Consider the following 144,179-nt stretch of genomic DNA (forward strand, 5'->3'; position numbering starts at 1 on the left):
CACGGTCTACTGGGGTAAAATATATAATGTGCTAAAAATGAAAAATGGAAATCTGGATGGGAATAGAAGAGGGGTCCTTCTCTCTTAGTGGAAGGCCGTGGAAATGTTCTTGGAAGTATATAAAGTAAATCTTGAGAAATAACGTAGGAGCTTGCCATGCAGACAAAGAAGAAGGAAGGTGTTCTAGGGACAGGTAATTGAATGTGCAAAGTCTCAGAGCCCTCTAAATTATTTCTTTTATTATTTTACTTAAAATTTTTAAGTTGCTAAGATCCTTAGGGGTGACTCGTTTGGCAACCAGGACCCTGAAAACCAAGGCAAGGAAGGGATTTGCCCCCAAGTTTCCCAGTAACTTGACATGCATCAGGACTTGAACCCACTCTAAGCCAAAGCTCCACCCCTTCTGCTATGCTGACCAGTCTACCTATCTATCGGTTGATTATGCAGCTGATTTGCCCTATTCCATCAAGAAGGAAAGCTGTCCTCTAGCTTGCAGTTCACTCAATGACGCCTTGAGCTTTCTTGTCCTTTGTTGTCTCAGGAAAAATGAGAAGAGATGGCAAAAAATATCGAACAAAGACTTGTGGACGGCAAATTGGGGAACCTTGACTCCAAACAAATGCGTCTAATTGAATGACTAGCCCATTGTGTTGGGTCCGAGCTCCTTCGTTGCTCTGGGAGAGATTTCTGGCAATTGTAGTCATGTGGGATTTCTGGAGTTTGCACATTTCGGGAGTTAGCACACTAGATGAATCCCAAGAAGAGGAGGAGATTGGGAACAGTGAAGGAGTGGCTAAGCAGGTGGGAAGCAGGGGGTGCCAGACTTCTCAAGGAAATGGATGCCTGACTGCCTCAGATAGAGGTAGTCCTGACCGACATTCCACTCACTGGCTGATCCATCTGGAAAAACAACAAGAGCATTGCATTTCACAGACCTTCAGGGAAATGAGAATGATCTCACCTGAGGCAAACCCTCATGCTCCCTCTGGACTTCCCCACAGCCTCCACCAGCAGCCAGTGAGGGAGGATTGCAAACAAGAAACAGCAGCATCAGCCTTTGGCCCACTCTGTGCAGAGGTGTTTCCAAGCACTCACTCCATCCTCTCATGTGGAAGAAAGAGCTTACAGTATGAAGAAGGACAAGACCATAAGAGATCGGATGCCAAGAGGTGTGGCCTCTGCCAAACAGGAGGGTGAGTGGTTATTAATTCTATAAGCATCCCCTGCTGTAATGTCTAGAGTGGAAAGCAGCCATGGTGGCTTTGAGCAAGTAATTTCTGTGAGTTCCCTTTCCTCATCTGTGCAATGGGTGTGTTGGACACGATAATCTAGTTTCCCTCTCATACTCTATGAAAGAACAAGGACAATGTTTAATGATACAGCACAGCATGTCAAACATTCACTTGTTCCTCCATTACTGTATTCATCCATTAAACTCTATTTCCTGAGTTTCTGCAATGCCCAAGGTTCTGTGCTTGACACAGAAAAAGCAGGCATGATCCCTGTACTCTGGAAGCCTAGAGTGTAAGGGGAAAAAACTAGACATCCATCTACCATGTACAGATAACGAATGTCCTAACAGAATTCCCATGTACTAGGGTGCTTGGAAACACTTTTTGTGGATGAAATCTAGGAAGCTCTGTGGGGAATTTGGATCAGAACTGGACGATAAGGTGATGTGTGGAGGTAGAGGTGAGAATTCTGGGTAGAGTACAGCATTAGCCAGGGTTCAGTTGTTGGAGAGTGTCTCCAGACCCTAAATTTGCCTGGAACAGAGGCAGCAAAAGGCGCACAGATCGATGGAAAGGAGTCCTTGTCTGGACCACTCCTTACACAGAAGCCAGATGCCACATGGGTTTTAGAGAAACTTCCTAAAATTCCTGTCTCTTCTAAAGATACATAAATAAAGCTAGCCATCTCTTTCATATGTTGCCAGAATATACTTCCATGATAGTAACTGAATGCTTACTCAGAGTCTCATGTGTTTGCTCCATTGACCTATTCCTGCCTTGAGGACCAGTCTAGTGATATCTGGCTTTGTTTTCCCTCTGATTGTCTAAGCCACCTGTATTTGACCCCTAGTCTATCCTGTGGAAGGTGGGGAGGATAGGAGCTGTCAGGTTTGGGATGTTCCCAGAAGTCATATTTATTACCCTGTTTTCTAGCATGCTTTTTTTTTTTAAGATTTTATTTATTTATTTGACAGACAGAGATCACAAGTAGGCAGAGAGAGTGGGGGAAACAGGCTCCCTGCTGAGCAGAGAGCCTGATGCGGGACTCGATCCCAGTACCCTGAGATCATGACCTGAGCCAAAGGCAGAGGCTTAACCCACTGAGCCACCCAGGCGCCCTCTAGCATTCTTTCTTATTGCAGTTAAATACACACATAATAGCAAACATATACTGATTACATGCTATATGTAAATGTAGCCTATACACCATGTGAAATGTAGTACATACTGTTCTAATGTTTTACTCCCTAACCCTGAGAGATAAACTTGGTCGAATCTGGGAAACCAAGAGGCCAGGAAGCATTCACTGCGAGTTGAAAGACACAGTCTCGTGCTACTGCAACATACTTTGGCTGAAACACAGAATTAAAAACTTCCAAAACAACCAACATTTGAATCAGCCAGAATGTTCAAAAGTTCAAATGAGCTGTTTATGGCATGACTATTTATGGGCTTTCTTGCTGTCTGGGAGGGTCACTTAAGCAGAAGATCCTAGAATACAGAGCCATAGCAACCATGGGGATGACCTAACCTTGTCCCACTTTTTCCAGACAGAGAAACTGAGGCCCACAGCAATAATAATAAGTATGGGTATTACATCATTCATTATTAAAAACATTCATTATTAGTAATGAATCAAAAAAAGAAAAACAAAAACCAAGGATCTCCCCTTTAGCTCTTATGGAACAAAGAAATATATTTTCTATATTTAAATAGAGCAGTGATTTTTGTACAAGCAGTATTATAATTCAATAGGGCATAAAACATTTAAATATCATCTGACAATGTTCCTGGACAGTGGCGCACATTGGAAAGAACTATGGAGTCCCATGTTGTCATCTAAATGCTTCCCAGGTGTATTCCCTAAGTGGACTGAATTACTTCCCTAAACCTCCTTTTCTTCATGTGTCAAAAGGGGTCGACACCTGCTTGGCTTGAGCAAGCCTGTAATGAAATAATATCCATGAAGTGCCTCGCAGAGCACCTCCTATAGACTTAATAAGGGTGGGTCCAACCATAGCCACAGGTTCCATGGGCCTCATTTCCCTCCGCTATCACAAAACTGCTGTGCGTTGTGACAAGCTGAAATGTGGGTGCTGTGCCCTCGAGGCTTCCCGCCTGCCTCGCATGCCTGTGTGTGCCCTGCGGATCCTCAGTGCATGCTAACCACAGAGCGAACGGATGACTCAGAGCTTGGAAAGAATCCACAGCACGCTGGAGAGCAAAGGCGCAGTTTATGTCTCAAAGATTAAGTTGTTAACCTTTTTTTTTTTTCTTTGTGCTGGACACCTTTCCGCACTGAGAAGAAAACTTCAGAAAGGTTTTCCCCAGGAGGTGCTACTTAGAAGACAGGCCCATTCAAGGAACATGGGCATTGTCCACAAAGCTGTCCCTTATAGAGGGGGGGCGTCGGGGGGGTTGCTGGGAGGGTGAAGCCTCTGGGCAGCTGGGCAGGCTCCCTCACCCTGAAGACCAGCCGGGCAGATCTGCTGCTCCCCCACTGCCCTGCTGCTGACAGCTAATCCTGGGTTATCTCTCTGCTGGCCCAGAGAAACCCAACCGCCCCAGGCTTCTGCAGGGCTTTAGGTCCTCTTTCCAGGAACTGGGCTCAGCCCCTTTCCTTTTGGAGGTGCCACTGAGCAGCTGCGGAGCAGAGCCCCAGCGCGCCGGGAGCCCAGGGTAGCGGTGGAGTTTCCAGCCCGCCTGAGCGGCGGAGCCAGAGCTGCCGTCCTGCGCCCTCTCATTCCCTGGGCTTCTGTCTCAAAATGAGAAAATCCGTTTGGGGAGCCAAGCAAAAATCACACCTAGCTTACAGCTGCTCTGGGTCTGGGTTGGGGGTGGAGAAGGGGAGGAGGCAGAGGAGGAAAGCTGGAATTCCTACTTTTGCCATAAATTGTATGCAAATGGGTTCCTTTCCTGGCAGGGAGCAGGGAGTGAGTGCGTCTTTCATGAGCTAACCCTGTTCCGCTGGGAGGGCTGTTCCTTTAATTCACCAACTGAAAAAGTAGGAAAGGATGTCTGGAGGCGAGGCGTCCCATTACAGAGGCAGGAGCTGCTATATAAGCCAGCCAAAGCTGGCTGCGCTGGCCACAGCCTGCCTACTGTCACTGCTCTCCCGCGAGCGCAGACTCACGCCGGCCTCTCTTCGCACAAAGACTGTGCGGCTGCGGGTGACGCCGGGGGCAGCGCACGTGGGAGCCCCGCTGCTCACAGCCAGGCACTGACTCCATGGAGCTGGTTCATTCAAGGATCTAGGTCCTTCCCAACTCCGGAGAGGTAAGTGGGTTTCACCCGCATCACCAAAGATCCTTATGGCGCACTGTTTGCATTCTTGGTGCCAGAGGAGCGGTGGGCTCATCATTATAAAACTTCCTCCGTGTCTTCGCCGTAGGCAAAATGGTGTGTTTGTTATGATCAGATGCACCTTGACTGTCTTCTGCTTACCCCTTCCAGACTTGGAGGTTTGGAGGGGTTGTTTGAATTTTATGAGCAGTCACACGTGGAAGGAACTTTCTGTAAAGTTTTTAGCTCTGCGTCCTCCAGAGAAAAAGTGGGAATCTTCTCTTAACTCCCTGCCTGGCTGATTCACCTGTGATTATTTTGGTCTGCGGGGGAGAGTGGTAGGATTTGAAGGTGGAGATCGTTTGTGGTCTTGCTCTGGGATAGGTTAAGGGAAGGCTGATAGAGGATGATAGAACAATAAAATTGTATATCTAAACGGCACTCACCTTGCAGTGTACAAAAGTTTTGCATCCATCCCTCATTCCACCACATCCTCCCTGTGGTTAGACAGAGAGAGGGAGGAGGGCTGAAGAACAGAAGGGAGGAGGCAAGTCTTAGGGCCAGATGAGCAGCTAGAATACTAGGTGGGAGGGGGAACCCCAACTTCCATGCATACCCACGGGCAGGGGGACTCCCCATGGGTATCTCCTGATTCACTGATCCTTGGGCTGGGTACCTGTGCATGTCTTGGGGTGCTTAGAGCCAGTGGTACCTTGCATCTTTCTAGAATCACCTCCCCCTCCTCACCCCTCATCACAGAAAGCCCTGAGAAACCCCTTGCCCCTGGCTGGGAAGATCTACCTGGCAGACTCTGAGAAGGGCACAGGCGTGCTTCTCTCTCTTCAGTGTTACAAGGGGATTAGGAGCTTGGGTTTCGAAGCCAGGCGTCGGTCATTTTGGTGTCCCCACCACAACTATCATAGATGTTACCATGATGAGAATCTGCAACTCCGTGGGCCTCAGTGTCCACTTACCTAAAATGGGGACAATAACTTCTGTTGTCATTATGAGAAGGAAATGGAGCATAAAGCATTGGGAGAGTGAGTGCTCAGTAACCGGAAGTTTGGAAAAATCACTGTCATTTGTCAAACACTGCCATCACCTTGGAAGTTAAAAGAGGCATTTAGGCAATCTTGGATTGTTTCTCATGTGTTCCTCACCCCCTACCCCGAGCCCCCTTCTTTTCATCTCCCTGTTCTGAGGGCGTCTCACTGGGCTGGCAGGTCAGAGACTTGGCTATATTTCACAAGCAGGAGGTTGTTTTGGCACAGGTTAGGGGAAAGGGAACAGCCCAGGGCTGGATGTAAATGTCGGGTTCTGACTCCAGAATGCACAAGGTTTTGAGTTTGGGCGTTTGCAGATTCGAAAGCTGTCAGTAAAGTAGGATGCTGCGGGGGGATCTCTTTGGAAATGCTCTCCGTCCAGAGTGAGAGCAGGACAGGGAGCCCCACTTGAAGAATAAATGCCTCTTTTTCATGTTTTGTGGACTCCCCCCCCACCGGCCACTTTTTATGAAGCTCTCCCATATGTTCTTAGAAATAAAACCTGCTGCCCACCCCTGCCAGCTTTCTGCCTTGCCCTTTGGATATGGTCAGCCCAATGGAGGACTGGGGGAAGTTTGTTCAGCACTAAAGAAATCTGGGGGAAATTTGCTGGCATTGTGTGCATCGGAGCCCATTGCAATAGAGGTGATTGTGCTTTGACCATAGTGTTTCAGGTGGGTGACGGCGTTTAGGGGAAGAAATGCATACACATTATGAATATTCTCTGGTTTGCTCAGAACAGTATGAATCGGATAAGGATTAAAAGGGGGTATGACCAACTCTACAGTCTTTAAAGATTTTTTTTCTCTGTGCTTTGTTTGAAAAACCTAGCTTCCCTATCTCATCTTCTAGTAACTGCTTGTCTCCTCCCCCCAAAGAAGTTACTGATTTTCCAGCCCTCAGTTTTGTTGTCCATATAAAGAGGGTGACGATCTGTATCTCTCTGGGCTTTTGTGATGTCCAAATGAGATAATATATGGCAGATTCAGTACCTGACACGTAGTAGGGGCTCAATAAATGGAGGTTTTTCTTAGTTTTCTTGCTTCTCAGTTTATAAGGACTTATCTGAAATTCAGACAGTGGTTTTCAAACTTATATTTGGCTGTGGAAACATTCATTAAATGAAATTGATGGCAGAACTTCAGTACGGAGGTAAATGTGGGACTGCTTTGGCTGATGTGGGAGTGGAGGGTCTGAAACTCACCCCATTGTTCTCAGCCCTTTGGGACATTTCCCCAGAACCTTAAGTGACACAAATGCAGTTAAAAATCATGAAACAAGGCAGTGCACATTCAGGCTGCTGTTTTGCATTGCAGTTTGCCCCTTCGGGTCCCCACCTGGAACAGGAATCAATACGATTCCCCGAGTAAGACAGTAGACAAGAATATGGGAAACATAAAAGGCTTAACAAGGGATGCTGATTTTAATTTATTTTAATGATACCAGTAGCCAAAATACATGGAGAGCCTAGTCTATTCTATGCCCCCTTGTGCACATCATCTCACAAAACATCCACACGACGTCTCTGAGAAATGGACCATGCTTATTGGATAAAGACTAAGTTGAAGAGTAGAGAGGATGAATAATTTTTCCAGATCCTAGAATGCAGGGCGATGGAGCCACTTTTCAGACCCAGGTCCCGGTGACCCCCAAATCAGAAACATATTTCACCGTGTGCCTTCTGAATGCTGCTGCTCCTCATGCTCGCTGTCTTTAGAAGGGAAAAAAACTTCCTTTCTGACTAAATCTACCCCTCCAGCCAGACTGTGGCCACCCGTAAATACGCAGTAGCCTGATCATATAACCAGAATGGAATTTGGGAGGGGAATTCAAGCTGACAGATTGAAAAACATGTCCTCCTTAATTCTCCCCCTTCTGATGCTCACGATGAACTAAAAACACCTATTCTGCTCTTCCCCTGGGCTTCTGTGGACACACAGCCACGTTTTCTTACAAGGAAAGCAAAGCTATCTAACAGGTATAAAGCACAAGTCTCTCCACACTGAAGTCACTTTAGTTTGGAAAGTACCAGACATTCAGCTCACCCCAGATACACAGTTCCTTGTGGTGAGGATAAAACACACACACACAGTAATTAACATTGAGGCTAACTGTGTGATAGAGTCTGTCATTCCTTATCTAATTCTCAGTGTAACACTGCAAGTTATAAATCACTCCCTCTATTTTATGGACAGAGAGTGAAAACCCCAAGAAGTTAAGTGGTTCACATGAGGGTTTTCCATAAGTCAGGAGCGGAGTTGGCTTTGAACCCACACTCTCTAAAACTCTACTCTTCTTTCCACGGTGCTTTATTGCTTCCTGACGTCAGGCAGGGCTGACCCCTTATGGAACCTTGAATGATCTCTTTCAGTCATTGGCCAGATGGTCGAGAAGCCCCGGCTGACATTGGTATCTATTGACTTTACAGAATAGCCCTGCATATATCATTTTTCATGGTGCCCAGGAAAGGTCAGCTTATAGTGGTGCAGTTCTCTGCCTGGAAACAGAAAAGTTCGAATTTCAGCCCCGAGAGAGAGAGAATGACACTAAAGGTAGCAGTCGGGTCATTACTGTTGGTTTTCTTCCCGGGAAAGGAGGCACATCCTTGGCTGTGCTCTGCAGGCTGGAGCCCTGCTTGGAGAAGCAGGACCGCACCTGCCCTACACCCTCTCCGAGAGCCAGCTAAGCCGAGCATCTGGTGTAAAAGGGCTGATGTGGGGACAGAGTGAGATCAGTGTGCCCAGCCTTAGGGCAGTGCATCTCAAGACGATCGGGAAATAAAGGGTTATAGGCTCCAAGCCACAAATTCCCCTGAAGTCCTAGAGATGAGGGTGATGGTTCAGTTACTTCTCGACTTGAGAAGATCACAGGGGATTCCCGTGAATCTAAACCCGGCCAATCTGAACATCTCCAACATGTGGGAAACATGAGATGAAGGCTCCCTTCCAACAGGGAAAACCCCATCAAACTCCGACCATCTCCAGGCAATAACCCCATCCCAACAAAAGGCCTTACTTATCATAAAGGGCTGCGTGTACCACGTGACTGCTTGGTAGAGGGGAATAGTCTGTGTGCCTACCTGTTTCCAACCCTGGTGACCAGATTTTTCTTTCAGTAATGCCTCAAGCCTAGAATTGTTTTTCTGTTTCCTTCTGCCTTCTGTCATATCTCTGGCCTCTACTTAGTCATTACCGCACTGAGCGCTGTCAGTGTATCCTTTGAGCTTCCGTGAAGGATTACGAGCAAAATGCCCACACTGAACGCAAACCGTGCAAGGAAATGTCCTTCCACGTGCATTTCTAGTCTCTTTGTGAATGGAAGTGAAAAAAAAAAAAAATCATGCCAAGTTGTTTCAGATTTTTTGCAATTTCCTGAAATTCACAGGTTCTTAATTCTGTAGCCATGGTAACTTGAATAGGTTTGGCTGGTCCTTTGACACCCACCCCCATCCCCCAAACACCCTGTGTCAAGAGCGGGAGAGATTCTGTAAGCTCTGAAAGTTAACAGCTTTGCCTCAGAGCAAACCAGTGGCTAACTCTTGCCCTGGAGGAGGTGAGTTGGCTGCTCTGAACTCCTGCGTGAACAGGTCCAAGAAGGGCTTCTAGCTGGGGTGTGGGGGTGATTGTAATAGCTAACATTTCCTAACAACTCTACAGGCATTTTGCCTTTGAGTCATCAACTATCCAGCCAGTGTAACCACCCCCTGTTCAAACATGGGGATCCTGAAGCTGAAAAAGTTTAAGTAGCTTCCACACAGATAGTAAATATCAGAGCCAGAACTCAAACCCAGCTCCAAGTCCTGAACACGTACTTAAAACCATTAGGATAGGGGGCGCCTGGGTGGCTCAGTGGGTTAAAGCCTCTGCCTTTAACTCAGGTAATGATCTCGGGGTCCTGGGATGGAGCCCCACATTGGGCTCTCTGCTCAGCGGGGAGCCTGCTTCCCCCTCTCTCTCTGCCTGTCTCTCTGCCTACTTGTGATCTCTGTCTGTTAAATAAATTAAAAAAATAAAATAAAACCATTAGGATATGCACGTCAAGCTTGACACCTTAATTCTATTCATTTTCTGGTAACAGAGAGGGCTGGACACCCTCTCTAAGAGAGAATGAAAAGAGAATGAGAACCCCAGTGTTCTTCTCTTCAGCGGGAAAGCCACTAGCGGTATCTCTGACTTGCTCCTTCTGGTTTCACTTCCTGTGGAAACTGTAATGAAATAATTAGTGTATAATTCCTGATGCAATGTGTTTCTTCTACTGGACTCTAAGCATCCCAGGGTGAAGATTGATCCACACCTGGGGCCCTTCACCAGCCCGAGACCTGAAGCAGGTGCACACACAGAAGCAAGTGCAGCTTCGTGAAGCCATGCCTAGCCTGGGCTGGCTCAGCTACCCCTCTCCTAGTTCCCTCAGAACTCTCTGCTTCCCCGACTGACCTCTGTGCATTGTAAATACTTTGATAATCCCCTCCCCTGCCCCACCTGACTGCACACCCCTGACATCAAGGTCATCAGAGAGGCAGCAACTGTCTTGCTTCTTTTCCCCAAAGCCTCGCCACCTGCTGACAGGTACCAGGCCCCCAGTAAGTTATTGTTGAAGAAACTCTCTGCCGTCCCAAAGGAAATGGAACAATAGCACAGCATTGCCTCGCTTCTGAACTATGTTCCATGGCTTTTGAAGCATTTTTCTCTGTTGGGTCAGTTTTTGACCAAGTAGGATGCACATAAATTTATAAACATATAAAATGACTTTCCCATGCCTCACTCTTAGATTGTCCTGGCAACCATAGATAACCTTACAGGTGGGTAAACTGAGGCTAGAATGGTTGTCATTTGCACAAAGTGGAGAGTGGAAAGCTCCCACAACTATACCTTCACTGTGCCCCTCAGCCCTCAGGTTTTCTTCCCTTTTTCAGAAAAGAAGGAAGTTAAAGACAGCAGGTTGCTCTCCAGGGGAATATTTACATTTTTGAAGGACTGTTCTGTAGAGAGAGCAATGCTTAACTGATAAGAGAATTGCCAGTGTTGGACTTCAGGCCAGGGGATCCTTGGGAGGAGGAGGAGAACTCAAATTTATCATCCAGGGGTATGTTCAGGGGCAAAATCATACTTGGCAAAAAGAAAGATGGAGGGGACTGAATATTGAGCGCAAGTCGGTATGTTTCTGTCCAGAGCTCAAAGCCTACATGTGCAGCATAAGGAACTCCTGGCTTGTGGCAGTGTACTGGGGAACTTTCTAGGCATGTGGTCCAGCAGGAACACGTGGCCTCCCTGCAGAAGTGACACTCTACAGCCAGAACAAGGGAGCCCGAAGCAGCCCTGGGCTCTCAGTCAGCCAGAGCCTCTCCCAAACACTGCATCCAGTCTACGCACCAGGATACAAAATAACAGCAACAACAGCTATACCAAGAAAGCATGGAGATACATCCAGACAAGAAAGCCACAACTTTCTGGTTAGGGAAGAAACAGTCTGGGAGAAGCAAGTACGCAAGGAGTGGGAGAGAACCCACCTGCTAGGGAGCTCAGGGAAGTAAAAATCATCTCATGCTGGGCACTGGCACCTTTGGTGCTGCCCCCAAGGGAAGCGAGCTGCTCTCTGGGAAACTCCAGCCCTGGGTCCTGGGATGGTCACACAGAGGTGGCTTGATGTAGAGATGTCACAGTAGAGTGTTCTCATTTAGAGAGTGTTCTAAATCATAGGTGGTTTGTTAAAAAAATTTTCCGGAGAACCTAGAGGATGTTGACATTAAAAGGGCTCATCGGCAGCCTCTAAGTCAGGGCTCCACCTCCAAGGTGATCTGGGGGCTGCCGTAGAGAGATGGGGAGGCCAAGCAGGGGCTCCATTCAATCTGATTTTAACTTAAGCCCTTCACTTTTATCTGTTTTGTACACAGAGCTTCCTCATGAAATGTCATTTGGTCAAAGAGTTCTGTGGCAAAAAATAATAATAATAAAGTTTCTATAAATTGCTGGCCTGGTTTAACTCCTCTTATTTGAATGATAGTGAAACTGAGAGTCAGAAGAGGGAAAAGTCTCTCTAAGATCTCATGCCAGCTGGCAACAGGGTCAGGTCTCAGTCCGAGGTCTTCTGACTCTTGCTTTTGGAAGCTAGGGACAATATAAAAAAAAAATGTCAGAGTTAATATATTATTTAAAAAGGGAAAATTATCGGATTCTTATTCTCTAAACAGCTTTAGCACATATGGGTTGAGGCAAGAGGCCACTGTATTTGTTATCTCTTGCTGCGTAATAAATTGCCATGAAGTTTGGTGGTTTGAAGTAACATCCATTTGTTATCTTAAAATTTCTTTAGGTCAGGAATCTGAGCATAGCTTCCTTAGCTGAACATTTTACTTCATGGTCTCTCTTGAGGCTACACTCACAGTGTTGGCCAGAATTGGGGTCTCATCTGAAGGGTCAACTGGGGAATTAATAGCTTCCAGGCTCACTTGCATGGTTGTTGGCTATAGTCAGTTTCTTGAAGTCTTTTGGCCCAAGGCCACCCTGAGTTCCTTGCCACATGTACTTCTCCAACATGGCCATTAGTTTCTTCAAAGCCAACGAGAGGAGAGAGAGAGAGAAAGAAAGAGAAAGAGAGAGGGGGAGAGACAGCCTGCAAACAAACAGACATCTTGTACAGCTTAATTGTGGAAGTGATACCCATCACCTTAGCTGTATATTTTTTTGTTCGAAATAAGCCACCAGGCCATCCCACACTCAAGGGAAGAGAATTGCACAAAGACCTGAACAGGAGGGGCAGTATCACTGGGGCCCATCTCAGAGCTTCTCTGCCATTCCAGCACTCCAGTGTCATCTATTTCTGACAACTTCTTATTAATAACAAGTTCACCCAAGCCACCTGCACTTCTGTTGATTGGCAGTCAACAATTATGATAGCCACTAGAGTGGACTGTGTCTTATTTATGCTTTCCCTCCATGTATAAGATGGAGCCAGGTGTTTTGCATTAGATGTCCTAGTTCACTGGGGAACCATAATTCCTCTTGAATATCTCAGGGTAGGATCATCCAAGGCAGTGACTTCAAATATATTTCACTCAAAAGCAGGATATTTGAAGTGACAAAATCTGAAACTCATCCAATTTCTCCCCTTCCCAACCTATTCCTCTCTTAGCAGATATAATGAAGACTAAATTTTGGGATTAATTCTTTCTCCCTTTCCACTTTTTCCTTCCTACACCACCATATTCCAAATCTTGTGGATTCTATTGCCTTAACAAGTAAATCAGTTCACTGCCTCCCCAACCCCTCCCTCATCATCCTAGTTCAGGTCATGCATCTCACAGGTGAACCATAGCAATGGTTTTCCCAGTGGCTCCCATCCCACCAGCCTTTCCTTTCAATCTGTCCCTCAACCTGGGTTGTAGGTAAACCTTCCCAGTCTTAAAGACTCCCAAATGATTCTCTTCTGGCCACAGAAAAAATTCAGATCTTCAACCTAGAATTCAGTTTCTTTCATGGTCTGGCCTCCAACCTCCAAACACATCTTGTACTTCAGCTGTAATCCATGCTCTCAACACCAACTGTTTCATGATTTTTATGCCCTGGAAAATGCCACTCCCTCTTTCCTATAATATCCTTCCCTTGTTTTTTTTTTTTACCTATTCATAATCTCCTTTCAAAATTCAGTTCAAAAACCACCTCTCTCCTCTGGATAGAGGAGATATCCTTTTATTGTCATCCTATTCTACCCTGTATCTTTTTCTGTCGTCACCATTATCATTCTGGAACTGGCTGTCTGCTCATAGATCAACTGCTCCTGCCAGTATTGCCAGTATAGTTCTTGAAAGGAGAATTTGTATCTGGTTCATCTGAAATTGAGCACAATTGGAATAAAATCAACCTTCAAACACAGACAGGAGTTCTTACTGTGTCCCAGATTTGGACTTCTCTTTCCTCACTAGAGTTTATTTAGAAAGCCCAAAACTTGAGGTTGTTTTCATGTCTTGCCCTCTGGGCTTCCAACTGTGTAGACTACTGTCTACTGTCTACTACTGTCTACTACTACTGTGTAGTCAACTGTCGTGACTTATGACAGAAGGAAGCTAGCACTGTTCTAGGACAGGAAACTATCTCAGGGCACAGACAGGAATGCCCTTGCTTTCAGAGGAGGCTTCTAGATCAAAGCATGCCCTGCCTGGGGTTTGGAAAAACCAGTACCAAGGACAGAGGAGGCCTGTCTGGGGATTTGAGGCTGAGTCACAGGAGATCCTGTTATCTGGAGGTTATAACAAGGATCAGTCTACAGCCAGTGGGAGGAAGGGAAGGACTCAAGGGAGGGATGGAGACAAAGAGTTCTCTATCTTAGGACATGGAGAAATTGACAGCACAGGAGAGGATCAGCTAATGGTTCAGAGTATGGCTTTGGCATTAGTTCTGGGTTCAAGGGCTTGCTCTTTTCTTATCAACATGATCTTGGGAAAATTACTTAACTTCTCTTACCCTCATTTTCATCCATAGTAAAGGCAAAATAGTAGCACATACTCCAAAAGGTTATTGCGATGATTAAATGGTGAAAGGGTGAGTGCATTGCTTAGTACAAAACTCACAGTCTGGTATAAACATTTTATTGTCATATTTGCTACCTGTTGTTGAAATGGTCATGGGGAATAAAGCTCCATTAGACAAGCAGTTACCAAAACTGTGGCCTGTGGAGCAACATTCTCATGAGATTCAACTCTAAAAGTGTTCTGTGGACAAAGGGGTTTAGGGAATCCTTTCCACTGTGTCCTGTTCTTGGGAATTCTTTTCTTTTTTTCTTTTTTAAGATTATTTATTTATTTATTTGACAGAGAGAGATCACAAGTAGGCAGAGAGGCAGGCAGAGTGAGAGGGGAGAAGCAGGCTCGCTGCTGAGCAGAGAGCCCGATGTGGGGCTCAATCCCAGGACCCCGGGATCATGATCTGAACTGAAGGCAGAGACTTTAACACACTGAGCCACCCAGGCGCCCCAGGAATTCTTAGCTCATATTCTGGAGGTGGAGATAAAGTAGATAAGAGGACATGCAAGATCCTTTTAAGCTACTCATGGAGCTCACATTATGGAAGAAGAAGATAGATGATAATAAGGAATCAAATAAACTTTTGAGTACAATTTCAGGCAACTATTTGCTAAGAAGAAACAGAAAACATAGTAAGGGAACAGACAATGAGATGGTTTTGAGTGGGGTGTCCTTTTCAAAGGGTGAGACATGGAGATGACATTAAGCAGAGATCTGAATAAAACAGAGAAATGAGCTCTGTAGGTACTCTGCTGGGAGTTTAGATTTTATTCTAAGTGTAGTTAGAAGCCAGTAGGAGATTTGGGGGAGAAGAGTACATGATCTAAAAAATCCTGTAGCAGGAACCTACTCAGCTTTGTTTAACCCATGTCCCCCAAGTTACTTGACCACAAATGCCGTTTTCCACAGGACATGTACCTAAAAACATTCTGGAATGTATTCTGGTAAATTCTGCACTAGAGCACAAGGCTTCATAGATTTTTAAAAGGACTATAAATTTGCTCTCACTCATCTAGACCTATGGTAAATCCCAGCAAACCACTCGGGCTGAAACAGGAAAGCCCAGAGCAAGAAAACCGAACTCTAGAGGTAAAGAGAAGTGGGGTGTCACCCTAATTAGCAGCTCTTTTTGGCTGAGATGATCGATGAGCAGAGCCAGGCTTCAGCAGACTCTGGAATCCCATCTCAGGCCAAAGGAAACTTGCCAACAACTGCCTAAAAACTAATAAGTGTTTGCAAACAGTACACCTTGGCTTAAGCATTCTCCAAAGGGGAAGTGTACAAAACTTGAGGTCCAGCCAGAGGCTCTGGGAGAAAGAGGTCAAATATTTCGGTGCTTACACACAGACAGCCACCAGATTGCTGCTAAAGATCTAGGAAATGGAAGGTGAGGTGTCTGCTTGGGCTCTGATCTCTCTCTTTACTGAGCAGCACTAATTTAAATTTTCACTTTACAGCTCTGCCTATTTGTGATGTCTGTCAAATAAATAAATAAAACCTTTAAAAAATTTTTTTTCACTTTATATAAACAGGAAGTTGCTTGATGAATCATCCTGGGTAGTAATTGAGAGCACGCATTTTAGAGTCACAAGGTAGGGTCCAAATGCCGGCTGTCCATCTAAACCGTCACTGAATCTCCCTGAGTCTCAATTTAACTTTCAGATGTGCATAATAATACCTGTCTCACCAGGTTGCCATGACAAATGACAAGATAAATGATAGCATGTATAAAAAGCTTCTAGCATAAGGCATGGCACAAAACAGATATATAGAAGGCTCTCAACAAAAGGTTAGTTTCCTTCTTGTCCAGTTCACTCTGTATCTGGTTTTACAACTATAGTCCAGCAACCATCAGGAAGCCACCAGGTGGCAACCTATTTTTATAAATAAAGTTTTATTGGATCACAGCCATGCTCATTCCTTTATGCCATGACCATGGCTACTTTTTCTGCAGTTGTAGAGTTGAGTCTCTGTGACATAGATCATCTAGCTGCAAAACCTAAAATATTTACTGTCTGGTCTTAGAAATAATACGGACTCCTGCCAGTGTTCTAACTTTAGATATCTAATTTCCAATCACCACAACCTAGCAAGGTGTATATTATTATATTTACACATATGAAACAATTGAAACAGAAATAAAGGCTCATCTAGTAAGTCCCCCTTCCAAAAACAATACTGAAAGAAACTTCGAAGAATGACAGAAGAGTTATTCATTTTTATGATTCACCCTCGATTTCCCCTGGAACCTCCTCTGTCTTCTATCTCTCCCAGGCTAACTTTGTTGACTTGCCTATTATATGCTGAATTAAATGTTATTGTCCAGAAAGGACTCCCCCCATCTCCACAAATTTCTTTCTTTATTTATTTGTTCATGAAAGTCCATTCTTTTAAAAATGAAAGTTGTAATTTCTAGACCTTTGCAAGACTCTCATGCCTTAACTGATTTCTTGGAAACAGTACTCTGGTTTTTTTTTTTTTTTTTTTTTTGGTCATACATAGCATGAGGGCCAGTTTTCCAGAAAGGAGAGATTTGTTAAGCTCCTCTGTCTGCTACTTCTCACTTTATCTTCCTCTCACTTACTCACTTTCTCTCCAGGCCAGACTCAAAGAGAGTAGGCTGTTTCCAGGGGCTTTAAAGATTTGCCTGAGACATAGATATTATAGCACATTTGGCTCTGTGCCTCCCCTCAAGTTCAAAACTGTACATAAAATGGCCGTATGCACTCCGGCTCCCCAGCCCCGCCCTCCGAAGGGGCCCCATTTTAGGGATCCAAAAATTCTACTTACTCATGTAAGTGATATTTGTTGCATAAATATTGTTTAAACTTAAGATAAAGTGAATCTTGCTTAAAAAGATAGCTTGGTGTAGCAGAAAGAGTATAGGATTTGGAATTATAAGACTGAGTTCTTAATTCTAAATAACATAATTACTGGCTGAGCAAGCTATTTCACCTTCTGACGCTTTCAGCTCTCATAACAGTAAAATATGAACAGCACTTCTTAACGGCTAAGATTGCCATCACCATTAAAGGACATCTGCTGGGACCCCTGAGTGGCGCAGTTGGTTAAACATCTGACTCTTGGTTTTGGCTCAGGTTGTGATGTTAGGGTCATGAGATTGAGGCCCACTCAGCACTGAGTCTGCTTGACATTCACTCTCCATCTCCCTTTGCCTCTCCTGCTCATGGTCTCTTTCAAATAAATAAATAAATCTTAAAATAAAAAGGGCATCTGTAAAGCTCCAGGCAGAGAATACGTGGGACACTGTCTGCCTTACTCACGGTTTACGTTGGTGGAGAGTTTCCATCCACAAGCCTTGCACTCAGAGACTGGCCATGATTGAATATCATCATTACTCCCATCTAACGTGTAAGGAAATGGAAGGAGGAGGGTGTAGATTTGTTCCAAATCTGAGCTTTCCCCATTGTGTGCCACCAAACCAAATCCCATGACATACTTCAAACACAAAATAATCAAGTGGGTTTGGAAAACACTATAAACTCTCCCCCTCTTGGAGATTTCCCATGAACACAAACCCATTAAAGACCCTGGAAAACCCTGAAGTAAACAAAGCTGTAAAATTTGTTTGGTTTAAAATAACATTTGGTTTAAAATAGCATTTTCCAAACATGTTTAACTAGGAAATCTTTTTTTCCCTTGCATTAATACCTGCCAACATGTTGTAGATTACATTTTACAAAATGCCACCTAAAGTTATACAGCTAATTAAACCCAAGTCGGGGGTTAAAAATATCTATTTTTCAGGCTCATGTGCAACTTCTCCAACTCTCTCTGGAAGTAAAGGTCTTTTATTGTCAATAGTTACCCTGGACCCTGAACACTGGGTCGTTTTGAAGTTTGCCTTTTTGCTTTGCTGTGCAGACCACACTTTGACATCAGTCAAAGATGGCGGCAGAGCCGAGGGTTAGGAATGGGCTCTCTAACCCATGAGTCTGTCCCTCTGAATGAAATCCCTGCTGCCCCTTTCTCGCACGGTGAGCTGGAGTGGTGTGAACCTCCGTTTCCTCATCCCTAAATGAAAAATAAACAAACAAACAAACAAACAAAGGTAAGTACTTCATAGGCCTTGGAGAGGATTCAACAAAATGACCCAAGTGAGACAGGCAGTATGATTCCTGGCACAGGTGTGTGTGCGGTCAGCGTCAGCTCCTGGGGAAGCAGAGAAATGGCCCCATTTGAAAAAGAGAGAACAGACAATGAACGTATGTTCCCTTGTGTATCACACAAATTAATTGCTAGAGCAGTGCTAGTTTTCCCTGAGAGTCCAGTGTCCTGCTTCCAATTTTAGAGGCGTAGTTTCATTTCGGGAGTCAACTTCTATCAAAATGCATCAAGTTTTATTGCACTTGATTCCTACCATCCTTTACATCAACAGACACTCCATCTGGTTCCCTCGGTCTCAGGTCTCAATCGGCATTCCATTCATTCAAATATCAGCACATTGGCTCAGAAAAGATTGCCAAAGCCATCTAGTCTTGCTATGTCAAATATTTGGCACACATTCTCACTTCATGACCCCTGGAGTTCATTATTAAGCCACTGCAGCACTTTTTTTTTTTTTCAATTTATTTATTTTCAGAAAAACAGTATTCATTATTTTTTCACCACACCCAGTGCTCCATGCAAGCCATGCCCTCTATAATACCCACCACCTGGTACCCCAACCTCCCACCCCCCGCCACTTCAAACCCCTCAGACTGTTTTTCAGAGTCCATAGTCTCTCATGGTTCACCTCCCCTTCCAATTTACCCAAATTCCCCACTGCAGCACTTTTACCCCCTGAGTCCAGACGAGGCCATGGCGCCAGGTGGCCATATCAGCTCACTGAGGTTGACAAGTAAGCTGAAACTCAGCTGCATCCCGAACCAGTTCAACCTCTCAGTCGATGTTTGAACCACCTCTATAATATTACTATTTCCTTATGTCTGATGCTGAGGAGCTCCCTAATAAGGGAAGCCACAGAGGAAGAGGGAGAAAAGCAGAGCAGATACTAATACTTAGGTAGCATTCATAACTCTATTATTCTAGTCACTGTCTCCATCAGCCCTGGAAAGATCCTGATTTTATAGCTGAAGAAGCCACCATTCAGAAACATTATAGGTTTTAGTCCAAGGCTCCCCAGCAGGTAAACAGAGTTTGATCTCCAGTTTTTCTGCTCTAAAGGCTATATTCTTCTCTATCCCATCCCAGTGCCTCCTTAAGAATTTCCAAAGTCTTACAAGGCTACATCTCTGGCATTGGATGGCTAACAACAGTTTCACAGGGGTCACCATGTCCCAGAGCCCTTTGTAGAAGGTCTCTTATATAACGTTGAGGTATGAGTCAGTCTGTAACCCATCCCTTCTAGACAAAGCTCTAATCTCTTTGCTTTGGCTCAAGAGCTCAGGAACCTACTTCCAGTAGAGTCAACTAGATTTCCTGAAATTCTGGATGAAAGCCAGAGGAGGTCATTGTTCCATTAGGAAATGAACTGAAATTTACATTTGGAGCAATTTTCCAGAATTTTACAAGAACCTATATTGTTGCCACTTGGTCGGACCCACTTTTTATTTTCCTTTCTGTCTAGGCAAGAAAGAGGAGAGAGAAATCAAGTGCTCTGCAGAATTTTTATTTCAGAAATTGAAACCAGACCACACCAGGGCAGTTTGTGGTCTGAATGTATCAATGGATCTAGTCATATTTCATCTGAGCTTTTCTTAGGTATACTAAACCACAAATATGAATCTCATTATTGTGTCTGGATGGAAATATTTTATGGATTAAGACTTGTGAGTTTAATTGGGTTGGTAAGGAAACTTCTGTTTGGGGGATGGGAAGAAGGAACCCACAAAGCATCACCGGCCCTTCAGCCAAAAAACAAAAGAAAGAAACATTTTGTGGGGAGCAGAGGGGTATACTTAATATTGGCTACTTGACATGGGTCTAAAATGAAGTCCGAATTTAAGTTCAGCAGAAATATTACCAAATTAATAATGGATCACAGGTCCCTAGAGCCAGAGTCAAGGACTGGGGATGCACACTCTTGCTTATTTGACAGGAGAGTGGATGGGACCTGCCCAAGGTCCCACAGTGAGTGGTTGGCAGGACTGTGCCTCAAAGCTCATTTTCTAGCCCTTTGATCTGCTGCACTCTCCACTATGTGGTCTTAGTAGAGCCTCAAATCTCTGGGAGCTGAAAAATAAGTAGTGAAAAGTCAAAATTCAAAAGAAGAAAGAGTGACCTAATCTAACCAACAACAAATACTGCATTGAAATGGAAAGAATTGCTGACTAATAACCCAGGAGGCTTCATTCCCATTGAAACCAGAATTTTACATGAGTACATCAGAGGCCTGGTTGAGTTTGTCTCCTGCTAAAGGTCTAGTTGAGTTTACTTTGTTCCTGTGGAAGGTCTGTCTCAACACAGACAGTACCAGGCTCTCAAGAACCCTTGAGGTGTTGCCTGGAATCTCATGGGAAGAAGCCCAATGTGTCTTGGTCTCCCTGTGCTTAGTGTAGTGTCTGGCATATAGTAGGTACCCAGTGAACAGCTGAGTGAATTAAAATTAAGTAATTCCTGGAGTGCAGCTATAGTCAATTCCTTGATACATCTTGTCCTAGAAGAGATCACAAGAGAACTGATTCTCTGAGAGCTATCAGGAAAATAAGAGTATTTGTTCATTCAGTCGTTCCATGCATAGGTACCTCTGCTATGTGTAAGTTCAAAGCAAGAAATATATTCAGCTTTATTTCATGTAAATATAAACATATTGTGCCTTCACTATGTTGTAGACACTGAGCTTGGTGTTGGGTAGTAGGAGATGAATGACTCAGATATTGTTCATGTCTACATGGAGCTGACAGATTCCATTCAGTCTAACTCCTTATAGTCCAACATAAATACAAGATAGAATTGGCTTGTGCTCTAAAAGAGGAAGATATACATATGTAATAAGTCATCCAAAATCAATTTTAGAATGACACATGATGGAAATCATATCAAGTCAAGAACTTAAGAATTCAGAGGGAAAAAAATTACCCAAAAAACTTCTAACAATAGATGACTTTTTAGCTCTATCTTGAAGTACAAATAGATTTGTCCACTCAGAGATGGCAAAGGGGCTCTTGAGCAGCCTTCAAGAAATCTGGTACCCTCTCTCATTGATAACTGGGCTTTGACAGTATCTCCAGAGATTTTCCCAGTTGAGCCAGGTGTTTGAAAGTTATGGAGACAGAGCTTGGGACTGGTCTTGAACCACAACCTTTTCCCCAGCCTTCCAACACTAAAGGCTGTGGAAGACCGTGGTTTAGGGCACTTATTTGGATTCAGATCGACTTGTGTTCAAGTCTTGACTCCACTACTTAATGCGTGTCTGAACTTGCATAAGCCACATAAATATTCTCTGCCTCAGTTTCCTCATCTTCAAAATGAGAATAAAGATACTGCCTCATACCATTTTGTAAGAATTTAAAATTGGAAACTTAATATACTTACTAGCAAAATAAGCACACGGAATGGTCGTAGATGACCTTTTTATGACTTTCATTAGCATTGTTATTATTTCAAACTCTTCCTTACCTTCAAGGCCTTTTCAATCAACATTTGGTGGTTCTGAGCATTTCCTCCTCCAGGAAGCCCTCTGGGAGCTTACCTGCTCAGACTGATACTTTCTTCAATTCCTTCTTCAGGCCAGCACTGCTACTGAACCTTGTGTATGTTCTAGTTTCTGAGATTTCTGGAAACAGAATAAGTCCTTCTTCTGCAGAGTCTCCCTAGCTCTTAGCACAGTGTGCAACCCATAGTAAGTAAATAGCAAGTGTCTCTTAAAAGAATCTTCTCACTTACACTCTTGCTGTCAGCCTGAGAGTGTGCCATGTTCACAATCTGCAATGACACTTAAGAATATCACAAATATTAAATCCGCAGTATATGGACTTAAAATCAAATAAATTTGTGGGCATCTGGATGGCTCAGACAGTAGAGCATCTGACTCTTGATATCTGCTCAGGTCATGATCTCAGAATTGTGAGATTGAGCCCCACATCAGGTTCCCATTTGTCCATTGATGGGCATGGAGCCTGCTGCTCTCTCTCCCTCTTCCCCTCCCCAACCCCACACATGCATGCATGCTCTCTCTCCCTCCCTCTCTCTCTCTCTGAAAAGATAAAAAATAATAATTTTTAAAAAAACACTGCATTTGTGAACTTTCAGGAGGAAATTATAAGCTTTATGATTAGAACATGCTGATCTTCCTCATTGTTGTATCCTTCATGGTTCACTCAAGGCCAGGCAGATGGTAGGTATTTAATAACTATGTACTGAAAAGATGGTTGGTTGGTTGGTTGGTTGGATGGATGATGGATGGATGGATGGGTGGATGGATGGATGGATGGAAAACTGAAGAAAACTTACAGGACCAATAAACCTGGAAATCTCATAACACAGAGTCTCTCCAAGACCCTATTGCTGATACTTCTTTCTGAAGTATCTTTACAAAAACCCCAGACTAAGAATTACTAGAAACCTCTCAGATGCCCTTATTTTTGAAGGGCTTTCCGTAGCTAGGGGGAGAAGATAAACCTCAATCAAATTCATTGACCAAGAGGGAGGATCTCTGAGTTTTAATATCAACTTTACCACTAATTAGCTACGGACCTTCTCTGAGGTTTCAGTTCAGTAATTCCCTTTCAAGGCCTGTACTACATCTCCTGATTCAGATGTATCTGCCTGGAGGGATGTATTCATACCAACTGGGAAGCAGGGCTCTGTGGAAATAGATAGGTGCTGATTAGCAATGCCTGCCACGTATACTAGAAGGATGTGTTTTGGTGATACAAATTTGCCAACCCCCTACTCCATGATCTTCTACAGTTGCTTTTAAGCCCCACTCAAATCTGATTTTCACTCGTGTCTGTCTGTGCCTATGGAAAGTGCTGAGAAGCTGAGCCAAATGTTTCCCGTCAGTAGTGTCTTAAAAGAGTCAACCACAACTAGCCTCTTCTGAAGAAATCCCTGGCGGAGCGGCATGGACAACCATCCCAGGAGGAGCACTGCCTCTTGGCCGGGGTACTGACCTCCCAGAAAAGAGCCCCACCCTAGGCTCACAGACTTGCCTTTCTTGCTACCAGATGAGAATAAATAAACCAGGAGAAAAACTAGGGCTGTGACCTCTAAGTCCTCACTCCGCTGTGGATTTCAGAGTATCCCTATCCCTTGACAAACTGAAGCACTAAAAATGGTACACTTCCAAGGAAAAAGGAATAGTGGGCAAGAGAGGGCTTCCCTGCCATCCCTTATAAATCTCCCATCCTTCAGAGACTAGCCTTCTAATACCTGTCTTTTCCAAATCAAGGACACAAACCGTCACACAATAACAACACGCACAGATTTCTGAGATCTCTCCCCCCTTAGGCTATGTCCTAAATATTTTTTATATATTATCTCATTTAATTTCATTTTCTGCCACTTGCAGTTAGTTGAGAGAACTTTATTCTGAGGTTGATACTAGTGTTATCATTTTACAAACAAGAAAACTGAGTCTCAGAGAGGCAAAGTTACATATCAAAGGTTGTAGCTACTAGAAGGAACCATATGAAGTTACCTTCTATCCAACCATTTCTGACCTACAAAAATGGCAATTCCATAGGGGTCAAACTGAAAGCAAGTGGCAGAACCAGGGTTCAATAGTACTTGACTGATTCTAGAAGAGATATTCTCAAACATTGCTGACGTTCCCTGGATAATGGTCCATTTTAGCATTTATTGTTCTTCCCTATAATTATCTGTTGACATGTCTGTTTCCTTTACTGGACCATGAATTTAATGAGAGCAAGAATGATCCATCATGGGTCTCTCAGACACCTCACTATCCCTTGGGCTATCTTAGCACTCATTCAATTTATCTGTGTTAAATGCGAGAATGAATAATTTTTCAAATGAGTTAATTCTCAGCCCTCTGGGATGATTGCTGGCTCCAGTAGCATCCGAGTTGGGCACCAGTTAAGTCACCATGCTACATGAATGGATAAATGCTTTTCAGTGCTGGAATTCAAACACCTAGGGCTTGGAGGTGCTCTGGTTTGGCAGTCAGAGTTCTCTTAATTCTTTTAAGACAGGTTGTGCTGGCCTCACTAACTGTAAGGATCAGATGTCCTCGGAAAAATTCCACCCTCAAGGCTGTTTCCTGGCTCCTCTCTCTTCCTGACACATTCCAAGAAGGAATTTATGGATGTTGGGAAGGACAAGGGGTGAAGAATTTCTAGAACCTTTAAGAATGCCCATGTAAGCAACTCCATGCTTAAAGGACTGTGTGCGATAAAATTCTCTTGCCTGTAAGCAAGAAGAAAAAAATTGGTGTGAGCTGCCTCATGCAGTGGAAAGAGATTCATCGGCATTTCTAAACACTAGGAATCCTCCTCGCTGCCCCCAACCTAGGATATTTCATGTGCGTGCCTAAGTCAACAAGATAGATATATTCTGGGAACCACTGAAAATGAAGTCATAAGTAACTAATTCTGAAATATGATTCTAGCCAGTTAGAAGCTTTATCTAAAAATGAAATTGTTTATTCTCCAGCTGTGACCAGGGAAAAATTCAAAGATTGTTGATTCCTTTATCCAGCAATGGTCTTTGTCCTGTGGCAAGGTGCCTAAAAATAACGGATAGTTTATGTCACCCTGCTTCCAAAAGGTTAGCTACAAAGTAGCTCTTCTTAGAGATGGGGTGGGCGCAAATCTGATCACCAGATAAGAGGCACCTTAAAGTGTAAAATTATTAACCAGAAAGCCCTTGGGGTATGGCACCACAATACCGACCTGCTTTCCTCACCTGTTAAATGAAGTGTCACCTCAGAGTAATGTTCTGAATAAAAATCCATGATGCCATGATCTGGGAAATGATCCTACAATGGTAATATCTAATACCGGAGAAGGTGAACCAAGAATTAATTTTTATCTTGAAACAGCCATGAAGTCCTAACAGCTTAATGCCCTCCCCAACTTTAAAAAAAAAAAAAAAAAAAAAAAAAGGCTTCAGGACCATTATTTCCATCTCTTTAAATCTGAAGGGTGCAACAGTAAATACGCCAGTATTTGGAGACCAGGGACTAAAGACAGAAGCCTGTGTTCTACTTAGTCCTCTCAACAGAGGACACTGAGCAATTAGACACTTATCCTTAGAGAGATACAATGTTGCTTACTGGGCTCAGTGCCAGCTTCACCTTGACCTTTCATGTACTCCTATTCCTAACTCTGGTTCTACCAACTGTGTGTGCTCACTCCTTTCCACTCCCCTGCATGTCTTTGACCCCCCAGTAGAACTAACCTTCAGTTGTCCATCCACGTGACCCCCACCTCTGCCTCTAGCAGGGAGCCACAAAAGGATGCGTTTGTCATCTTCTTATTCTCCATATCAGCCATGCACTCCAAGTCCCTTGCCTTTTCTCTCTTCCCTTTCTAGACTTCCACAGGCTTTGAATTCTACCCACATGTTGCAACTGTATCCACCCATCAGTTCAGGCCCATCCCAGAAGGCACATCTCTCAACATGTTTTTCTTAAGCCCCTCAAAAGAATGCAGCTTCCTTCCACTTCAAACATACATAGACTTGGGTTGACCAGTCTCTGTTATTACCTGTTACATTGTTATTATAATCATGATGTATCTCCCCGATTCTCCCATCTCTTCTAAATGCAAAGTTTCCTTTCTGGTCCATTCTCTATTTGACCAGTGTTACTATTGCTTCTGCTATTATTAGCCACCATATATAAACCACGTGCTGTATGCCACGTGCCATGCTAGTAGCTTAACATATATCTCACTTCACTCCATTCTCCCGAAACACCATGAGATAGATGTAGGAATAGCCATGTAGGGGGGGTCCAGGCAAGTGGGACTCAAGGGGTGAACCCATGGCCACAAGAAGCAGCTACTAAGTGGAAAAGCTGGATTCTAACATAGGTCTATTTCTTTCCAAAGATCAGGCTCTTTCTCTCACACCCAGCTACTTTATCAACAGAATGGTTTATATTGCTGAAGGAAAGGGACTGAGTCCTCTCAAAAACTCTGGAGCCAAGTAGTATGTGGGTCAACAGAAAGAGAGCCATAAGTTATCTCTGACAGGTTCTACCAGTTTCCAAGAGAAGGGTGAGGCCAAGCAGGAAAAGATGTTAGGCAAACCCAGAGTGGTCCTGGAGTAGCTTATCTCTCTGCTATGATTTGAGGAGAAGAAACTCATAGAGAACTTGGGGCTCTGAAGTATGAAGAAAGAAAGAAAGTGAGAGAAAGAGAAGGGAAGGAGGGAGGATGGGTGGTAGGGAGGAGGGAAGGAAGGAAGGAGAGAGAAAATGTTTCCTATCCCAAGGGTAGGATGGGGAGCAGGGTTCGGGGAGGATGCAGGTCTGGGGCAAGGTGGATGTACCTTCAGATTTGAGGAGGGCAATAGCCATAAAGACCATTTATTACCTGTACCTGGATTATGTTTGGACATGTAAGGTCCAAAAACGTAACAAAAATTATACTGCACATACATATTTTCTAATGTTTCGCTGAGTTACCACATAGACACCATCTTCTTACATGAGTCTCCTGCCATATGTACCTGAGATACTCCCCCATTTTCACGAGACAAGACACTAAGCAACATCATACAGATTCTCTCTGATCTCTCTGAACTTCAGTTTCCTTGTCTGAACCATGGATTTAATATCACTAAACAGTCCTCTCAACCAATCCTGCTCGGTAGAATTTCCTGCCATAATGGAACTGCATTAATGTTCTAGCCACTGGCCGTGTGCCACTATAAAACACTTGAACTGTGAATATTACAACTAACGATGGAGATTTTCATTATATTTAAATTTAATTCATTTTCATTTTAACAACCGCTTGTGCTGCTGGCTGCCATATTGGACACTACAGCTCTAGACCAGTGCATTCTAAGTTTTCTGCCTCTTCTTGAACCTTCTATCTCATGGGGGAATGTTTATGGTATTTTTTTTTCTCTTGATACTAATTATGTTTTGGGAAATTCATAGGAAAGGAGGGATCTAAAGAATCTCAAAAAAAAAAAAAAACTACAGCAGTTCATTTGGATCTAAAAATTACTTTTGATGAAGATACAAAGCAGAGTCCGCTCTGCACTACTTTTCTGCACCCAGAATATATGAGACATGATAAAGAGCAGGGCAACATGCAAAGCTTAGAAATAGCCCCTTTGTCCTAAGCGTGTAACCCCAGCAGTCTATGTGTTGAGCCAATGCAAACCTGTGTCTCTTCCTGCTGTTCTCTTTTACAAACACCGATACTCAACTAGATCCTTTAATCTTATCATAAAATATAGGTAGACCTCGACCTGGATCTACATCCATATCTTCAAAAGTGTATTTGTCTGGGAACGAAAGAGGAGTCTCTACTTCACAATAGAACTTTTATCTTTGCTTTAAAAACAGATCTGTATATGCCAAGGTAGATTTCAAGAGTTGGGAGAAAGAAAATTCTAGAAAAAATACTAATTGAAGGTCATACTTTTCACTACAAAGTATGAGCTGCTGACAAAGGCCCTGCCATCCCTGCTACCCACATGGTCTCCTGCACTTTTCACAACAATCTTCTGAGAACCCTTGTATCACGTTTTAATGATGATGTGACTCTGGCTTAGGAGATTGCATTTTACCCAAGAAAGAGAAAGTTGAACAGTGACTCAAACCCAAGACAGTGTGTCTACAGAAGTTGTGTTCTTCAACACAAGTCTACATTCCAGTGCCTTGGGTGGTGCTGTGTTCTCAAAGAAGCCCTTTCTATTGGAGAGTTCCAAGTAGAAAAATATTTCTCCGGTTGTGCTGAAATTTGCCTTCTTGTAACCATCCCTCCTCCCCACCCCAACATAAACATGCATTGGCCCTTGTTCTGTCCTTTGAGGACATAAGGGACTAGCCAGATCCCACTTCCCTAGAATTTATACGTGGTCATCCTGTCCCTCTCAACTCTGGCTTTTTCAAATAAAGGCTAAACACACACAATCCACACTCGTTCCTCCTGCAAGATAGTTTCCAGACCTTCCATTGCCTGGTCTCATCCTATAAAGATAAGAATCTGCTTGTGTTTTTAAAAAGTCTCTATAGGATAAGTTGTTCATTCTGAAATTTTAAAAGCCCTACTGTCAGAACATGACCCTTCACGTCTAACCTAAATTATCACGAACTACAGTCTAAAGTAATTATCCTTAAGTCTATCCTCAAGGGAGACATTAACCAGCCAGTTGTCTGCATGAGAATATTTTACATTTTTAAAGGTTATTATTTGCTCCCTATCTTTTTCCTCTCTGGTGTAAATATTTCCAGTACTAGAAAATTTATCTTCCTAAGGTTTACCTCCTCCCCCATCAGCAGTTTCTACAGGGCCTCTTTCATCTAAATCCAGGTTGCTACAGAGTTTAAGACAGGACTCAGTGCAGAGGTCAAGCTCAAGCTTAAGCAAAGGAAAAGCTATTGAGCTGGACTCATGGCTACGTTTTGTTCTTAGGAGTACAACAAAACAGTAGCTTCTTTAAAAAAAATTTTTTTAAGATTTTATTTATTTATTTGACAGAAAGAACACAAGCAGGGAAAGCTGCAGGCAGAGGGAGAGGGAGAAGCAGGCTCCACACTGAGCAGGAACCCCATTCAGGGCTCATCCCAGGATCCCGGGATCAGGACCCAAGCAAGGCTTAACCGACTGAGCCACCCAGGTGCCCCAGCAGCTCCTTTTAAATGTGTGCCTACTATGGACCTGTCACCATGCTGGATGCTTTCTGGACAAATTTCTAATCCATAATTCCCTTTGGAAAGACTTCCACTCACATTTTACAAATAAGGTCATGGTGAGAGAGGAGAAGTCCCTTGTCAAAGTCACAGAGCTAGTGAGTGGCATTGAACCCAGGTGTGTCTAATTCTTAAGCCAAGGCACTTTCCTCCACACCAAAGATGTAATGGGTTTTTTCCAAAGTACAAAAAATATCCACCTGCCCTCAGACCACTGTGAGCCAATGCAAAATACAAAACCCTCAAGAATCACATTTCCTTCCTCCAAACAATGCAGCATTTGGCTGTGCCAGTGTAAGTCTCTGACATACGACAGTGAAAAATCCTCACTCAACCCATACTCTGGTCATTATTACCCTAGACTCATTGCCTCAGAGTCTCAACCAGCAGCTTTAATGGCCTTTTTAGATGGAAATTTAAGTCATTTAGCAACACACAAAAGTGTTGGATGAAAGTCCAAAAGCATTTCAAGCTTGGCCCATGGCCCTTCCTCATAAAATTAAAAAAAAAAAAAAAAAAAAAGGAAGAAGAAGAAAGAAAGAGAAAACTAAGAATTGTTGGGAAGAAAGTGGTAGAAGGAAGGACTTTGTGGAAGGCAAAGAGAGTTGAAGTGATTGCAATAGAGTGTGCAATTAATGAATATTCGTCCAGTAAACAAATAAGTTATGCTGACTTAAAAGAACTTGCCAAGTTTCTCTTCTTCATAATAATTTTTTTCAATGGGCTGGCCTACATCACAGGTCCACACATTCTTATTTAGGAAACTAATTTGAATAAGAAAGCATACTCAAAAGAAGTGTTTGTTTCCTTTTTGTTGTTGTTGTTGCTGTTGTTTGGGGGGTTTGTTTGTTTTTGCCTAACCAGGGAGTAGATGCCCAAAGTAGCTGTTGCATGGATAGATGGTAAAATTTCAAGTATGAATATAATTAGGACGTAATGGAGATGTGTGGGTAGGAATTGATTAAATGCACAGCCAGTGCTTTCTAGTCCCGAGACCTGCGCTCAGTCCCACTGTTTCAGTTTTCCCTACCATCACCCTGCTCCAGATTTCACAAAGACTTCCTGTTGTCCTGCAGGAGACAATCATGTGGAATCATGTCGATACATTCTATCATTGGGATAAGATCTTTCTGGAGGGAAAAAAAAAGTTGGAGGACCTCTGTAGAATAAGCATTCCAAAGACTACATCTAATTGACATACATGGTCATCTCTGAAGAAGCAAGTGTAAGAATAACATGGGCATAGAAAAATGCCAATTTGCAAAGTGACCGATTAAAAACCAAATACATCTCAACTATTTTCTTGAACTATATTCCGGAGTATTTTCCAATTAAATAGGAGAATGAATGTATATGTATATATGTCTATGTCTATGCCTATGTCTATGTATATGTACATATCATTCCCACATGCATCCAGAGCATACTTAGGTCAATTTATAACCATCTAAGGTTTAGCCATGTCTTCCTATCCACTCAAGAATTTCCCAACCACATTTGACAACAGCCCTTGCTCTGGCTACCTTGCTTGTCCATACAGATAAATAGTCATAAGACAGATGAATAAGACAATTTAGCAAAGTTAGGAACTGCCTCTCAATGACATAATCTCCTCCATACTCTGTTGGTATCTTATCCTCTCTCTTTTTAAGGCTTAGTTTAGATTCTGTCCTTTCCAACTACCACTCTTCGACAATTCTTTTCATTTGTTTCATACTCCATAAGCAGTAGTACCCTATACTACAAAATCAGTCATTTGCATTCCTTCCTACTTTGTTCCTTAAGTATTAAATGTGTGATTCCATTGTATTTATAATTCTAATGTTAAGACCTCTGAGGGTAGCCACTTGGTCTTATGTTTATTTCTACCTCCACAGAACTCTGACTATTGTGGAAAACACAATATGTTTATTAGTCTGTTCAGGCTATTATAGAAACATAACACAGACCATTAGTTTGGCTTAAACAACAAAAATTTATTTTCTTACATATTCTACAGGATAACAGTTTCAATTCAAGGTGCTGGAAAATTCAGTCTGGTGAGGCCTCTCTTCTTGGCTTGCAGATGGCTGCCTTCTCAGTCTGTCCTCACACGACCTCTCCTGTGTGCACAAACAGAGAGAAAGAAGGAGGGAGAGGGGGAGTTCTGTCACATTGGTGATCCTCCGTTTCTAAGGACACTAGCACTAACAGATTAGGGACGTACCCTTATGACTTCTTTCAAACTTAATTACCTCTCTACAGACCCGATCACCAAATATAGTCCCATGAGAAGTTCAGGCTTCATTCAGTATATGAATTTAGGGAAAGGAGAGGACAGGATTTAGTCCATAACACTCAGTGAGAATAGTGTAAGTACTTGCAGATTGGAGAAGACATCAGAGACTCATGGACATTCTTTCTGAGCCATCTCCTGCCCTCCTCCATCATAGTTTGGACAACTGCTTTAGAAACATTCTATCAGGTTCTCCAAAACACCTGACTTTTTAAGGTTTTAGAAATAGATCAAGGAGAAGAGAAATTGAGGCTCAAAGAGGTAGAGGGCTGTTCCAATGGTGACATAACAATTAAGAAGCAGTGGGCTGGAATTAAAACTCGCCTTGCCTTCTAGCATGTTCATTGTTTGAACCTCTGCCTCCCAGGGTGGAGGGGAACCAGCAGATGCTGCTCTGCTAAATTGGGACTGGAGGACAAATAATAAGAGGCAGGAAATACTGAACATCTACTGCGATTATGGCCTCTTGGCACTACAATGACTCATTCAGTAGGCTCATTGAGGAAAGATTGAAAGGGTTCGTAAATCTATGAAAGATTTCTACTTATAATATTGTTACTTATATCATTATTTTAACTCTGACATTAGCCACTCATTGCACAGAAAGAGAAATAGGACAAAAGTTACATGACTTACCCAAAGGCACAGAGCTAGAGCTGAGATCCAAATCCAGGTCTGGTCTATACTGTTCCAAAGTTTTGCCCTTTTCTCTATTCCTTGCCATCTCCCTATATTTCCAGAAGCTGAAAAGTGAGTGAAAATCATTCCTTCAAGACAGCAATATTCTTCTAAAGGCCAGTTTGTATCAACACTATAGGCAATACTGAAGGAGTATCAGGAAAACTTCCAACGCAGGAGATAGAACATCAAAATTCACTTGGAATGACAATATTCAATAGAGTCAATTAGCAACGAATACTAACAAGCTTGTTGTTTTCCCTCATTTCCTTGTAGAAGAGAATTCCTTTGAGAAGATCAGGAACCCACTCATCTGGATTCTCCTCTGTGCTTCCACATCCGCACTTCTGCCTGAGACTGAGACACCCTAGGAGCGAAAGCACAAAAACCCCCCCAGCCAAACCCACCTCCACCATGGGGGCCATGACCCGGCTGTTGGCGGGCATCCTCCTAGCCTCGTTCACCCTCACAACTGAAGGTGGGGTCCTCAAGAAAGTCATCCGGCACAAGCGACAAAGCGGGGTCAATGTCACTCTGCCAGAGGAACAGCAGCCGGTAGTGTTTAACCACGTCTACAACATCAAGCTGCCTGTCGGTTCCCAGTGCTCAGTGGATCTGGAATCAGCCAGTGGGGAGAAGGACCTGGCCCCACCATCAGAGCCCACTGAGAGCTTCCAGGAGCACACGGTCGACGGGGAAAACCAAATCGTCTTCACACACCGTATCAACATCCCCCGCCGAGCCTGCGGTTGCGCGGCGGCTCCCGACGTCAAGGATCTTCTGAACAGACTGGAGGAGCTGGAGACCCTGGTGTCTTCCCTGCGGGAGCAGTGCACCATGGGAGCCGGCTGCTGTCTCCAGCCTGCTGAAGGTACACCCAGCCCCTTGCCATCCACAAGGGAGAAATGATGAGCACAGCCAGCTCCCTCACTTTGTTTCCAAAAAAGGTTCCCTGGGGAACTGGCCTCACAAAGTGTTCATTGAAAAGAGATTTTATGGTCAAATAAATGTGGAGAAAGTAGCCCTCCCTGTTCTGCTCTTGGAGAGTCTGGTTAACAAATGTTTCTCAGAGGAGTTTCTAGACCTCTGAGAAGTCTTGCGTGGAAAAACCTTGTTATATTTTAATGACCAGTTTCCAACATTTATTTGACTATGAGATCTACACATTCTGTACCCCAAAACCTAAGAATATATTATGAAATTCCTGACCAAAGATCACTCTCTGAAAGGTGCCGATATGGCCCCATCACCTCATTGTCCAGGCAGGAAAACCAAGGCCCAGAGGGAGGGAGGGATTTCTCACAGGCCTGCCACAAGTGATCAAGTTAGGGCTTGAACTCACAAAGACACAGTCCTGCCTGTGGTGGTACAAAGTCTGGGAACCGGAAAAAATGTTCCAGTTTAATGGCAGCAACAATCATCTTCACAGTATGCATTGAGCCCTCTTTTATGCATCAGGCACCGTAATTCATTACCTCATTAAACCCTTCCAAGAACTCTTTGAGATAATGTTTAATACTCCCATTCTACAGATCTAACAGCTGAAACTCCAAGTTAACTAACTGGCATAAAATGACACCAGAGTAATAAGAAAAACAAGTTCTGGGTGCAACTGTGGTCTCCAGAGCTCACGCCCCTACCCCCCCGCCCCATAATAGCCTGTATCCGGTTCTTCCTTTTCTCTGGGATTTTGCCATTTTAGAATTGTCTTCATCTTCACTGCCTAGACTTGACAGGGCTACAGGAATTTTGGCAGCTTCAAATCAGAGCTGAACACCTTTATTTCTGCCACCCCCCCCCCAAAAAATGAGAAAGCACTTTGATAAGTTATTTCAAGAGTAGACCTAATCACCCTAAGTGGAGAGGACTATAGGACATACTCTAGGTTTCCAAGGTGGGTAAGTTTCCTTTAGGCACAAATGACTTTATCTTCCACTTCCATCAACTCCCTGGCAAAATGCAGATGGAAGTTACGCACTAGGATTAATGCTAAAGAATGGGTTGAAATAACTGTTGAATGCAGTGCTGTCAGAAGAAATATACATGAACCAGACAGTCTTAATTTTTCCAGTAGTCACATTAAAAAAATGAAAAAGAAACAGGTGAAAATAATTCTAATGAAAGTAGTTTTACTTAGTATAACCATATTATCCACTTTTCAGCATGGGATCAATACAAAACTTATTAACGGGTGTTTTATATTCCTTTCTTTAAACTAAGCCTTTGAAATGCCATATGTATTTGACATTTATACCAAATCTCAATCCAGAGTAGCCACGATCCAATTGTTTAATAGCTACTGTGTTTCATGGCTGCCATACATGAAAACATATGATTCTCACCTTTCGAACTCGTTTTTTTTTTTAAGATTTTATTTATTTATTTAACAGAAAGAGAGATCACAAGTAGGCAGAGAGGCAGGCAGAGAGAGAAGGGGAAGCAGACTCCCCACTGAACAGAGACCCTGATGTGGGGCTTGATCCCAGGACCCCAGGATCAAGACCTGAGCTGAAGGCAGAGGCTTTAACCCACTGAGCCACCCAGGTACCCCTCAAATTCGTTGTTTTCATTGCCTTCTTCTCTGCTGTTAGGAAGGAGCTAAAACATATTAATACAACTGTATTTGGGTGCAGAGAAAATGGAGCGAGCTTTGTTTCTTCTCCCCGGCTCCATGGAGACTACGCCAGCCACTCCTGCAAGCTGAGCCAAGACATGAGGCAGACTTCAAAGAGTTGGAGGCATGTCAGCCCTGACCATGTCTTCCTCAGATTCACCCACCACTGTAGCCTTTCGGATGGGAAGAAAAAAGCTAGACACACATGAGCATTGTGGAGGCAGAGCCACATTAGAAGCTATACCGACAGAATTAGAAAGCCATTCCTAGGCTGCCTCATTTCAGTAATGGAAAATCAGAAAGTTCAGTCACATAAATCAACATAGTGACTTGAGTCAACCCAAAAAACTCTGCAAGAGAAGATCACAATGAGAACAACAGTAGGTCTGTAATGTCCTCACTTAACCCTGATACACCCCAGGGAAGCAGGCTGTTGGTCCCATTGACTGATGAAGAAACTGATATCCAGAGCATCTAACTCGCTTTCCAAATGCAGCACTGCTATGGAGCCAGAATCAGAATTGAGTTCAGTTCAACAAATATTTCTTGTGTGAAACAATTATTCTCTTATGTGCCTGACCTTGACTAAGTGCAGGAGAAATTACATAGCCCAGCCTAATACATTCCACGAGGTGGTGATCTATAATCACCAGGGTCATGGGTATACTTGAAAATTCGATAAAAACTACAGATGCCCTCCCCGAGGGTGGAAAACACACACACACACAAGTACACAGTCTTTCCCCAGGAGCCCCGGTTTCAGAGAGTACAGGTGAAGAATTCACTCCTCCTCTAAGGGGATGTCAGTTCCCTCTGATTTCACACCTGAGGCAACTAGTTTTCAAGCTAGATGGGACCCGAGGGTGCCAGCATCTTCTGGCTGCGTTGGAATCGGGGTCCCGCGGTGGTAACAGAGTAAGTCACTGCCTGTGCTCAGCTGCCGGCCTCTGTTCTCTGGTTGCAGGTCGCCTGGACACGAGGCCCTTCTGCAGCGGCCGAGGGAACTTCAGCGCGGAAGGCTGCGGCTGTGTGTGCGAGCCTGGATGGAAGGGCCCCAACTGCTCGGAGCCCGAATGTCCTGGCAACTGTCACCTGCGCGGCCAGTGCGTGGATGGACAGTGCGTGTGCGATGAGGGCTTCACGGGGGAGGACTGCAGCCAGCCGGCCTGCCCCGGAGACTGCAACGACCAGGGCAAGTGCGTGGGCGGGGTCTGCGTGTGTTTCGAAGGCTACGCGGGGGCCGACTGCAGCCGGGAGCTGTGCCCGGTGGCGTGCAGCGAGGAGCACGGCCGCTGCGTGGACGGCCGCTGCGTGTGCCAGGACGGCTTCGCGGGCGACGATTGCAACGAGCCGCTCTGCCTCAACAACTGCCACGGCCGCGGGCGGTGCGTGGAGAACGAGTGCGTGTGCGACGAGGGCTTCACCGGGGAGGACTGCAGCGAGCTCATCTGCCCCAACGACTGCTTCGACCGCGGCCGCTGCGTCAACGGCACCTGCTACTGCGAGCAGGGCTTCACGGGCGAGGACTGCGGCCAGCTCAGCTGCCCGAACGCCTGCACCGGCCACGGCCGCTGCGAGCAGGGCCAGTGCGTGTGCGACCCGGGCTTCGCCGGGCCTGACTGCAGCGAGAAGAGGTGTCCCGCCGACTGCAACCAGCACGGCCGCTGCGTGGACGGCCAGTGTGAGTGTGACGCCGGCTTCACGGGAGCGGACTGCGGTGAGCTCCAGTGTCCCAATGGCTGCAGCGGTCACGGCCGCTGCGTCAACGGGCAGTGCGTGTGCGACGAGGGCCACACCGGGGAGGACTGCGGCCAGCTGCGATGCCCCAACGACTGTCACAGCCGGGGCCGCTGCGTCCGGGGCAAGTGCGTGTGCGAGCCGGGCTTCCAGGGCTACGACTGCAGCGACATGAGCTGCCCCAACGACTGCCACCAGCACGGCCGCTGCGTGAACGGCATGTGTGTCTGCGACGACGGCTACACCGGGGAAGACTGCCGGGACCTGCGCTGCCCCCGGGACTGTAGCAGCCGCGGTCGCTGCGTGGACGGGCGCTGCGAGTGTGAGCACGGCTTCACCGGCCCCGACTGCGCAGACCTCGCGTGCCCCGACGACTGCCACGGCCAAGGCCGCTGTGTGAACGGGCAGTGCGTGTGCCACGAGGGTTTCATGGGCTCCACGTGCCAGGAGCGGAGGTGTCCAGGCGACTGCCACGGCCGCGGCCGCTGCGAGGACGGGCAGTGCGTCTGCCAGGAGGGCTTCGTGGGCCCCGACTGCGGGCGGCGCTCCTGCCCCAATGACTGCAGCGGCTGGGGCCAGTGCGTGGAGGGCCGCTGCATCTGCAGCGAGGGCTACTCCGGGGACGACTGCTCCGAGGGTGAGTCCCGGCACTGAGCCACCTGCCGTTGGTTCGGAAGCGGCCCCGGTGCGGGGTGAAGAGCTATGTGTCCTATTACACCTGCGCCCATGCCCGGGAGCACACACACACGTTGCAGGGGCCCGCGTTACTCACCTGTCACAGGGCTGCCTAGTAGAAGGCTCGGAGGCTCATAGAACTTTCCCAAGCACTCTTTTTTTTTTTTAAGATTTTATTTATTTATTTATTTGATAGAGATCACAAGTAGATGGAGAGGAAGGCAGAGAGAGAGAGAGAGAGAGAGAGAAATGGAAGCAGGCTCCCTGCTGAGCAGAGAGCCCGATGCGGGACTCGATCCCAGGACCCTGAGACCATGACCTGAGCCGAAGGCAGCGGCTTAACCCACTGAGCCACCCAGGCGCCCTTCCCAAGCACTCTTATCTGGTACATTCTAGAACTGTTATTTGAGTCTACCTATCTAGTCTACACGGAGTGTAACACCCAGTGCCCTGTGGGGAGGTAGGTGAAATGAAAACAGCCTTTTTGCCAAATATGAACCTTCTCATCTACTCCCCACTGACAGTGAGCCAAAAATAACCTAAATCCCTCTATTTGGATGAGAGCAAAAATTCAGCCCAATTGAATGGACAGTGAGATGACATAAAACTGTTCTACACGCACACTCAGCTATTGAGTAAATGCTAATTAATCACTTGCGAGGTAGACCCATCTCTGAACTCATTTTTTATGACTGTCTTCAATCCCAAGCATTATAAGCTCCTTCTAGGAGCGCTATCCTGACAGCACAAGGCACGGTATACAGTAAGAGCTCAATAAACCTGGCTTGAGTGAAAATACAACAAAGAATGATAATGCTTGTGTTCACTGAGGGTCTTCTTTGCACTCCTGTTAGCCACCCAGACTACACTTGTTGTAACAGAGAATTTCTGTCCCAATTAAAGGTATCATTGATATGTGTTTAATGGGCCCAAGGCAGGGAGGCCTGGTTGGAAAGGCTGGCAGGGAGGAGGTGTGAGTTCCCAATTTGCTGAGAGAAGCAAAGTTGGGCCAGTCCCTCTGCTTCACTCATACCTAGAAAATGAAAGAATTGGACCAAAGGAGCCCCAGAAACCCTTCCGGTGCTAAAGATGAGTGACCTTGAGTTCAGAGCAGAGAGCCAAGCTCAGGCTGCATGTGCCCATGCCAACGGCCCGAATCTGAACTAAGGTCCAGAGAGTAGAGAAGTTGGAAGGGTCAGATCACAAAGAAACCTGAAGGACAGCCTGCAGACCCAGCACTGTAGCCTGAAAGTCACCAAAGGTTTTCAAAATGAATCACAGCAGGAGGCTCTTGATGAGGATTTCATATTAGGAAACAGAAGCTGGACATTAGGGCTCAGTGATTGGCAGTGGAAGGGACAAGTGAAGGCAAACATGCCTAGAGAGAGAATTTATAGAGGACCTTACTGACACTACCTGACCCAGCTATCTCTTTGCCTTCCTGCCAGTGTCCCCTCCTAAAGACCTCATCGTGACAGAAGTGACCGAAGAGACTGTAAACCTGGCCTGGGACAACGAGATGCGGGTCACGGAGTACCTGGTCATGTACACGCCCACCCACGAGGACGGCCTGGAAATGCAGTTCCGCGTGCCCGGGGACCAGACATCCACCACTATCCGGGAGCTGGAGCCAGGCGTGGAGTACTTTATCCGCGTCTTCGCCATCCTGGGAAACAAGAAGAGCATTCCCGTCAGCGCCAGGGTGGCCACGTGTGAGTTCGCAGAACCCACCCCCACCTCCACCCCCAGCAGCCTCTGCTGCCATGGTTTTGCCCAGTGCATGACCCACCCCCAAAAGTCACTGTCTCCCCTTCATGCCCGAAGCAGCATAGCTGTCCTTTCATCGTTTGGATTAAGACCCTGGGATCCAGTTAAGCCCACTGAATTTTTTTTTTTAAAGAAACCCCTTGCCTACCAGTTCATTTAACTCTTGATAACCCTATGAGATCAGGACAGTTATTAACCCTTTCTACAGATGAGAAAACTGAGACTAAATGTTCACCATCTCCTCCCAAATCAGACTCTTAATAAGTGGCAGAGATGGGATTTTAACCCTGGAAGTCTGGTTGCAGGTTTATGCCCTTACTCATTCTATTCTACTGTTTCCTTTCTATGGAGCTCACTGTCCACATATTAAAAAATAAATAAAATAAATTTAAAAATTGGGGTTCAAGTTCTTCCTTTAAGAATCCAACATCAGTATAATTCCCTTGATACCTAAAAAGCCAGGCTAGAAATTGGTCCTTATTTTAACTATAACATTGGCTGCCACATATTGAAATGTGCTGTGCACCAGGAACCATGCCCAGTGGTCAACATGCAACGTATCACTCAGTCCTCAAAACGTTCCCAAGAACAGGCCCCGTTACCTCTTCCTCCCGAATGAAGAAGGTGAGGCTTAGAGCACTTTCTGCAATTCACCCCTGCGGCACAACTTGTAATGTGGAGCCTAGATTTGAGTCCAAGTCCCTCGCATTCCAAACCCTGGGTTCATACAGCTTCACCATATGAAATTGCCAGGATTTAATCCTATGGTGGGTCCTAATGCTAATTGTCACGCTGCCTCACAGTAAACAGCATCCCACAAATAGTCAGGAATAGAATCCAGCTCTGACAGGGGTGGGGCACCCACCGGTGGGGCTCAGGGAATCACCGCTGTGTCCACCGCCAACCCCCCACCCACACCACCGCCAATATGCAGCCATCATTCCCTCTGCTCTTCCTGACAGACCTGCCTGCACCTGAAGGCCTAAAGTTCAAGTCCATCAAAGAGACATCTGTGGAAGTGGAGTGGGATCCTCTGGACATTGCTTTTGAAACATGGGAGATCATCTTTCGGAATATGGTAAGGGGCACAGAGGAGTGGGCATATTTGACCTCGAGGATCAGAAAGATCATCTGGGGGCTCTACGGACTTTTTATATCAACGCTATTGCCTTCACTTCTGGTGGGAGACAGGGCTGTGCTTACTTAGTCCCTGCATGTCTGCAAATACATTCTAAGTGATTTTAAGAAGTCAGTAAGCATAGCTCTGAGGGCTGTGAGCTCAAACAGATGCTGAGCTGTCCCCTTGCTCCTTATAGTCTGGGAAACATCTACTCAGAAGAGAACAAATAAGCTCTGTCTCCAGATGCCCCTAGGCATATCTGACCTGCAGTATCCCTTCTCTCTGGGAAGTGGGTTCCTGAGTCTGAACCCAGGCTCTGGCACTAACCAGCCATTGGGACAGCCCCACAACTTCTCTGTTGCTCGCTTCCCAGACTGTCAAAAGAAGGATTGAATCTGTGGCTCTGGACTGCTTTGGCTCTCACATTCTGGCACTTGACTTGAGTCTCCAAGGAGTGAGTACAGAGGTTTACAAGAGGCAGAAGCCAACTCGAGAGACATCCTTATCCTCCGTGCATCCTCTGCCATGCTGATCTTCTGGCTAGGGAGAGCTCAGCAAAGGAGTGGATGCTGAAAGAGCGAGCCACAGAAGAGAAGAGGCTGGAACCTTCTTTAGGTCTTACCAAGACTCTCTCCTGTCTTTCAGAATAAAGAAGATGAGGGAGAGATCACCAAAAGCCTGAGGAGGCCAGAGACCACATACCGGCAGACGGGCCTAGCTCCCGGGCAAGAATATGAGATCTCTCTGCACATCGTGAAAAACAATACGCGGGGCCCGGGCCTGAAGAGGGTGACCACCACCCGTGAGTATCACCTTTAATAACACGGACCCTGTGATAAAGCTGACCATGCCCCACATTGCCTCCTCTGGATAACATTTCCTCTTACAGAGCTTCTGCATCAACTAGGTTTTGCTATGTAAAGAACAAGCCCCAAACTTAAGTGGTTTGAAACAACACATTGCCGATTTGGGGTTGCTCAGCTGGTCAATTCTGTTTTGGAGTGGGCTCGCTTCTGCATCTGTGTGGGCTGGGGGCTGGTTGGCCTCGGGTGGCCTCTGTAGGCCAACCTGGGCCTGCTCACACGGTAGCTGAGCCCTGTTTCACTCCATCAAAGCACATCTCAAGGCCAGTCCAGATGTAAGGAGCGGGAAACAGACCCATCCCTGGATGAAAGGAGCCTCAGAGTGACATATCAAGGCAGGCACAGGTACAGGAAGATCAGTAAGAGAGACCATTATAAATAACCTACCACATCATCTAACCTGAAACACCAGTCTTGGGAAAGAGGTTGGGCAAGTATTATTGTTATTATTTTTCAAGAGTAGAAACTAAGGCTTAGGGCTTCAAAATCAGTTTAACAAATGCCACATAGTGAACACTTGGGGGCCACCACAGGATCAAAATTGTCAGTGAGGGTCAGTTTTATAACTCTCACCCCCTTTTCCACTGGCACTGATGAGGCGCTGGTCTATGTAGAATGTTTATCCCATATCTCCAGTAGGAACACACATTAAATGTCACTCAATAATAAAGATGTCAGAACTTGGAGGTAGAATAGAATTTGGTACTACTAGATCATTTGGTGAGGAAGAAAAAGAAAATCTGGATTTGGAGTTGTTCTACCAAGAAGCCAAATGTTGAACACCAATAAATAAATAAATAAAATTATTTTGCATCACCATTTGGGAAACCTCTCATCTTCTTCGAGATAGCATCTGTACCAACTGTTTAAGGGATGGATGCTTTTTGGCAGGAGGTTGTTGGAAAATTTAAACCTGTTGACTAATGACAAGAAAGAACATCTTGCATTTAAATATTTGCACACTTTGCCTCACTCAGAGCCAACCCCTAGACTGTCTCCTCTATAGACAAGTGTTTTCCATCATTCTGACACCATCCCTCTGTGGTAGGTAGAGAGCAGGTATCGACAGGAAAAAATCATTAGATCACCAGAAAGGCGTAGAAAGGATCCAGCAAGTGCTTACCGGCTGTAGAGAGGGCACACCGAAACTCCAAAACACATTTATCTGCCTGTCGCTTTTTAATTTACTTCTGGGGATTAGCTGCTTTATTCTTCTTGCAGCACAAACATCCGAACACCTAAATTCCCTAGTGTCACATAAATATCAGCACTGAGGGGCAGACGTGTTCATTTCACTGCCGGCTGAACTTTATCCAGGTTTAAAGGACCTCAAAGTTTGGGTGACAAAGCATTTTTGGCTCCTTCACACTGGTATCTGTATAAGGCTGTATTACAACCATTTCTGGCACCTAGACGCTTTTGAGAGACGTTCATATTTAAAGGAGCAAGCGTATGGGCTTTGGATCCAAACAGACCTGAATGTGAATTCCAGCTTCGAGGCTCACATTACCTTGTGAAGTTCTACTTCTTGAAGCCTATGACCGACCATCAGGAACATGGGTGTATAGTGTCCTTGCAGGGTTGTCAGGAAAGTTAAGACATACAAGACAGAGCACTGGGCTTGGCATGTAGGAAACCACAGCAGTACTAGGTCCCTCTGTTCAAGGATCCAAATCTGGGAGATGCAGGGGTGATCAGTGAGCTCGACTCGATCCTGACTTCTTACGAAAAGGCTGCTAAGGACAGGAGCATGTGTGGTCGGGGTGCTTGCTAACACCTGTAAGAACACGGGACAGGCAGCTTCACTGTTGAATTGTAACTTTGTTTTCATTGCGCATTCTCTGGGTTCATTGTCTGTAGGCTGAGACTGATGGATTGAATGCTTAGAATTCAAAAGATAGGCTCTGCAGGTTTCTCCTAGTCAGATAGGACTTACTCTTCCTCATTCCCTATATAACTCTGAAATTCCTTTCATTGGAAAGGAACTTTCTTAATTGTTTCCTAAACCAGCGCTAAAAACACAAACATAGCTCTTTTTAAATTGAAGAAACAAGAAAATATTGACTGGATGCCTTCATATTTTAATTTTAGGCATTTGCCAAATTCTCAGTCAGTTTTAATGTTTGCATTAAAATTGTCTATATAATTAGAAAAGGAGAATTCAGACATAAAGGACAAAGTCCAATACTATGCTGGGGATGAAAAGGAGGTCAAAGACCCACTCTCCAAATAAATGAATTTAGACCCTATCTACGTTGAACAATACATAAACTAGAAAAATATGTTACAGAACAGTGAAAAAGGTGTATTAGGATTCTCTTATTTATTTATTTTTTTGGATTCTCTTATTTTTTTTTCTCTTATTTTTAATTGTGCTAAGACCACTTAGAATGTGATTTGCTCTCTTCGTGAGTAGCATTCCCTCCGGTCCCTTTGTTGCTGGGCACATCCCTAGAACTTACCCATCTTACATAAACTGAACCTTTGTACTTGCTGAGGAGGGTGTGTGTGTGCTCACCTGATTACAACAAGGGTCAAAGAGGAATCTTGTTAGGAAGTACCAGGTTACGTGGGGTTTTGAGGGATGACTAAGAGATTTTTCGAGGGGGAGGGGCGATCTCAGGAAGAACAAGTGCAGAGGCCAGGAGGGGAGAAACAGCATGCCACGCCTGCCGTCACAACACAATACACACACACGTGAGAGCACAAGGCTGGGTGGGACAGGAGGAGGCTGAGGTGAAGGCACAAAGATGGTGAGGCTTGGGACAAGCCATGGCTTTCTGCCTGAATTCTTTCCTCACAAGTAACTCTCCATACCCAGATAAGCCAGGGGTGGCCTCCCTTTTGAGCTCCGTAATTCTGATCAGCCATTCAGGGAGTTTTGCTTATTTAAAAAGGCAGAGAGACTAAATAAATGTTTGGGGTTTTTTTTATTTTTTTTAATTTAAATTTAAATTCAATTAACCCACTTACAGTACATTGATAGTTTCAGATGTAAATTAATGTTTTTTTAACTGAAAAAGGCCCTAAGCTTGTTTCTTTTTTTTTTTTTAAGATTTTATTTATTTATTTATTTATTTGACAGAGAGAAATCACAAGCAGGCAGAGAGAGAGAGAGAGAGAGGGAAACAGGCTCCTTGCTCAGCAGAGAGCCCGATGTGGGACTCGATCCCAGGACCCTGAGATCATGACCTGAGCTGAAGGCAACGGCTTAACCCACTGAGCCACCCAGGTGCCCCCCTAAGCTTGTTTCTGAACTCATGAGCATGGTAATGATAATAGTAACAGGGCAACGACCATTTATCATGTGACTGCCATGCTCCAGGCTCTGCGCTCGGTGCTTTGCAAATATTATCTCCTTTCCTGTTCAAAAAAACAACAAGCCCTGCCAGGTAGTTGTCATCCTGCCTATCTAGAGTTTGTCAAATGGGAAATGAAGACGCAGAAAGACAAAAGAGGGTAGAATGGTTAGTAGACACTGATCCATCCATGCGTGGAGCTGGATGGCTGCAAACCCCTCTCTGCTCAGCCCATGGCCCCGGCCCCAGTCTCTGAAACCACTCTGCTGTCTGCCCGTCACAGGCTTGGATGCCCCCAGCCAGATCGAGGTGAAAGATGTCACGGACACCACAGCCCTGATCACTTGGTTCAAGCCTCTGGCTGAGATCGATGGCATTGAGCTCTCCTACGGGATCAAAGATGTGCCTGGCGACCGCACCACCATTGATCTCACCCAGGATGAGAACCAGTACTCCATCGGTAACCTGAAGCCGGACACCGAGTATGAGGTGTCCCTCATCTCCCGCAGAGGTGACATGTCCAGCAACCCGGCCAAGGAGACCTTCACAACAGGTAGTGGGCCTTCTCTGGTGAACAGCCAGAAGGGAAAGAAGGGTTGTGAGACATCCATCCCACTCCACTGGGGTTCCTTCCAGGCTCCTCTGACAGTAGAAATAGAAATAGACAGGAGAAAGGGAAATCTCATTCCTTTAAATATTTATTTTAAAATATTATAGCAATTGATCAACTTTTTCAAGAAAAAAAAAAAAAACTCTATCCAAATAACCTTCTAAAACCCACACATACACACAAACGCATACTGGGAAGGTGCTAGTCTGACAATCTCAGGTAAAAGAAGTTCTGATTAAAATAACATTCATGTAAATATTTCCATAATAAAACACAGTTTATGGAAAGCATGAATAACAAAGATGCCTCTGGCATTCCTTTTTTTTGAAGATTTTATTATTTGAGAGAGAGCATGAGCGAGGGTAGGGGCAGAGGGAGAGGAGAGAGAAAACCCAGAAGCCGACTCCCAGCGGAGCACGGAGCCCAACATGTGCTTTCATCCAGGCCCTTGAGATCATGACCCGAGCTGAAAACGGAGACATACTGACTGAGCCAGCCAGGCACCCCTGTGGAATTTTCTTAGACGTCCCAACGGATCCATCAATCGTTGAGCCAATAAATATTTTTTCAAAGCTCAGTAACTTATGAATTATTAGAAATACAGCAATGGGCACGGCATACCAGTTCTTACACTCATTCAAACTTACCTTATTCGTAAGTTTCTGTGTAGTTTTCTCTTTTTTTAAGATTTATTTATTTGGCAGACAGAGATCACAAGTTAGGCAGAGAGGCAGGCAGAGAGAGAGGAAGGGAAGCAGGCTCCCTGCTGAGCAGAGAACCTGATGCGGGGCTCGATCCCAGGACCCTGGGATCATGACCTGAGCCGAAGGCAGAGGCTTTAACCCACTGAGCCACCTAGGCGCCTCTCTGTGTAGTTTTTTTTAAGCATAAAATCTGAGGAGCATGACAATGACTAGAGTATCACACACATTAATAACGGGGAAAGGTAAACAAATAAATAAAATAAAATAAGGGCAAAAGAGGTGCCTGAGATGCCGTATTTGTTAGATCTGTCCGTCAGGTACTGAGTTGAGGGGGTGTTACCAATTTTTCTCCAGGGGCGTGCGTTTCATGTCTCAGCTTGAATTTTCAGACTCCCACTCTCCTAGCGCCTGGCATTTTCAATGCAAATGTCCCTTCCTCTTCCAAACAGGCCTGGATGCTCCCAGGAATCTCCGTCGCGTCTCCCAGACAGACAGCAGCATCACCCTGGAATGGAAGAACGGCAAGGCGGCCCCTGACAGTTACCGAATTAAGTATGCACCCATCTCGGGAGGTGACCACGCCGAGGTCGAAATCCCACGGAGCCAGCAAGCCACCACCAAAGCCACGCTCCTAGGTGAGCTCTGCCTCCCAGACCCAGCCCCCCCGCACACCGGGTTGGGAGGGGCGGGGCATGTCCCCATTTTGCAGCCCCCCACAGAGAGAAAGAAGTGCAGTCCCAGCAGTTGTCTCACTTGGACTTCAGCGAGACAGTCTGTAGAACATGCCAGACACTGAGAGATCACAGGCTTCAGTGACAGACAGCTCAGGACTGTCTTCATGATCCTCTGAAAGCCTTCCCAGTTTGGGGCTAAATATCCACCTGCACATTCTCCCTTAGGTTTGAGGCCGGGAACTGAATATGGGATCGGAGTGTCCGCTGTGAAGGCTGACAAGGAGAGCGACCCAGCCACCATCAATGCGGCCACAGGTGAGACAGCCGTTGGTCCCCACCACCTCTGGGCTGGCGCTGGCAGACGCGCTGGGGCCCAGGAGGCAGAAAACCTATTTGGAAAGAAACAGTAGATGCACAGAGGAGAAAGCAGCCCCTAGGATCATCTATCCCAGATGTCCAATTCAAAAGTCACATAACCACACCGCATCTTAATGATCCTAAAGGGGAATGAGATTTTTTTTTTATGAGAAATTGGAACCAGATTTTATAAGAAACCTGCAAACTTTTTTAAAAGTGCATAATCAGTTCTTTTTCTTTCTTCTTCTTCTTCTTCTTCTTTTTTTTTTTTTTTTAAATAAACCACAGTCTGATCAAAACACATCTGGGAGGTTTTCTTTTAGGAAACACCTGACTTTTATAGTATACCCTTGTCCTCCAGACAGTAAGTAGCAGGAACATAGCTTCAGACAGACTGTGCTCTTACTTTCATCCTGAAGCTCCAGGCTCTGGCAGAGGGTGATGAGGAAGGAGCTGTATGATTTGAAGCCATTGACTCTTTGCTCAAGTTTTCCCCCCTCCCTGGAAAATTTGTTAAAAGAAAACTTTTCCCTCTACTTCTCCACCAGGGTCCTTCATCCTCCCCCCAGTCACTGTGAAGAAAATGGGTCTGGTGTGCAAAGGGGATGAAGGTCATGCCTCATGGAGCTTCCCCATTATGCAGGACCCAATGCTGATCACTTGCACAAACACACTTTTTTTTTTAAGATTTTATTTATGTATTTGACAGAGAGAGAGATCACAAGTAGGCAGAGCGGCAGGGAGAGGGAGAAGCAGTCTCCCCGGTGAGCAGGGAGCTTGACGCAGGCTTCTATCCCAGGACCTTGGGATCATGACCTGAGCGGAAGGTAGCTGCTTAACTGACTGAGCCACCCAGGTGCCCCACACACTCTTTTTTATCTTTTTCTTTGGACGTAATTGTCAATTCACATGCTGTTGTGAGAAATGATACAGAGAGATTCCCCCATCTCCTCCAATGGTTAACAATTGTGTAATCATTGAACAATATCACAACCAAGAAACTGACATTGACACAATCTATCAGCTTTATGTATATTTCACCGGACAGTACATGCAGCTCGGTGTACGTAGCCCTACACAGTTTTATCCTGAGCAGCTTTTCTCATCCATCGGTATGGTTAAGACACAGAATAGTTCCATCACTAGGGTCGCTTTTGTCTCCTTTTTTTTATAGCCACGGGCAACTCCTTCCCTCCCTCCCCCTCTCCCTAGCCCTGGACAATCCCCACTCTTCATCTCTGTGCTGTTGTTATTTCAAGAATGCCACATAGAAGGAATCATACAGAGAATGCAACCTGCAGAGAGAGGCTTTTTCACTCCATGTAATTCTCTCAAGGTCCGAGGTCTGTTCAAATTGTTCCTTGTGTCAACAGTCAGTTCTTTTTAGATGCTTTTAACTGAGTAGTATTTCATGGTATGGATATATACCACTATATCCTTTTTAATCTTCCAAAACGTGAAAACAGACCCAGATGAGGAAGTTGCCTGCAGCCACACAGCCCCTGTAGGGCAGAGCTGGGAGGCTTAGCCCAAAGCAGCCCTGCCTCCCAGTCTGAGGCCTGGACATCTCTCTGCTTTCCTCCCAGACATGGACGCACCCAGGGACCTGCGCGTTTCTGAAACCACAGAGACCAACCTGACCCTGCTCTGGAGGAGGCCTTTAGCCAAATTTGACCATTACCGCCTCAACTATAGCCTGCCCTCTGGCCAGCCGGTGGACGTGAAGCTTCCGAGAGACACCACGTCCTATGTCCTGAGAGGCCTGGAACCCGGGAAGGAGTACAGCATCCTCCTCATCGCCGAGAAGGGCAGACATAAGAGCAAACCCGCACGAGTAAAGGCATCCACAGGTGAGGTCAGCTTCTGAGCTCTCTCCAGATCCTCTGCTGATTCTGAGGTTTGCAGACCCAGAAGTCAGCCTGTCTCCCCAGGGGAAAACCAGGTGGGAAAACACACAACTTTCTCTACATAGTGCTTTGAAGGAGCTACTTAAATTTCTTTTCCTCTGTCAACTGATTCAGCGAAGTCTTCTTGCTCAAAAATCATTATCATTTTTTAAGATATTTCTTCTTAGGAGAACTTAAGGCATCGGGGTTTGTATTTGTCTTGGGCTTTTTAAAATTTTATTTTATTTTGTGCATTTTACAGAGTTTTTTAAACCGTTTCTTATTTTTTTGTTCCCCTTCTTTAGCTTAACAATTCATTTACTTCTCACTTTATTTTTTTCAAGATGACCAAGGTGTTGGTAATAATTTTTTGGTTTTTTTCCCACTTAATGTTTTTTATGTTTATTTATTTATTTATTAGTAATTTCTACACCTAACCTGGGGCTCAAACTCATGACCCCAAAATCCGGAGTCACGTGTTCTACCGACTGAGCCAGCCAAGCACCCATCCCACTAAATGTCTTTATTTCAGGTCTTCTGCTTCCTTCCAAGGTTACCTGAAAAGTTGCTTCTGATCCTTGGAGGCTAGCACAGTGCCCTCCTCATTTTCTCTTTTCTCCTAGTTTCTAAGAGGCAAACTTCTTTTTTCCATGACAGCTAAATCCTGAAGTGCGGTGTTCCTTCTAGCCCGATATCCTGTTCCTGGTACCTGCTGCCATAGTTCCTCAGTGGCTAAGTTGAAAAAATAATCAGGAAAAAAAATCCATTCTTCTGGTATGAAAAATATGTGCACGGATTTGTGGCCCCAAACTATCCAAGAGGTATAGGTGGAAAATGTTAATTCTTCAGGGCTTGACAAGGAATGTATTTAGTCTCAATTTAGTCTTTATTGAGAAAACCCACTCAATACATTGTAGTGTGCTGATATCTGAGGAGAAAGTGAGTCATGTACTTAGCATTGTTATTTTCACTCATGTGCTCCTGCTCACTGTCTGTGGGGTGAAATTAGACAGTGGGAATATTAGATTGAACACCATCAAGGAAAGCGAGTGATTGGGAGAATCAGGGTCAGCTGGAGAAAGTGTCACAGCCGAGATGTTAGTCCAACTCAATCTCAATAAGCAGGAAAGAGGTCATAATGATGGGCAAATCTGGAAATGGCCTTGAAGAGTCTTCATCATTTATGAGTACCTTCCCTTGCAAATAACAGAGAACTCAAAAAACAGTCACTTCAGCAAAATGGAAGTTGGTTTCTCATAAGGTAAATCTGAAGCTAGGTGGTTCAGGTCTTGGGTAATATTACCAAGTTATCAGAGACGGTCTCCTTCTCTTTTTCTGTTCCACAATTCTCAGTCCTCAGCTCCATTCCCAAAGTCACCTCCATGTCACAATATGGCTGCCACAGTACAGCCTTCACATCTGTGTTCTAGGCAGCCTGAAGGCGGAAGAACCAAAACCAAGGAGTACCTCCTAGATGAGTCTTTCTGGAAACTTCACCATTAACTACTACTCATATTTCATGGGCTATTCCACACTATAAGCAAGTCTAGGAAAAGTAGTCTTCTGGCTCAGCTTGTTGCTGCCCACATAAAATTGTCATTGTTTATAAGAGAGAGAGAAAAGGGATATTTGGTAGACAAAGAGCAGCCTCTTCACAGAATCTCAAGTGAGCTCAAGTGGTCAATTCTGTTGACTTTGCACTGTTTCCCACCCAGCTATGAGATAATCATCAAGGCGTTCTGGAGGAACTGTTCGATCCTAGGTAAGGAGGGGCAACATAGAATCCAGAAGAAACAGGTCTCTGGTAGAGATTTGAGTGTTTCAACTTTATAATCATGAGCTTGTCAGAAGGTGTCAAGGGACAGCAAATGAACCTGAAAAACAAGAGAAAAGACATTTCTTTCTCTTTGTTCTTCCTATTTCCTCTCCTCCTCTTCCTTCTCTCTCTCTCTCTCTCTCTCTCTTTCTCTCTTCCCACTTTTCCCTGCATTTGACAAATGCTATATCAAAGATTTTCCTATCTCTACTCCATCCTTTCACTCTCTGGCTGTAGGTAGGTTAGCTCCTGTCTCCAGCGGAGAAGCCCCAGACCTCAGCAGCTCAGGAAGACAAAAGTTTTCAAGTGAACCACAGGCTGAGATTACTTTTAGACTCCAACTAAAAGCCCAGTTTTGGCATCCCAAAGACTCAGTGGTTTCATTTCCCCCACCACACATCCTTAATATGGTTTCCCAAAAATCACGTTGTCTATTTAAAGACATCTTTCATTTCAGGAAAAAAAAAAAAATGTGCAGAGTCCCTTTTATTGGCTCTTCCCCCATGGTCTCCAGAATATTTTTCCATAGGGCTTTCTCCATAGGACAGTTTTATTTCATTAAAAGTGAGGTGGACATCTCTTTCCTTCTCTCGAATTCTGTCTTTTCAAGTCTTCTACGTTACTTGACCAGTAATGTTTACAGCTGAGCTCTGCGCACTAAGTTCTAGGGATTCTAGATCAGTTAGGATTAGGATAGATGTGTGCTGCCGAGGAACTTGCTGATACACAGCCCGACAACACAACACTCCACTTGCTAAAGGTGGGGGTACAGAGAATTCAGCGGGAACACAGGATGATTTTTGGGCATCAGGAAAGTCTTCAGATGGGCAGAAACTTTTGTGCAGACACATAAAGGCAAACAGGACTGTGCTGAAGATTACGGAAATAAGTATAAATATAGGCTTGACACGGGACCTCCTGGGCAAATGTACTTACGGGATTTTGAGTCCCAAGATGTCACAGGGCCATAGGTTCAAACCTCAGAAGAAAGAGACTCCCCATTCTGCATTGCTAGATTCCTTTTTTTTTTTTTAATTTCCTTTTTTTAAAGATTTGTTTATTTATTTGAAGGAGAGGGCCTGAGCAGGAGGGGCAGAGGAAGACAGAACAGGATAAAGACTCTCAGGCAGACTCCATGCTGAGTGCAGAGCCTGATGCAGGGCTGGATCCCACAGTCTTGAGATCATGACTTGAGCTGAAACCAAGATTGGGCGCTCATACCACTCAAGCAGCCCCATCACTGGATAAGAGCACAAATCTGCAGAGGGGTCTTATGGAGAAGATGTAGAACTGGATGTCCCCAGAGCAGTTTTTTCCCAGGGAATTCCAGAGCTCTAACCATGGAATTGAGCCAAAGGGCAAACTTTTTCCTTGATGCAGAACCAAATTAAAAGTACGTGTAAGCCAGCTGCCCATCACACCTGATATAAAATCCAGAGACCCTACCACAGCCTACATGGCCCTAAAGGATCTGTCTCTTCCAGTCTCTCTGACCTCACTCCCACCATTTTTCCCCTTGTTCATTTCACCCTGGTCACCCTGACCTTCCTGCTGCTCCTTGAGTATACAAAGCCTGCTCCTACCTCAGGGCATTTGCACATGCCATTTCTACTGTCCAAATACCACTCCTCTCCCAGTTATTCATTGACATCCCCCTCCTTTTATTTAGCTCAAGTGATTTCTCAGCAGACTTCTCTGGCCACCAATCTGAAATGGTATTTCCATCCTGACTGACTCCTTCATGCTGCTCAGAGTTCCTTACCTGCCCTGATATTTTTCAGTAGTTGGTTTATTTGCCTATGACCTTCCTCCGACTACTGACCAGAATGTAAAGACTCTGTCCCCTTTATACAGTGCTGCATCATCCCCAATGCCTTAGACTGGGCCAAGCATAAGACATGTGCTTCATGAGGCTTCATGAGGCTCTAGCTACACCAGAGTGGTAATGTTTCCATTAACTCTCCTGGTCTTTTCCTTCTACCTCTGCATTAACAGCCCAAATTCCCCCTGTTCAGGATTAAGGGAAGGAAAATTACTCTGTTGTCTTCAGTTAAGCTTACTCTAGATAGAAAAGGAAGGAAAGAGAGGAGGGAAGGAGAAAGGAAAGGAGGGAGGATCGGGAGAGGGAGGGAGGAAGAGAGAGAAAGAAAGAGAGAAAGGTAGAAGCCCATTAAAGTTGAGGAAGATTAATGTGTGCCAGGCATCTCCCCCATGCCCCACACCCTGCATTTATATTTTGATAAACTCAGTGAAACCCCACTTAAAGTGAAGCCATGAATTTGCTGTGAGCAATAGGGACATAGAGCAGAGAGAATATGAAAAACACAAGATCAAGAAAGCATCTTTCCTTACCAGCATAAGAACTCATCTGTGATACTCCAGTAGTTCTCATGGGTTTGGAAAGCAGAACGGTGGCATTTTGCTTGTGGTCACAGCTGCAAGTAACAGGGAACATTCTGCTGTGATACCGTTTTGATTTATTCATGGAGCAAATCGAATTTATTCCAATATGTAACCCTCCAACAAATAGTTATTAGTTAACTGCTATGGGTCGGACAATGCTGGTGTCTCTATAGAACAGGAGGCACATTGTGAGGCACACTGCAGTGAGAAAGAAAGAACCAACACCAAAATTATAAGACTATAACTAGTCTGTTTTAGCGGGAAGTTTGGGAAGCTATGAGAGCAGAAACAAGGATCCATTCCAGACCTGAGCAAAGGGAAAGATGGATACCAGAGAAGGCCTTTTGGAAGACGTGACACTTGGCTGAGTCCTGAAAGAGGAAAGGAAGTGCAGAAGGGGGTAATGACATTTCCAGCAGGAGGAACAGCATGTGAGAAGGCACGAGACGCTTCCTACTAGTGAAACACAGGCTTTCCAGTCCTGCCCTAAGATAGAGTAGGAGAACAGCGAGGTTATGGGGTTCGAGACATCATCAGAGACTGTCTACAAAGGGCAGTGAATATCGTGCTAAGGCGCTTGGACTCCATTCTTGACAGTGATAAAGAGTCACTGAAAAGTTTTAAGGCAGGCAAGGCATTTAATTTTAATTACCTTGACTTTGCAAGGTGAGATCAAAGCAATTAACTCCACCCTTTGGGTCCTCAGGTTGAATTTGGCCATCTACCTGCTTTGGGAGAATCACTTTCTCCCATCAGTGAACACCGCAAGTGAATTCCTAATTAGCTAGCACTTGGTAATCACCATCTACAAGATGGTGGAAGATTTAAAGTTGGCACATCTGAAGGCTTAAAGTTGGCACAGCCAGAAATTCCTCCAGGCCAGCTGGTCAACCCACCCTGAGCATAGAAAGGGGATTTCGAAATTCTGATTTCCCAGGCCCACTGACATTGTTCAGAGGGTAGATGCCAGTGCACAGCTGTAAGGAAAAAGACAACAGCCTTTTCATAAAGAAATGCCAAGAAATGCAGCGTGGAACGACACAGCGGAAACACTGGGCTTTGGGGACAGTAAGGCCACCAATGTGTCATTTGCTGTTGAAATGTAGAGTTTGCATTTATGTGAAACTTCTTAGTCCCCACCTCAGCTATTGTCCACTGTATTTTTGTTTGTAGCATTCCCTCTAATTTCATAATTATCCCTTCAATTTATCTCAATTCTATTCACTGAAGTTACACCTTTTGCTTATCGGACTAGCATTTGCTTAGTGAGAAAGGGTGGGGATGGGGGACGCCAATAGCAACCATGACAGAAACAGTCAGAGCACGGCTCACTAAAGATAAACTGATACTCTTCCTTGATCTGCTTGTTAAAAAAAAAAAAAAAGTAGAGAATAGTCAAATGTTTTGGTGGAAATATTACCCTGATTATTAATATTTACTGAGCAACATGATGTTATGTGGAAGTCATTTGTCTGCTGTAAGAACGGAGGGAGCAGGACGTGAGGGGTGTCATGTAATAGTGTCAGTGGCATTAAAAAAAAAAAAAAAGCCATTCTAGAGAGAAGAGATGGTTCTCCTCAGGAAGAGATAGTTCCCACTGCGCATCTTCTCCCATCCTTTCTGCATCCATCTTTACTGCAAGAGCTTTCCTAAACCATCCCTGACCTCCTCCTCCCCGCCCCTGGTAGGTACCTCGCCTCACCTTCCCGGCAACAATGGTTCTTGACATTGTTTTCATGGGAAAAAATAAAAAAGGCTTTATGTCTGAATTAGAAAGACAGCTTTAAAAGCAGTTAGCTGAGAAGGAGAGATGGTGACTTAATTCACATAAAGAGGAAAATTGTCAGTGCCATCCAAGCTCCTGACAAGCAGTTTTGACAGCAGGAGAAAAGGAGAGGAAAGTGGGATGAGTCACAGGGGGCATTTGTGGATGATAGGATTAATCTCCCTACCCTTGAAGTGTGGCTTAGATTGGTTTTTGTCCTATATCTCTTCATGCATGAGGACTACTAGAATATTTGTAAAGGACACACTCTTGATTTTAGTTGTGCTTAAATCCCAAGGTCGAGGAGACAACTGTTACATCGGTTGCAGTGCTTTTGGCCTCACAAGGGCCAGTGGGTTTAAGGATGCTGATTTTCCCTTTCTTTCCCCAAAATGATCTTTCTGATCAATATCACATTTGTGTGGTTAAGAACTGCTTCGGGTGAACTTCAGGGCATGAATTTGCGTTATATGAGGAGCCTGTAGAATGGAGTTCAAGATGAGGCATGGCCAACATTTTCTGTACAGGGCCAGAGAGTAAATATTTTAGACTTTTCAGGCCGTAAGGTTTCTGTCACAACTATTCAAGGATCCCTGTAGCACAAAAGCAGCCATCAACAATACATGAATGAACAAGCATGGCTGTTCCAATAAAACTTTATTTATACACCAAAATTTGAATTTCATTTGTATTTTCATATATCATGAAATATTCTTCTTTTTGGATTTTTGCCCCTAACCATTGAAAACTATAAAAAAACTGTTGTTAACAGTTCATTACCAAAGTAGGCAATAGGCCAGACTTGGCCCTCGGATCATAGTTTGCAGACCCCTGTTCAGATCAAATAAGATTTGCTGGAGTACAGGCTTTGTCAATGTGAAACACTAAGGAAGAACTTTTCCCAGAGCTTGGAAAAGTCTGAATTAAATAGATTCTTGAAAAGAAAGATTTTTTCCCTCAGAAAGGATGTCTTCCATCCAGTCAAGCTAGGATTTTCAGGTTAGAAGTGTCCTTTAATGGGCACATAGGGCTCTTTTGAAACTAGCAGCCAATGGAAAAACAATTTGTTCTTTTAAATGAGCTCGAGGCAGTTCTTGCTCTGTTGTTTACCGGATCCATTTCTAGAAGAAGTCCTTTATTCCTAGGTCACGCAAAGCCCACTTAAGCTCCGCCCTGAGCGAATTGTTACCGGGAAGGCATATTCAGACAGGTGTGTTATTGCTGTACTTTGTGTGTACAGGAGATGATTAAAGATCACCTTTGCTTTTAACTGAGCTTAATAAGCTCTGTTTGTCCCGGGCCTCAGTCTTTCTCTCCAGTAAGGGACTGTTTTGTAAAGACTTGTCCCATTCCTCAGTACTACCTTACTTGGACCATGCTCATCTATCTCTGATCTTCCTGAAGTGGTTTTATATAAACTGACTTGAGCCCCCAGAACTGACAAAAAAATCCCAGCATAGAGACTATAAAACAGATCCTCTAGATGAGGTTGAGGAAACAAGATCCAATTTTCTCAAAATGCAGAAGACTGAGCAGCTTAGACCCAGCAACCTAGGAATGCCTGGAGGCTGTTCCTTATGGTCTTGTCCTTACAATGACAGACACTTTCCATGATGGAAACCAAAGCCTAGAACACTACAAACATGGATGTGTAGAGTTTTCTAGATCCACAGGACGCTGGTCAGGAGGAAAATGCCATTTCCAAAAGACACAGGCAAAGAGGCAACAGGGAAAAATAAGTATTATATTGAGTTTTCTGTTGATGTTTTGATGGCGGCCATAGCACTGGGGCTTACACTGAGAGAAATATGGCGATCGGTCCCGCCCCAGCTCCCACGGCAGACCTTTGCAGCGTTGGCAATGGCTTTGCCATTTCTGGGTTCCCAGAAGGAAAGGAATTTGAGGAAGGGTTTAACTGACCCATCTCTGTCATTATTCAGGCCATGCCCCTGAACTGGAAAACCTCACCGTGACCGAGGTTGGCTGGGATGGCCTCCAACTCAACTGGACCGCAACTGACCAGGCCTATGAGCACTTTGTCATTCAGGTGCAGGAGGCCAACGGGGTGGAAGCAGCTCAGAACCTCACGGTGCCCGGCAGCCTGCGGGCTGTGGACGTCCCAGGCCTCAAGGCCGCCACCCCGTATAGAGTCACCATCTACGGGGTGATCGGGGGCTATAGGACACCGGTGCTCTCTGCTGAGGCCTCCACAGGTACCTCTCTCTCATGCTTCCATTTCTAGCTCCTGCTGTCCCTAACAGGAAACCACCCATGGCTCATCAGACACGACTCACTCCTGACTGGACTTGGCCAGCCCCAGGTCATAGCGCTGTGGTGTCTCATAAAGGGGAGCCATCAGGCTGTACGACTCTGAGGGCACCTTTGACAGCGCACCCCATGTGAACAACACCCTTTGCGGTTGCGCAGAGCCCTGCCTGGGGACAATATCCACAGCCCCAGCGGCGGGGTCGTGAGCTTCATGGACTCCCTCCTGGGAAGGGATGTGAAGGCATTATATTTAAGAGAAAAAAAAAAAATCAGAACATTAATCTCCCTGTGCACTGAGGGTTGGGGCAACTCTTTAATGAACTAAGATAACAAATATTTTTCTAGCCCGCATGCCCTTTGCTCACTTTCTCCAATTCAGGAAGTTGCACGATGCATGTTTGTCTAGAGAAAGTCCTGTATTTTTCAGTAATATGACGTCTACTCGGGTGTTCAAGGTTCCCTGGATCTTGCTGTGTGATTTGATCATGAAACTCATTCTTTGTCCTTCTGCAGGGGCAACTCCCGGTCTGGGAGAGGTCGCTGTGTCCAAGGTACGCTGGGATGCCCTCAGGCTCAACTGGACTGCTCTGGAAGGAGCCTATGAACAGTTTTTCATTCAGGTGCAGGAGACTGATGCAGTCGAGGCGGCCCAGAACCTCACAGTCCCGGGAGGACTGAGGTCCGTGGACCTGCCTGGGCTCAAAGCAGCCACTCACTATAGCGTCACCATCCGTGGGGTCACGCGGGACTTCAGCACGACTCCTCTCTCTGTTGAAGTCTTGACAGGTATTCTAGACCAATCTGTTAATCTGCTTCCTCTCCTTGTCTCTGCCCAGGGGGCATCCAAGCTCTTCCTGCTGTAAGCTGGGCTCAGCCGCCCCCCCACCTCGGGGAACACCAGTGAATCATCCCCACTTCCCTCCAAATGTCCTAGCCCTTATTTGGGCATGTCCTGGTCCAGCATGGTAGCCAATTCCATGGAAAATTCCACCTATTCTTCCCTTACAAAAGTGAGAGGTGACTTTTCTTTCAAAGCAAGTTTCAATCATAATAGCTAAGGAGTTGGAAAGCACACTTTGCAAGTGGAAAAGGAAAAAAAAAAAAAAACTGGTGTGAGCTCATTTTAAGAACACTCTAAAAGATTCCCTAAAGCCCCATTTATATGTTAAGCATAGAAGTTATGAACAATTCCTAGAACTGTCTTTCATTCCCGGAGACGGAGGAGAAAAACTCTGGCTTTAGTGCCCGCAGTTAGAGCGTGCTCCACACCTGCCGTAAATCACGCATCTGTAATCAACACTCACCAGACGACTCCGCCCAGCCTCGGCTGGAGGGTCATCTTACCGGAATCCTTGCATGCAGTTCCTTTTTTTAGTAACTCGGCAACTCTGTGTCCTCATGCAGAAGAGGTTCCAGATCTGGGAAACCTCATAGTGACCAAGGTCGGCTGGCATGGCCTCAGTTTGGACTGGATGGCCCCTGATGGGATCTATGAGCAGTTTATCATAGAGATCCAGGAGGCTGACCGGGCCGAGGAAGCTGACAGTCTCACAGTTCCCGGGAGCCTGCGCTCCATGGAAATCCCGGGCCTCAGGGCCGGGACTCCTTACACGATCACCCTCCATGGCGAGGTCAGAGGCTGCAGCACTCTGCCTCTTGTTCTGGAGGCCGTCACAGGTATAGGACCCTCCTTCCACGCCAGGGACTTGACTGAGCCAACCTCCCTTTGGGATAGAGAACATTCCCCAAGCATCATAGTTTCATCTCCATGTTCCTGACAGGCAGTGAGAATGCAAGTTCTAACTTAGGAAGGTCTGGGTTGGAAGTCCGCTTTCCTGGCTGAATGCTCTTGGGTCTGTCGTTTGACATGTCTGAGCCTTCTTTCCTCGCCTTCAGTTCAGAGATAATACCCCACCTCGGAACATTGTCCTGAGCAGTGAATGAAACCATGACCGAAAGTGCTTAGTGAAGCTCACATCCTGTAGGAAATACTGAACAGCAAATAGGTTAATACATCAGGCACCAACGTATCGTAATGAAAATAGCAGAAACAGTAGGGCTGTGGCACAAGAATAAGGTCAAAAGTTTCTAGAGAAATCTTATCATGAGTGGCCTCAGAGTCACTGACTGCCGTCCAACGGGTAGTCATGTGTCCATGGAATAACCTTTGAAATGATCTGGCCATCTTCAGCCGAAACTGTCCGAGTCTCTCACTCTCTCCTTAACAGACACTCAGGACAGCCAGCACATTTCCAAAAGAGAGCAGCACTCACATTTGACTCCAATGTTTTTCATTCAGTGTGGAGAGGAAAAACAATTTATCTCAATCTGTCCCCTGGAAATATGCTGTTGCATCTGTTATAGGAAAATTCTGTGCTGTTTGTGAGGTTTTTAGAAACAGCCTGAAAGGGGGCAAATGAGCCAAATTTTTGGTGGGTTTTTATGCTGGGCCCTCAGCCCATGCCCTTTGCTATACATCCTGTGTTTTGATAATACCACCCATATAACCTCTTTCAAATAATTTGTTCTTCTTATTCACATATACCAAATAAATTTGGTCCTCGCTAGAAGGATTCCAAAAATGAGAAAGGTGATGTCGCAATCCACCAAAGCTGGCCAGGTTATATGGTCCTGTGCTGCTTGAAATATCTTCAGACCAAATGAGCAAAAGGGGCTTTTGAGGCCCGTGTGGTCTGGATACGGGATGCTAGAGGTCTCTATCTGGTGTATGTAAACTTTTGTTTTGAGCAACAGAACTCCTTTTGCACGTGAAATCTCACCAGGAACCCCACTCCACAACAGATAAATGGACAGCTCTTCTCAGTGAGCGAGAGAGGCAGAGGGCACTTCCTGCACAGACAGCCCCCAAAAGCATCCCTGTCACGTGGTACCACTTGAATCAGCCCCTCTCACAGGCTGAGTGTGCTCAGGCTCACCACTGAGATATTCTTATATCTAAGAATAAGTACTTCAGGGGCACCTCTTGTGGCTCAAATTCCTACAGATAATTCCTTTTCTTTTTTTTTTTTTTTAAAGATTTTATGTATTTATTTGACAGAGAGAAATCACAAGTAGATGGAGAGGCAGGCAGAGAGAGAGGGAAGCAGGCTCCCCGCTGAGCAGAGAGCCCGATGCGGGACTCGATCCCAGGACCCCGAGATCATGACCTGAGCCGAAGGCAGCGGCTTAACCCACTGAGCCACCCAGGCGCCCCAGATAATTCCTTTTCTAACTTCAAATCCATGGCCCCTTCAGCCTTTAAAAGGAGAAGAGCCTGGGATTGCATTTAATCCTCAAAGGTGTTCCCCTCAGCAGTGGGCTTTGCCATGTTCAGAATCCAGACTTCCTAAATCAGCAATGAGAACTACTTTAACTGTCCTTCCTACGGGGTGGAAAGATAGATAGTGGGCCCTGCTCTGCACCATTTACCTAGCAAAACATAATCACTTTTAATTAAAAGTGGGCCCTCAACACTGGGTGTGGTGAAAAAAAAAATAATAATGAATAATGTTTTTCTGAAAATAAATAAATTGGGGAAAAAAAAAAAAAGTGGGCCCTCATTTCGCACAAATGGCTTTGCTTCATGGTGCAGACATTCCTCATCCAGGCACAAAGTACTCGGGGAAGGTGGGAGGGAAAGAACCGAGCCAAGAATCCAGCACAGAACATTTGATCCCTGAAAGCTGAGGAAAACAGCAGACTTGTCCAGACCGAGACAGCGGACACTTTATAAAGCCAGTCCCATAGCAGGTGGCCAGCAATTGAACAGTCTCCAGCGTGAAGTCATGAAACGAGACAGACAGTTGTTTCCAGTACCGCTGAGAAGCTCCAAGGGGAAACCTCTGAACAGTGATGGGTTTGTTGGGCTGCCGCTTACGGGGCACTCCCTGTGGGTCAGATACGACCCTCAGGGGGGTTGGAAATGGTCTTTAAGCATCACACAGTCCAATGACAGGGCACTGTCCGCTCCCTCTGTAGATGAAGAGAGCAAGACTCAGAGACGAGCTGCGTGATGATAGGTCCAAGACTCGCCGGTGGTTAAATATCATTGTCGGAGTTCCAACCAAGGCCCAGCTGCCTGCAGAGCCTTCACTTTTAACCATCCCTACCCTTCTTACCCTGACCCGCAGTCCCACTTTGCCAGCTGCCCTGTGGGTTCTGGCCCTGCACGCCGAGAGCCCTCCCAGGTGGGTTGTTCAGTGCTCCGCTGGACAGCCTTGCTCTCTCAGTGAGCCGTGCGGGTCTTCCCCTTTCTGGCCATTTGCAACTCCTAAAGAAAGCTGTGGGCAGGTTAAGGGTGTTCAAGCTGGAAATAAATGCCCAGAGACCAAGAAGGACCACACATGCCCAGGAATACGCTCCCACCTCTTTCTGTCTTCCGTAGACCTGGGCTGTGGGACGTTTGGTTTCTTCCTTTTGGGCTTCGCGGAACTGACCGATACCTCTCTGTCCTTCTTCAGAGGAGCTCCCCCAGCTTGGGGACTTAGCCGTGACCGAGGTTGGCTGGGATGGCCTCCAACTCAACTGGACCGCAACTGACCAGGCCTATGAGCACTTTGTCATTCAGGTGCAGGAGGCCAACGGGGTGGAGGCAGCTCAGAACCTCACGGTGCCCGGCAGCCTGCGGGCTGTGGACGTCCCAGGCCTCAAGGCCGCCACCCCATATAGAGTCACCATCTACGGGGTGATCAGGGGCTATAGGACACCGGTGCTCTCTGCCGAGGCCTCCACAGGTACCTTCCTTCCCACTGCTGATGCCCTCCCCAAGGCGCCTGCTTCTTCTCCAAGAGACTCTGCAAAAAGTCAGCTTCTCTCCCTGAGTCCTTCCCTTCTGCCTCTTAGCGGCTGCTCATGCGTGCTGAGCGACAGCCTTGTGAGCTGTGCCTCCGTCTACAAGCCCCCGCCATTTCAAGAATGAATGATAGAGCCACTGCCTTTTCTGACCTCCAGCCTCTAGCCTCTCCCAGCCTTTACCTAGTCCTACCACTCCCTCTCTTTCCAAATGATGGCATTCTGTTTCAGGAGACAGCCTGATGGTTTTAATTCTCTTCTCCAGGGCTGGAATAGAACTAAAAGCCGCCCCTCCCCTCACCATGTGTGAGTTCTGGTAGAGCACAGATTATTTACTTTAGAGAGTCCTTTTGCTAGCTGGAAACCGGTACTTTACTATCCCAGACCCCTCAAGGGTATGGGCACTGTGGTTCTTGCATTTAAAAGAAATGTTTTAATTTAAATGTTTCTTTAAAATGCACTGAGTATAATAAGAGAACTGAATTACCCTCCTCCGGGCACTTCTCTCAGATACTGAGTCATTGTTAGGACACCAAATTAGCAAATAGCTAAACCAAAAAGGGAAGGAAAAAAAAATCACACAATTATGACTAGAGACAGTACCAAAGAAAAAGCCATTCATTAGGAGAAGTCCACACAGCAGCATTCAAAGCAAGGAATGTCCCGGGCTATGAATGTCAAAGATCTGATGCCCTTTTTGCTCTTTTAATCAAGAGGTGCTCCCTGGAGCGTTGGCCTCAGCGTGGCACACCCCCAGGGCCAACCCAGGAGGGTGCGTTAAACTCTACTCATCACTCTGCTCCAGCTGGCAAGGTGGCAAGGCATTCAGTGCCCCCCAGAAGCCTGCCGCAGTGAGCAGACTTCCCAAGCACTGTTTTCTTTTGCTTCCCTTCCTCTAGGCCTCCACTGGGTAGAAGCTCAGCGGAGGCCATCGTGTTTGGTTCTGCAGGTGCCTGCCCCATTTTTAGATAGTTACTGCAACTAAACTTCCATGCAAACCCATACGATCTCCCTGATTCTAGCAAAAGCATAGCTCTGCATTTTAGCCTCAATCATGTCAATAATCCTCGCTGAGACAAACGTAATACAGACAGCCCCTGTGTGAATGATGACCTTGAAATGCCCAGGAATTGCAACTGAGGCTACCCAGCATGGACCCAGGGCCTTTGATCTGACATAGGGATCATAAATCATCCCTCCCCAGAAAGCAAGAGAAATCACTTGCCATTTCTGATCTTTCCTGCAGACCTTGTGGTTTGGGTGCCCATAGTACTTTTATGTATGGGTTTTTTTCCCCCCCTTTTTAATGATATCAACAGTCTTATTTCTGATGAATTGGTAGGAGGGCAGAAGGGCCGTAATTCCATCCGATCTGTGTCTCACTACATCTGATGGGATGGAAAGGCCTTCTCCTTCCCTGCTAGAGAAGCAATATCAGCTCTTACCACCTTGCTTCTGCCTGCCCTCTGCCTAGTTTATTCCTGCTGCATGACAAAACATCGATGGGGCAGTCTCCCAGACAAAATGCTATTTCTTGGCCGAATAGGGCAGCCTGAATGCCTTGCCTCGGCTCAGCTCTCCTGGTTGGCAACGCACTAGTAGCTTTCTTGGCCCATGCAGAAGCAGTTAAGAGAGGATGAGCTTTTCCAACAGAATATGAAAACAGCCAGCCCTTGTCAGGGGTATATACAGAGACAATACCAAGAACCACGCTGACGAGTTGCTGGTTCCCTTTAAGTCACAAAAGCAGAAGCCTCCAGGTACCACCTTGGGAGTGGTTATCAGAGTTACTCAGTCTTCATTTAACTAGATGGGAGCTCCTTCAAAGCAAAAGATACCCCCAGGAGGGTGCCAAGCAACTTTTGGTCTCCTGAGTGCAATTCAAGAGACTAAGAGTGCCAGCACGCCTATCTTTTTGAGTGATGGCCAGCATCCCCGCCGTGGGGCTCCCTGAAACATCTGAGTTTAGCCCCGCAGTTCCCGCTGACATCACCTAGATGACTTCTCCCACTCAGGATCTCAGCCAGCCTGATCGCATAAGGCAGCTCCAGAGCAGGAAAATCTTACTGCCCAACCCTCCTCTTGGTCTTCCCTTGTTAACAAATCCCCTCTGTTGCTCCCGTCGGCTCCGCCGGGTAACACCTGCCGCCTCTCAACCATAACCTTGAACTAGCAGATCCTTCTGCCCAGCCGTGGTTCTATTAACAACCTCAGTCTTAAAACACAAGGCTGATCATTAACCCCCCATTTTTTTTTTCTTCTCTCCTGCCCCCTTTTTCAGCCTCAGGACCTGAAATTGGAAACCTAACTGTTTCTGACATAACACCTGAGAGCTTCAATCTCTCCTGGACAGCCACCAACGGGGCCTTCGAGACCTTTACCATTGAAATTGTTGATTCCAATAGGTTCTTGGAGACGATGAAATACAATATCTCTGGTGCTGAACGAACCGCCCACATCTCAGGGCTACCCCCTAATAATCACTTTGTTATCTACCTCTCGGGACTCGCTCCCAGTGCCCGGACTCAGATCGTCACCTCGGCCACCACAGGTACATCCGCTCTCTCCCATGTCTGACTCCCTCTCTCTAGGTCTCTGGAGTCTTCTCGGCAAGGGGAAGCCGCTCCTTCTCACCTGCTGAGGCCATAGCTCATGAACTTCTCCAGGAGGCAGGGCTGGAGCTCTGCTTAACCCAACTCTCTTCCCACAGCGGCCCCAATGGTGCATTTCCGTGAAGTCCCCTGCCTGATCTCTTATTGACCAGGACACATGCAGCCTTAAGCATAGTCTGGTCCAGATTGTCGAATGGAATCTGGAGAAAAGCATTCTGCCCTTCCATACCTAAAAATCCAGAGTTGTCCTTGATTTGGAAAGACATCTGCATCAATCAAAGAGGTCTTAAAAATTATATTTTGTGTTATCCTAGTTGACCTCCTAATACCCAAGTATCCCAATGATTTAATGAAACTGGTGCTATTTATTTTGTTTCAACTGGGAAAATGTCCGAAAGAAGAAAAAAAAAAAGAGCAGGTTACTAATCAGATGGGGGCACGAGGAAGCTGTGTCATCCAGAATGCCCCAATTCTATCACCCGCTCTAGGAGCAAAGACCCGAGCATGCTGTCTTGCCCCCAGAGAGTGAATGGTTGATTTCAAAAATAGAAGCAGTCATGTTTCAATAAGGAACTTGGTCAACCAAAGCATACGCTGCTCTTACTTAAATTTGTACTGTCTGTGGTAGACATACTATGTGAGATGTTCTCTGGGATGCAGCAAACGGGCATTCTCTATCTGAATTCAGACAGGAGAAGCTTATCCATTCAAAATAGCATTCTTAGCCCATTTGGGGCAGTGAATCAGTAAATCGGAAAAGAGTTCACATCATAGCATCAAAATCGTCTATCACAGAAGTGACCCATGGCTGAGGGAGGGTCTGTCCTCATTTTACGTGAGACTACAAATTGTCACCGGGGTGGTGGAGAGGTTGTCCTGGCCAGATTCAACTACACTGAGACCGAAGGAAGAAAACCATCCAACCTCACCTCTTCTTTTCCCATGGCGCAAACTGGGTTTCCACAAAGAACCTGTGTCTTTATCCAGGGGTGAGGTCTAAAACTTTATGGATTTAGTCTTATGTGTTTTTGGTTTTTGACTCTGTAACCGTGTTTTAAACTGACACACTTTCATATCTCTTTGTTTTCTGCTTACTTTAGTAGCCGAACCTCTCCTTAGCCACCTCACTATCTCAAATGTGACCTGGGCCAGTGTGTCTCTGTCGTGGAAAGCCCAGGAGGCTACCTTTGATAGCTTTCTTATAGAAATTAGGAATTCTGACCCCCGCCAGGAAACAGTGGTACACTCTCTGCCCGCAGCATCTCGCAGCTCTGTCATCGCCAACCTCAATGCTTCTTCTAATTACACTGCCCACCTTCATGGGCTGATTGGCGGGCACCGTGTTCAGACTCTGACGGCCCAGGCAACCACAGGTACTTGCCACAATGGCTTCTTCTCTCTCCGTCGAACTTCCTCTGAGGGTGAAAAAAAAAAAAAAATCACTCATTACCCATTTTTCATCCTCCTCATTCCTCCAAATCATTCTCAGATTTGATAGGGCCACCCAAATCAGAGATTCAAAACTTGAAAGAAAGAAAGAAAGAAAGAAAGAAAGAAAAAGAAAGAAAGAGAAAGAGAAGAAAAACTCTCACCCCAAATTAAGGAACTTTGGCATCACCCTCTTTTTCCTAAATAGGAACCCACATCTGGAGTTGCTCTGTGTGTTTGTATAGAATTAACCTGACTTGCCTTGGTTAAATTTCTAAATCATCCTTCCGTTTGATCTTGAATAATCGTTTCTAGTTTCATCCCCTTTATCATCTGCCTGTGGTCTAATCAAAGTTTACCTCTGTCGTATTCAAAGAGGTGCGTGCATGCCAACTTTGGTCCCCTGATCAGAATGTTCTACATCCTCTTTCTCTCCCCCCAAGATTCTGAAAAGTGGTGCCCGGAGCATGCAGAGAAAAGACCCTAACGCACGTGAGAGGAACCAGCCGTCTCATTGTGTTCTTGAGACTTCTGTTTGCTTGCCTTCCCTACAAACAGACTATTCCCTTTTGACATTTACCCTATGAAGCATGCTTTGTCATTTACTGACAACTATCACAAATGTCAGTCTTCTTTCAGCTGTCATCGTGTCCAAATCTTGGTGCATGTGGTGAACATTCAGAGCATTAAATTTCTGAAAAGATCTGTGTTTCCTGGAAGCAGACAGCATGCCCAGGAATTGTCCGAAGGATCCGAAGCAGGGACGGAAAGATGTCCCAGCTTGCATGGAGCACTGACCCTGCCTTCCCTCTCTATCTCTGAGGTCCTTCTTGCATTTCCCTTTTCAGCTTGGCCACCTCCTTTGGGAGCCAGCTGGAGGCCAAGCTGCCAGGAGAACCTCGGTCTTACTCTGCATGGTGAATGTGTTCACACTGCCAGTCTCTGTCTGGTGGCATGAGAAGAGACCTAACATGCATCCTTACTTGGAGAGATCGCTTCCACAGCAAAATACAAGGAAGGAACAAACAGAGGCCTCTTGGGGGAGGGGGGGTGTTCTACCTTCAGTGTGGTTGAAGTAATTTGCCAGGGTTGTGGCTAAAAATTAGAGCATCATTTGCTTCTCAAACGAATCGCCGAGGAGGAGATCCTGTGCCATGCCTTACGGCCGTGTTCTTCTTCTGAGCCAAATCCTTATTACCCTTGGAGACTGTCTGGCATCGCATTAAGCTGTGCAATTGTCCAGTTAAGGTTTATCCAGGGGCACCCCTTCTTTCCTCTTAACACCGGCGCTGCAGCCACACAACTCCCAAGTCCCTGGAGGAAATCGTCTGCTTTTCTCCTTAACCCTAAAAGGCTGGCCCCAGTACCTCAAACTTCTAGAACTGCTGCCTCACTCTAACACAGAGTTAGAGTTGAACTTATTTTCATGGTAGCATTACTTGATAAGTGTGCATTGAGGAGGTCAGACCATCTACATCCCGGCCGAAACTAGTGATACAGGCCCCCTACATTAACAATGAGTCCCTTCATCCCTGATCTCCTAGTCCTTAAGGGACAAGAGAAACCTAACCTCCAGGGGAGCCAGCTGTCTTTGCAAATTATCCAGTAAGTGGATCTTCTAGGCAGAAAATGCAACTCCTAGCTAAATTTTCTTTTAACTTCTGGATACACCAGGAAGGATTTCATGAAAGCCATTTTATCTTTGCGGTACGTAGGGTAGGGTGCAGATCTCCCTATGGTGTATAGGAAACTTAGGTTTCTAAATACTATGAAGAATTTCTCTTGTGTGGATATTAGCCTTTAATTTGTACAATCCAAACAGATCAAAACAAGACGAAATAAGGAAATTTCAAAGTAGCATTTTCTAAGCTGTGCTCAGTGGACTGCCAACTTCTTGAGATGTTCAAAGGCTATTTTTCCGAATGCATATCCACTCATCAGTCAAGTTTATGAAATTCTGGGCTATGCAAAATTAAGCAGGTTTCTTTATAGAACGAACATTGCAGAGGCTATAATATGCTTTGTGAGTCTCTAGGTGAGAGAGAATATCTGTAAATACTTCACTATAAAGCTGTTTTTCTTAGAACAGCTACGGAGCGAGTGCCCCACTGCAAACCTTAGAAATGCACCCTTAATATTCCACTACTCCTGTCTACCATTCTAATGACCTGTTCGCTCGTCTTTGTACATGGCCAGAAAATGGTCATGTCTGTCCTTAAAAAGAATGTGCATCCAGGCCCGCCGAGAAAGCATTGTATTCTCTAGCATTATAGTCGATTCAGGTGTAGCCACGGGTGGATAGACTACCTTTCTGCAAATATTTGGAGGGATTGGCACTTTCATGTCCTATGGCCACATTCTGGAAAGATCCGTCGCTTCCTCTAATAATGTCTCTCTCTCTCTCTCTCTCTCTCTCTCTCTCTCTCTCTTTCGCCCATGTCCCTTTCCCTTCAGAGCCAGAGCCACAGTTGGGCACGCTAATCCTTAGCAATATTACTCCTGACAGCTTCAACGTGTCCTGGACCGCTCGAGCCGGGCCTTTTGCAAAGATTGTTGTCAATGTTAGCGATTCTCACTCGCTGTATGAGCCCCAGCAGCTGACGGTCTCAGGAGACACACAGCACGCTCACGTCACGGGCTTGGTGGAGAACACTGGCTATGTCGTTAGTGTGGCGGGGACCACCTGGGCCGGGGACCCCACCAAGCCCCTCACGGCCTTTGTCATGACAGGTACTCATTCAGAGGTTGTTGCTTGTCTGCCGAGAATTCGGAGGTGGGAGCGGGGGAAAGGTGAGAGGCGTTCTGAAGGCATTCGACCCCAAATCCAGTCTTCGCTCCAGGTGTACACATCTAAGGGAAGAGGGAGCAGATCCTGTAGCAAAGAGGGGTATTTTGCCACCATTTCTGGGAAATGGAGACCGTGTATTCGACAGCTGTGTCAAGTTTCCAGGGATTTTCCTGCCTAGCTTTATGGGCTGATCCATATTTTAGCGATTCTGGCTGAAGAGTGAGTTCTAAGGTAGTAACAGCCAAGAACAGGAATTTTGTCCATAAATCATGCTATGCTAAGCCCATTTATAAACCACCTGCCCCAGAAATGCAGTAATTTATCTTTTTTCTTTAAAAAACTTTGTCTTAAATCAACATCTATAACAGATTTCTGAAGGTTTGACCTAGCATAGCAGATAAATCCAAACTTCATTAAAGCTTACCCATTTATTGAACTTGACCTCTAACCTCTCTTGGAATCACCTTAAGAATTGCTTAAAGATATGGGCTTTCCATTTTCTTGCCTGAGATTATCCCAGATCAATGCCAAAGCCTACAAATGGTGTGGATTTACCATATCCCTAGCCTGACAAACCTCAGGAAATCTTTAGAAGTCTCTAGCCTTCCACTAATGATAATTTTCAGGAGACTGACTTTACCTTCTGATTCTCACATTAAACCAGGCCTCTCCCAGCATCTAAACTGCTGCCAAGAAGATATGTTAATGCGTTCAATTAAATATTTAATTGGAGGCAGCCGTGATGACCTCGAAGCGTGAGGGTTTTGATATCAGGCCTGAGTGGTTTCTGATCTTAGCTGCATAACCTTGGCTGCTGTTTAACTGCTCTGAATTCCAATTTCGTTATGAATGAAGACGGGACGCCCACAGCTACTTGGGGCAGCCCCTGTCTCAGGAATTAAATGGATACAATGAACTTTAAGGGTCTGGTTTCCAGCAAGTGCCTTACAGATGCTGGGTTCTTTCCATTTCCTAGCAATAGGAAGGGAGCAGTGTTCTGAAAAATAAGCCGCAAGTCTAGATAGAAACTCAGCAACTATTGTTGTGAAATCGTGACTTTCCTGTGATTTTTAAGAGAACACGGGACGTGGTTTTAACAGGAGATCAGAAAGTGTTTATATTTTCTGTCCCGTTGCCTACTGTGAATTCAGTCGTTCAGACAAGTCTTCAAATACAGAACATGCTCCTTTCTCAGTGGGGCGGGGGAGGGAGCGGTGGGGACTTCCATATTCTCACATCCCAAAGCCATGAGATGAGCCGGAGGGGAGGAATGGCCAGCCACCCATCCAGGTCAGGCAGGCCCTTACTTGTCGCCTCGCCTCCTGCAGGACCTCCCACAGAACAGGGAGAGGAAAGGCTGGGAGTGCTGGTCTTGGGAATCCCAGATCTGGTTACAGCATTGTCTCAGCTAATCCCTGAAGTGAAAAGACCCTGAGTTTTAAAAGAAGCATATTTTAAAAAAGAGAAAGGATAAAAAAAAAAATCTGAACATGAATGACTTTAAATAACAGGCCCTGATTGACTGACTAATTAGCCTGAACGCCCTTCTTTTCGCTGGACTCTGCCACTTTCATGGGGTGGAGATGCAAAGCGGCTAGCTACCAAAGAGGCCCCATTTATCTAAACAAAACTCAGCAATGGAACTTGAGAGCCATGTCTTGCACACAGAGAAGCCTCTTTGCAGAGCATATGAAATTTCATCTCTGCCTTTGATAGAGTTATGATTTGGGGTAGATCCTTAAATGGTAAAAATAAAATATAATAAACCGTCAAAACAAAGAGCAAGTGTGTTAAAAAAAAGTACAAGTCCAAACCACAACAAAATTTAAATTACTGCTTCAGGAATGACACATTCATTCGCTTGTTCATTCAGTCACCAAAATCTTTAAACATTTTTCTTTACATCCCGTGGATTAGACCCTGGGTATTCGTGTAAGGTCATTTATTTCTTTGAACGTTTCTATTTAGAAGCAATGGAAAATGTGCCTCCAAATGAGGGGGAGCTAAAGCAGCCTTGTTCATGGAGTTCCCAGCCCCACACCCCCTCCAATGAAAACCAACATTCACCAAGACCATGCTTTGTTTTGCTAGAGGCACTGGACCTTATCCACCGATCCTACTTACATCTCCAGACTTGCCAGCCCTGATGGGGTCACTAATTAGACGTTGGCCCAGAGTGTAGGAAGAGCGTTGAGCTTGGAATCAGATGGCCTGGGTGGGAGGCCAGCTTAGCCCCCCAGCAGATGTGTGATCCTGGATAAGTCATTGACCTCTGTTTCCTTAGATGTCATGGGGGTGAAGGGACAGGTAGCAATAGCCACTTCAGAGTGTCATTGTGAGGTTCGAATAGGAGAACAGATGTGGAGCCTGATCAGGTGGGACATGATGGCACCTAGGAACTTAAGTGATATAAGCTCAGTCCTTTTGGAAACCCCCCTGTGTAAAAGTAAAAACCCCACAGCACCTGGGACACAGATCTTTGGTGAATGAATGAACAGATGACAATAGAACTTACTAAAGATCCAATATGTCTTCATCTCCTGACTTTATCCAGGAAAACAAACAGCCAAAGAATTAATGAATCCTAGTATTCCTTAACTGGGCTGCAGTCATGATCTGCTAATTCTGACACATGAAAAACCTTACCCCCTCCCTCTAGTTCAGGTTATGAGGACGTATGTCACTAATAGGTCTCATCCACTTGATTCAAAGTGAACTAGAAGTGGAATAGAAGCATGAAGTACACCAAAAAGGAAGTATGTATTTAGGGGGGGTGTGGGGGGATTGATTTCCTTAAAGACCTTCAAAAGACAGAGGGAAACAGAGAAAGGGATCCAAAACCAACAAAAGTCATCCAATTTTATAGGGAAAAAAATCATGGCCTTCAGAGTGGGACCCCACTAAAAACTTCGCTCTGTCACATCCTTGCTCTGTGACTTTGGTCAAGCAGATCGACCTCTTTGAAACTCAGGGATTTTTGCCTGCGTAATGGGAATAGTGTCTATCTCATAGGCCTGTTGAGAGATTGGCATGAGATAACATCATCTGGCCCCTAATAAGATCTTACTAAATATTCATTTTCTGAGAATTTAACGCATTTAGTGATTGGGTATCTGTTGCTATTCGTGGAGACATGTGCTATCTCAGCAGGGTCAGCGCCGCTAACCTGAGTTGTTTTCACTCCTCCCTTCTTTCAGAGGCCCTGCCCCTTCTGGAAAACCTAACCATTTCCGACATTAATCCCTACGGGTTCACAGTTTCCTGGATGGCATCGGAGAATGCCTTTGACAGCTTCCTAGTAACGGTGGTGGATTCTGGGAAGCTGCTGGACCCCCAGGAATTCACACTTTCAGGAAACCAGAGGAAGCTGGAGCTTAGAGGCCTCATAACTGGCATTGGCTATGAGGTTACGGTCTCTGGCTCCACCCAAGGGCACCAAACCAAGCCCTTGAGGGCTGAGATTGTTACAGGTATTTGGATTCAAGTGAGCCATTTTCTCCCTTCCTTGGTTCTCTTCCATGTAATCCATCTACCACATCACCATCTACCACAACACCAACGTCCTCGTCCATTTTCTTTACGTAATCCATAGATGTGGCCTGCTCTTTTGTGTTTCCCCCCACACTCTCCCTTGTCTTGTATCTCTACTGAGCACTCCTCTTCTCCCACTCCAGAAATGGGAAGGTCAAAGTGTTTGCCCCTTGGCATCCCAAATCTTGTAGACTGTGTCTTGTCCAAGTTCTTGTTTGCTTACTCCACATCACCCTCTTCTGTGTCCATCCTGGCTGGTCCTCAGCTATGTTTCAGCCTTCTCAAAAGAAATATACCAATGAGGATATTTCAAAAACTTATTTACAACATTTGCCATCTCAACATCTCAACTATGATCTTGATAAACTTACCGGGTGGGCTGGTTATTGGAAACCTAACTGAGAACTTATTTTATTGGCAAACACTAATGTCATAGAGATTCTTTGACACAGACTAAATCCATAATTTTCTCAAGACTAATAATAACTCCTAGATACATAAAACATTAACTACGTTTAACAGTCAAAAATCTGTGTTTCCCAAAGTCTTTCCAGATTTTACTAGCTCCATAGGCTATTCAAAGGTCCTGCTTGGTGAAGAAGTTCCATGTACAATTAAGTTTTGGAAACATAGTTTAATAGGATCCTTGACAACAGGGCTTTCCAGAATAGCCCAATGTGCATGTGTCTTTTCCAAGAGGGACTTACCCAAGCAGTATTTCCCAAACTTATTTGACATCGGATGCCTTTTAAGGAAGAGGAGCAAACAGGAATGGTTTGTTCTGAGTACACTTTGGGAAACTCAGCTCTAAATTTACCTTGACAATGAGTTTTGTCTAGTGAAGGCAATCCAAGATCATACCTTGAGTCCAAAGTATGGAGTACAAGAGGTTCCAAGCCTCAGTTCTATCCTCTGAATGCCTGTCTAATGGTTTAAAAAGCAAGCACCAAGAGTAGGAGCCTTCTTAAGTACAACAGTTTCAAGAAAAATGCAAAAGGACCATAACATAACATTTTAAAAGCAGTATCATCATGGGCAACTCTACAGATCATTAATACTGGTTTATTTGTCTTTTAAAAAAGAAAAAGACAAAGGTCTCACAGAGGATGGGCACTCAGCCATTGGAAGACAGAGAGCAAATGTAAACAAGTTCCTGGCTTTGAACTTGTTTAATAATGCATGGGAGGGGCCAAAGCAGAGTCCAGATGTGGACTGATAGAATTGCTTTTAGACAAAACTCACATATGCAAGCATCCACTTGGCTTGTATTGGATGTATGAACTCCATCTTCCCGTTCTCCAAGACCTACTTGTTTGTGTTGAACTCAGGACACTTCTGTCCCTGAGAGCCAGGGCCAGTGCATACTAATAACCCTCCCTCACCACCCCCCCATCCCGCAGAAGAAGACTGCATGGGCTGGTAAATGATGTTTTCTCTCCTCCTCCCACCATGTTCTCCTCTTCTAGAAGCCGAGCCAGAGGTGGATAACCTTCTGGTTTCAGATGCCACCCCAGATGGTTTCCGTCTGTCCTGGACAGCTGATGAAGGGGTCTTCGACACTTTTGTTCTCAAAATCAGAGATACCAAAAAGCAGTCTGAGCCACTGGAAATAACCCTACTTGCCCCCGAACGAACCAGGGACATAACTGGTCTCAGAGAGGCCACCGAGTATGAGATTGAGCTCTATGGAATAAGCAGTGGAAGGCGATCCCAACCAGTCCGTGCCTTAGCAACCACAGGTACCGTACCTTCACAGGAGAGAACCGAGAAAAGCCGTTAACGTGGGGGTCTTCTTTCACAGGGCTGGGAAACTGCAAGAGCTTTGAACGCAGCCAACTCTTTCAATTACAGACAGTGCGAGTGTGGAAAATTTGGCTGAGCCTTCGTGCAAGAGGAGCAGGATGCCATTTATTTAATGGGGTTGTTGAGGATTGAATGAGATAATTCATGGCAAGCCCACAGCAGAGGGTCTGGTGCATAGCAAGGGCTCTGCAAATTAAAGCTATCTGGAGTTGCATTATTTTCATTAATACATCATCATCATGACAATTATTGAAGTTTTTAAATTCCAAAGACCCTTCTTCCAGCTGATTATCGTATCTTTTTTTTTTTTTTTTTTTTGGATGCAGAGGTACCTCTGGGCAAATGTTTGACGTTACAGTGTGCAGGGGATAATGGAGAAGTGGTACCTCTACCTATAAAGATGAATATTTATCAGATGCAATGTGTAAATAATCCATTGCGTGCTCAGGAAGGATCAAAAGAGGGAGCTGACAAGGTCGATAGGCTGCCTTTCGTGACATTCATGATTTTATAGGATAGATACTTCATAGCAGCTCTAAAAGGCACTAGAGGGCAAAATGCAAACTTTTTCCGGATGAGTTGTTTCAGGGAGGAAAAAGGAAGTTGATTGGTAACAGGACCCGTTAGAGGGAAAGACCTATAACAGGTGTGGTGAATCCCTTCCTGAAACTAAGGGACAAGGAGAAACCAGCATTCCCTAGAGAGACTGCTTCAAGAGGAATCAGAAGAAAGAATCACAAAAGCACAGGGAGAGGTAAAAGGGACCAAGGAAGGGGGTAGCCCAGCCTCTTCTGCTCGTGCAGAAAGATGCGATTTGCCTCACATCACACGGCCAGGTTTGGTGTAGAACCCAAACGCGGCTATTTTAATACAACTTTATTATTGTATTTTGATACTTATTTTAATACTATTAAATGTAAGCAGGCTGGATGACAGAGAACCAATGAGTGTACATACTTGCCGTCTCTGAAAAGCAGCACGTTAGCCAAAAACTCTGTGAGCAGAGGTGGGTGCATTACCGTGTCAAGGTGCAGGACCCGTGGAGCTCAGAGAAGCCACCTACAGAAACCATAATCCTTATCTGTGGGTGTGGAGGAAACGCTGAAGTGCAGACAGCAGTCCAGGCGGAGAAAAAAACGTTTCTTAGTAGCTTGGACAGCCTGTCCATGGGGTGCGGGTCCTTGTCTCCTCCTCCCTGTGGCTGCACATAAAACCACCTCAGATCACAGACCGAGCCTGATTTTGACCTTGGTTTGTAAACACTGCCTTTCGACATTTACTTCTGATCACTGATTTTGTTTTGCCAGAGGCCCTGCAGTTCTAAAGCCAAAAAAGAAGGAATAATCAAGAGGGTTTTTTTTTTTTTTTCTTTTTGTAAGAACCAAAAAAAAAAGACAGACTCTGTTCTTTCGGAAAAGCTTTTCTTCAGTTTCTTATTCTGGGGATTGGTATTTCAAAGCCAATGAGAAGTAAGAGTGCGTGTGTGTGTGTGTGTGTGTGTGTGTGCGCGCGCGCCCACATGTGCCTGCGTCCCTTGCTCTGTACTTGGAAAGGACAGGACAGGTGACTCCATTAGACAGAATACGTCTTATTCCATTGTAACCTCATGTGTTTTATGATGTTTCCCTCTTGTTTTTCCATCCTCCTTCTTCTTTCCTTCCCTGCGTAGTTGTAAACCCTTCTCTGGGATGTTTTGTTCCTCTTTATCCTCATCAAAGCTGCTGCAGGTTCTCCTCTCACTCCCAGAGCACCAGCTGCCTGACCCGAGTGCCCAGCGGCAGAAAGGGCGGTCAAGGGCAGGGGCTGCACATACAGCAATTTGGCCTAGAGCCTCTGGGGAGAGTCCCTGGAGCTTAATCCTTGCTCTACCAGCAGTGCGGTCTCGGGCAAGTCTCCTTTCCCCTCTGAGCCTCAGTCTCCCTATCTGGCAATTAGAATTTAACTCAGAACTCAGCTATGAGATTTTTTTTCTTTCTTTCTTTGTTTTTAAGGATTTTATTTATTTACAGACAGAGATCACAAGTAGGCATAGAGGCAGGCAGAGAGAGAGGGAGAAGCAGGTTCCCCAATGAGCAGAGAGCCTGATGTGGGGCTCGATCCCAGGACGCTGGGATCATGACCTGAGCGGAAGGCAGAGGCTTAACCCACTGAGCCACCCAGGAGCCCCTCAGTCATGAGGTTTAAGGAAGATCATGAATGTCAAATATTTCGTTTCCTTGCCCTTTGTAACAATATTAACTGTTACTATGTTTGGGTGATTTCATGTAAATTTAATTTTTTAAAGGGGTGCTTGGTTCAAAGTTCAAAAATTTAGAAAGGATCTATAGCAAAGTCTCTCTGCAACTCCGTCCCTGCTCCCTAGCTGCTCAAAATACAGGCATTCAATATTGCCACTTCCTTGTCTGTAGAAATAGGCAAAATTAGACATAAATCTATTCTCTTTTTTAAAAGATTTGCAGAAAACCACTCTTCTACAGTTTGGTATATGTGGGTTTCTTGCTTACTGGATCAGAGAGATAATCCCATACGCCTTCTTTGCATCCCCAGCCCCTACTGATGGATTCATAGGTTGATCCCTGTATTTGCAATGGCAAATGGAAGTTTGTGCCACTTCCTCCCAACAGCCGTGGTCCCTCTTTGGAAAGTCCTGAGTTGCCAGGAGCATTTTTGGTCTCTGGGGAGCTAAACACCAGTGTGCCTCCGTGCACTCCGGAACAGACAAAAAATAGTTAAAAACCCAGCCACGGAGTGTGATAGCTTTGTCTTCCTCTTCTGGACATTATTGTGCTTAGTGAGGAGCCTGAGATGATTCCTTCACCTGTCCCCGTCACCACCCCCAAACACATACCCTCTATACTCCCTTCCACCCCAGAGGCCATGGGGGTAGTCAGTGCCCCTTCTCCCAATTCCCAGAAACCAGCCCCCTTTCCCAGCCAGTTAACCTCACAACTCCTCTGCCCAGCTCCAATTCAGATGCACTTGAAACCACGCACCACCAAGTGGCAATGACGTTGTGTCTGGGGGCCTGACCCAGCAGGCCTGCAGAGACCCACTTCTGTGTGAACCAGGCTCTTCACGCTCCGTCCCTCGAGCTCTAACTCCCATGAGGCATAGAGACTGTAACCACCAATTACAAGGCATGTCCTCCATGCCACATGGGCAGGGCAATGGACACTTATCTCCACGAATCACCATGACACAGCCAGACCAAGGGAGAGCCACATTCAACCCACTTCACAGTTGGGGAAACTGAGACTAAGGGGGTAAGGGATTTTTTTTTTACCTAGGAAAGGCAGAACAAAATTCAAACCCAGGTCAGTCTAACCCCCAAATCCTTGCTCTTAAACCATACTGGTTCCAGTAGCTATCCTCACAGCTTAATATGGGACCTGGGACATATTAAGTATTTGGTAAAAACATGTTGAAGGGAGAATAATTTTTTTTAATGACTTTTCATGGCCACCTCATTAAAGCGATGGACATTTGCTCCAGATTTGGGCATGGCAACTTTTTAAGCAAATTGCAGATAGAAGCCTTCTTCTACCTCCTTGGGAGTTTTTAGCAACTCCAAATGTTTCCTTAATGGAGTTTTTGTTGAAAACCAAGCATCCACTTGGGAGAAGAGAGGCATCACTTTGCTTATGTCTCCCAACTCTTCAACAGAATGATTCAGTTGCTGTGGGAGGCTCTGTCTTCAGGTTCCTGTTGACCATCTCCTCTCCTGTGGTGCTAGAGGCTTATGGGCTCTATTTATGACAGAAGGAGATAGACTAAAATAACACATAGTCTTTCACACGGAGAAAGGCCTATCATCCAAAAATAGCACAGCACTGAGCCTGGATTCCCATCACTCCCAGGCCATTCCGTCAAGTTATTAAGCAAAGCTATTTCCCCGCTGCCATTCTGATGGAGCACGGCCCTCAGGTGTGCATGCTGTATGACACAATGAATTCTGAAGTCTTCTAAGACAAGGCAGATAATATTGCCCTGTAGATGAGAAAATCTGGCATCTAGAGATATAGGCCGTGGCCACAGAGATCCATCTAAAATGTGCTGAGGCTTGCAGTCAGAGCGAAGGGCCACCTGGACCATGCTAGCCACAGGAGAGTCCCGGTGCCTGCTTGCACATACCTCACTGGGTTTTATTTTCAGCCAACCTTATCCAGATCTTTCCTGGGAATTGCTTCAAAATCAGGGTAGCCCATGGGAAAAAGAATTATATGGGGAAGAAAATAAAGAGAGAATAATCACTTTTACTGAATTCTTACTCTCTGCCAGATTCTGTTAGGGGTTTTACACCCATTAGCTCTGCTAATCCTGAAAAATATTCCCGTAGGTGGACATGATTTCTCCCACTGGACAGATGGAGCAACTGGTGCTCACAGAAGTGAAGGGAACCACCCCAGGTTGCCAGGGCCCTCCGTGGTATTTGGACAATCAAGATCTTCCAGGCTCCAGAGCCCTTGTGGTTTCAAAGCTTGGTTCCAAGGAAAGGGCAGAACCCCAGGCAGCCACAGAGTCTGACTACCAGGAGGAAAGGTCACAGGAGAAAGCCAAAAGAGGAGAGAAACAGAAATGGAGAGGGGGAAAAACATCTCCCCCACGTGGGCTGTGGGTTTTAAAACTTAATGATCAATGTGGGTTGGAGAGGGAAAAGATGAGGAAATGAGCTCCCCGGAGACCTGAAAATTGTTTCCTGATCTCTCTGATTAAATATGGTCAGCTGAAGAGGGCAAAGAGCTAAGCCAAAAAATACATAGAAAAAGCCAGCAGAAACTGGGTTTTGGGGGGAGGTATTTATGTAGCAGAAACTGACCCATGGGCAAGGCTCTCCCCACAGGTAGACCCATGTGCAGGAGGTATTGTGTTTACTTTGCTTGCTCTCCAGGCTCTGGACCTCCATCCAGTTCTGGGAATGGGTTCGTCGAGGTCAGTTTCCATGTCAATGTTATTTCCAGGATCCCCGGGCTGCGCCAGCTCTGCTGCCCGGTCCTGGGCCCAGAAAGGTCATACCACAGCAACATGTGTCAGTGAACCAAGCCTCAGTTTCCTCCTCTGTAAAATGGCTACAACCACACCTTCTTCTCAGAGGTTTCTAAATGAGGAGTAATCCTTATCAGTTACAAAGCACCATACAATTGTCAAGTCTTGGAATCATTTAATAAAAGGAACTAGAAAGCAAAGGTTTGGGGGGGAAAAATGCTACAACTGAGAAATTATAGGATGGCATATTCCAAGCTGTGAAACCACCCAGCCTCACTCCCTCAGGTATCAGTTGTGGTTTTAACATTCTACTTGAACAAAACCTAATGCCAGCTCTACGGCGCTGGGCCCTGGGCCTGAATGAGAGACCAGTTGTCTCTGTCTCAAGTCACAACTTGACCACAGATCACCGCATTCTCCATCCTCAAGGCTTGGCTCAGACACTAACTCTAGAGGCTGAGTCTTCTTAGATAAGGAATCCAGAAAGAATCATTGACGAGCAAGAGAGTTGACTGTTTCTGGGTTTCTCATGTGCTTTCTCCTTGACAGCCATGGGCTCTCCGAAGGAGATCAGTTTTTCAGACATCACTGAAGATTCGGCTGCTGTCAGCTGGATGGCGCCCTCTGCCCAGGTGGAGAGCTTCCGGGTTACCTACGTGCCCATTGCAGGAGGTAGGGCCCTGGAAGGGGGGTGAGGGGAGGATCAGCCCCTGGAGGGTTTGAGTGGGATAGTGAAGAGACTCTCATAACTCCCAGCCTCCCAAATGGGACCAAAGAAAATTACTTTCTTCTGTTGGAGACCATCTCTGTAGATTTCATTTGTAAAGGGCTGTGAGTAAGATCCTTGGAGGAAGTGCCTTGCAAAGGGTCATTTTATGAAGACCCTCTCCGGCCTTGAAACCCCTCTACTCCTATGAGAAATGGACCCCAATGTTGTTCCCACACAATGGCAGAGACTCTAAATACACTGGTCCTTTTCTCTTTGAGCACACTCATCTGAAAAGCTGATCCTGACCTGCATGTATGTGAGGTTTTACCCTTTGGTCCTCAGATGTGTCTGTCTCCATGCAGATGGGGAGTTGTGGCCTTGCTAGTGGAACTGGGAGTTCTAGTTCAACGCACAAGGACCACAACAAAGACCGTGGTGGGGGCAGGGGGGATGTTCCATCAGATCTGTGCAAAGACATTCTGGCAGGTGGTAGTGTGTCCAGAAAGCATGGCTGATACCTCTTCAGAGCGAGGCTGTAACAGCTCTATAGAAGTATGGCTTGCTGGTATATAAGCTCTTTACCAGCCCTGAAATTCTAAGAAACAGAAATTGAGGCCTTCTTCATAAATATAAGAACACAGTGTTGACTATGACCAACTTCTTTCCTTAAAAGAGTAGGCTGTCTGCTGGGAAGGGAGTCTGTATACTCCAAAGCTAAGACAATGGGTTAAATAGATGAGATATACATTACATACTTAGCTTTTCATATTCTTTGTGGGGGAAAATAAATAAATAAAAACACTCCAGCTCTCTACTGAACGGAAACTTGCCATTTTTAGCACATTGTGACTTCATGTTTTTTCCCCTCCTGGCTGGGTTTTTGGCATCTGCACGGATGGAAAAAAAGCATTATACAAAAAGTAAGACGTCTTCTCTTATGCCAGAGGGCAGGAGTAAATGAGAGGAAGTCAAAAAAATGGTACTGGATCAAAATATAGTTTCGTTTCAAATCAGATACACCCGTTCTTGGGGCAATAGTAAGTTTTGATGAGGTTCACCAATCCTGATCTTGCTTTTGCCATGTTCCAGGGACACCGTCAGAGGTAACCGTGGATGGAACCAAGACTCGGACCAGGCTAGTGAGGCTCTTACCGGGAGCGGAGTACCTTGTCAGTGTTGTCGCCATGAAGGGCTTCGAGGAAAGCGAACCAGTCTCGGGATCATTCACCACAGGTGTTTTTCTCACCTTATGCACGATTGCTTGTGACTCAGCAGCTGGAAAAACTTCTTTTATTTGGGGAAATCCTAGTGGAAAATGGAGTGAATGTGGAGCACCAGAGACCTCATTTCTGGTCGCTTGGCTCTTACAGGCAGGGTAACCTTGATTTCATCCTTTACTGTCCTGGGCCTTCATTTCTTGGGTTAGTGTGGAAGAAAGAAGACAGTTTGGGAGTCTTACTGACCTACATTGAAATGTCAAGTCTACCACTTAGAGATACGTGAGCTGTCAGTTAATTTCTCTAGGATCTAGTTTCCTGCTCTGTAAAATGGGTACAACTCTGCTTCCTTTGCAGGGTGCCATAATTTATGACATGATCTATTTAAAACAACCTGTAGATGTAAATGACTGTGCACGTGAAGCCGCCGGGAATCCTTTCAAGCAGGTGCCTCGCACAGACAGAGAACGGGGATTGCTTTAAAGTAACCGTTCCTGATTGGGCAGCTCCTGCATGCCAGGCACTGTTACTAAACCCTTTGCATTTAAACCATGAAAATGCCTTCTATCATTCCCATTTTACAGAGGAAAAAAACTGAGATCCAGGGAAAAGAAATACCTTGGCCAAGGCCACCGAACTACTAAATGCTGGAGCAAATTTGAACTTAGGTCAGTCTCACTCCAAGCCCCGTGTCCTTCTAAAATAGAGGATTATTTTCCTATTATAACCTGATTTGTACAACGTACTGTAAGGAGGGGGAAATAATGAATTGCATTGAGGGAGAATGAAGTGGAAAATTTCTCTTCAGACAGCCATGTCTCTGAACAATTTATCCTTTGATAGAAGAGCAATTATCCAGTCTAATCCATTAAGGGATCCAAAGAGCGGGCCTCATAGGAAATTTTAAAAATACCCTAATAGTCGAAAAGAGTTGATTATATGCAATTATAACATCCCTTCTGAACCCAGAGTCCTCTGTGCTCTCCACACAGGCCCGTATTTCCCCCATAGAAATCTTTCATTCACGGGCTCTCCGGTTGCAGACGGTGGGTGCACGCCCTCCCGAGGCCCACTGTCCTGGACATTTAAAGGAGATCCTGTACAGACGGGCTGCAGCAGGAAGGAGCTCGGAGAGACCATGTGGGCTCCTGAAAGTACCCTGCCTCCGCCTGCTTCTCAGGCTGGTCATCACTTCTCTTGGGGCTCAGGAGCCTTGTCTCTGAAATGAGCTGCTGACAGCTGCCCTCCAGCCTCCCAGGGCCGTTGTTCTGGGATAATTGAGTCATAAATGCAAATGCAAGAAGATCATAGTCCTATTTACATTAACTTCTGAGAAAGGGATGCTGGGTCGTCGCAGGGGTCGGTTAAACGGGCCAGCGTCCTCTGTCAGTACAAGTCATTTGGGAATCACGTCAAAGATGCCAGTGATGTTAACAGCCGCGTTACTAATAGCAGCGGCCATGAGCGAGCGTTGCCCCAGAACGTTTCACACATGCAGTGCCTCATTCATCCTTCTAGCAGCTGCCCTGGGACACCTGAAGAAATGAGGTTTGGAGGACACACAGACACTAGGCAGAGAAGGCACACTAGAACCGGGGACTGCCAGCTTCTGGGGCTCCACAGTGCCCCCCAGCCCCCTTACTGGTGCTCTCACTCAAAGCCCAGAAGAGCCTCTGGCAGCCCTGACTCTGGGAGGCTCCCCGTTTTGTAAGTTCTTGCCCTGGGAACAGTGATGAACCACAGCGATAACATCCATGATGTTTATACAGCTCCTTTCCACCTCCACTATCGTGTGAGCCCCAGAGTATCACTGAGGATAAAGCCAGATAGAATGAGGATTCCCCTTGCACAAGTGGGGACACCGAGGTCCAAGAGAGCCCAGGCAGCAAGGGAAGGCATCATGACTCAAACCCAGGGCGTCCCCACTCCAGACTCAGGGTGCGGAACTCTGCGCACACCAGGCGCCGCGTCCCAACCCCAGGAGTCCAGGAGCAGTGAGAGAGCGGAGCAGCTGCGGGCTGATGTCTGACCCCACCACGGCCTAGCTCTCCAACATACCATCATCTTTCTTTGCAGCTCTGGATGGCCCATCTGGCCTGGTGACATCCAACATCACCGACACGGAAGCCCTGGCCATGTGGCAGCCAGCCCTCGCCCCCGTGGATAGTTACATCATCTCCTACACAGGGGAGAGAGGTAAGGCCATGTCTACGACCCTCCTCACCAGGGGGGGTGTCTGTTGTGTCGTTCTCCCTCCTCCCTGTCATGTTTGGCCCAGGATGGCAAAAAGACATGGGTAGCTTGGGAAGGCCAGTGATGTCCTTGTGGTTCTCAGAATAGACTCATGGGCTAAAGCCAGGGCTGGATAGGCCGGTGCGGAGGGCCTGACCAAAGGGAAGCAAGGGAGGCTTCACCCATCCTCCCCTGCTTGTTGACAAGTGAAGGGCATCAATGTTGTGGTTATACCAAGACATTGGTATAACCAATGGTATAGCCCCTACTGGGGCTATTTGGAAGTAGGCCATTTGGAAGAAAACTAAGGGCACATCTCCAGCATGCATGTGTTCCCCCAGCCTGTCCCCCTCTCCTGTTACTCTCCCTGCCTGTCACCATGAGCCCTCCTCTCCAGGCAGCAGCTCCCATCTCTTACAAAGAATAAGTTCAGAATCCATAGTCATAAACAGGCTATTTCAGGGGGCCCTGGGGAGCCTGGGCCTCTTAAGAGGCTACAGAGGAGGTAACAGATGCAATGGAGAAATCAGAAATTTTTTGTCCTCATGTTTGCTGACATCTGTGCTAATCAATTTGCTTATTTGCCGACTAAACACTTGTTTGGGGCACCAACACATCACGCCACCCAAACATAAGATCAAATACAAGGAAGAGAGAGGAGAAAGAGATTGTTTTTCAGAGAATGAATTCATGCTTTTGTAATGAACTACTCTAGGAAAAGACTTCACTATCTGAATCCCAAGGCATATGTAAGTTTCCTATTTTTCAGTCCAGGGTTGTTTTACATGCAGTGACAACGTGGAGGGACACCGTGACCCATGCCTGGGGCCTCTGAAAGTCTGCATTCACTCCTGGGTCACTACCTAAGAGAGTTCTTTATGGGCACAGAGCAAGCGGGAGAGTGTGGGAAGAGAGATTTGGGGGTTTGTTCTTTTTATTCTTCTATTCATTCACTCATTCATCTCTTCAATTCTCAAATACTCCCAATGAGCGAACTCTGAGTCAGGGCAGCTGGTGATGTACCTACAGTGAACGAGAGCATTGTTCAGAGGGAAGATGGGATTAGTAGAGGCAGACCTAGAAAAGGGCCTGGTCCACAAGAGGGGGTTTCATGGGTGAGAAACAAGACAATCAACTCATCCCAGGTTACCCAGGACTTCCCCAGTTCCAGTACTGAAAGTCCCACGCCCTGGGAAATCTCTCAGTCCCCGGCCAGCCCAGGTGGTCGGTCGGTCACCTGTGATCGGGAAATAAACACACCCACCTGGCGCCATGCTTTGGTTTCCCCACTGGACTTGACCCAATGGGTCTGAGATGCAGTAACGAGGCTTTCGTACATCTGCAGCTGCCCAATTTTTGTGGTTCTCCAGCCTCGTGATTTAACAACGTTTGTCAGATTATAAAAGCACATGAGAGTAAGTGAAAAAGAGGGGAGAGCAAGTAGCATTAAATCTGGGCAGCCTAAGGCTTGGAGACGTTAGCTGCAGCTCTCCTCCAGCTGGTTCCTGAGCCTCCGCTGCAAAGCTCCCCCAGACAGAGCCATATGGCAACACTTCCTGACCCCCAGGTCCCCTTCCTCCTGATTTGATGCATGGAAAAATCCAGTCTCCATATGATAAATCCTTTGTGTATGAAGTGAGTGATCAAGAAAGAGAACAGGGCTTGAGTCATTTCAGAAATCAGACCTGCTTTTCTGCAGGGTCACTGAAAGTTTCTGCTAGAAGTAGGTGTGCACACCATGTGCCAAGTGCACTGATGGCTCGCACAGGGAGCGGTAACCGTCTCGGTGTGTGTATTTCATATTTAGTGCCAGAAATTACGCGCACAGTGTCCGGGAACACGGTGGAGTATGCTCTGACCGACCTCGAGCCTGCCACGGAGTACACACTGAGGATCTTTGCAGAGAAAGGGCCCCAGAAGAGCTCCGTCATCACTGCCAAATTCACAACAGGTACAGAGACGCCGGGAGCTGGAAGCAGCCCACCCACAGCCTCCATCTTAAACGCCCATGCTCTCCAACCCCTTCTTTCTTAAGTCAGATCCTTGCAATGTGATGACATCAGCATCAGCTAAATTCACCAGCGCCCCCTCAATCGGGACCTTAAGAAACGCATCATTTCCTTTTGAACTGAAATGACAACCTTCTCCCCATGGACTAGGAAATGGTTTTAAGACGAGGGCTTTTTTAAAGTGTAAAACCTGTCCCCATTGGGCCTCAACCCAGTATTTAATGATCCTTGTTCTAGGCAGGGAAATATTTTTAAGAGAAGGATTTTTCAGGCATGTTTTCCTAGATGTCCATTGGGTTTTTATATATTGAGATCTTTTTGCAAACTGCAGCAGGCAGGGAAAGTGAAGAGGCATCCTCTTGTGGTAGGGGTAAATGCCAATATTAGCATTCATCTGCCCGCTTGCTTATTCAGGACCCAGAGGGGTTGGGAATCATGTTCCCAGCTGTGTCTTTCTCCCCAAATCCACCCAAGGCCAATCTAGAGTGTGTTGGGCTCAGGAACATCTGACCTTTAGGATGAAACGAACCACAGAGAATTCTGTCTTTAGAGATCACATGACTCAGCCTCCTCATTACAGATGGGGAAGGTTCCGCCCAAGGTCATATAGATGAACGGTAGGGAAAGCCAGCCTTCCTAATAACCCAGCCAAGGGAGTTTTGTCCTAGAGTTGCTGACATATTTGCTAACAAATGACTTACCTTCTGCAGACCTTGATTCTCCAAGGGACTTGACTGCTACTGAAGTTCTGTCGGAAACCGCCCTCCTCACCTGGAGAGCCCCCCGGGCGTCAGTCACTGGTTACCTACTGGTGTATGAATCTGTCGATGGCACAGTCAAGGTATCTTGCAGTATATAAACTCCCCACTGCCATTTGAAACATGGATGTGATCCTCAGTGGAGAGAAAAATCACCCCAGGGCTGTTTCTGCATCTCAGTGCAGCTAGGGAGCTGAAAAAAAAAAAAAATTAACAGGGATTGGATGCCATGCCAGACCTTCTCAATCATATCTCCAGCTTCCCTGTCTCCCTTTAACCAGAGTCCAGTTTTGATAGGTCAAGAACCACTGCTCACAAGACTTGTGGACGTTCTAGGAGCTGGGTGCATGGTCTTTTAATGTTTTATTGAGCAAAAGCCAAGGGTTTCTTTAGCATCTTTGCCATAGATACAATCTCACAGATGGCGTCATTTCATTATATATTGAAACATACGTCACCACGTTCTTTAGACAACAATTATTAATACTATTTACGGCAAATGTTATTTATATTCTCTGCCCCTTAACATCTTTTCTTTTACCTTCCAATTTGAAATAACTTTAGCCCTTCCTTTCATGCAAGTGAACTTGATCTCTAAACTTTATTTTCTGAACTCATTATTGAACTTTTCATTTTGGTCATCACACTCTACATTTCCACAATCTTTTCCTTATTCCAGGCTCATCCGTCTTTCTCTAGTGTATTCCGCCTATCCTCTCCTCTTTATCTCTAAGAGTATATGTTACTGGTGGGGTTTTTTTTTAATATTTTATTTATTTATTTGACACACAGAGAGACATCACTAGTAGGCAGAGAGGCAGGCAGAGAGATGGGGAAAAGCAGGCTCCCTGCTGAGAAGAGAGCCCATTGGGGGGCTCGATCCCAGGACTCTGGGATCATGACCTGAGCCGAAGGCAGAGGCTTAACCTACTGAGCCACCCAGGTGCCCTGTTACTGGTGTTTTATTCTACAACCTGCATAATGTTTCTTCCAAGTTCTGTTCGTTCATTCATTCTTTCTTTCTTTTTCTGTTTCACTGCTGTTGTTTGGTTTGGGTCTTCATCTTTCATGTTGGAGACTTCAGCTCAGTGTCTGATGGTCCTTTGATACTTGAGTCAAGAACAAAACAGCTTATTGGGAGTTCCGACTGCAGACATGGGGCTTGCCAACTAACGGGGCTACGGGGCTCACCACAGAGTAAGCAAGTACCCAGCGATTTTGTTGGGGGACTCGAAAGTAACAGCTCTGTAAGCCTTTTCTCTTGAGCTAATCCACCTCCCTAGAGGATCCTCCAAACCCTTCAAGCCAAGCGGCCAGGAGTGGAGTTGGAGGAGGAGCCTGGGCCCCCACGGTGCACACACCTTTAATTCTGTTCCCAGTTAGCTCCGCTGGGCTTGGCGGACTGGAATCCAGAGCCTACCTTCTGACTCAGTGTCTCCAGAGAGTACATCTCAGCCTCTCATCTGGACTGGGAAGGACAGCCATCCAGACTGGGGCGGATCTGTTCCTTATTTAAGCTGTTAAACAAACTTTTGTTCAGCCATGCCCCACACTGGCCTTCAAAGGCATCTTTGCTTTTGTACACATTCCGTTCCTGAACTTGCTGAGCCCTGCGGCATTCCCCCACCCCCACTCAGCCAGCTGTCCCCGCAGCCTGCTGGGCTCTGACCCCTCTCTCGGTACCCCACCACAGCCCCTCCCATCCATCAGGATTCTGTGGACATGGCATGCCTCTGTCTATCTCATCTGTCATCCGCTTCATCCTCGTGGACTTGTACTTTCTGTCCCTTCACTCTCATTCTAAAGAGCTAAACTGGTATGTCCAATCCGCCATGTTTGACTAGATGTGGACACACATTTCTAGTTACTCCCGTGGCCCTTCTTTAACTTGGCAGAACAACAGACTGACTCACTGTGTGCGTGGAGGCAAGTCCCTCAACTTTTCTGGGTGTCGCGTTCCCATCTGTAAAATGAGTGCAGTGGACTCACCAGCGCCCTTTCTAGAACTGAGCTTACCTCAAGTCCTGAGCCTCATTTCGATCTACCCTGGTTGCCTAGAAAAGGACTTCGCACAGCCGCTGAGAGAGCTGAGTCGTAATTTTATCCCCAAGTAATTCAATGAACCCAGCTTAATAGCTGATCCTTCCCCAGGGACCAGACCTGGGGGCCACGTAAAGGTCACTGGGTCACCTGTGTCAGCCTACTGACTTACCTTCCTGCATGTCTACCCATCACTGTATGTTTCACTCGAGAAAACCAACCTGGTGCAGGAGGAGAGAGTCCTAGACAGGTTGTGGGGAGACAGGAGGTAAGACTGGCCCCTGCCCCCACCACTTACAGAGTGAGAGTGGGTCCCTCAGATTCTCTGGAAGTCAGTCCCCTGCGTCCCTCCCCCATGGAAGACTCAGGAGAGCCCACCTGCCCAGCATGAAGAGGCGAGAGAACCTTGCAGGACCTCTGCACTGACTCGGTATTGTCTACACCTCGCCGGCCATGTTCGCAGGTGACAGCACGGCTGGGCTGGGTTTGCTAGCAGTGTAGATTGAATTCCAATACCAGACACCAAGGTCGTCTGCTAAAAAGTGAATTCACTGGCGTTGGAAGCTGGAAAGAGGATTCGAAAAGGAGGAAGACTTCCTGAAAGCTGAAACAAATGCTCTCCAGACAGCAGCGCCGAGAGCAGTCACAAACTACAGGGGGGGCAGTGCGAAGAGGTCTGGTGGTGGAGGGACACACATGCCTCTCCTGGATATCTCTGTTCTAGAAGGAGACATGCTGGGTCGGCTCAGGCCTTTGCCCTTGCCTGTTGAGCTCCCGTAGTCATCCCTTGACGAGATCCCCACGCTGACTGCATCCGAACAGCTCAGGGAGCTTCTTCAGTATGTGCCTGGGAGAGCCCCACTTCCGGCTCTTACGATGCAGCCAGTCCGGGATAGAGCCCAGGCTTTGTATTATTTTCAAGCTTCCCGAAGGACTGTGAAAAAGAGCCTTATTAGGAACCAGTGATATAACTGGTCTGAGAATCTAAACCCTTTGCCCTTTGTGTGATTTATCTTGCTTCCAAGTTAAGCTGGGTTCTCTTCATTCACTTGTTCAAAAACTTTTTGGGAATCCACATTCCTTATCATGATAAGCTTCAAGTTCCATAGCTTGGCACTTTAAGGCCCTTTGAAATCAGGTCTTTGCCCACTTCTTCCGCCACTCCAGCACCCAGCACAAAGTGTGATTCACCTAGGTCATTACTTCCTCCTCTGTCCCTTCTGGCCTCAGGACCTTTGCTCATGCTTCCTTCCCCTGTCTCTCATGTCCAGAAGTGAGCATGGAGCCTGACATCGAGTGAGACTCAGTGGATCCTTTTGAGTGAAGAAATGAATGGATGGGTGGATGAATGAATGTATCATCTGTACCCTGAGGATTTATGTGGCAAAGGACTATTACATTCTTTCTTCTACCCCTAGGAAGTCATTCTGGGTCCAGAAACCACCTCCTATAGCCTGGCGGAGCTGAGCCCCTCCACCCACTACACGGCCAAGATCCAGGCACTGAACGGGCCCCTGAGGAGCAAGTTGGTCCAGACTGTCTTTACCACAAGTAAGGAGCTCCGGGCGCTGCTGGGCTTTGAGATCGAACTTTGTGAGACAAGACCAACCCTCCACTTCTCCTCTGACTATGACTGAGTTTTTCCCTCAAATCTCTTAAAAGGATCAGTGCCTGCCTCTCCCTGTAAGCCGGAGGAATGTGAGTGCAGGAGGTTAAGGACCTCATGGTGAGAGGGAAGGAGGGCCAGTAGTCAGAGCTCTGGACACAAGCCCCATCTCCACCACTTGCTCTGGGTGATTTAGGAAAGTTACTGCCACTCTGCAAGCCTCAGTTTCTTCATCTATGGGATTCACAAGTATCCCTTCCTCACAAGACCCCTGTGCTGTCTGCCCAGTGTGCGCCCAGGGGCTGGGCTCACTATAAGCTGAGGCCTTTTTTTCCTTCAGCGTGCGGGCCATTACAAAACCCGCCCATGATCAAAATCAAAACCAGTCCTCCCACCAAGCTGGTAGGATCCTCAGGTCCCGTTTTCTGCAGGGGAAGCAGAGGCTCCCAGAGATGAAATGACTGTAGGTTCTAGCACGAGTGAGAGGAAGATCTGGGCTCAGGGGTTCCGGGCCTCAGAAAGCTGCCCCACGCTGGCCATCAGGTGTGGTCTGCAGACGGCAAACATGCAGGGCATTTCTCTGGTGAATTCAGAGGACGTGCTCATTCCTGAGAGGGGGAGAAGGACCCTCTGGAAAGCCCAGAGCACGGGGTACCCAGAGGGCATCCCAGTGCCTCCTGCCCTTCACACACAGCTCCAGTCACTCTGCGCACCCCTGCTGACGTTGCTGCGGAAGCCAGGGTCCCGTTTGCCAGAGGGGTCAGGTCAGAACAGCCCACTCTCTGTCCCACCTGCTCAGCACAGCCCAAGACTGCGTTTCTGTCAAGTTGGACGTTGCTTTGCATCACATTAGTGCACTTGAAGGTTTCCCAGGCATTCATGTTTGGTCCCTCCCAGGCTCAGAGCAGTTAAATAACTTCTCCGGTGTCCCGAGGCAAAGGAGTGCAAGTTCAAGACTAGAACCCTTGTCTTTGGCTCCCAAATCCTCTGAAGGATTCAGAAAGCATGCTTGTTAGATGCCCCGTAGAATGCCCTGATCCACAGCAAGCCACCGCCTAGAGCTAGACACCCAGCCATCCTGCCAGGACCTGGGTCTGCTTGAGGTAGATCAAGGTCAGCCTGATACTCGTTCCTCAGAGCAGCTCTGTTCTCCAGCCCCCCCGGCACCCCGCTGACATCACTGGTGACCTCCATGAATAGAAGGGACGGAGCTGGGTGCCTTATATCCATAATCTTTAAACCCTCATCGCACCACTGCAAAAGAGGATTTATCCCCGACTTGCACACAAGAGAACGGAGCTGGAGAGAGGTCAAGCTGCTTGCCTTTAGATACCCAGGCGGCGTGCAGTAGGGCTGCAGTCTGAAAGCTCCTACCCTAATCCTCCTGCTCTAAGAGGCCCACTCTTCCTTCTCATCCTGCAGCTGGGCTCCTGTACCCATTCCCCCGGGACTGCTCCCAAGCAATGCTGAATGGGGACACCACCTCTGGCCTCTACACCATTTACCTGAATGGTGATAAGGCTCAGGCTCTGGAAGTCTTCTGTGACATGACCTCTGATGGGGGTGGATGGATCGTGAGTATCCCCAGTCCTCAGCCCTGGGGCCTGGGGGCAAAGGGCACAGCAGGGGCGGCGGGGGTGGGGGGAGGGCACGTCCACTCACATACTCAGACACCGATGTTTGGAGGTTTTGCGAGATCGTGCCTGTCCTCCAGAGACGCTCAGGAGCTGTCTCTAAAACAAAGGAATGAGGAAGAAGCTGGGGAGGAAAAAAAAAAACAAAAAACAAGAGAAAATAATTTTCTTGTAATTTATCTGATCTGATCCTCAAACAACTCTCTGATGCATAAAAATGAGGGTAGTCATGGAACCCATTATGTGGCTTAATTAGCCTTTGCTTTCTACCACTGTGCTAAGAGTTTGATGTGAATTATTTCAATCCCAATACTGTTTGAGCTGGGTAGTAATTTTTTTAATTAATAATTTTTTTTTTTAATTTGAGAGAGAGAAAGAGCAGAGAGGAGGGCAGAGGGAGAAGAAGAAACAGATTCCCTGCTGAGCAGGGAGCTTGAGGCAGGGCTCCATCCCAGGACCCTGGGATCATGACCTGAGCCAAAGGCAGATGCTTAATTAACTGAGCCACCCAGGGGTCCCATAAACTTTATTTTTTAGAGCAAAGTGAGCATAAAGTACAGAGCGTGCCCACATCCCCCCTGTCCCATGTGCATGGCCTCTCCCCATATCAGGGTCCTACCCAGAGTGTTGCATTTAGACCAAGTGATGAGCCAATCTTGACCCATCGTGATCACCCAAAGCTGGGTGATATTTTCAATCCCTGTTTTTCAGGTGGAGGTGGCCTGCCCAGAGTCACACAGCAAGTTAGTGACAGATAGAGCTGGGGACTGGTGCTTTTCCCACAGCTCCAATGCCCTTCCTCTCAGAGAGATGCCTTCTATTTCTTCTAAGAGCTAACGTGCACCCTGATTCATATGTTCCAGGTGTTCCTGCGACGCAAGAATGGACGTGAGGATTTCTATCGCAACTGGAAAGCCTATGCTGCTGGGTTTGGGGACCGCAGAGAAGAGTTCTGGCTTGGTAATGCACCCCTGCCTGTGTGCGTCCCAAGCGCCCATTTCTGCTGCCCTCCTTGCCATTGTTCCTAAGCCACAGCAACCCATGGGAGAGAAAGAGCCTAAGAGGAAACAGTAGCTCTAGTGGTAGACACAGGATACCAACTCTTCCTTGGAAAAGACTTTAAATTCTCTAGGTCATTAAAAATAAAAGTCTGGTCCAGGAAGAGCCAACAACCAGACGTGAAGGATAGCCTAGACTAAAGTCATTCACTGAACCACATATAGACTCATCTTCACTGATACTATGAACTGTTTCCATCCTGGGCTCCAGGTGCTGGGATGGGCCTTATAGCCATAACCTGGAACACCCAGCACCTGCGCAAGCTACAAAATTCCCGGATTGCACGTGGGGAAAGAGGAATGAATTCATATGCTCACAGGAATCTATGCAATAAGCAGTAGAGCTGCCACTTGAAATCTCCCCAAACACCACCACAAAGCCACCATCCGTCCCTCCGTCCATCCACTCACGCAGCACGCACTTTCCCACAATCTCCCTGCAGGGGGCACTGTTCCGCGCTCTAGCACCCTCATGGGAAATGTCCATCCCCTTAGCATCCACTGCCTTCCTCCTGCAAGGGGCTTTGGAGGTTAAAAGTGCTCTCTCCACCTTATCTCCTGGATCTTCACGGTGCCCTAGGAGGTGGGCAGCGCAGAGATGACACCGTGAATTTCCCTGAGGCTCAGAAACACCCTAGATTTCACCTGGTGTTGTGCCAGCGAGGAGCAGACCAGACCAGACCAGACCTCAAGGCCCGGTCTGTGCGAGGCGGAACCTCTTTGTAGAGCCCAACCGCTGCTCCCACAGGGTGATGGAGTAGAAGCAATGGCCTCAGTCACTCGGGCTTCCTCTGTAACCCTCGCCTGTCCTCTACAGGGCTGGACAACCTCCACAAAATCACAGCCCAAGGGCAGTACGAGCTCCGGGTGGACCTGCGTGACCACGGGAAGACCGCGTACGCCGTCTACGACAAGTTCAGCGTGGGGGATGCCAAGACTCGCTACAAGCTGAGGGTGGAGGGCTACAGCGGGACCGCAGGTAGGGGACAGCCACACGCCCTGCCTCCGGAACCACAGAAGCCTTCCTTAGGCTTTTAGCTCATTCCTCCCTCATCCCTTCCTTCACGAATCCATCCACTGATCGGGTCAACAAAAATCGGAATCTTTTTTTTTTTTTTCCAATTTATTTATTTTCAGAAAAACAGTATTCATTATTTTTTCACCACACCCAGTGCTCCATGCAAGCCGTGCCTTCTATAATACCCACCACCTGGTACCCCAACCTCCCACCCCTCCGCCACTTCAAACCCCTCAGATTGTTTTTCAGAGTCCATAGTCTCTCATGGTTCACCTCCCCTTCCAATTTACCCAAAAGCACATACCCTCCCCAATGTCCATAACCCTACCCACCTTCTCCCAACCCCCCTCCCCCCAGCAACCCACAGTTTGTTTCGTGAGATTAAGAGTCACTTATGGTTTGTCTCCCTCCCTATCCCATCTTGTTTCATGGATTCTTCTCCTACCCACTTAAGCCCCCATGTTGCATCACCACTTCCTCATATCAGGGAGATCATATGATAGTTGTCTTTCTCCGCTTGACTTATTTCGCTAAGCATGATACGCTCTAGTTCCATCCATGTTGTAGCAAATGGCAAGATTTCGTTTCTTTTGATGGCTGCATAGTATTCCATTGTGTATATATACCACATCTTCTTGATCCATTCATCTGTTGATGGACATCTAGGTTCTTTCCATAGTTTGGCTATTGTGGACATTGCTGCTATAAACATTCTGGTGCACGTGTCCCTTTGGATCACTACGTTTGTATCTTTAGGGTAAATTCCCAGTAGTGCAATTGCTGGGTCATAGGGCAGTTCTATTTTCAACATTTTGAGGAACCTCCATGCTGTTTTCCAGAGTGGTTGCCAAAAATCGGAATCCTTACTAGGTACTAGACCAGAACTTCAGCTGGGCAGAGTAGGGTAGATACTTTGGTCACCAAAGCAGAGCAGGATTGGGAATCAGAACAATACATCTTTTTCTTACCCATTTTTAGATATCAACTGAGCCTGGAGACTCACCTAACCCACTGCATCTAAATGTATTTATTTATTAAAATTTCTTATACATATGACCCCCCAGGGATCCCATTAATGAACAGATGTGGACACACTGAGGTTCTGCGTTTCCTATGGGTTTCCTGGCGCTGCCACTGTTGGGGATGCTGCTGGTCTGTGGTCCCCACTCTGGGTTGCAGGCATTGACTCCTTCCCCAGCTGCTTGCATCCTTTCGAGGGGAATCCCCTGCCATGCGGTCATCTAGCCACAGCCCCCAGACCTCATGACCAGAAGCTCACTACCTGCCAAATGGTCCTTGTGGATCTTGTCCGGTGCCTAAGCTAGCTCAGATCGTGCAGATGTCATGGACTTGGAACGGCCCCTGTGTGCTTTACCGGCTCCGCATTAGAGGAGAAGTTAGTAAGGAAGCCACACGCATTCAGACCTACAAAGGAGCCTCTCCTCTTTGAAGCTGTTCCGCAAACATTACCCCCTTCTGATTCTCAGGGACACTGGTCCAGGAAGATGTCCCTGTGACACAGATGAGGAAACTATGACCCAGAAAAGCTGTGTGATTTGCCTGAGGTGGACCCAGGGGCGGGCTTGTCGGCAGACAGGTGTGCTTGGTAACGAGGAGGGGTCGGGTCTGACAGTACGCCCACCCTTCTCTGCTCTGGGGTGGCATCGGGTTACGTCTATGAAAACAGAAAAGGCAGAAGCTGTGGTACCTCCCCAGCCTCTCTGAGCCCCAAGAGGAAACATCCATAATGGGGAGAGTCTCCAGAGAAAGATTTGCTGTCTAAGGAGAGGCCAAGCGCTTGCGAGATCAGCGTGGCGGTAGTGAACACAGAGAGCCAAGGGCCGAGATGGTTTTCATTCTTGTGTCCCTTGAAGAGTCTGACATTTTATTACCTGGCAATAAATATCTCTTTGAGTGAAGTGGCTTCAGGCAAGAAGGATATTGTCACCGGGCGGGGGTCACTGAGCAGCTGTTATGCGGCTACACCCGCCTCTCTCTGCCTTCATCTCCAAAGCCCCTTCAGGAAGGGGACCGCGGGAGAGCTGCTCCTGGCGGCAGTCCGCGCTCCACAGAAGGGCACCTCGTTTCCTCCACACCTACCTGCTCCTGGTTGCTTCCTCCTTAACCAGGCATCTGAGACCCTTTGAACCTTGCTTCAAAATACCAGTCCTGTCTTTCCCTCTCTGAGCTCCATTTTGTAAAGGAATGCAAAACAAAATGATCAAAGTAGCGAAAATCACAGCTGCTGCACGTACCTCTCTACCTTCATATCCACTGACTGTCCCCACCGCACACTGAGGTGGGCAGAATCAATGCGCTGGTTCCGTTTTCTAGAAGAGAACACTGAGGCTCAGCTGGAGGCCTGATGTGGGCCAGGTCACACTGTGGAGCGAGAGCTGAACCCTCCAAAGCCATCACAGGCCTCTTTCTGGCACATTATGCAGCTTCCAACAGCCATGAACCCTCGGGGGTTCCCCTCCAGTCCTGTGCTCGACCCTAATTCTCGGCCTGAGGTTCAAAGGCAGTGACCCCAGGATCTTTCTGTTGCCACCCCGGTTCTGCTCTTCCAAGCCCCTGAGGAAAACCTGTGCTGGGACTCCTCAGACCCATATCTCCTCTCCGCAGGTGACTCCATGGCTTACCACAACGGCAGATCCTTCTCCACCTTCGACAAGGACACAGACTCAGCCATCACCAACTGCGCCCTGTCCTACAAGGGGGCTTTCTGGTATAAGAACTGTCACCGTGTCAACCTGATGGGGAGGTACGGGGACAACAACCACAGTCAGGTGAGCCAACTGTGAGGGTCAGGGACAGGTGACAGGGGGGCACCCCAGCCCCTTGGTCCCAGCCGAGACTAGGGGGCAGCAACCTCTGGGACATGGTGTCACCTCTGTTCCCGCAAGGAGGAACCTTGGGGACACAGGAGGTTGGATGAAATCCTCGAGGCAGCACCTGTTAACCCGTGAAGATCCTGGGGAGACCACTGGTCAGTGGATTCCAAAACAGAGAGCTCTCAGCAGACAGAGCCAGAGTCTGAACTCCAGAAGGAAAGCAGATTAAAGGGGAGGTGTCTAGGTGACGCGGGGGCATCAGTGGGGTGTTCTTTCCACCTTACGATGTTGCCCCAGGATAGTTTCACTCTAGAATTATTGTACTACCTTTCTTTTCTCATTCCCTGCTTACAAAGTGACACAAAGTCCTTCTGGAAACAAAAACAAAAACAAAAACGCATGCCTGAAAGGAAACTTCTTTTTCCATCCTCCCCCACCTCCAGTGTGGGTGGACGTGAAAGGCCACGAAGGAGTTAGGGGCGCCCCATCCCAGCTCTGGCTCTGCTCTGGCAGCCTTGTGGGCTCGGTGACCTCACGTTCCCTCTCTGGCCTCAGTCCCCAGCATAGAACAAGGAGGGCTTGCGTCCCACTTGGAACCTCTGTCCGAGGGACGATGGAGGGCAGAGGAAGGCAGGCCAAGTACTTCACCAGAACTGAGTTCAAGGGCAGTGACCCAGGATCTTTCAGTTGCCACCCTGGTTCTGCTCTTCCAAGACCATGGGGCGAGCATTTGCCCATGGGGTGAGCCAGCCATTCTCACACCCAACCTGCCAGTTGGATTCAGAGACCGTCCGCAGTCAATGAATGCCAAACAGAATCCCATGAAGTGTCTCTATTTTCTTGCCTCATTTTACCAGCCATTGACTTCTCCAGGTCTCCTCAAAGCCCCATGTCGCTAAAGAGAAGAGAGGTCAGAGAATGAGGTGGTGGCTGCCTAGAGGCAGAGGGTTGGACCGTCCCCAACCCCCCAACCACACCATGGGGCAAGGGGCATTGTGGGTTTCGACAGGCAGATTCTGCTATCTTTAGACTCTGTGGGAGAGTTAACATGGAATTAGGAGGCCCAGACACAAATATAATCTTTTCTTGAGGAAAAAAAAAATCTCTAGCCAAATTTCTAACGATGATTTTCCCTGTTGGAGATGAGAGAAGTCATATTTACTTCGTACCTACAATGTGCCCAGCACTATGATCGCTCCCTCACAAACTCATTTAACCCTCATAGCATTCTTCCAAGGTTGGCACTTCAGACCCAGAAGGGGTTGGGGGGTCGGGGGGAAGATGGTGAAACTAAAGCCCAGAAAGGTCTGATGACTGCTTCAAGACCATTTATGTCTCAAGTAAGAGCCTTAAGGTTTAACCCTATATGTCAGGTTGTAAAATTTGTGCTCTGCCTCTGTTCTTCCTGCCATTCCAGACAAACCCTTATTAAAACAGTCCACAGGAATCCTGGGAACTAGAGACTCCCCTGCATATAGCTAGTCAATTCTGTAACCTCCAAGCATGACCTGAATTCCTTCAGCACCTACTCTTACTGATGGGAGGTTTCATCAGCCACCATTTTGTTTCACAAACCACCATTTTATTTCACAAGCCACCATTTTGTTTCACCAGCTACCATTTTGTTTCACTATGGGCGCTCAAAGCTCAATGCAAATGCAGGTAGCTTCTGACGGACATTTGAAAAACTGAGTCAGATTCAGCCAGCTCCTTTGCAAGTTCTCAGTACACAGATCAATACACAGATAGGCAGTAGACAGCTGTGAGATACCAAATGGTCAGGTTCAGACAGAACTCCCTTTGTTCCCGTCAACCAAGCAGCAGCGGTCGGTGAACACCTTGTCTTAGTGGAAACCCATCTGGAGGCCTTCTCTTTTTCACAGGGCGTCAACTGGTTCCATTGGAAGGGCCATGAATATTCCATCCAGTTTGCTGAGATGAAGCTGAGACCCAGCAACTTTCGAAATCTCGAAGGCAGGCGCAAGCGGGCGTAAATTCCAGGAACAACTAACTGGGTGGGAGAGGAGCAGGGCCCAGAGGAAGAAGCAAATTTTACCAAAGTCTCAATACAACCTGTCCAACCATCAAGCCACACCCGGGTATTTGGCAGGAGATAAAGGTGACCGTGGATCATGGGGGCCGATGACAGGAGCACTGGCCTCCCCTTCTCTGCGAGGACTTCCTTCGCACCAAAGACAACAGTCTCCACAGGTGTCTGTTTTATTGTTTGAATCAGCAAACATCTTCCATTGACGGCATCGAGGTGGTTGTCTTGGGTGGCTCTGGGAATGGGAGAGGGGTAGGCTGTACCGTGGTAGTTTGTGTTAGAACCGGCTGTATTTTACACAAAGCTGTATAAGTATCATTATTGTTGTTCGCAGTGATTCGGTGTGTGTCATGGGAGGCCGTTCCCCCCTCCCCGCCTTTTTTTTTTTTTTTTACATTTCATGCAACAAAAACCAGAAAAGCAATACTGTTTGGATTTTAAGGATATGATTAATATTATTAATATAATAATAATGATGAAAACTAAGAATTTTTAAAGAGATCTTCCTTTCCAAAACACATCTGGACAGTACCTGATTGTATTTTTTTTTTTAATAAAAGCACAAGTACTTTTAAATTCGGCTGTTGTTGCCTTCCGTTGTTCAGCCTGAGTTCCACCAAAGCCAACGTACTTGAACAGAGGAAGGAATGCAGGAAAGGAACAGAAAGGAACAGTTAGGAAGAAGGGAAGAAGAGAAGGGGCCTACAGGCTGGAAGAGAAGAAAGCACTTTTTTTAACAGAGTTGAACGAGGTTGAAGAAAGGTTACCACTTGAGACTCAGCTTCTTGCTCAATATTTTCAAGACTAAGAGTGTGTGGTTTCAAAGATGCTTTTATACCCATCTTCTAGAAATTCCATGATGTAGATGAGGAGATAGCTGTTAACCCAGCAAGGATCAACATGCCCAGCGGCAGACTAGCTGAGTTCAAATCTTGGCTCCACCATCCCCTAGTTCCCTAATCTCTCTGTGCCTCAGTTTCCCAATCAATACTCACACTTCTTAACTATGTAGCATTTCTGTGGAAAAAATAAACACCAGCCAGATGAGCCCCTGAACGTGGTGCCTGGTGTGGAGGAGGTGCCAGTAAGAGTCAGTTGTCTTTATGATCACTTTATATATGACGGGCTGGGGTTCATGGAATGGCAATGACTCGCCCACAGGCTACCCACCCAAATAATCATAGGACTGGATTTCAGCTCAGGTCTCTGGCCCCCGTGTTCTTGCTCTCGCTGGGGACCCCGATGAAAATCCCTCCTTTCCTGAGGAAATGTGTGCCCTGAGTTGCGGAATGATGGAGTACAAAGAAGCTCAGCAGATCCTTCCTACAACACCAAGATCTTAGAAAGAGAAAGAATGTCTGTTGGGAAGATCTCCCCCTCCCCCACTCAGCACCACTCCCACCCCGTGTCCCCCAGCCCCGGCCTGAATGCGCCTAGGGGTGGAGGAAACTCACTGCCCAGCAGAGCGGATCTGCTTGTACTCGGGCAATATCAAATATGGGGTCGGAACCCCACCTTACACATTCGTCTTTGAAAACGGGGTGGGTTGGGGGGTGGGGAGAAATCCCCAGTTCATTCTCTTGGGGATTTTCAGCAAAGGGACTTATTTAATGAAAATGTTTGGGCTTGATAGGCCTCATTCAAATGGAATGTGGTGGCTCAGACTTGAGGACCAGAAAAATTTATGGCTCGGGCCAGATCCTTCGCGGCTGGGTTTATCTTGCTTTAATAAATGCTGTCACGTTATATACACAATGGGCTGCTCCAGATCATAAGACTCGTTGCCTGCCATTCCGCTATAGCAACGCTCGCCTTGCTGTGTAAACCTGAACAACCAGGCCTCGAGTGGGAGACTTAAGTCTCTGCTGGCAGCTCCCTGGGGAGGCTCTGAGAGCCCCTGCCATCCCCTCCTGGCAAATACAGATGTAAGGAAGTGGGTGAGGTACTTCCCAGAAGTCACACCAGAATCCAATTCCCCATCAAACAGGGGTCCTTAACCTGGGCGCTGGGTCCTTAACCTGCTTGCAGAAGCCCCCAGAGGGGGGATGGGCAGGCAGAAGGGCCCGAGCCAAGACGCGCAGAGCTGCCCACGTCCTGGTTAAAACATGAGCTCGCCGCTCCTCAAACATGTCCTCAGTCCCCGACTCTGGGTTCCTTTAAGCAACGCCTCCCTCCTGGAAGGGGTCCTGAGACTCCGCCTTCCGGGAACGCTCTCAGCTGAGGATGAATTTCCAGGGAGTCTGGCTTTCCCTTTGCCCTTCCTCCAAATGCTTCTCTCCCTTCCCCCTGCTTGTACCCTTCAAGGCCACCCTGCATGGATTATGTCAAGGGACCTCCGTGCCCTCAAGTTTCTGGTTGGCCATCAGAATGGGAAGTGCTGGGACACTGGAGAGTGAGGGGAGGGTGCTCAGGGTCCTTACTTTCCAGCGCCACCTCTGTAGCATCACAGGGGGCTGACAGTTTCTCTCCTAGCAGAGGCACAGCTCCAGTCCATGGGCCATCCCTGCTCAGCTCTCTCTCCAGCTGGCAGAAAACTGTCCCCTCTCAAGTCCCTTCAGGCCTGAGGATGGTCCCACACCTCAGCCACTGCCAGCCCTGGGAGGGTGTGACCCCCTGCGGCTCTCCTCCTCTTTGTCTGCACCACTGGAGACAGTCTCCCTTCTCCTGCCTCTCCTGGAGACCCTGACAGACAGGCCCCTTCTCCTGACACTGGGCGCCACTGTTGTCGCTGGCTGCTGTCCCTACACCATTGTTTCCACTCCCACCTCCCACCATGGAAGCCACAGGGGAAAATACTCCCTACCACTCCCCGCAGGAGCTGGGGCACGTAACTTGAACTCTGTCCACTGGATACCTGCGGAGGGACTTCTAGCCTTGAACAAGGAATGCAAATCAAAGAGCCTAGGAGGCTGGTTTCCCCACGACCACCACAGTGTCTGCCCACATATCCCCATCCATTGGGACAACCCATCCCACCTTCTCCCTTTCTCGGCCTGCCCCTCCCAGGCCACTCTTCTTCCCACCGTTCCCTGCCAACTCCAAGTACGGGGCAGGTGAGGGAGGTGTCTCGTGGGCTGTGATGACCGGCTCTCTTCTCCCCAAGGATTCTCTTTTCCCCTTTCTGTTTCAAAGTCAGTACAGAATAACCCCCCCATCGGTCCAGCACTAGGTGAACAACGTAACCATGGGCCCTGGTCTCTCAGGAGCTTCCATGCCGGGGGAGGCTGGCAACAGCCACCGCACCAGATGAGCAACCCGAGGGTATGCTTGGGAAGCAAAGCCGAGACACTACAGGAATATCTAACGAGGACCTGACCCTGACCGGGAAGGGTTCCCTGAGAAAGGACATCTGAATCGTGACCTAAACGATAAGTAGGAGTCAATCAGGGAGGAAGGCAGGGGAAGTAGAGGGCAGGGTATCTCTAGAGGCCCTGAGACGGCCAGACTGTGCAGAAAGCCAGCCAGGAATCCTGTCTTGACGGTTCTTTCCCTCCAGGATAAGGATTTCAATCTTTTGAATGGGAAACCGCTAAGGAATTCTAAGCAGGGGAGGGTTAGGACCCTATCTTTTCTCCAGGCCATCTTTGGGACGGGAAGTGCCACAGGGGCCCATGGGAAAGGTGATGGAGTTTGAGTAGGCATGTTGTCCTGGAGATGGGGCATACTGTTCTGAGAGATGTTTAGAAGGAAAAACCCACAGGACGTGGGGTCCCATAGAGCTGCTCCTCGTCCACACCCCAGTTCCAGAACTTCTCTCAGTTCCTGCAGGGGCGTCTTCTAGAATCATCTCCAGTGTCTCATTAGGGGTGTGTGGAGCTGGAGTCAAGACCCCCTGAGCCCCCAAAACCAAGGCTGGCTGCAGGGTCCCATAGTACCAGGCCTGGCTCCTCGGACTTTGGATTGGGGGGGGGGAGGTGCCAATCAGGGAAGCTCCTTGGAGGTTACTGTTAGAATGGCATTAATGCCATAAGGTGAGGCTGTGGCAGAACACAAAGTGTGAAGGGGGGTGGGGGTGCTGCCGGGAAGGATTTATGTCCTGTGAGCACAGCTGAGAGTTGCTGGTGGTGTTTAAGGCAGGAGTGACAACATCAGCGTTGTTCTCACTCTCGTGCTAGAAAGGCATTTGCTCCTGCCACGCTGTCCTCTGGCCTCAGTGGGGTCCTGGACATCCTCATAGGTGCCCCCCCGCCCACACACACACCTGGATTCCAGTGGGTGTGGAATCCTTGTGGCCAGCAGAGGGCTCCCTCCCCTTGTCTTCCTCCCTCCACTACCAGGGCCACAAGTGAATTTAAAGCTCAGGAAGGAAGCTGGAAAAGGCTCTCCTCTTGAGAATCGCTCCAACCTCGCCGAGACTGGAGAACAGATTTCCGTGTGTTGCAGAAACACACACACACACACACACACGAGTCTACATGAGCAGCTCCCATTAGCCCACTACACGGGCAGCTGCAGGTAAAGGAACTGTTTCAGAGCAGTGAAATGACTTCTCTGAGGTTCACTTGACCTTGAAGTGCCAGAGCAAGGACTGAAATCTTGGATCTTCTGACTCCTTGGGCCAAGTGCCTGGAGAAGCATCGGTCGGCGTACTTATTCCTCTCTCCGTTCTTCCATTCGGCACACAAGGAACCCCCATCATAAGCTGGTTCCCTCATAACACTTGACAGTTTGCAAAGCCAGTGTGATTGTAATTGTTGAAAGTCATCTTTGCAGTTAGAGCTGAGCTTGAATCCCGTTTTCCAATTACCGAAAGATCTTGGTCGAGCAGCTTAATTTTTCTGAGTATCCCGAAACATTAGAATGAAGATGATATACACTGATGAGAAGCTGTGATGCTTTGAAAGAGAAAAAATAGACAGCTGCCTGACCTGGAGACAATGCCAACCACACACTTCCCTCCTGATGCTCAAAGCTGAGCATCAGGGTAATTACTCAAGTCAGCCAGCAGATGGCAGTCTCCCCCGGCTTTCGGAAAGCACCCCATGAGGCACTCCTAGCAGATGTGTTCAGGTGGCTGGAGACCTTGGCTCCCACAGACACCTCCAAGGAAACACCTCCACCTTCCCTCCAATCACCTGCTCCATAAGAGGTTCCAATCCCGCCCAGGGGCAGCAGGGCTTGGCAGGCTGTCTCTTCTGTTTTTGTCTCCCCCTTGGCTACACAAAACATTATGTCAACAACCACAAACCTTGCTTACCACCTTTTACATCAGGCTGTGGGGATAGGAATGGGGGGGTCAAGGAGGGCAGGCTTCTGGCCCACATGTCCAGCATGTTCAACAGCTCCGCTGTAGTGATGTCTCCTCACTAACTTACTTGCCGTTACGAATCCCTTACCGTTGGGAGGGAGGGGCAAGCCCCCACAATTTCTTCTGTCCTACGCTGGCTGCCCTGGCTTTCCCCTGGCCCTTCAGCCTCACGACTTCTCCTTTGCTACAGCGTACGTAATGCTCCAGCACAGAGCAAAGCCCTTTGGGAAATGGGACCTAGTTCTTATTATCATCGCTACTGTTTGACTTTCTCTCCTCAAAATCCTGGCTTAGACGGTGACCCTCTGGATTGCCCAGAGTAGCTTGGACATCGGAAACACAGCCAAGGGCCCTGCGTCCTCAACGCTTGGCTCCTTGAGTCAGTGTATACTCCCAACAAGGTGTAGAGCGATCCTTTCAAAATGCTGAGTCACATCATCTCGTGCCGCTGCTCCAAACCCTACAGGCTTGCCTTCTGGCTCAGAGCAAAGCCCGAGACATGACAGTGGCCTTGGAAGCCCAGAGAGATCTGCCGATGCTGCTTGGAACGCCAGCCGCTGTGTATGACGATCCGGGGACATGGGCTTGTCTGCTGTTCTTCAAACCCAGCACTCTCCCACGGCAATGCCTTGCCCTGGAAGGCTCTTGCCCTCACACCACACATGCATGTGCGTGCACGCACACACACACACACACACACACACTCAGAACCGTTTTCTCACCTCCTTCAGGCAACCTCTGCTCCATGAGACTCTCCCTCACTGCTCCACCTAAACACGCATGTGCATGACCCATGTGCAAACCTGTGTACTCGCACATCAGCCGCCCTGAGCCCCCACACTCTTCTCTTTCTCCAGGGCTCCTATTTCTAACCTGACTCACTGCTGCTTTACTTACTTACGTGTATGATTTCTAGAAATTAAGCTCCGGGATAGCAGGGACTTCATACGTGATTGCCTCCTGCTGTCCCACCAGCACCTGGCACGGGGCCGGTTCTGTGGTCTCCCGGTCCTTACCTGTTGACCAAATACAGGGCCAGACTGAGGAAGACAGGCAAGCAGGCCCTATCCACCTCACCTTTCTTTCTATTTAATTCATAGAGTATCCACTCTGTCCCCAAATCATCATTTTCAGCAGAAACAAACTCAGAAAAGTGATTTCTCTCTCAAAGTCGTCATGCGACCAGTATGGATTCCAATCCAGCTCCTACTTACCCACACCCTTATCACAGTGGGTCAGAACCTGACACATGGTTTAAAGAATCAGCAGAAGAATTGCTCTATAGAAAGCCCCAGACAGCAGCCACTCCTAGGGAAGGATGGGATAAGGGCTGGGATTGTCTCACAGCCAAGGAGGGAGAAATCCAGCAGGACAGTTGAATGGAAAGCACCATAAATATCAGGGATTTGAAAGGCAAGCATGGTGCGTATCCAGCCGAAGTCGCTTGTCCAGGGACTTTCCACACACGAGGTCCACACATACTGTCCAAGGGTAGCCTCCCAATTTTGGACCTTCCAATTTCTGCCCTCCCCTGCTCCCCCAACACACACAGTGAACACCATCATTTTGCAAGTGTTGATGGAAATGAGTAAAATTAGTGACCTGTCAATCCTTTTATTTACAAGAATTTGCTTTAAAAATTTACTGAAACAAAAGGGAGAGAGAAACAAAGACGAAGAAAGAGACAGAAATAGAGATAGAGGCCGAGACACAGAGAGAATTTTCCAGGGATGGTAGAAGCCTCATAAACTAAATTTGCCTAGATGTGGGTTCAAGAGCTTCTCCAAAAAGAAGTGTATCTATTTCCTGAAAACCACATCCTTCTAAGCCGTGAGCCCAGGAGATGGTGGAGCAGGCCCCAGGTGGGTGAGAGGGGTTTGGTCTACACAGCAGACCTCGCTCAGCAGAGGCCGAGGACGGCCCTCCTCCTGGACCCCCTTCAGGGGAGCATCAGAGTTGGGTTTGAAAAAGCATCCACCTCCACCCAAAAGCCCAGTCCTAAGGCAGCAGAGAACTCTCTTCTGAGTGCAGCATAAGCCTAGTTCTGACTCCAAGCTGCTGGGGAGCCTGGCCTGGGGGGCTGGGTCGCCATCACACCCACAGTGTGGAGCATGGGAGCGGCACCATTAAGGTCTCTGTATTACGCCGTGAATTCACAGTAACTGCCGGCGAGTTCTCTGGAAGGGATCTCAAGGCATAACCAGGCCCCGCAGGAAAGAGAGTTGTCCTCACTTAAGAGATGTCATCTTCATCTAGTTGTCATCCTCAGAATGGTGCTCGCTTGGACCATCGGAGAGTGAAGGGATTGGAAACACCCTCTTTCTAGAGAACTAGGTGAGATGATGAGAGCAGGGACGTCACTTCAGTCTCAGAATCTCTGCAGGCACGTCCTGGACCAGAAAAAGCAGACTCGTCCTGGTGGGTGACCAAAGGAAGAACTAGGGTCCCCGGGTGAAATCTACATGAGGACAAATGGCACCCAAGCGAGGAAAGAGCTTGTCGCAACCACAGCCCTCCAGGGGACAGACGAGCCATCGGAGAAGCAGGGAGCTCCCGGCCCTGGAGGGGTCCTAGGGCTTGAGGTTCACGTATTCAACAAAGCGGCCTTGTCATGTCCCTTCCAGCCCCAGAACGGACCCATTCTCCCCTCCGGCTCAGCTACCTGGGTCATCCAACCTGTTAAAACGCTTCTGCTCTGGGTTTTCAGCCTCCAGCCTGAATCTCAAATGCAGCCAAGGAAAGCCCGTCACGACAGAGTTAAGAGACCACAAAACACAGATGTATTGAAAGAAGACAGCCCCTTCAGGAGACAGGAGATAAACCCAGCGTTCACTGCTCCCTCAAAGCCCTTCCTCCAGGGAACGCGCCGGGAAGGAGCCACCCCTGCAAGGTGGCAAAACCCTAAATCTCCTAAAAATTCTAGGTTTAATGAGTTTCTTAGAAGCCAGCTCCTTACAGAAAAAGAAACATGCAGCCCCAACCGTGACCCACCGCCCAAGGATCTCACTGCCTCTTGGGCCGGGGTATTGGCTGCGAGAAAATACTCAGGATCAGAGTCCCCGTCCTAACGTCGCTCAGGAATCCCAGTAGGTTTGCACAAAGCAGCAGTCTCTGGAAAGGAGATCTTAAGTGTAAATAGGGATGTCATGTTATCATTTGGCCCCCAATCTCATTCCCACCTTAACCCTTTCTTCCCACTAACGTAAATGCCGAGAGCATTCAGGGGGAGCGTGAGTGACTTCATGGGCATTCTACGGTGCATGCGTTGGATGGTAAGGCTGGAGGTTGGTTCTAACAAGAAAGCTAGACACGGGGCCAGGAGAGTGCCCACCTGACCAGGCTCTGGGTGTGCTGGAGGCAGGAATCTCTTCTTAGCAAACTCTGGATCCACAGCCCCTGGTGAGGAAGATAGCTCTAGGCCGAATCAGTGAATGAATCAATCCATCCATGGATGGTTTCACGCTTTGGCTCTGCTAGGAACTAGCGTCGTGATCTCGGCAGAGTTGTACAACTTCTTGGAGCTTAAAATGTGTTCATCCATAAATCAGAAATGATTTGTATGATTTCAATAAATGACATGATGCGTATAAAGTGTCCCAGAAGGGGCGCCTGGGTGGCTCAGTTGGTGAAGCGTCTGTCTTTGGTTCAGGTCATGATCTCAGGGTCCTGGGATCGAGCTCCACGTCGGGGTCCCTGCTTAGCGGGGAGCCTGCTTCCCCCTCTCCTCCCCACTTACACTCTCTCACTATCTCTGTCTCTCTCTCTCTCTCAGATAAATAAATAAAAATCTTTTTAAATAAATAAATAAATAAATAAAGTGTCCCTGAAACCTAACTGAAGAGGAAACTTGCAGAAGTGGAAATGGATTGGGGGATGGGGTAACTGGGTGAAGGGCGTTAAGGAGGCACATGCTGTGATGAGCCCTGGCTGTTATATGCAACAGATGAATCCTTAAACACGACATCAGAAACTAATGATGTACTCTATGTTGGCGGACGGAATTTATATTTTAAAAAATCATTAAAGGTAAATAAAATAAAATAAATTAAGTGTCCCAGAAAGGGACTGCATATGGTAGGTGCTCAGCAAACCAGCACACCCCTTCTACTTCCTAGGACCATCCTTCACACAAAGGAGATTTGTGTGACAAAAACATTGCCTGACTGATCCATACTTGGAACTGATAGGAATGAGCTCAGTTAACTGAGGAGGAAGCAGAGGCAGGTGAGGTCATGTGCCTTGGGTCACGTGGCTGCTCCACGGCAGGGTTTGGGGCAGAAGGAGAGAAGGGAATCCACGTGGATTTGTCTTTCATTTACACTGTGATTTCCTCTTAGACATTCGGCTGCTAAAGGCAAAGTCCCCAGATCTTCTGGAAGATTCACCAAAGAGTCACACCTTTAGCAGCTTCTCATTAGTAAAGCTGGACATACAGATACGGCAAACAGTACTCAAAGCCATTTATCCTTAAAGGACCCACATAATAAATTCTTACTGCATTCACTTCCCTCTTTCTGCACCCAAGAATTTATTTCTGCACGTGAGTATGTATTTGATGCTGCAGTCGGGAAGTGAAATGCATGTCACCCAATGTGTCCCCTCACTGCCTTAGCCGCAAGGACAGTACGGGCAAGCTCACTGCCCCCTTACTCCAATCATCATGGCTCAGGTCTGTGGCAAATCTATTCCTTCTACTTTCTTTCACTGGTTTCTGTTCTCTTTTTCATCCCAACGGTCTGATTTTGCCTTCTGTTTAATCCACAAGTTTTTCTGGGTTGGGGGGGGGAGAAAAAGAAGGTAAGCAAGAAGAACATCAAAGATAAAAAGGCTCACAGATTCCCAGTTTGGACTTTCCTAGTCTGAAAACAGTACCTGAAATCCTGCGAGGTAAGGGATATCGCTGTACCCGTTACACAGAGGAGAAAACTGAGGCAAGGGAAGGTTAGAGAATGTCAAAACCACATTGTTGTGCTCTATTTAAGGTGATCAGAATAGAAACGGAACGTCTAATTGAGAACCTCGTCATCCAGGACCCAGGAAGATGACGGAGTATCGTGAGTACACTACAGGCTCTGGAGATGAAGTCAGCCCATTCAGCACAAGCACCAACCGCCGTGATCAGGAAAAATTCCATGTTCCATCCACCTTCCACATTCCACTGTCAGGAATAGCAGAACCTGACGGCGGCAACAATGTAAGTCAAGCAATGTTATTTATTGCTGTAACTGGGTTGGAATGAGAAAAGACCCGTTGAGGTAAAAGGGCACACACCCTAATGGTTTCTCTGCCTGCAAGGCAGACACAGCACTCCACCAGCTCCCTCTGACCCAGTGCCTCTCCCGAAGCGTGGAGAACGGAGACGGGGACTGGGGAGGAGGGAAAACCTGCAGCCCCAGCTCCTGCCCACAGGCTGGAGGGTGACTCATGCTGTGCAGGCGAGCCCGTCAAAGAGAAGTAGCTGCTCTCACCTGTGGCTTGGAAACCATGGTCTGCAGAAGGTACTGCCCAGCTGGTCTGCATTCCAGAGTCTCCAGAATCCCAGGGGCCACAGCAGGCTGCACTGCCTGTGCACCAAAACCCCAAAGAGCCTCCTTCCCAGTCCCAGATTCCCATCGCCCTCAGGGTTTCGGCATCAGCGACAGCCGGTGGAAATGCAACTTCGTGGCAGTGTGTGTGGAGGTCACCACTTCTCCCAAACCTTAACGACATCATCGGTGTGGCCACCGTGGGAATGGAACTCATATACACGGCAATGCCCTTGAAATGCCCAAGCAGGACCGGGAGGGGAGCCTTGTCTGTTCCCAGGAGAGCATGCCGCCAGCCCAACGCTATTTGCAGAGATCACTGGGGACCTGCTGCGCCCTCCTGAGCACCCACGTCCTGCTGCCTGGTTCCCTCCCCTCGTTGTCTGCCTTCTCTGCTGTGTCTGACTCTGACACCTTCTACCCCGACACCTGACAGGCAACCCAAGCTTTAGCTCGCCTTTGGTGCCAGCTTCCTGGACAGGTGCCGACATTTGACCTTCTTTCTCTGTAATGAACCCAGCCCAGGTCCAGGATGGGTCTGTCCAAACAGATCCCAACACCAGGATGTAGGCACGAGCTGGGAGGCTTTAAGCTAGCCTGGCCAGGCTGCCAGAGAAGGTTCACAGAAAGGAACATGCCATGGGATCACGGGAAGGAGTGACACAGGGAGGCTCCTTCAGATAGGAAGGTGACAGTGGCACCTCACCCTTTGGTATGGCACAGGGCGACTGTCAATGCAAAGAGGCGGGGAGTGGGAAACAGCTTGCTGAGGGACATGGCCTCTGCAGACATTCCAGGGTCTTCCCTGGTCCCTGACATCAGCACAACTGCAGAGTCATGGGCTGTCCTGCAAGCTCGACTCTCCGCCTCTCCCCTTCTCTGCCGTGGGCCCTTCTTCAGAGCCTGGGAAGCCACTCCCATCTCACCCAAGGACACTTTCCAAGTGGGAGGTGGGCCAGGTCTGGGGACCCTCCACCGCGGAAGGACCGGCATGAACGACTGGACGAATGCCCCAGGTCCCTCTCCTTTCACAGAAGGAGGCACATTCCGAAGGCCTTCCCACGGCCTTCCCACAGGGGGCCCCAAGAGGACGAAGCTGTAGTTGCCCGTGCAGGAACGGAACAGCAAAGCCCACATTGGCCGTCCTTCCTCCCTGGCTCACCCTGCCCTCGCCCTCACTCCGGCATTGGGGGGTCGTCTCCCGGGATCCTGCCTCAGGCTCTGCTGTAGGCCTGATGGGCTGAGGGGGACGCTCGTCATAGTTGCAGTGAGAGTCAGGAGGGCTGTATGAGATCATGTCAAGGAGGTTAAGACGAGCCAGAGGGCGAGCAGGCCAAGGAAAAGCTTGAGATTTCAGACTCCCTTGCCTGGGAAGCCTGCCAGTGGGCCTGCAGGTGGCGGTGGTGGCGGGGGTGGGGTGGGGGGTCTGGCCTCACCAGGGCTAGATGGAGGTTTGAGGCCTCCACTAAGCCGGTGCAGGGAAAGGATTGGGATGGGCAGGGACACTGACACAAAGGGCCACTCACCGAAATGGGGCCACCAGGGAAGCCACAAGGTGAAGGTCTGACTCAACCCTTCTGCCAGGGCCCAGAACAAGCACACTGGATTTGGCATGAAAATAACCGCAGCTTTCCTGAGCGCTGCCTCTTTTCAACCTGCTAAGCAGTTTTCATAATGAGCTCATTTCGTTCTTAAAACAACCGTAGAAGTTATTCTCCCCATTTTATAGATGGGGAAGGTGAGCTCATTAGGCCCTCAAACCAAGACTCGAATCCAGAGTTCTTGGATTCCGAACTGTAGGCCCCAGCCCACCAACTACCCACCTGAGATCCAATGGGGCTGCAGTCCAGGCTCAAGGTCAGCAAGTGACCTTGCAGATGGAAGTTTGAGGACTGCAGGAGGGAGGAACTGAAAGAGGTATCAGAACGCACACGTAGCCTGGATTCACTGGCCTCGCCCGGGGAGAGACGCCACCCGTGCCTGAGACTCACAGCGACAGTGACCGTGTCCTCTGTGGTCATGTGGAAAATGTCCTTCCATCTGTGCACAGTGTTTCTCAGACATGTCTTCTGCTTTCAGGGCCTGAAGGGAAAGGACTCCAGGTTGGGGTGGACAGGATGCTTACTTTGTTGTGTCATTTAGAAAAGAACGTAGAGCCATGCTTATCTCTGCAATCCACACTCCCATTCATAAGACATATTCTAGTCCTCAAAATCACGCCACACGAGGCTGGGGAGAGCAGAACGTATGACTCGAGTTCCAGAGAGGAGCAAACAGGATCAGCGGGGTTGAGAAGCAGGACAGTGTGGTCGAAATACCAGCCCCTGGCCTCAGATTCGGGAATGCCTGCTCTAGCCCGAGATCTGTCCCTGACTGGCCTCATCTCCCCACTGGTTCCCAATTCACCTTGGACCTGACTTTGCAGGCTGGGTGTTGGAGAGGCAATAGTGCAAAGGTGGAAGGAGCCTGATTCCCGGAACAAGCCCACAGAGCAGAAATTAAATCCACCAGTGGCAGTGTTCTGTGACGTAAGCAGGCAATGCATTTCTATAGCATTCTGCTCGTGGACTCATTTATCACAGCAAGTAGCTAACCTTGGCTCATGGAGTCCCTGTGCACTCAAGGAGGTTTTCTCCTCTGACCTCGGTCCAGTGGATTCAGCATCATTCGGAGCCTCCATCTGGAGCTTTCCAAGCTGGACTTCACTGACTGCACATTCTTGGGTAGTCTAGGATGTCTGTTCCTGACCCCAGTCCTTGCCCACTGCCCTTAAAATCAGCGAGGCCACAAAGCCCAGCACCACTCAGCTCTCCTCTCTGGTGGAGAAGTGCCAGCCTCATCAGATAATCCAAAAGCCAGATCAAAGGGCACCAGACCCAGTCACAGAAGACCTGGTACTGACCTCAGCTGGATTCCTAATTTGCTAATTTTCTAATTTGCTATTTGCTATATACCTTGAGCACATTTCCTCAGTTTTTGGTCACGCTTTCCCACCTCGAGAACTATGGGGCTGCCCTCAAGGACACCAAAGCCACTGCTCACACTTTAGGATTCTAACATGAACATTCAAGGCCTGAAAGAGAAAAACAGGGTTAGTTACTCAAAGCTATGGGATAATTAAAGACAGTGATTTCCCCAGAGTCTAAGGGAACAAGATTTTCTTTAGGCAGATAATCACCTTTGTGAAGCAAAAGAGCAGACTGTTTCCATTACGAGCCCATCCCGTTGTTTGCAAGACAGCCACAAGGAATGGAGAGGCCACAGGTTCTGACCTGGAAAGACCTCGTTCAAATCTTGCCTTTACCCCTAATGACTGTGTTGGCGGGAACTCACCTCTCCAAGCCTCCATGTCATCACTGGCAAAGCAGCATCTCGCACAAAGTTGTGGTAATTAAATGAGACAATGGTAGTGACACACACTGTAAGCTGTGGCAGGGAGTTCCCTTTATGGTCATCAAGCTAGGGCAAGGGGGAAGCTGGTCTGGGAAAGCAGGGGGAGGGATGGAGACATTTCTTTCATTCATGCATCGAATCATTTATCTAACACGGTGTGTCAGGGGCTGAGATGAATAAAACATAGCCCTTGACCTCAAGAAATTCAACGTCTGGGTGGAAAGTCAGATGCATACACAAGTTACTGATCCCCTAGTGTGATAACTGCCTCATACATGTGTAAGGAAGCCAGCACCACCCCTTCTAGAACATGCTCCAGAGAGACATCCACGGATGCCCATGGAAACATGTACAACAGAGATGCCTGTTGAAATTTTGGTTACAAATTTAAGAGGTAGAAAAAAAGTTAAAAGTCCATCAATAAGAGAGCAGGTAAAATGCAGCACATAAATCATTAATGTGGAGTCTCATGAAGGTTGAGTGGAAAATGTAGTTATCAGATTATATATACATTTGGGTATCCTTTGGCTGCATTTTAAAACCACACACCAAATATTCTGTATTTTTCATGGATGTGTGCGATTGGGTGTATAAAAGTATTTTTTTAAATGGACTAGAAGTATCCACGTCAAAGTCATGAACCTGGTAGCTTCTGGGGAAAGTAGGAAGGAAATGGGCCTGGGGTAAAGGTCAAAGGGGACAGTAATTTCATCTGTAATGTTTTGCTCGTGTTTAAAAAAAAAAAAACAGAAACAAATATGATAAACCTTAGCATTTGTCTGATTCTTTGGAGAGTGTTAATACATGTGATATTATTCTTTATACCTTTCTGTATTTTTTAAATTTGTCAAGATAGAAGTTATCAGAATATAGAAGTGGGTCGTACAAAGAATGATGAGAATGTCTTTCCCTCAGTTATTCTAAGCTGACCTTAGAGTAAATCCACGCTAGAAGGGAGTGGCCAGAAGACAAGATCAAGGCCAATAGGGGTTGCCAGTGGTCGCAAAGGCTCATAGAGCATATCAATTGATCATGGTGACATTGTCTGGGGATCAGCATGAAACTTTGCTTTGGAGAAATGAAGAGCTAGCTTTCCTGAATTTACCACTTACTAATATAACAAGGTTGTAATCACACATCAGTTCTGAAATCTATCGCCATCTCTCATGAAGCTAGTTCCTCATGCTAGTTAACGGATAAAAGGTGCACTTTAAATTCTATATAGTTTCCATTTCAGCCAATGGTTTAAACAGGCTCTTTAGGAACTTCCCAGTCTCTCTGGGAGAAAAAGATCCAATCCCTAAGTCATGGTTTTCCGCCTACCATCCCCAACTCCTCTCCAAGATGGCGCCCGGGCGTGGTTTATGCAACCTCATAATGGGAGGGCAACCCCGGGGCTCACAGGCAGAAAGCCAGGTCACTGCTGGTGTCAAAAGCAACAGCCATGATCCACCTAACTGCAGACTGACCTGCTAGAGCTGGCATCTGAAGTCTGCAACCAGTGAAACTTGAGGTCTGCTGTGTGTGTGTGTGTGTGTGTCTCTCTCTGGTGGGCAAAGTCTGGATGCTGCCTGGCTGATTCAGGACCATAGAGCTTTAGGAGGCTTGGCAGTGAATCCATTCAGGTTCAGCCCAAATGGTTATTTCCGTAGCCTTCTATACAGAACCACCTTGGTCCTACTATGATAGACCATCTACCCGGCACCCAGCTGTCTGAAGCACACAGGAACCAAAGGCAGCTGGAGAGGGCTAACCCTCTAAGCCTCCCTGGGCCTCACAGACATGACACTGCCATGGTTATTTTGAGGTGACTGCCCTGATGGTACCAGGTCCTGTGAGGTTGCTCTACTAAGTGGCTCCCTAAGCAGAGAGTGGAAGCAAGAACCATCCTGTGTTCTGGATGTTTTTCTCATTTATCTAAAGTGCTTCTCTTGGCCAAATGCCCCCGTAGAACGTTTCAGTCCTGTCTCTTTCCCCCTCCCAGTCTTCTCTCCATAAAACCCTTAGCTGGTGTGATGATTAATTGTCTGGGTAAGTGTGGCTTGGCCACAGTACTAAGATATTTGATCAAAGACACCCAGATGTTGCTGTGAAGGTACTTCTTAGATAAGGTTCACATTTAGACTTTCATTAAAGCAGACCGCTCTCCATAATGTAGGTGGGCTGCATCTAATCATCTGAAGGTCTTAAAGCAAAGACTGACCTCCCTCGGGAAAGAGGGAATTCTGCCAGCAGACTGCCTGCAGTGTCAAGCTTCAATGTCAACTCTTTTCTTGAATCTCCAGCCTACTGGTCATCCTTTCCTTCTCTATAAGGTCCAGTTTGCAAGCCTGTGATCTTACTGAGGAGGTCAAGTACCTGTCCTCTGGGATAATTAACTTGTTGGAGGTAGGAGGCTGCAAGGAAACCATGGTTAAAGGGGAAAAATTTACATTTGTTATTATAAGTTTTTATTGCTATTATAGGGTGTGATCTTGGACAAGTCTTCTGTTATCTGTAAGCTTCTGTCTCACAGAGTTGCTCAATCAAGATATTATTATTATCGTTAGTAGTAGTACTCACTTTTGGAGATTCTTCTAGTCCCATAGTGTGAAAATGACAGAGATTTTAAGTGTCAGACTTGAGGCTCTGCAAGGGTGGAGGTAATGAAGTCAGTGTTCATGGGCCACAGGCAAGGTTGTATGGAGCACATCTGTGTAAGCTTAAGTTTTAGATTGTCAAATCATGGCTGTGTCATAAAATCCAGGTGGTGGAGAGAACTCAGACTAGCATGTGGTCAGCGATGATCAGCCCAGTGATCTGGAGGCAGTGGGGTCACAGCTGAGAGACAGAGAGAAGTTATCTGCTCCTTTGTCCCACAGCCTTTTGTCCCAAATGGTGTGATCATAGCAAGCTTGTCTTTGACTAAAAACAACAACAACAATCCTCACAGGAGCCAGACTTCACCTTCTGCCCTGCCAGGTAAGAAGCAAACCTTCTAGCAACTTCACCCTTGGAGTCCGAGAAGGATGGGAAATTCCCCTGGAAGCCCAGAAAGAACCGAGGCCAAACTCTGGGCTTTTTCTGAGCAAACATTTTGAGAGAAACCAAAGTGATGATGATGTGGAAGAAGGGCCGGGGCTGTCCCCGCGAACGGCAGCGAGGCTTATGAAAACACAGGGATTAGTACCGATGAATCATTGCCAGTCCTCTCCCTGACAGCGCTGGCTAGGGGCGAGCCGAGAAATACCGGATCTCCGAAAGCGCTGACGAGTTACCCACCAGGCCTGGGAGGTGGATGGCTTTTGAAATTGGTGGGAGGAGAAAGCGGGGAGTGAAGACACGGAGGCGTAACCCCCCCTTCCAGAATTCACATTCTTCCTTTTGGTAAGATCATTTCCTACTTTTTCAGAAGTGTGGGTGATTCTAGAATCTGGGTGAATGGCACCCAGGATCCCAACCTTCTGTTCTTCCGGTGTGGGTGGGAATTCATGTCCTTCTGTGACTCTTGCCCTTTGACAAGCAAGGAGGAGATGCTCGGAGGCGAGCTTCCTTGGTTTGGGTTAGTAACAGGAAGGACAGACTAAAGGTCTTTGGAGCATGGCTTCAGACAGAATCTAGGGTGAGCCCGGCTTTAAAGGCACTATTCCCTTCAGTGTCTTGACCAACACGATGGATACACAAACATACAGATAGGATAAAATGTGTAGAACTACACACACACACACACACACACGAGCACAACTAACACTGGGGAAACCTAACACCGTGAATTGTATCAATCTCCACATCTTGGTCTCAGTATTCTGTCCTAGTATACAGCTTTTCAAAATATTACTACCGGGGGAAACTGGGTAAAGCGTCCACAGAATCTCGGTATTATTTCTTTTAAGAACAGAAACGCGTTTGGGGCACCTGGGTGGTTCAGTCGGTTAAGGGTCTGACTTGGGCTCATGTCATGATCTCAGGGTCCGGGACCCACATCTGGCTTCCCGGTGAGGGGGGAGCCTGTTTCTCCCTCCTGCTTGTGCTCTCTCTCTCTCTCTCAAATAAATAAAATCTTTAAAAAAGAAAGAATAAAAACAGGTTTATTGAGATATAATTCACAGATCATACAAGTCCTCCGTCCAAAGTGTACAGTTCAGTGGCTTTTAGTGCATTCACAAACTTGTCCATTCGTCACCATAATTTTAAAACTTTTTAATTATCCCAATAAGAAACTATTGCTCCCTTTATCTGTCATCTCTTAAAATCCCCGTGACCCAAGCCCTAGGCAACTACGCCCTACTTTCTTTTCTCCATAGATCTGTGCGATTTGGATATTTCTCGTAATTGAAATCATACTGTAGGTGGTCCTTTGTGACTGGCTTCTTTCCCTTAGCATTTTTGGTGGCATGCATCAATATTTTGTTTCCTTTTTTTGACGAACAAGATTCCATTGCACGGATAGATCACACTTTATCTGTTCATCCGTTGATGGACATTTGGGCTATTTCCATTTTGGGGCTAGTGGGGATAATGCTACTGGGAATATTCATGTATGGCTTTTTGCGTGGACAAACGTTTTCGATTCTCTTGAGTACATACCTAGGAATGGAATTGCTGAATCATACGGTAACTCGATGTTTAACCTTTCAACAAACTGCCAGACCATTTTCCAAAACAGCTGCCCCATTTTACATTCCCACCAGGAGCGAACGAGGGTTTCGATTCCTCCTCATCCTCAGCAAGACTTGCTATTTTGTATCTTTTTCTTTATTATAACCCTCCTAGGACGTGTGAAGTGCTATTTCATTGCGGTTTTAATTTGTATTTCCCTGATGGCTAATGAAGTGGTACATCTTTTCACATGCACCTTGCCCATTTGTGTATTCTCTTAGGAGAAATGTCTATTCAAATATTTTGCCCACCGGCTGCATTATTCATCTTTGAATTATGGAGCTCGGTATCCGTTCTTGCAAGTGCACATGAATCTATAATTATCTCAGGACGGGGTTTTTGTTTGTTTGTTTGTTTTTTTAAGAAAGGATATTGGGGAAAAATAAAAGACAATTCAAGAATTTAAAAAAAAAAAAAGAAGAAGAAAAAAAGAAGGGCAGAATGTCACCAGAGAATATATACCGACAACAACCCAGCATATGAAAAGGATGCGCAACATCATTAGCCATTAGGGAAAAGTAAATTAAAACCACCGTGAGAGCTATCTACACATCTATCAAATTGGCCAAAATAAAAATTAGTGACAAAACCAAATGTTAGTGAGGATGTAGAGAATTTGGGTCACTTGCATATTGCTGATAAGAGATATAAAACACCACAGCCACCCTGGCAAACAGTCTGGAAGTTTCTTTTAAGAAATAAACACACATAGACCCATGCCTGGGTGGCTCAGATGGTGAAGCATCTGCTTTCAGCTCAGGTCATGATCCCAGAGTCCTGGGATCGAGCCCCGCAGCAGGCTCCCTGCACTTCTCCCTCTCCTACTGTTTTTCCTGCTTGTCCTCTCTCACTCTCTCTATCAAATAAATAAACAAAATCTAAGAAAGAGAGGAAGGAAGGAAGGAAGGAAGGAAGGAAAAAAAAAAAAAAGAGGGGCGCCTGGGTGGCTCAGTGGGTTAAACCTCTGCCTTCGGCTCAGGTCATGATCCCAGAGTCCTGGGATGGAGCCCCGCATTGGGCTCTCTGCTCAGCAGGGAGCCTGCTTCCCCCTCTCTCTCTGCCTGCCTCTCTGCCTGCTTGTGAGCTCTATCTGTCAAATAAATAAAATCTTTAAAAAAAAAAAAGGGGGGGGTAACCCAGGCAGGTGACAGATCTATGGCAATGCACTGCTTCTTGTTTCTATCAGTGCCAGGGTCCTGGCGGTGGTTCTGGACTCCAGTTTCACAAGGTGTTACTAATGGGAGAGAACAGTAAACCCAGTAAGGCAGCATATCCAAACCTCTCTACATCGGCATTTCCTACAACAGTGAATTTAAAATTGTCTCAAAATAGAAGTTTAATTTAAGGGAGACAGAGAAAAAAAAGAGGGGCTCCTGGGTGCCTCAATTGTTTAAGCGGCCGGCTCTTGACATCAGCTCAGGTCACAATCTCGGGGTCCTGAGATCGAGCCCCGTGAAGGGCTCCGTGCTCAGCACAGAGCCTGCCTGAGGATTCTCTCTCTCCCTCTGCGTCTGCCCTTCCTCTCTGACTCTCTCTCTCTCTCTTTCTCTCAAATAAATAAATAAATAAATAAACCTTTCAGGTAAATAAATAAATAGATCGATAAATAAATAGAAAGGTAGTATCTTTGTGGTTCTACTTACAGTCCTACAGATTATTCATGTGTCATTCAGGGCAAGGGAACATCGTCAGTTTTCCCACCTGAAAAGGGGGGAGAATATGTACTCATGATTGTGGTAAGGGTCAAATAAGAATAAAAGTGAAAGAGCTTACAGCTAACAAAGCACTTGCTGCCTCTGCCCCTATTACTAGAACATTCTCTGATGTCAACCTACTTCCCTTAGTGGGTCCCTCAGTGTCAGAAATGTCCACTCCTCATCATTGGACTTCGTCATGGATAAGGCAGCTACTGTGGGAAAAGTGCCGGAAACCACTCCTTCATACCCAGGCAGAAGCAAAGGTGTTGCTAACACAGAAGCATCCAGGTCCTTCGAAGGACTCAAGATGGGAGGGAAGCAGGACAAGATCTGTGCCCTCCCCAAGGCCACTCAGAGGGGAGGGGCAGGAGAGAGGCCACACTAGAGTCAGGTCACAAGACTTAGGAACTTCTGGTACCCAGGAGTGGGGCTTTTGACTTACCTGCCCGAGTAAGCTTTACTCTTAACCCTGTGGTCTTGGGAAGGTCACCACTCCTCCTCGTCTGCTGGTCAGACGTAAGTCCATGTCAGTTACAAAGTTGGTATGAGGACCACCTCCATGATGCCAGTAAGTGTCTCCAAAACTCCAGTCCCTCCCTCCTACCAATACATCTGCATTTAGACCAAATTCATTTACCACGGCTATTGTCATTTATGTACCATTTTTTCACTCAGTAAAGTCTCTTCTCTGCTTAAATAACCTTATTTGCTAAAGGAAACAAAAGCAGAGGCACATCTGTTTACATTTTAACATCTTTGAAAGCAGGCATGTTTCTTACCCAGCGTGATGTATGATGGTTTAATTAGTAGAATTATTTTTCCTTTCTTAATGGAATCTATAATAATGTTGTTTTATCATCAGCCACATTTAGATTCTATTAAATATGGAATGTCTTTTCTTTAAGCAGAAAACCAGAGTTGCTTATTAAAAATAGAAGGGTCCATTTAAACAAATATATTTTTTTAAAATTACATTTTAATTAAATTTCAGCTGGAGTGTGCTGCTTGCAAATATGTTAGCCTGAGGTCTGCTCCTGTTCTATTAAAAAAGGGGAAATTAAGCAAGCAAAGAGGGTCACCAATAACTTACGAGCACACACACATACACAAAAACCACAAAACTTACCAGCATCAAACTGATAGGATCTTCATGATGCAACATAGTACAGAATCCCATGTGATGAACGGTCCCACTCTGCAGCCGCTAAAACTATGTCCTTTAGCAACAAGGGTCTGACTTTAGAAAGCACTGGGAAAAGGATGAGTACCCGAGCAGGGAAGACTGCACCACTGCTTCTGGGAGTGAGGGGTGAAACACTCACGGTCCCTAGGAGAATGAAGCCTACAAAGTAGGGTTCCACACTCGATACAACATAGTAGGGAGAGATGTTAACTTAGAAGGACATCCAATGACTTGGGTAGAGTCTTAAAATGTTGAAAGTAGAAGAAACTGGATGAGATACAGAACACAGCATCATTCATATATATATATATATATATATATATATATATATATAAATTAAAAGCTTGCCCATTCACTGTAAACCCTACACATGCTCACAAGTAGACATTTTTAGGGTGGGTGTGGGGAGGGTGGGAGAGGAGTGAGGGTACAGGGAAGAAAAATAATATTGATAAAATAAAAATTAGAACAAGAAAGGCTGTTGGGACCAAAAATCATACTGTGCCCTGAGATAAAGTATTTGAGTAACTCAACTATCCCTATTAAAAATCTAAATAGAAATGTAAAGTTCCTATCAGTGTCATGTAGGTAAACAGCAGATATTCAGAGAATATCAGCTGCTTGACCTTCAGGTGACCTACAAGGGCTATCTAGAGTGTCTTCAAGAAGTCAAAGTGGTGCTGAATTCCCAGGGACTGTCCCTACATAGATGTCCCTTAACAGACCCCTGAACTGGTCATGGTCCCCCCCACTCCCCCACACACACATCCTCGACTCCTCTAGTTCACCACCCCTCCACCACCAATCATCACCCCTCCTCCAAAACCATGGGACCTCTATAGCCAGGCGTTCTCCCCTAAAACAGATGCACAATCCCTAAGGAGCTGATTCAGGTAGACACTGCTTAGGAATTAAGTCCCTCCATCCCCTTGCACAGATGGGAACCTGAGGCCAGAGAGCAGCAGAACCTCGACAGAAGCATAAAGTGAATCAGAGAGAGTCCCGTAACTCAACCCAGGTCATTCCCCATTCACATGCACACACATTCCCTCTCCACATAGGGTCTGTAATGCCCTTTATCCGACTTACGGATAAACCAGTGGAGAGACCACCGAGATAGGATTTCCACCCCTGGTGGAACAGACATTCATGGCCAGGGTGCTTCTCACCAGCCACTGGGGCACTGAGACATCAGGAGGCCAGGAAATTACTCTGAGGTCAATAGTGCCCTCGCAGAGGACACAGAAGTGATTAACAGCCAGTGGTGTCATTTCTTAATGCCATTATCACCAAGATGATCTATTCTCTCGAAGATAATAGAAAATCAGGCCTGTGCGCTGCTTAGCAAGTTGGCCTCAGAGAGAGGGTGGGAGGCAGAGGCAGCAGAAGCTGTGAGGTAGGCAAGGGCATGAGCCCTTTTATGAGAATATTTCTCTTATTCTCCAAATATATACCATTATCTTCTTTTTTACAGATACCAAGAGATTGAGGCCAAGTAACTTGCCCAGATTCATCAAGCTAGTAAGGGGTTCCAACAGCGTGTCTGCTCCCCAGGCCCTGGTCTGTTCCCTGTTCCGCTTCCTTAGACCCAAGAAGAAAGCAAGACGTTCTGGGTGAGGTTTGAAAAGAGAGAAGCCCAGCTTTGCAAGGGAGCGTGAATCCAGGAGGCTTTGACATGCCTCTGTCTCTTGACAGAGGTCTTAAGGGAAGAGTGTACTTTCCACAAGTGGAATGGGGGAGGGCGTTTGGGGTAGTGAGAACATAGGGCACACGCCTGGAGCATGGGTCAGTGGTTGGGTCGGAATGTCCGCAAGTGACATGGAACAGAAGCAGCGCGGGGTGATGGATGGCTCCATGCAGATGGACGGGAGCCCGTGTCCTCGGGCTCAGAGTGTGTGTGCTCCATAGATGGCCCTGCAGAGCTCATGGGAAGATTTTAAGGTGGAGCGTGACCAGAGAAGTTAGCCACCATCCCCAGAGCCTTTGCTGCTGAGGGAGAGAGGGGATGAGAATTCAGGTTTTGGTTCAAACTGACCCAAAAGTTTGAGTCCTAACTGACCCAAAAGTTTGAGTCCTAACCCTGCCCTGAGTTAGCTATAATCTTGGGAGAGAAGACCCATCCTCTTACCGAACACTTAGAACAGGTCTGGCACATAGTAAATGCTTTGATACATAAGTCAACAATGATGACGATGATGGTGAAGGTAAAGGTGACAACAAAGGAAGAGAAGGTGGGGGAGGGGAATTTGTTGTAATATAGAGGGGATGGTGACTCCAAGGGTCAAAACTTACCAAAGGATAAGGAGTCACTAAGTCTGCAGCTAGTAGGATTCTGGAAAAGTTCTGGAGACATGACTAGGAATCCCTCCATGGCCAAGACCCTTGTCTTCTGCTTTGTCTGTTCTGAAATAGTTCCCAGTGCCTTGCTGTGGCTGTAATCAACACATACCAAGAGACCCCGCACGCTAATCACTGAGCTAGGTGTCAGACACTGAAAATGGATTCAACCATCCCTGGCCTCAAGGAGCTTACAGTCAGAAGAGCAGAGGACGGGGAGGGCACAGACTTTTAGGCAATGACCCAAAGCAGAAAAGCCAGCCAACTTGACTGTAGAGCTGGGTGCTGGGAGTAGGGGGAGGGGGAAGCAAGGAGGAGGTGGGGCTGGGGGGAAAGGGCAATTCTGCTCCAGGAAGAGGGAGCAGAGGCTTTGGCTCATTGAATCTAAAAGAAGACTAGAAAAACCGATGTAAAAAGAACAGAAATTGGGCAGTTCCAGGGTTCTGTGTTGCAGGAAAGAACCAGTCATTTTCACCAGGCCTTAGAATAAGCGTACAACCCTTTCTCCATTTGGTCTTCTTTGCTCAGGATTCCAAGTCCTGAATGTCCCTTCTTTGGTTTCCAGAAGGCAGAACATAAGGAATTTTCATCCTGTGAGCAGATTCATTTCCAGAAAGAAAATCTGGTCGGAGTTGCCAAAAGAGCAGAAAAGATACAGATTACCAGAAAGAAGTTCGAGCTCAGGCAGACACAGCTAGGTTCCCAGCCAGTCTCCTCTGATTTGGCTCAGAAAGGGAGAGAACGGGTTGTAAACTCCTCCTGCCTTCCCCACTCCGGGCACTTCCACTGGGAGCAGTGATGAGATCCAGTTCTGGCCAATGAGAGGTAGGCAGAATCCAGTAGTGGGACCCCCTGGGTAACCTCTGGGAAAGGAAATGCCCCCTTGGGGATCTGTTCCTTCCGTTCGTTCTTTGCACCTGAAAATAGTCTTGATACCTGGAGAAGCAGCATTCTTGTCTCCCTAAAACAAAACTGCTCTAGGCGGGGAGCTGGGAAGGGAAAAGGAAGGAGCCCAGGCCAGGACTCCGTCAAACTACTTACTTTGGAGTGGAGACAGAATGAGAAATGCAAACCATCTGAGTTCAGAACCCATGGTACAATTAGTTTGACAGGTGTTTGGGGTAGAGGGTGGGGGGCTGGCCACCTCCTTTCCTTGGAGCTCAGCAAGCAAGTGATGACGCAGGAAGCCTTGCCTGACCCCGGGAACAAATCACAATTCCCCCATTTCATAGGTTTGTGGTTCGCCGGTCTGTTCCCTGTGGGCAGTGACCACAATTATTTGTGCCTATTGGTAGAATGCCATGTCCTTTGCTGGATTCTGAGCTTTGCAAGGGCCCAGTTATATCTGTATCTGTAGCTCTATATTGTATCTGTATCCGTATTCATCCATCTCTCTGTCTAGCATCCATCTAAAGCCCTCGTCTCCCCAATACCCAGCACCGTGCTGTGTACAACACAGGTCCACAAATCTTTGCTAAGTAAGCGAACAAGTGAGTGAGGGAATGAATGAACGGGCTGAATGGAAGTCGTGAGTTGAAACTGTATCTTCGGGCCCCTCCACCGCCTTCATTTCTAGAAGAACAAGACATGAATAAACAAACTGGGGATTCCTCAGTTCTTCATAAGAGCAGAGACGCCTCTGAAGGTTCAGGGCTGACTATCCAATGCGTTGTATCTCCAGGGATTTCCTGGGAGCCCCGCCTGGCTTCTCAAAGTGCACAGAGATGCTAAGAGTGTGTCTCTGGCGGACAAGAGGTTGGTCCTGCCTGGAGTCTGGGGGGCAGGTGGGCTGTGATTGCTGAGGACCATGCTCTCTGCCGACTCCCCGATGGCCCTCATATGTCTACTACCCCCCTCCCCTACTTCTGTACCCTCCCCCTCCCCCACTGCCACCACCTGATCCCTGGGGTCGGTGGCAGAAAGCAGCACGCCTTTCCACAGCCCTGAATCAGGCCAGCTGGTGTATCATGCACAGTCAAAGCCACATCAAAGACTAGAGTTGGGTTGGCGGGTCTACACTGAAAGCCCTCAGGAGCCACAGCCTGGAGGCCTGGGGGCTCCTGAGGCAGCCTCTGGCTCCCTGGGGGACGAGGTACTTTCCTAAAGAGAACACATCATTCGGCTCTTCCTGTGCTTTTACTGTAAACTCTTGGTTTATTACGCACCTAAGAGGAAGGACGGAAGGGAAAGAGAGACAGAGACACAGGGGAGCTTTGATCCGAAAGCAGCACACACAAAGCAAGAGACATGTTCCGAGCTCGAGCCACAGGGCCCCCGCAGGCAGAGACTGGGGTCCCGACGTGGAAAGTAATTGTCCCTGAAACAGGAAGCTCAAGGGCCAGGGATGAAAATCCAAGCCTCCTTATGCTTTGCTCAGTGCTCTTTCCACACATCCAGACAGCCACTCTTCCTGAGACACCTTGAGAATCCAGGGCCTTCTGGAAGGAGGGGAGGCAGTGGTGTGCACAAAGGGCCAAGCAGACACACATTCAACTGACCAGGGCCAGTCACTGCATCTGGCATCTTAGAACACACAGAAATAAAAAGCCCAGGGCTGTGCCGCCAGGGAGCTCCTAGTCCGTGGGGGAGACCCGGACGACCCCAGGCTGACTACAAGAAGGGTTCATCATGCACAGAGGAGAAATTTGAGTCAGGACGGGGGAAATCCCATGCACCAGACATCAGTAGAGCTTCCCTGGCCTTTCGCATGAGCTTGTGTTCACTGGGGAATGAAAGGTCATCGTCAGCAGAGGTGACACCTGGCAAAGTCCTGGTAGTGGAGACGTACTCGGTGCCATCCAAACAGGGACCGACCGGGGAGGTCATTCCAACCAGCTTGGACGCCCCCAAAGCTGGGAGTCTGACCTCGTTCATGTCTGAACACCCAGCACAGGGCCGGAGCCTGAAGAGCGGGGTCTGAATGAAAGCCAGTGGGTCCTGACGGGGAAAACATCGGGCCTTAAGGTGGTGTATGTTAACATCACTGTCTCCTACTGTCCGTGAGTTTGTGCAGAAACCACCTATGAGGCAATACCTATCAACCCTATCAAACGTTCCAAATTTGAGGCCTCGCAAGTCTGTGTTAAGACTTGAGGACAGTTGGCCAAGAATACCTATGACTCACTTGCAGTCTTTACTAAAGAGTTTATCACTAATTCATCCAAGAGAGAAAGAAATCAAATAATTGGGAACTTCTTAGAGAAAGAATTTGCCAGGGTTCTCCCCTCTTCTTCACCCGTCTCCCATCACAGGGAAGGGGCAAGGATGTCCTTTCCCCACCTCAGCCCCCAAGAAAAGCCCTTCAAGAGGCGACCCAGAGAGCCTGACCTGTGGCCCCTGCAGTGGGATAGTTCTGAATTCTGGCAGGGAAGGGAAATTCTATTTCCTGGGCCCTTCAAATCTCAACTCATTTCACTCTCTGTGTATCGACAATTGAACATACGTACGACCGCTCAGAACGTCTCTGCTCTGCAACTTTTTTCACTCATCCAAAAGATCTGGAGGTTTGTCCTTGATGTCGCATTGACATCTAGTTCGTTCCGCTTTAACTGCCACAGGTATGCCCTCGTGGTTTACTCATGCATTCCCTGCTTTATTTTCTAAAGCGTAAAAGAAGGCATGATCAGTGCAGAAAACTCAAAATATAGGAAAGGGGATTTTTTTTTTTTTAAGAAGCCTGCCGCAGAGAGCAGTAATTTAGAAAAATCAAGCCGGCTGTGGTATGGAGGTCGGATCCATGAGGGGGAGACAGGAGGCAAAAGGAGAATTCTTGAGATAATGGTATTGTGAGGTAACAGCGACCCAGTCACAGAGCAATGATGGGAGGTGGCCTTTCAAGGCCGACCGCTTGGACGGCAGACGCCACACTTCTGCACACTGTCATGGAATATATCACCAACACAGTGCTGTCAGGACATCAAACAGGGTATCAGATCGAATCCAACAGAAGGGATGGATTCAGAATTTATGCTAGTCACTCTTCTCTTTAGAGATGGAGAAAGAAATCCCTAAGAAGAAATGTGTTCTGGGCTCCCTGAGTCTCGTAAATGTAGACGACACTGGGGGGGCAAGGGGAACCGGGAACAGGATCTCGTATATGGCATCAGAACTGTCACTTATGGAGGCTAATTGTCCACAGAGCCGCTAACTCAGGAGCAGAGGGGTCTGTCCACCTGAGGAATTGAGGGCAGGTCTCCTGGGAGCAGAGGGCTAAGAGGACCGTATGCTCAGATCCAAACTGGGAAAGAACACTAAGAAGTGGAAGGTAAGGAGGATAGGAAAGCCCATACCTCATCAGAGGTTCAGAGACAAGCCACAGGCAACAGAAACAAAGCTATCTTTAGAAAAGTGAGACCCAAGCTAGCCCACATTCACAGTTAACACAGGGAAAACTAGTCCGGGTATAGCACTTGGGGAAAACCGTAGCTACGTGGACAAAAATGCCTAGGCTTGTGGATGTCAGTGAAGAGAACGATTCCGTCTGAAGACCACGTGATTTGCAGCGTGGACCAGGAACTAGAGGAGCAAGCACCTGGAAGGCAGGGAAAGCACCACGGGGCTCTGCAGGCCTGAGCGACCACAGCGCCACCGTGAGGTGGGGAGAAGCAGGGACTGCGAATCAGGCTCTCCTACAGGGCTTGGAATTGAGGAAAAGAACTAATCCTACTGGAATTGAATAAGCATGTAAGGTTCGTGGAAAATCTGGAGAATTGAGGGAGTCTGGAAAGAAAGAAAGGAAAGGAAGGAAGGAAGGAAGGAAGGAAGGAAGGAAGGAAGGAAGGAAGGAAGGAAGGAAGGAAGGAAAAGAAAACGAAAGAAAGAAAGGAGGAAGGAAGGAAGGAAAGAGAGGCTACAATTTCTTCTATGCATGTGGGTTCAGAAGCAATGATGACTGTGACCTTATTCATATCCCAAGCATGCCAGGGATTTTAGAAAAATCTTTCCTCCAACCCATCAAACTCTGTTTCGACAGACTTTCCCCACTTTGTATTTCAAAAGCCAAAGAGAAGGGGGAAGTCATGGTCTCAAGTCATCCCACCCCAAATAAAGTTTTTTTCTGAAAAAGGATATTTAGTCATTTTTGTGAAATGTCATGCGTGTGTCACTGAGTTAACATTGGACTGTGACATTCTTGGAGTATTTGATTCTTAAAATCAAAATGTGGAGAGGGTCACAGGAAAAAAACATCAAAAACATCTAGCCCCAGGCCTTGTCCAACAAAAATCTAACCCACTTCTGGGATGATTTGCAGAGTTATGCATTTTGCATAGTTAGGCTTAAATTCTGCTTCTGTGGGAGAAACAGGAGCGCTAAACGTTCAAGGTCTCATTTCTTCATACTTCTTTTGCCCTCTGCCCTCTGGCCATGCCCAGGTGATGGGGGGAATTTATAGTAGGAAACCTAGTGCTGATGCTATCACCATGAGTCAGCTCAGGTGGATTTAGGCAGAATGGGACTCAGGCAGCTGGGTGAGAGTCCTTGCTGTGCTAGTGGTGAGCTCTTTGACCTGGGGCAGATCGCTGAAGCCCTTAAAGCTCGTGATGGGTGCAGTCACCACGTGGACTTCATCGCCGTGCGGGCTCTGGGTAGTCCATGAGATAGCATGGACTCAACCTTGGCGGACACACAATAAATGAATGGCAGAGGGAGGGAATGTGCCTCCCCATCGGCCGCTCCTCATTCTTCTTGTTTCTCTGACTCCACCCTGGAAAGTCTGATTTGTGGATTACATGCTAGGCACGAAATGTTAATGATGGATGGTGGGCAGCTGTGGCCGGCATTCCTAAGAACTGAAGCCTTTCTCTAGGTATGCTCTTGACCGGCATACCCAGCCCCCACACAACCCTGTGGGAATTAGGCTCCACGTTGGGAGCCTCTCACCAGGTCCCTGCTGCCGTGCCAGGCCAGGGTGCTCTGAGATAAGGTGGAGATCCCCAAATGCCTCTCTGTGTCTCAAGTGGTCCCATAGAGCTAGTAGCTCTGGCGTTTATGTTGAGTGTGGGCTGAATATCTCAATCTGTGTTAATATCAGTCAATGAGACATTTGAAAAATGGAGAGATGTTCTCAGAATGCCCTGCATTTGAACTGTCTCCTAAAATGTACATATCCGTTCTCACTCTTGATCTCTGTAACAAACTCATGAGGTTTCCTGGACAAGGTCTAGGTATCTCACCTTTGCAGGTGCAGAAACTGTTGTCAAAGGTAAAACATTTTGCTCATGGTCAAAATATTAAGTAATACAACTAAAGCCAAACCTAAAGGCTTCTCCTTTATAGGTACTTACGGGGTCAAGGACATTCTCAGTTTATGTATCCAACCAGATTTCTGGATATCAGCCATATGATTTATTTTAGTGCCTGATCATTGTATCCTGTCATAAGCCCCCATGGCTTACTTACCCCATCTCACTGATGAGAGCATCTCCTGGTAGCCATGAGATGATTAAATACGGAGGAGAAGGAATTGCAATCCTTTTCATTCATACTTCAAAGTAATTCTTGGTCCAAATGACACACCCCCCCCCAAAGACTGTAGTCATTTTTGCTAGTGCTCTTCTAAACCATGCAGAAAAAAGGGAACTCTCCTGAAATAAGTCTCTGACTTCTTTGGCCCTTCCTTGAAGCCAGTATCCTGTATCTTCCACTATATTCTAGGAGAGAATCCTACTAACCTATTATTTTATCTAAAATCAGAAAAGTAATTACTTTGATGAACAGGAAGACCTCTTCATTAAGATAATAATTTTAAATACAGAAAAGCACAAAAATGAAATCAGCCACGATGTCACGGTATGTGTGTGTATTTCTGCGCTTTCTCTTTTCTCTGCTTCTGAAACCTGTGGCCCTCCCTCTGTTCCACTTGCACTCACATGCTGTGGGCAGGAAGACCATAAACTTCCGGTTGGCTTCTCTCTACCCAGTTGTGCAGTACAACACCATCGCTTAGGAATCTTATCTGACCAGAGCTGCAGAGAAGCTTCTAGGTCAAAATTTCCCCCTGGGCTTTTTGTAAGCATCATTGGGTCATGCTTTATGATGGTGCCCCGGTCTTTGAAAGTAGATAGGCCCCAGACGACTGCTTTCCCCACCAAAGAGACTTCTACTTATCTGGCAAAGCTGAATATTTACTGGTCACAATAAGAGAGAATGCCATCTTGGGCAAGTATTTGTGTGCCTCGAAAGGGGAGGTTATAGTGTCTGGGAATCCAGATATGAGTGTTTCGGGCAGATTGTCCTCATAGTTTAAGATTAGAGGCCATAGAAAGTCTCGTGTCCTGGGGGGAATGCTGATGAGTAAACAGCTGTTGAATAAGCAGGAGGTTGGCCCAGCTCAGCTGTCTGTTGTCCTAAAAGGATGATGTTCGTCCAAATGAACATCCAGTTGTCCAGAACAGGATAAGTAGGTTTAATGAGGTGCCTGGGGTTAATGATGAAGTCATTTATTGGTTTACAGCTTTACCTGCTCAGACAAGAATCGACTGGGACAAATGGTAAAGTCCCCTTGGGCCTCAGCTTCACCTCCCAATCACTGAGCTCTAGGACCCCAAGTATCTCCATTCCCTCTGGAAACCAGAACCAAGAGAGGAAGGGCTGCTCGGAGAGTGTTCTCCTCCCATGGCAGAAAGGGATCCATACCTGGGAAGGTGCCATGGAGGGAAATGCCAAGTGTACTCACAGACGGAACTGTCTTAGTGAATTAATATTTGTGTTAATATGAGAGTGTAGGCATGGGCTGGAGTGGGGTGTGTGGGACAGAGAGAGAGAGAGACAAGGACACAGCTGGGGGGGTGGGGAGTAGTAATCAAAAAGTACCTTCAATTTCCACCTCTCACTGGCAAGAAGAGTTGAATAAATTGCCAAATCTGGCTAACCACAAAACTGGAGGAGGAGATGTGTGGTTTTGTCCCCAGGGGGACATCTGGCAATCTCTAGAGACATTTTTGGTCATCTCATCTGGAAGAAGGGTGCCATTGGCATTCTAATAAAGAGACATCAGGGACCTCACTCAACACCCCACAGAGCACAGGACAACCCCACCCCCCCACACAACAAAGGATCATCTAACCCACTAGCAAGAGGGTCAAGGTTAAGAAAGCTTGAGCTATTAAAAAGAAGAAGAAGAAGAAGAAGAAGAAGAAGAAGAAGAAGAAGAAGATTCCCGCTGAGGGCATAGGAAGGAGGGGAGAAGGGGGATCAGAAGACAGGAAAACAAGGACAAGGTTTCTGAGAGGCCCTCTGGGAAGAAGTCAACTTTCAAAGGGGGTTAGAACCATATTGTGTGCAACTGTTAGTGATCTTCTTTGGTTCAACATTGTAGTGAAACATTTCTCTACATCACTAAATATTATTTGAAAATATGACTTCTCATGGTTTAATAATATCCATACATATGCCTATACTATAACTTTTTCACTATTTTTTACAGTCAGAGTATTTCCATTTTATGGAAATGTCAGTAACAGAGAAAAGAACACTTGAACAAACATATCTTTGTGAAAATCAGATTGTTTCCTTAAATGTTGAAACACAAAATTGTTACGTGAAAGGATGTACACATTTTATGTCTTTTTGATACATGTTGCCAAACTGGTTTCCAGAAAGATTCCTCAATATACACTTTCACCAACAAGCGTATATTGCTGAGAGCACCCAGAGTGTATGTGCCACCCTTATGCTAAAGCCTCCGTTACTACCATGGAAATAGTTCTATCTGACCTCTCCCCCTTCTTTTTCCAAAGAATTTGTCTGTTTACAGACATTGGACCACTATGGAAGTCTCGACCTTCCAAATTTCAATTCTCTCTTTTACGAAATTGTTGGAAGTCATCACAAGTTAAGAAAGCAACCATCTCCCTAGTCATATCCTAGAAATGTGACTATTTTAGTTCTATTTTAAATTGAAGTGACTCATCTGAAGAGAAAAAAGACAGATTGGTCGGCATCTAAAATACCACCCCCACCTCTAGCTTCCAAAATGAGAAAAAGGTAAGATCTAGAGGAAGAACAAGATGGACAGTCTCAGAGTCAGAGGAAAGGAGAAGCTGCAAATCAAAATTCTTTATTCTTGGCCCAGTACTATTTTTGCTGGGTCCAGCTTCCAAGAGAAAATTAAAAAGAAAGAGGGAAGGAAGGAAGGAAGGAAAAGACACATCAACATTTTTATAGGTAGGCCACTTGGGCTCAGAGGAATTCAACATCTTAATCTTGATGACATATCTGGTAAGTGGCAAAGCCAGATTCCAGCCAATCTGACCAGACTTGGGTAACTGGTATGGTCATCTGTGAGACCTCTGATGCTCCAGAAAGCCAGTAGCTACCATCACTTATCCCTGGAAATCCTCGGGGTTGTGAGGGGTGGAGATGTAATACTGTGTTAAATCTGCATGAATTAACTAGCAGAGTCTTTTTAGAACAGTAGTTTATGTGGACATACAATGATGCTATTGTTCTAGCAGAAGCAATCTACAACTCTATTGTCTTGCATGGCGGCCAATAGCCACGTGTGGTTCTGGAGCACTGGAAATGCAGCTGGTTTGATTTGAGATGCTCTAAGTGTAAACTGCAAACTTGAAGACCCGGTGTGAAAACAAGAATGTAAACTATCGCATGAATAGCTTTTCCCATTGATTGCATGGTTGGGTTACATGCAATATATTATTAGAATTAATTTCACCAGTTGCTTTTGCCATCTTTGCTCTACAGCCACTAGAAATTTAAATGTCTTTGTGGCTCACGTTCTGTTCCTCTGCAGTAGCCCCGGTTATATGCTACTCGCTAATTCTCGCTATGCTCTTTTGGTCAGTGGAGAAGGCCCTTAAGGGAGGATGATTTGATTTCTTATCCTCCAATCCATAGATAACACCTAGAATCCTAGTTTGTGAATTCTGGAAGGAAGTTTTGGCAGAGACTTCTAATTGTTCTGCAATATTCATTCTCCTCTTCTCTCAGAGCAAGGGAATCTGGGTTTTGTTTTGTTTTTGTTTTTGTTTCTGTTTTTTCACATACCAAATTTGCATATGCTTTTTATTTTATTTTTTTTTACATTTTTTCAAGTATTTTTACTTTGTTTTTTTATTTTTTTTTAATTTATCTTTTTTTTTTTTTTTATGTTCAGTTATCGCTGCCACTGTAGCAGGTAAGAATCAAAACTATTCCCCAGTCAACTTTGCAGCTGGACGACACCAGGTGACAGAGGTCCAGCCAACAGGATGTGAGTTGAAATGGTATATGCAGGCTCCAGCTTGGACATTCAATCGTTAGAGGTGGTATGCCCTTTGTTCTTTATTTTCCCTCCTTCTGGAAAAACAAAAGGCTCCTGGGTCCTTGAGGATTTCTTGAGTAAAGACACTTCGCATACACATGCATACACTTTGCAAGTACACATGAAGTGCATACTCAAAGTCAGTGACTTTCCGTATTATTGCATCTTCAAAGGCAGAATACATGGGTTGGCAACCAAGGGTCTTGAGACCTTTATGTGAGGAAAAAGGAAACTTCTATCCTATTTAAATCACTGTTTCGTTCAACTGATTTAGTCTGAATACAGATCCTGAAGACCATTTTTCTTTAACACATCTTTAATACATCTATATCACAGGACAACTAGATAACAGAGTTAGAGGATCCAAATTCACACAGCAACTTAGTATGAGAGCTGAGTCTTGAACTCAGGGCTTCTAACTGTTTATCTTTACATACCATGCATTGTACTCAGCTGGTTCATCCAATTACAGCCCATAAAAATGCATTCCAGAAGATACAGTATGTAAGTGAACTATTTGCTATTATATCCAGAGATAAAAATCTCCATTTGCTCATATAATTGCTGTTTTAAATTGCTTCCTTGACACCTCAATGATTTGTATGAAGTACCAGTAATGGCCTAGCAGCTTACTTGAGCAAGAGGCAGCCATAAAATAATCTTATCACTTAACAATGGCATGTTGCTAGAGGCACCAAAACAATGGAATGCAATCTTCATATCGCTTGCTTCCTCCTTGCCCTTTAAAAATCCAGATAAAGTGGCTCGAATCATCATTTCCATGGAAAAGTGAAGGCTACAATTTCTGTAGGATTTCCTGGGGAGGAAGGGGTAGGCAGGGTGAAGGGGGATTGTATTCTGCTGTCTCCAAGCCTGGGCTCCTGATTCTACAAGTGCTGCTTATTCTACATTGCTACAACCCAGACAAGAAATCCAAATTCTTCTCAATTTACACACACACACACACACACACACACACACACACGATGTCTTGTACAGAGCTGATAAGCATGATACACTTAGTTGAAGATTTACCTAGGAGAGCATGCCTGGGTGGCTCAGTCTGTTAATTGTCTGCCATCAGCTCAGGTCATGGTCCCAGGGTCTTGGGATTGAGTCCCCTATCAGGCTCCCTGCTCAGTGAGGAGCCTGCTTCTCCCTCTCCCTCTGCTGCTCCCCCTCCCCCTGCTTATGCTCTCTCTCTTTCTCTCAAGTAAATAAATACAAATCTTTAAAAAAAAAAAAAAAAAGATTTACCTAGGAGTTAAGCAAAGGGTGACATACAAACATCTTCAGATCGAACACAAGATGTGTCCCTTGTGAAACTTTCTTAGGTCCTCCACGCCCCAAGGGAATTCCCTTGGGATGCTTTTTCCCAGGGTCACCACTGGGCCAGAGAGGCACCCCCTCCATGTGTCCCAGACCAAGGGAGCATGAGTTGGAGAACAGAGCCCTGGTTCATCACAGCCCCAACTTGCCCCCTAAGCCAGCCAGCGTCAACAATGGCACCCCGCAGAACCTGCAGTGAACGGCTCTTGCTCCATAGTCCTCAGCTACAGACCATCTCTCCAGTCGTTCCTCCCCCACTCCTTTTTATACCCAACCTCTCCTCTTCCTCACTGATACAGCAATGGAGACAGCCCTCTAAACTTCTCTTAAATTCCCAGTCTGCACAGCTTAGCCTTGCTTGGTTGGTTTTTTGTTTTGTTTTGTTTTGTTTTTTGCTTGAGCTCCTACCAAGCACTGTAGATGCAGTCTGCCCCTGGGAAGGATGCCTGATCTTGAGTTAGGCAGCTTTCTCTTGTGGGGGGAATCGCAGGCAATGGCTGACAGCTGAGTTCTGTCACCTAGCAGGATCCCTCACTTGAGAGGAAATAGTCCTTCCGTCCTGGAAGATCTGGGTGGCAGTGTATAACGGCATTCATTAGACTTTGGTGCTCATGCTGCTCCGATCCAATTCTTCAAGTAGGTTCTGAGGACCACAGGATTCTAAAAGGTTATGGGAAAACTACAGTCCCCACTTACCACCTTTTGTCTGGGAGTTGAAGTGATACTCATCATTCCCTGCTCTTCCGCGCATTTTAGATGCCCCTCACAGCTCGGACATCTACTACTTTTGGTGGCTTAGCTAATGGCATGATACATTTGTTCTGGAAGGGTCTGAGGCCATGGCCACCATGCCCTTCTTACTGGGACTACTGCATTTGCCCACTTACTATCTAGATGGGTAGAGGAACATGAAGGGAATGCCAAAGTGGACCATGTGGAGACCAACATTCCTTCTCACCCCCGTTGAGCAAGTCCTCCTCCTGTGATGAGAAATAATTATCCCCATCATGGTGACTCCTCTGCTTGCCTGATGGTCCCTTGGCACAAGGAGGCTGAAGTGCTCTGGAAACTGCTGTAGGATAGTCTAATGGGTCTCTCCCTTAAACACTCAGAATTCAGTTTTGCCATTATGTGTGTCTAAATTCTCCAGGCAAGGACACTCCCATGGCTACCCCTTGGGTTACTATTCCATATAGTCTCCCTCTGAAGACACAGGAACATATAAAGCTCACTGGGTTAGAGTATGCATTTAGTAGGATTTTGCTTTCACTCATTGAGAATTTTTACAGAAATGTAATGAACTTCACAAATAAAAAATATATTTTATATTTACCGTTCACAGAGCTTTTCACTCCTTTCCGTGAATCCAAATTTCCATTTGTTATCATTTTCCTTCAATCTGAAGAACTTACTTTTTTAACATTTCTTATAATCTAGACCTACCACTTTTGAAAGATATTCTTGTCACATAGAGATAGGTTTACTTTGTTTTCTTCCAGCACTTTCCATTCTTCTGGCATGCATAGTTGCAGATGAGAAATTGGATTTATATATTTGTTCCACTATGCATATTTCTTGGCAGTTTTTAAGATTTTTCTCTGTATCACTTGTTTTTAGAAATTTAATTACTATGTTTCTTTGTGTGATTTTCTTTTTGTTTTTCCAGCTTAAGATGTGTTGACCATCTTAGATTTCTGGCTTTACATTTTTATTAACTTTATAAAATTCCCAGCCATTATTCTTCTAATGTTTATCAATATGTAGAAATTTAATATATGACAATTGTGTTTTTCAAATCCATGATAAATCAATCTCTCTCTCTCTCTCTCTCTATATATATATATATACACATATATATACATATATTCTATGAAGTAAATGGTTAAGAACACTGGCTGTCCTTTTGTGCTCCCTCAACCCCACACGACTCACAGCAAAGGGGTTGCTTTTATATTAACAACCTCATGTAAAGAACAGGCACAGAAAAATTTTCAGTGAAAGTAAAAGGATCAGTCTAGAAACTGAGTATAAAATATTGAAGTTATTGCCTTAGCAAAACTTCTGTGTATTCGTACAAAAATTATTGGCCCTGTTAAAAATTAACTATTGGCCAACTGGGTAGGCACCCCCCAGCCATCCCCCAAAGCAGATAAGTCATCTATAATCATGACGTTTATGGCAACCAGGCTCAAAGTATTTTTTTGACCAGCTGCTCTTTGAAAGAAAAATTATGAAGACCATGTGTCATTTTAATGTCCCCTATATTCGGCTCAGTGGCAGCAAATAACTCGGAAATATAAAAATATATTTCTCTTCCGTGCTTATGTGAACAGAGCATTTCAAGGTTCCTACAGAGGCTTGAATATCATCAGATACCCAGACTCCATCCTTTTTACTGCTCTGCTCTTTTCAGCATCAAGCTCTTGGCCTGTGGTCTAAGTCCAAACCTTTTGCCAGATATCTTTTTTATCTTAGTCATCCAGAAGGACAAATGGAAAGGAGAACATCATTTCTCGCTCTTCAGGAATATTTCCTGAAAAAAATGTCAACACCAATTCCACGTATGTTCCTTCAGTTAAGAATTGAATAATGTAGCCACATCCCAGCTTACAAGGAGGTCTGGGGATTGAGGTTTTGTCCTGGGCTACAGTTTCCGGTAACTTTTATGTACTGCATTTTTGAGGGAGAAGGGGAGGATGGATCTTAGGAGACAAGTAGCCTTTCTGCTTTCCATTCTTTCCTTCAACAAAATAGTGTAGCCACGTATATATAAGGCGCTAGCGACAGATTCTAAGATGTGGGATGAGCAAGAATGCCATCCAAGCACGTCCCTCCCACGTGAATCGTACAGTCGAGTGAATGTATGCAAGTTGAGTAACTAAGAACGTGTGTCTTCTACGCCCTTCCTACAACATATTTTCCGTCACTTCTGTGAGTACTGATATGCTGTTGGTCTAATCCCTACAAGTCACCAATATCATTAAGCTCCACAAGAACTCAGCATCACACTATGAGAGAGTCTTTCTAATTAAAGTACACTAAAGCGATCATTCATCTTTTGTGGTTAAGAAAACTGAGGTCCAGAAAGGAAGGGACTTACCCAAGGTCCCTCCTCCAATCTCTTTGTTGGCAAGAACTCAGATGGCTATCTGAAGTCACTATGGCTTCTGTCAAGACTGAAATTCAAGAAGTAAAAGCTGAGCTTCCCTCAGGATTCCCCTGCTGTGCATGAGTCATAGGGAAAAACCCCTGGGGACAATCACCAACTAACTAAGGCTGCAGCTATGAAAATGTAGCTGGCTAGGCATTTGAACTCTATTCTTTTTTTTTTTTTTTTTGAACTCTATTCTTAAGTGGGAACTGATGCCACCTAAACTACTGAAGGACCTTTTGATCCAGCCTCTGTGCCTGGAAAGAAATCATGCTGGAGAAAAGGAGATCGTTCTGGACTTAAGCCCCCACACTCACCAGCTGTGTATCCTTGAGAACACTGCTTAGCCTCACTGAGTTAGACTGCTATCTCTAACTTGTGGATGGTTATTCCTAAACCACCGTACTAAAGGGATCCTCTGAAATGCCATAGATAATACACCTGGAGCTCCCCAGCTGGTACCCGATTAATGTTATTTTCATTCGCTTACACTTACGTATCATCGCTTCCAAAGAGAACTTCCTCTACCAAAATTAATCTGGCTGATTTCACCACTTCAAATCCTTCCATGGCTCCTAGTCACTTCCAGAAGAAAGTGAAAACCACTCGGTATGATTTTCAAGCTCTCCTTCTTAAAAAAAAAAAAAAAAAAAAAAAAAATAGCAGCGGGCGGTGGGGGAGCTTTGGCAAAATCAAAGATGGAACTGGAACATAAGTCCACTGACTCCTGTCCCAAGAATCTCTGAGCAAATAGCTATAACAGTTATTTACAAGTAGTTATTGAACAAATAATTATAGTAAAATGAAGGAAGTTCACAAGAGAGATTTATATACAACAGAGGGTTCAGAGGAGGCTTATCATGATGCTTATGTCTTCTCAGCCATTCTCTCCAGGGAGCAGAATGCATCCCAAAAGATTAACGGGCATCGTCGCTCGGTGGCAGAGTTGTGGGTGGTTTTTAATAATTTGTTATCAGTTTGAATATTTTCCAACAGCAAAACATTTTTGGCCTGCGTAATAAAGGTAAAGTGATCATGATAGTGGTATGTTGTGCCTAACTGAAGTTTAGGCAGGGGAAGGAAGTGATGAAGGGAAAGTTGGTGAGTGAAGTCAGACACTAGGAGGCTGAATGATGAGGTGACCCCAGTGACCCTCTGGAATCATAAACACGTATATGTCACACAGAGGATCACCGGCAGTTTATTTCATCTCACGTCTCAAGGTCGTTTGTCTGTTTCTGAGACACTATGACTCTGTCTTGAGGCAGGGCTCACAGTGAAAGGGCAATCCCCAGCTAACAGGTGGATTCATTAAGTCGCTAACGAGACATTAATATCTAAAATCTATTAAAAGAGCATGCAAATCAACAAGAAACAGCTGCCCCAAGAGAAATATGGCAACAGGATGTGAACAGTCGATTTCAGAAGGGGAAGCCTCAAAAGTTCAGAAACAGATAAAAAAAAAAAAGTGTTCAAAGTCATCAGCAATGCAAGAAACACAAATGACATTTGGCACCCAAGAAAAATGATACACATTTCACACTAGCAACGACGATAAAACTGTGTTTTATAAACGTTGCTGGCAAAAGAGGTGGAGAAATTGGAATCCTCTACACTGTTGGTGGGACTACAAGACAGTGCAGCCGTTATGGAAAACAGTACGCAAGTTCCTCAAAACACTGAAAACAGAATGACGGTCTGATCCAGCAATTCCACTTCTGGGCGTATATCCGAAAGAACTGAAATCAGGATTTCAAAGCAATCTCTGCCCTCCTGTGTTCACAGCGGCAATATTCACAATAGCTAAGAGACGGGAAACATCCGAATGTCCGTCGATGGATGAATGGATAAAAAAAAAAAAAAGTGGCATGTGTGCGCGTGCGTGTGTGTGTGTATGCGTGTGTGCATGAGTGTGTGTCTACACTCAATGGAACATTATTCAGCCTTAAAAAGAAAGAAATCCTGCCATATGCAACAACATGGATTAATTTGAAGGATATTACGCTAAGGGAAATAAACCAGTCACAGGAGGATAAATACTGCATGATTCTATGTATATGAGATACCTACAACATTCTAACTCATACTGAGACAGAGAATAGGATGATGGTTGCCAGAGGTTGGAAGGAAGGGAAATGGGGGATCAAGTTTCAGTTATGCAAGATGAGTAAATCCTAGAGTTCTGTAACACACATTGCCTATGGTTAACAACACATATTGTGCACTTAGAGAATAGGTCTCATTTCATTGTAAGTGTTCTTATAAAATAATAGTAAGAATAATCCAAAGAGGCATAAGAAAACTTTTGGAGTTAGGAAAAAGGGAAGAAAGGAAGGAAAGAAGGAAAGAAAAGAAAAGAAAGAAAATAAACTAGATTAACAGGAATGTGAAAATAATAATGTCCCAGTGATCTTGGAGGGCAACGTATTAATATTCACCCCATTACATATAGATATACCCAGCAATCTCTCCCTCTAGGGTATAAAGCACAAGAAATTCTCACACGGGTTCATCAGAGAACATGCCTAGGGATATTTATTGCTGGGTTGTTTTGTTTTTTGTTTTTTTGTTTTTTGTTTTTTGTCGGGGGAGAGCAAGAAGGAGGAGGGACTGGAAAATAATGTTGATGTCCTTCCCTGGGACGACGGGTAGGTAAAAGTAGGTAACTACACGCCATAAAATACCACAAAGTATCAGGCAGACGTTCAAAGGAATGGCTTAGATTATTGTCATAGCAACATAGACAGATCTTAAAAACATTGCCCTTAACTAACTGGAATTAACATTTTAAAAAACAAATAAAATAAAACAAAAATGTTGCCCTTGATGGGGATTTAAAAAAAAAAAAAGGAAAACCAGAATGGATACACTTATGGAGATTCAAAATATGCACATACATCTTGAGAGAACACATAGGAAGAAAGAGAGGGTCATAAACTTTAATAGCATCTCTTTGGTGTCCCTCCTCCCACACTCCCGGTGTGTCTATACTTTCCACGCCAACAATACCGAATGCTTGTAGTTCCACCAACTCAGCATGCTATTTCGCTACGGGCTCAGCCTTTGTATATGCTGTTCCTCCCCCCACCCGTCCCCCTAGTTCACTGGGGGATGGGCACACTGAATCACACTACTGAATCATTAGCACTCCGAGCTTGCTACTTGCTGCGGGGGGTTGGGGGGGGGCTGCTCAGTAAACAGTGCTCACTTGACCTCAGTTTGGGCCCCGTCATCAGGCCTACCCTGCATCCTAAACTACCTGCATGCCTTCCCAGGCTTTTTGTGTAATAGCTCTCTTTGTTGAGTACTTTCTAAAGCCCAAGACCAGATGGCTGTCTGGAAGGCACACAATTGAGGGCCATGATTCTGGGATCTCAGTGTGGGAAGAGGACTGGAGGTATAAAAGTTCCATATGTTGACTTTCATTTCATCCCCCACCCATTTTCTATGAGGTACCCCCTTCTTCCAACTGCACCTGGTACCAACTTGTCCAGAGTCCCCTGATTGGCTTCCTTCAAAAGTAAACCTCCCGCTACGCACCAGGCTCTAGGAGCACATGTTGGCTGATGCGATGGGTGGGTGATCTAGAGGTCCCTTTGCTTTTACAGATGTTCAGCCACTTTGCCTGTTTTAAGGCTCAACTTCATCCTGTTTGGAAGTCTCAGAATCCAGAATCTTTTGGGGGCTTTAGTGTGAATCTCTTTGGTCTTCTGCATTTGCCTGCTTACGAATCAGACTTCTTGGGTCTGCTAAAATCAACTGGGACCAGTTGTCCACCAGCTTTTCAGCTTCCAGTCTTCTTACCATTCCCTCTTCCCCTCTTTTTGTCTTTGAGAGTTGATGCTATACATTATGCTAAAAGCCCAGTCACTGTCATTTTATTGGTGTTTCAGGTGAGAACATGGATAAATGAGAATGTTCGATCTATCATCACCAACCAAAAGCTGCCCATTTTTACATAAGTTAAATAGTTATAAAAAAAAAAAGTCTTGCTTAGTTTGAGATGAAATGGGAAAATTGGTAAGATTCACTTCCCATTCTTATCTAGATACAATAGATCTTAAGATGTTAGAGAAAACCTTGATTTCCCCCTTTGACTCCTCTCTTCTCCAAGATAAGGACAAGGACACCCTCCCCACCAGTATTCATGAAATTACTTTATTCGTGAGCAATGGAAACTATATCCAGCAAACACACACAAAAAAGGTTGAGGGTGCACGGGAAGAGAGAATTCAGAGATGGCTCCATTGCCTGTTCCTCAGTGAGTGGTTTTCAACATATGCTCCCAGGCCAGAAGCATCATGAGACCTTGGAACTTTCCAAAAAGCAAATTCTGAAGCCCCACCCTAGCTCTACTAGATCAGAAACTCGGGGAAGAGGACCCAACAGTGCCTGTTTTAATGAGGAGATTCTGATACACACTCAAGTTTAGGGAAAGCCGCCCTAGAACCAGGTATGGATGAGGAGACAGAGGGATGAAGAACAAATCCGGCCACCGTGTTGCAGTCCACCGTATTACCTGAGAAAGAATAATTGTAAACTGAAGACCTGCTCAATTGGTCTCACACTTTAAACTCCCAGTAATTAATAGTACTCCGATGGAAGAGACAGCTCACGTCAAATCAGTCTGTGTTAAAAATGGCCCCCTCCCCCCATTCGTGCTTTACTCTCACGGTTTTACTAGCTCGAGCAACCTCCTGTACATGAGCATCTATCCCAAGGCAGTTTACCCAGATCTTTGTCATCCTCCCATTGGGTATCCTTGGGGCTGCTCATAATTACAGGCTGGAAATGAGCTTTGTGCTGAAGGTGTGGCTGGTAGCCTTCCAAAGAGCTTTGCTCCAGGAGCAGAAGCTGAGGTTTTTCACCAAGAGGTCACATACAATGAAGACAGTGAATTTCTCACCTCTGGTTTGACTTCGCTCCAGCCTTAGAAAATACAGAGGGGGATGGAGCCCCAGGGCGGGGCGGGAGGGGGTGCAATGTGACATTGGATATCTGTGTTGCCATGATTCAGAAAAGTTTCTGAGACATTTCAGGAGAATAGGTGAAAAGTCATAAATAAAATATAACCTGTTTCTCTCCCCCATCCCCCACCAAAAGGCACTACTTCTTACCCTTAAACCAACTTGTTCCAATTGCTGCTAAGATTCTACTGTTCCAAAGATCCAGTTACTGAAATGAGAATAATGGCCTCACTACTGTGCCCAGCAGTGTGCAAACCTTTACGTATATTATGTCTATTCACTTAAAAGATACAACCTTCCTGAGTTTTAACCTCCTTTTAAATACTAAGAAGCTAGGGCTCAGAAAGACCAAACCATTGACCAATGCCACACAGCTAGTAAGTCAGAATTCACTATATCTATCCTGCAATATCTATGATCTTAACCAGCTGCCCCAAGGGCTCCATGACCACACAGAGCTAGATTTCTAATAAGCCAGCTCCCAGTTCAGACAGGACTGGGTCACTCCAAGAGCTATTCTGAATTTCGGGGTGCCCAGAACACACTCCTAATCTCCCACCCAACAATCTTGTCTACCTAACACATTATTGCATGTCCTTTGAGAACCCCACACAGGGTCACCTCCTCTGTGAAGTCTTTCCCACTGCACCCCAACTCTGAAGCAGTCACTTATTTTATTCTCTATTATTTGGTTACCTGTCTGCCTCTTCCATGAAACTCTGAGCTCTTAGAAGGCAGGACTGACCTCACGGCTTGCCTTGCTAGCACCTAGGACAGGGCTAAACACGTGGGATACAGTTAGTACTTGTTTGTTACTTCAAAAAAGAATGAATGGATGGGTGGGTGGTGGGTGGGTTTCAAAGGAAAGTGATAGCAGCAGATATATGTATATATGTATCAATAGCTCCAGAGTTAATTAGGGCAAAACCAAAGCCATTTACCTGCAAACACAGGTGCCTAAGCCCAGGGAATCTTGCCCTTGCTGCATCATTTTCGCCTCTGCCATTTCTGCCTGTTGTCTCTCTCCCCCTTCTCTTTCTTCTCCTTCTCTCCCCCAACCTCACTTTCTTTGTGTCCCTCTTCCCTTTAAATGCCTGCAATACAGAACGGAAACCATACATGTAATATTTTCATTTGTTGTAATATATGATTCAGATATAAATAATGTTCCCCATTCTTAATTTCAAAATCCAGTGGATGGAACATTTTTGTAATGTCTAAAAATAAGATCCAAAACACAAACACCCACAACTCCCTCCCTCGAATTAAGAGCATACACTAAATTGATTATTTCTTCCTTCCTTTGTTTTTTGTTTTTTTGTTTTTTTTGTTTTTTTGTTTTTTTTTTGGTGAGTCAGTGACTATCAATAGGAAAAAAAAGCACCCAAAGCTGTTCAATAGCAGGGATTTACATGATTTCAGTACCTAGGAATTAACAGCAATGTGTTAATCATATACATATGATAATTAATCATAGACATAATATATAAATCATTAATTACACATTTATATGTATAATATATCATAATATATAATTGATACAGGTATATTCTTATATAATATATATTCTCCATCTTCTTACTTCCATTTATAAGGAGACAACCAAGACTCAGAGAGGTTAAGTGACTGTCGAAATATTAACCAGTAAGGAAGAGGAGGAGGTGGGATTCCAACTGCAAGCCCATGCTTTCTCACTGGATTAAACATTCTCTCAATGCAAAGAGACCATACTGTTAAAGAAAAGGAAGAGGAAATGCCCCCCAGCTAAAAACAAAAACCTAGGATTAAGGAACACTTTATTCAAGACAAACAGCAAATCCTGGGCCATGGTTTTGTAAGAACAGGTGTAGCGCTTGCTTGCTGACGTTTCCTATGATTCAGCTCTGCCGTCTTACTCGGCTCTTTGCGAAATTAAACCACATTTCAGAAAAGGAAACAATATCGGACTGATAATAATTTCTGTTTAAAATCTGATCATTTAAAATGAAGGTGAAAACCAATGGAATGACATCGATTTTTATCTCACCTTCTAGTCACAGAAACGTTGAGTGTGAAAAACTTTGAATTCCAAATTCCAGAAACAATACTTTCTTTGCTGCCTGTGGAGGTTTCTCATGCTGTTTCACAACCTACATGCCCCACACTCCCACTCCCATGGCGTCTGCTTCCTCTTCCTCCCTCAGCCCATGCGGTGAACCCGAAGGCATGCTACGGGAGGGTGCTCCATGGAGAGGAGCCCAGGACTCCTTCCCTGCATGGGGCACTCCTGAAAATCTCCAGAGCCCTCCTTCCCGTGATTCTCTCAGGCTGCTCTGTCCTGACCAAGCAAGGAGGAAACCAGGCAGGATGTTAGTTAGACTTGCCTGGGTTCTGAGAATTGCTACTTGACCATAGTTTTTCTCTGGTTTGAACCGGAGCAGCAGGAAGGGTAGAAAGTGTTAGAGAAGAAAGTGTTCTCGGGGAAGTCATCAGAGTGAAAGCAGGTGGGGTCTGTGGGAGACCTCAGCTCTGGCCAAGACTAGACTGACTGAAGCTGCCTGGCCTCCCTCCCCACCAGACGATGGGGAGCCTCACAGTATTGGCGTTCTTCCCTCACACCCCATTAGTGTCCAATTGCATTTTGCACCTTCATTCTCAAGAACTCACATATCCTATTAAATGTGAGTCTTGCCCAAGGCCAAAACTAAGCTTGTAATCTCCTGCTTCTTGAGAAAGTTGTAGAGTGAGTAAAGTCTGTGGTTGAAGATGGACTATAGGCTTAGATCTGACTTCAAGTTCTGGGTCTATCACCATCCATGTGCCTTTGTGCAAACTAGTCTTCCTTCCTCTCTCTCCTTTGACTTCTCTGTGAGAACGACTCCCTGATCTATGTCTCATTTTCTACTTACATAGCCAACTGCCCGCTAAAGACATCCACTTGGAGTTTCCTTCATGCCTCAAATATGAACAGACAAAACCATTATCTACTC

The 144,179-nt window shown here is 46.3% G+C and overlaps 1 protein-coding gene across 9 annotated transcripts; it reads left to right on the top strand.

The window, feature by feature from the left end:
- The first annotated feature begins 4,084 nt into the window (after positions 1-4,084).
- On the top strand, positions 4,085-98,057 carry TNC (tenascin C). 9 transcript variants are annotated; one of them, XM_044265043.1, is made up of 29 exons: positions 4,085-4,508; positions 32,102-32,696; positions 35,404-36,813; positions 38,300-38,563; positions 39,581-39,696; positions 40,384-40,540; positions 44,184-44,453; positions 45,664-45,849; positions 46,114-46,203; positions 47,832-48,095; positions 56,056-56,328; positions 56,897-57,169; positions 60,844-61,116; positions 63,456-63,725; positions 64,887-65,159; positions 67,669-67,944; positions 71,200-71,472; positions 73,000-73,272; positions 78,869-78,991; positions 80,118-80,261; positions 82,322-82,441; positions 84,285-84,428; positions 85,197-85,327; positions 88,703-88,835; positions 90,313-90,464; positions 91,388-91,484; positions 92,400-92,561; positions 95,226-95,389; positions 97,318-98,057. In XM_044265043.1, the coding sequence occupies exons 2-29, from the start codon at positions 32,240-32,242 to the stop codon at positions 97,426-97,428; spliced, it is 6,879 nt and encodes a 2,292-aa protein (XP_044120978.1). In that variant the 5' UTR covers positions 4,085-4,508; positions 32,102-32,239; the 3' UTR covers positions 97,429-98,057. The 9 variants fall into 9 exon arrangements, with proteins under 9 accessions (XP_044120978.1, XP_044120979.1, XP_044120980.1 ...); XM_044265044.1 differs by lacking the exon at positions 64,887-65,159 and having other exon boundaries at positions 4,088-4,508; XM_044265045.1 differs by lacking the exon at positions 56,897-57,169 and having other exon boundaries at positions 4,088-4,508; positions 56,056-56,093; positions 60,882-61,116.
- The last annotated feature ends 46,122 nt before the right edge of the window (positions 98,058-144,179 follow it).

Source organism: Neovison vison, chromosome 9 (genome assembly GCF_020171115.1).
Source record: "Neovison vison isolate M4711 chromosome 9, ASM_NN_V1, whole genome shotgun sequence".
Lineage (NCBI taxonomy): Eukaryota > Metazoa > Chordata > Mammalia > Carnivora > Mustelidae > Neogale > Neogale vison.

What these genes read in the sequence shown, in the direction of transcription:
- TNC (XM_044265043.1), top strand. Translation starts at nt 32,240, where the DNA reads ATGGGGGCCATGACCCGGCTGTTGGCGGGCATCCTCCTAGCCTCGTTC. An exon ending in CTCCTACACAGGGGAGAGAG is followed by an intron (nt 82,442 to 84,284) that starts GTAAGGCCATGT and finishes TTTCATATTTAG; the next exon opens with TGCCAGAAATTACGCGCACA. An exon ending in CTGATGGGGGTGGATGGATC is followed by an intron (nt 90,465 to 91,387) that starts GTGAGTATCCCC and finishes CATATGTTCCAG; the next exon opens with GTGTTCCTGCGACGCAAGAA.